The sequence below is a fragment of the Myotis yumanensis genome, unplaced genomic scaffold, assembly GCF_028538775.1.
Source record: "Myotis yumanensis isolate MYYU_CA2020_CCGP unplaced genomic scaffold, mMyoYum1.0.hap1 SCAF_2, whole genome shotgun sequence".
Classification (NCBI taxonomy): domain Eukaryota; kingdom Metazoa; phylum Chordata; class Mammalia; order Chiroptera; family Vespertilionidae; genus Myotis; species Myotis yumanensis.
Window position 1 is genome coordinate 31,210,348 of NW_027223753.1, and position 144,179 is coordinate 31,354,526.

General features: G+C 45.5%; 2 protein-coding genes across 9 annotated transcripts; one reads left to right on the forward strand and one right to left on the reverse strand.

Annotated features, from left to right (window-relative positions):
* Nucleotides 1-11,658: 11,658 nt before the first annotated feature.
* On the reverse strand, nt 11,659-77,579 carry NFYC (nuclear transcription factor Y subunit gamma). Of its 6 annotated transcripts, none has more exons than XM_070405008.1 (10): nt 77,366-77,579; nt 37,696-37,808; nt 32,180-32,251; nt 30,728-30,841; nt 27,263-27,358; nt 22,053-22,226; nt 19,212-19,370; nt 15,755-15,862; nt 13,314-13,373; nt 11,659-12,382 (listed from the first exon to the last, which is right to left on the reverse strand). In XM_070405008.1, the coding sequence occupies exons 2-10, from the start codon at nt 37,798-37,800 to the stop codon at nt 11,951-11,953; spliced, it is 1,320 nt and encodes a 439-aa protein (XP_070261109.1). In that variant the 5' UTR covers nt 37,801-37,808; nt 77,366-77,579; the 3' UTR covers nt 11,659-11,950. The 6 variants fall into 6 exon arrangements, with proteins under 6 accessions (XP_070261109.1, XP_070261107.1, XP_070261105.1 ...); XM_070405006.1 differs by lacking the exon at nt 77,366-77,579 and adding an exon at nt 77,163-77,185; XM_070405004.1 differs by lacking the exon at nt 77,366-77,579 and adding an exon at nt 76,878-77,000.
* Nucleotides 77,580-101,514: 23,935 nt separating this feature from the next.
* Nucleotides 101,515-141,351, forward strand: RIMS3 (regulating synaptic membrane exocytosis 3). Of its 3 annotated transcripts, XR_011470233.1 has the most exons (9): nt 101,515-101,801; nt 119,065-119,241; nt 123,629-123,876; nt 129,247-129,388; nt 131,210-131,322; nt 133,362-133,463; nt 133,790-133,929; nt 135,377-137,524; nt 138,606-141,351. XR_011470233.1 is itself a non-coding variant. In XM_070405009.1 (8 exons), exons 3-8 carry the CDS (start codon nt 123,660-123,662, stop codon nt 135,587-135,589), a joined length of 927 nt encoding a protein of 308 aa, XP_070261110.1. In that variant the 5' UTR covers nt 101,515-101,801; nt 119,065-119,241; nt 123,629-123,659; the 3' UTR covers nt 135,590-138,481. The 3 variants fall into 3 exon arrangements, 2 of the variants coding, with proteins under 2 accessions (XP_070261110.1, XP_070261111.1); XM_070405009.1 differs by lacking the exon at nt 138,606-141,351 and having other exon boundaries at nt 135,377-138,481; XM_070405010.1 differs by lacking the exon at nt 138,606-141,351 and having other exon boundaries at nt 129,250-129,388; nt 135,377-138,481.
* The last annotated feature ends 2,828 nt before the right edge of the window (nt 141,352-144,179 follow it).

Sequence of the window (144,179 nt, forward strand, 5' to 3'; positions counted from 1 at the left end):
CCCTCCCCGCCCCGCCCCTCCCCCGCCCGCCCCCGCCCGCCCCGCGGCCGCCTTCCCAAATCGGGAGGGAGCGAGCGAGCCAGCTAGCGGGGCGGAGAGAGGGGAGCGCGGCGAAGGCAGCGGGCCGGGGCGCAGCGGCCGCGCGGGCCGCCCAGCCCAGTCGATGCCTTGACCCGGCCGCGTGGCGGCGGGCCCGGGGGCAGCGCACGGGACCACGAGGTCGGCCGTGGGCCAGGGGCGTGCACGGCTGCGAGGGGCCGTGTGGACCCGAAGGCCGGGCTGGAACGCCTCCTGTGTGATCGTGGGAAGTGGGGCGGGGAGTGTGGAGTTGTGGCCGCCGTCGCGGATGGCACACGTGTCGTGTGGAGTTTGGGTGTGAGTGGATACAGAGGTGTTTGCTGTTTGTGCAGAATGGGTGGCTGTGGGTCTGCCAGGTGGTGGAACTGAGTCAGCTGGAGGCGTGGGTTGTGGGTCCGGTGTGGATGGGTGTGAAGATGGGTGTGCAGAGTCCGGCCATCTGGGTGTTGGCAGTGTAAGCGGTTAGCTGTATCCCCTCGGCTTGTGCCCTTTACGCTCTGTGCAGGGTATGGAAAGTGTGCCGGTGAGCGTGTGGCTAGGTGAGCAGCTCCGACCTGCAAGGCCCGATGCCCTAGCGCTGCCGAGTTGTGTCAGTGTGAGAGGCACAGTGGGGCTCCGTTTTCCCTCCCACCCACCCACCCACCCACCTCCGCCTCCACCTCCACCTCCGAGCTCGTCTTCATGATGGGGAAGAGCCCCCAGGTAGGCCACTCAGCCCCCCAGAAGAGTCTCCTCTGATGCAGGTTCAGTCTGAACTGCTCCGTGGACTTGACCACAGGTCAGGGCACATGGGTGCTAGCAGGTGAACTCTGAGCCAGCCTGCAGCTGGACAACCTCCCAGAGGCCCCCCGGAACCCACCCAGAAAGGGGAGACTTCCCACCAGGCACTCCCCCTCCAGCGGAAAGTTCTTGGTGCCTGGCCTCCTCTCTCTAGCTGGTAACAGGGGCGGCCCTCTCGTTCTCTTAGCCCAGCACAGAGCGGTGATTTGGGTTTCCTCACCCTCCTTCCCTCTTTCCCCTGCGGAAAGCTTGGGCCACACCAGCCGCTCCCTCCGCAGGCCCTGCCCCAGGGTGAAGCTCTTCCGCAGCAAACTCTTCCCGTTCCTCCGGAGGATCTCGGGGGACAGAACAGCCGAGCGGGAGGGGCAGGAGAGGGGGCGGGAAGGCAAGCTCGATTCTCAGCTGTCAGCAAAGGCGGCATTGATCTGCTGATCGCCAGCGGGGGAGGGAGGCTAGCAGAGCTGTCAGCGCTCAGAGAGGGGGCCTCAGGGACCTAGGGAGTCCCCAAGCTGGGCTTGGCAACCTGTGCACACCCCTTCACCCTTTCCCTCTGCATAGCAGGGGGTGCCTTTTAGGGTCTGACCTGAATCTCTTAGGGTCTGACCTGAATCTCTCCCGCTGCTTCTGGCTCCAGGTGCGCTCAGGGCCAGAGTCCGAGGCCTTTGGGCAGGTTATGCCCCGTCTTTATTGGTAACTGGGGCGGTTTCTGCACCCCAGGGCCCAGCTGTGGATGCAGTGCCTCGCTGGGTTACCCATCCTCTCCCTATGAGCTGAAGCTAGCATCCCCTGAATGTATGGCACTGCTCGCCCAGAGCCTGGGTCTCATCAGGCAGGGTTCATGGCGGTGGGTCTGGGGCCTGAATGGTGGAAAGGAAAGCAGTTGCAAGGGAATCTGGGGGTGTCTCAGGGTCTTTTTGAGGGACCAGGGGCCAGGTGGCAGAAATGGCAGTTGAACCCAGGTTGCCCTGAACTTGGGCCTGTTGTGGGAAATCTGGTCCTCAAGCTCAGCATCGCCTCTGGACCCCACACCTCCCTTCCCGTTTGGGAGACTGCAAAGTCCCTTCCTCTCCTTGTGAGGAACCCTCACTGTGGGAGTGGGTCTCTCGTCACCTTTCCCAACTCCATCTCCAGATTAGCCCGCCACAGGCAGGTGGAGGAAAGAGACTGTGGTTGCAGCTAGAGGGATAGGAGTTAGATCTCAGGGGGGACTTCCACAGGGCACAGAGGCCCGCTTCTCCCGCAGGTATGTGTGCAATGGAGGTCAGGCCCACTTTTTAAAGTGGAGACACATGGAAGGCTTCCTAAGGGGTGAGGGGATGGGCAAGTTGGTTCTAGGAGGCTGTAAGCAAAGCTTAGTCGGTGTTTCTATGCGTGGAGAAGCAGTGGAGAACGTCTGGTTCTGAGAGGACAAGCCACTCACCCGGCTGCCTTCCTGCTCCATCCAGATTCCCAAGACATGACTGGGAGAGAGGACTTTCCCCACCACAGCCCTGATGACAAAGACGCTTTTCTGAGCAAACAGCTGTCTAGGCTTTCTCGGTCAGCGGTCAGCCTCTCGGCTGCAGGGAGCGGGGGAGAATGGGGTGCTGCAGGTTCCCACCCTCCTCCGTCCTTTTCCCCCACCTGTTCCCTTCACCCCACCCTCAGCAGCTTTCTTCCCAGTCCCAGCCCCAACTTCTCTCTCTGGTAACACTGCTAACATGTCCCTGTCGGGCCCAGACTCACTCACTGTCCTACCTGGGCAAGCCCCTTCCTGGCTCTGGGTTTCAGTTTCCCCATCTGTACAACCAGAAGGGGCAGGGCTCCAGGATCTCCTATCATTCATCACTGTCTCCATCATCCATCAATGGAGCACATATTGATTGAGAAGAAGGGTGGGGATGAAGAGGGCTTCCATTTGCAGGGCACCAACTGTGTACCAGGCTCTGCCCCTTCTGGGACCTAGAGCAACCCTTTTGCACACAAAAAAGCTGAGGCTGAGAGGTACGGGGACTCGCCAGTGGGTGACCTTAGATCTGTCTATGACTTGTCCTCTCCCCTGGCTGGCACCTACCTACTGAGCATGGGGTCCTGGGATCAGTGCTGTGGGCTGAGGGCAACCATAGATGGCCCAATCCTGTTCTCTAGGACTCACTCCTACCAGGCGCAGAGACTCCCAGGTCTGAGAGGGTTGAGATCTGCAAGTGATTGGGACCAGGGGCCAGGTCCAAGCCTGTCACTGACTCTCAGTGTGACTCAGGTCAACCAAGGGCTTTCTTGGGATGGGAAGGGGTGGTTGAAGTCAGCGGTTTTCAGACTCCATTAGCAAAGGAATTTTTTTTACAGACAGAATTATAAGGCAGCACCCCAATGTGTAAAAAGCATTCAATCAGAGGTGCTCTGGTTAAATTGGGGTGAGAACCATCTTCCCCATCCCCACACCCTTAGGGTTCCACCCACCAGACTTCCTCCTCTGCCCTCTCCACACCCCAGAAAACCCCTGGGTTTTCTTACAGCTCTTAGGGTTGTTAGAGGGAGACTACCGACAATGGCAGAGGGAGCCTGGGGACAGAGGTGGGGAGAGCTTGGAGAGGCACAGAAAAGCACAACCAATACTGCCTGCAGCTCACATGGATGAGGCCCATGCTAAGTGTTAAGCCTCATGCAGGGGCTTCATCTGCATTGTCTAGTCCACCATCCCAACAACCCTGTGAGGTGATTCTGTTCACACCCCATTTTACAGGCAAGAAGACTGAGGCTCAGTGAGGAGACTTGTCTGGCACAGCTCTTTAGCCTTGTGCTATAGTGTGTGTGGATGGGCGGGTGGGGTGTGAGGATGGGGAGGATGTTATAGAGCACGGGGGAGAAAGAGCGAGCTTGGGAAAGGGGACACAGCAGGTCTTGAATGCTAGGCTGAAGGGTCCAATTTGGTCTGATAGGAACCAAGAAGCTTGGCCAGGACCTGAGCCTAAGGCACGCCACAGAGGCTGGGGCTCTATAGGAGAGAGCTCAGAGGGGTGGAGGTACCAGCCCCCAGAGCAGCTGGCAGTGCCAGGGGCAGAAAGAGCACTGAACTACAAGTCACAGTTGGACTTCCTGGCTCTGCCTTTGGACTAGCTGGTGAATTTGGGTAAGTCATTCCACCTCTGCCCCACCTTCCCTGGCTGACAGGAGGACTGAAAGCAATAATGCATGGAAGCTCGGCCGGTGTGGCTGAGTGGTTGAGCATTGACCTATGAATCAGGAGGTCATGGTTCGATTCTGGTCAGGACATATGCCTGGGTTGCAGGCTTGATCCCCCAGTAGGGGGAGTGCAGGAGGCAGCCAAACGATTCTCATCATTGATGTTTCTCTCTCTCCCTCTCCCGTCCTCTCTCTGAAATCAATAAAAACATACTTAAAGAAAACAATGCACGGAAAAGTCACGATCATGCTGGGAGCTGTACAAATGGGAACCATTGATCTTATTGATCTTTAGGTGTGTTAGATGGAGAGGGGCGATGCTGTGAGAATTCCCTAGTCCTCCAGCTCTTCTCAGCCAGGGAAGGGGTTAGAGTGGAGGGTGTTAAGGAGTGATGGCGTCACAGGCATTATTTACCTCTAGGGCTCCACCTGCACTGAGAGCAGGAGGAGGAAGTATGAGAGAAAGATCAGGCCTGCTTCCTCTTCCCAATGAGGCCTGAGAGGACAAGAGAACTAGGCCACCCAGCAGGTGAGAGGTGCAGGAGGGCGGCCGGGGAGTTTCTTTCCCCCTAGTTCTGGACATGCCACTGAGCTCTCTCCCGCACAGACCATGCAGGCCTGCTGGGCCAGTCTGAGCCACAGGAAGTGAGGACAAAGTAGTGTCGCTGAGCTCAGCGAAAGTGAACCCCCATTGATCCTCATGGCTGGAGAGGGGCCCACAAGGAGGAGACACTGAGGGAGAAGGGGGTGGGGAAATGAAGGTCAAAGCCATCCTTCTTGCACTGCTCCTCTGTCTTCAGGGCTTTGCCTCCTTGATCCCAACTCCTGGAAGACCATGCAGAAGACAATACTACCGCAGTCCCGCTGGAAGGCTCCATGTTCTCAGCGACAGCCCTTGGCACAGTGGAAATGGGAGGAAGGACTTTTCTGAGTTGCTGAGAGTGCAATGGGCAAAAGCTTCCCTGCTCCCCACTCCCCTGGTGGACGAGGGCTCAGAATGGGAGATGATGTGAGTAGGAGGGGCTGCAGATTGAGTGACAGGGCCAGGAGGCCCAGACAGTGGGACAGACTTCCAGGTCAAACTTGATCAAACACTTATTGAAGTCCCTTTTCCTTAAAATAGTAAATATACAAGATAAATGCTGGATAATTAAAAACAGCAACAACATATCCAAGCTCAAAAACAAGAAGGAGAACTATCTAAGAGCCAGAAATAAGAGAGAATTCCAGTGGTGAGTAGTATTTGAAGCTCTTCCTCTGAGGAGGGATTCAGGCAAGGTGGAAGTATATTTGCAGACCCCACCAGTAGTATAGTAGGCTCCCTGCTTAGAGTGGGACCTGGGAAAGTGCTGCCTGCCATAAACAGACTAAAATAACTCTGCCTGCTTGCTACCTGCCTTGGCTTTGGATAGAAAGAGTGCCCATGTAAGTATGATACCTCAAGCCTGTCCTCATGGGGGCTCAGGAGTTGATAAGCACACCATGAAAAATCCCAAGCCGAGACAGTAATTAATATAAGAGCAAGTTTGGGGCTGGTGCACTTCTCCATGGCTTGGGCAGATACAACTGAGATATCATCCCTTATGGTAGCCTCTATATCCCATGGCACAGTCAGAAAAAAATATGCTGAAAATAACTATCTCAAGAATAAAACTTCACAACATGTAAGAAGTACAATATCTTGAGAGACATCTCTCATGGGAGAATTCATACTTAAAAACCCAGAGATCAAGAAGCAATCTGAGCCGAAACCGGTTTGGCTCAGTGGATGGAGCGTTGGCCTGCGGACTGAAAGGTCCCAGGTTCGATTCCGGTCAAGGGCATGTACCTGGGTTGCGGGCACATCCCCAGTGGGAGATGTGCAGGAGGCAGCTGATCGATGTTTCTCTCTCATCGATGTTTCTAACTCTCTATCTCTCTCCCTTCCTCTCTGTGAAAAATCAATAAAATATATTTAAAAAAAAAAAAAAAAAAAAAAAAAAAAAAAAAAAAAAAAAAAAAAAAGAAGCAATCTGAAAGTAAGTTTAATACAGTTAAAAATCTCCAAGAAGATAAAGGGATAGCATTTATAATACCAGAATAGAAAGATCTCAAACAGGGACATAACAAAAACTAGACATTTTAGAAATGAAAACAAAAGTCACTGACTTTAAACAAAAAAAGCAGATGGGTTAATAGAGTAAATGCAGCTGAAGAGAGAATTAGTGAAAGAGAAGCTAAACCAGAGGAAATCCTCCAGAACAAGTCACAGAACAACAAAGAGATTACTGAAAGAAAAGAGACGTAAAAGATTGAATGAAAAAATCCAGCATATATATTATTAGTTCCAGGAAAAGATACTGGAAAGAATGACTAAACTCTTTCCAGAAATAGGACGTGAATTTCAAGATTTCAAAGATCCATAGACTGCCTCGTAAGAGATCTTTCAAAACAAAAATACATCTAGACACCTTGTAGCCAAAGTGTAGAATGTCAAGGATAAAAAGGAAATTCTAAAAGCCAACAGGAGAAAAGATAGCTTATCTACAAAGGTCCAATAATTGAATTGACAGTTAGCTTCTCATCAGCAACAACAGATGCCAAGACAATGGAATGGTAACTTCAGAATGCTAAGAGCAAATAATTGTGGACCTAGAATTCCATACATTGCCAAACCTTCATTTAAATACAAAGCAAAATAAAGACATTTGACACATACAAGATTTTAGGAAGCTTCTGTTCCACAGACCTTCACTGTAAGAGAGAGGCACAGTGGCTTGGGAGAGGGACAGGGAGCTGGAGAGGTGATGGGGCTTAGTGGAAGGCCAGGGCTGCAGGGGTTGGGAGAAGATAGGTTCTGTTTCGGACCTCCCCTCAGCACCAATCAGCCAGAGGAGCCCAGCCCAGCCTGGCCCACCTGGAGCTCAGCTCAGGTTCTCCCCTCAAGTTCCAGCCTTGCTGTTCCCTATCCTCTCTTCCTGGGCTGAGGTAGTGTCCCAGCATACAAGCTAGGGGGTAACGCTGCCAGCCCGACTCAGAGGGCCTTGAGGAGGATGCACTCAAGTTGCTCATGTGACCAAGCACTTGACCTCAACTGTAGAGCCCTCTCCACCTGGGAGGTCAGATGCCACCCCACAGAGGCCTATGGATAGCTGGAGAGGTAGAACAAAGGCTAGGTCCCTACCCAGGAGTTGGGGGTGAGAAAGAGAATCATAAGCAGCGGGGACAAGACCAATGGGGCTGAACTGGTGGGGACAGAAGGTTTCTTAGAGCATACGGCCCTACTTAATCAGCTGGTGCCCTTGGGTTATTACTTAACTTCTTTGAGCCTCAGTTTCTCATTTACAAAATGGAGAGATTACCTACCTAATGAGGATGCAAAGATGAAATGGGATAATCTGCCCTAACCGGTTTGGCTCAGTGGATAGAGCCTCGGCCTTCGGACTGAAGGGTCCCAGGTTCTATTCCAGTCAAGGGCATGTACCTTGGTTGCAGGCATATCCCCAGTAGGGGGAGTGCAGGAGGCGGCTGATGGATGTTTCTCTCTCATCGATGTTTCTAACTCTCTATCCCTCTCCTTTCCGCTCTGTAAAAAATCAATAAAATATAATTTTTTAAAAAGTGACACTTAAAAAAAAGAAATGGGATAATCCACTTAGGTACCAAGTTTTAGATATATTTCCCTTCACAGAAATTTATTTTTAAAAAATTCTCCATTTAATACCCCTGTAGCATTTTATCAGTGCTCAATAAAAAATTAAGAAGAAAAAAGCTACAGTGAGAGCAGAGGTGGGATGTGTGCAGTGTTGAAGGCCGTCTGTGAGGAAGGGTTCATGTTCATTTACTTACTCATCAGTTGCTGTTATTCTTTTGGTGTCAAGCCCTATCCTACAAGGGCTCGGAAGGCAGAGATGACCTTGAAGTGGAGGAGAACCATAGGTAAGGAAGAGCCCAAACTAGAAAATTCTAATAGAGTGACAGGGGGTCTCTTCAGGGCCTAACTTGTATTTTTTGTCTATCTCTTCCATTTCCCCTCCCACCTCTGCCTCCAACTCAACATAAGCTCCATGACAGCATAATCCTCGCCTGGCTTGTTTTCATCTGTCTTCACAATGTCCAAAACAGTGTCTGACACACAGAAAGTGCCAAAGAAATACTTGCTGAATGACTGTATTTGAGCACTAATAATAGAGACTGTAGAAGTTGCTATGGGAGCATCGAAGAGGTCTTTGCTAACTCCACTCCAGGAATTAGAGGTTTCTCAGCAAGGCCAATTAAATCGGGCCTTGATGGATGTATAGGAGATCAATAAGTGGAAAAGGACATTCCAGGCATTGGGGCCAGTACATTTTGAAAACATGGGAGTAAGTTCAGGGGCCAACGAGTAATTGAATGTGGCAGGAGCACACAGTGCAGGAAAGGGGAGTGGAAAGACACCAAACTGGGACTTAGGGCCTTGAATGAACTTAAGCTGTTGGAAAGTCCTTATTAAAATCTAACCACCTACCCTGATGTAATATTCTGGAAAGGGTAGTTTTCCAACCCTCACTGTTGCCCTAGTTGTACCTCCCTTCAAAAGTTAAGGGTCTTCCCAGGAAGGGGCCAAGGATCGAGTACCCATTGAGAAAAGGGGCAGTCATACTCCATAGTTCCTAGTCTTGTCTCAAGTTGAATGAGGGTGAGACAAGGCATCTCCTAGAAACTTGGGTGAGTGCTACATGCTGCCCCCTTGTGGCATCAGCAGAATTGAGCAGCAAGGAAGCCAGCCCGGTGGTCTGTTGGTAATCCCAGGGGCCTCCAGTCTCCTGCATCCGCTTCCAGGAAAATTATCCCAACCACCAGCTGTCCACAGACCAGATCCAATTGCTTCCTTTATTCCCCCACATACACTCAAGGCTGGGCCAATGGGTTTGAGGAAGCTGAGCAAAAGGAGTCAGTTCACATTTAGTAAAGCCTTGTTCACACACACACACACACACTCTGGCCAGAAAGCAGCTGTGTATACACAGATCAGGAGACCAATGTTTTGGTTTCAGCACCACCCCTATTCATGGAGTGACCTTGGGAAAGTCACTGCACTTGGATGTGTCTCCCATGTCTCCATCTGCAACACAGGGATCACGATCCCTCTTCCTCTCTCCCCTGCAGGGTCATTGTGAAGATCATCAGGAGGACGAAAGCTGCAAGTGCTAGGAAAAATGTTCGAAGAGTGCTCCGGATGTAAGGGGATCGTGCTGGGTATTAGATAGGGGCTGTCTTGGGCTGCACTGAAGTGTTTGTTTACACCCAGACGGGCCCTGCTGGCGGGGGAAAATTTAAAGGGAACGTGCTCAGCAAGGAAGCTGCTTGCCAATCACAACTGATCGAAACCTCCAAGAATGGAAATCTATGGAGAAATGGGGACCCACTGACTGGCCTATGTTTCCAATTATGCTTGGATTTTCAGAACGAGTCAAAGAGCAGCAAGGTGGGTCGGTTCAGTGGCCTCAATGTGGTGGATTAGCCAGGAAATGAAAACAGCTGAGCTTTTCTCTGAGGCCAAGGCCCCTTGTGTGCACTTGACTTCATCCTCCCTCTGGCACTTTCTCCACGTGGGGCTGGGCACCCAGCTATCAAGGAATATTTGCATGTTTGGATACAGCACAGTGGGAAGGCCATGAACCCTTGAGAGAAAAGTTGAGCTAGAATGAAGATAACTAGATAAAGAGGAGGGGCACTGAACTTGGGAGCCTGTGGAGCTGCCAGAGGCTTCTTATGGGGGAAGACTTACTGCCTTCTTATGGTGATAGAATCTGCTTCCCCTACCCTGATGACACTGGAGGTACCATGTATTCCAGCCCTTAAAACTAGTAAAAGATTTGCTTTTATAAAATAATGTCATTTTTCTTCCTTTTATGGTGTGACTTTTCTTTTTTTCAGAGAGGGATAGAAACATCAATGATGAGAATCATTGATTGGCTGCCTCCTGGATGCCTCCTACTGGGGATTAAGCCTACAACGGGGACATGTGTCCTCGACTGGAATCAAACCCAGGACCCTTCAGTCTGCAAGCCAATGCTCTATCCACTGAGCAAACCGGCTAGGGCTGGTGTGACTCTTACCTGGTTTTGGCTCTTTTTGCTTTGGTGGCCCAGAAGCCCAGGATGAAGTGTGAAACCTAATTCTAACAACCAGGTAGATCTTTACAGCCAGACTATTTGTTTTCTATGATCCATTTCCTACTCAATTATATTCTTCCTAATTCTGATCTGTAATATTTTATTTCATTGTGTATGTTTTCATTGCAAGCCACCCAAATTTGTATGTGTGGAACAAGGTGAAGTACTCTTCGGTCAATGATTGAAAATAAAAGATGACACACATGTCCAGGTTGACAGCAGATATTTGGTGAGGAATTGTAAGGACATCAGGGTCAGACTTAAAATCATCTAATATTAAAGACTCTTCCCCATCCCCATCTCACACCTTGAGACAGTCCCAAAGGGAAGGGAGTTGCCCAAGTTTTTAAGGCATATTACTGTCAGAGAAGAAATTGATACCTACTTTTCCTGGCAATCAGTTCTCTGATCTTCCCAGACAACGGGCCTCATTGGATGGCATGGTGAAGGTAAGGAAGACAGCTCCCCATTGGCCAGTATGGTCAATGAAGTAGAATGCTCTTTTTATTCCTGTTTCAATTAACAGAATACAGGCCCTGGCTGTAGACCTCTTGTGACCTGCTGGTTGACAAGGGGCTTAAGCTGCCCTCCACGGCAGATGCTACTGGGTATGCCCACAGCAGGCAACTCAAAGTGCCAGCCCATGCCAAGACAGGAGAGGAGAGATTTATCTGGGTCCTACTTTGAAGAATGGAGCTTTCTCATTGAGAGATGTTCTCTTTTGACCCTCAACCAAACAGGACACAACTGAATCTGGCCCATGGTGGTAGCCTAGGACGTAAGGTGGGCAGGGGCCTCTCAGGAGCAAATAGATCCTGCTGAAGTTTACCTTTAAAATTAGCTGAAGACCTCAGTTTGAATTAGATGTGTAGTGTAAGTTTCCCTTAGCTTTTTTTCAAAAGGATCCCCCCTCATTCACAGACACCCAACCTGAAGGCAAACAAACCTTTCCAAGCCTTTCCCAAGCCAAGTGGCCCTATGAATGCTGCCAAATACAGAACTCAAGACTTTTAATTGTCTAAAATGAGGTTTATTTCATGTCATGCATTGATGTCCATGCAGCAAAGGAGACTAGCACAATTCTTAATGCATTTAAAAAATAAAAATGTGTGTATGGAGGTAAATGCACAAAGTTCTAGTCTCCTTGGGTCCCTGGGAGATTAGGGTCTGGGAATGAAACCATCCACTCTCCTCTCCATGGCGAATGAGTTCATCTCTCAAATGCAAGGATGATCCCATGGCCTCTGGATGCAGGTGCACAGAGCTCCAGGGCAGGAGCAGGGACAAGGAGAGAAGACCACTAATGAAAAAGAAGCTACACGCAGTCACCTAATTTAATCAGAGGACAGAAAAGATGGAAAATCCTGGGGGTGGCGGCTGTTCCAAGAGTCAGGAGATAACATACACCCGTTAGGAGATTTGCTCCTAAAAAGAAGTGGAAGTAAAACCCCAAAAAAGAAAAACAAAAGAAATATATCTTCAACCACACTCTTCAAGAAAATGCCATAAATATGTTATTTAATATTTTCATTTCATAGCATTGGACACACAGCTCAACATATTGAAATATTGATTCCTCGGTGAAAAAAAAAAGAAAAAAAGGAAATAAAAAATATTGCATTTTTCTGTTGGAGAATCTCGGCCCCCAGGTGTGGGGCGAAGTGCACCAATGTCCTAGCCTGCAGGAGGCGCTGAGGTCGGCGGGGTCCTCTGGGGAGGGACGCTGTGCCCACTGCCTGGGGCTGTATGGCAAAAATTGTGTTGGGTGTCCTTGGCCTTGCCAGCTCAGGCCCTCAGTCTCCGGTCACCTGGGGGGCCTGCCCGTCGGAGGGCTGGTTAGCTGACTGGATGAACATGGGCTGGGCGAGGTCCTGGCCCGCAGGCATGGTGACTTGCTGGATCTGGTAGAGCTGCTGCGAGGGGTGGAGAGGAGAGAGTGAGGTCACCCCTGGGAGAGGGGCATGCAGCTCCCTATGGGCCTCGAGTTGGTTCGGGGCCCCAGATACTTCAACCACCACCCACTGCAAGGCGTCAGAGGGAGGAGGGGATGTGGAGCTCTGCTGGGGTTGGGAGCAGCAGACACAGGAGGCACCAGCACGGTGTGAGGGGGTGTGTGTAGTGGGCGGGGAAGAGGTGCAGGGAGTTGCATTTCCTGTGGCTTTCACTTCTCTGGGCTCTGCCTCTCCCGTTAGCTCAGAGCCTGGAGCTTGCTGCACGCTGTTCCTCTGTGACAAACACAAGCAATTCGAACCACTGTACCAGCAGCTTGGAAGTCAGCATTTCCCCAATTCTCAGTAAACCTCACTGGCAGAGGCAATAGGATTACCCCCTCTTCCTCCTTTCCTCAGAATATCTGACTACACTGAACCTGCACTTCCTACATGGGCCCTGCTGAGGAGGTCACCTGGAATTAAACACTTCCTACAGCCAAGACCCGTGAGGGGTGAAGCAGATGCTCACAGAGCCGCTTTGGGAAGTTAGTGCCAACTGATCATTTGGTTTCTCAGGTGTCCCCCCAAAAAACCAGCCAAAACCCCTGCCACAGGAGCCCTGGCATGTGAACCTAGCGCCTGGTGCTGGCAGGAACCAGAGGTGGATGATGCGGCTCCTCTCCTCCGGGCAGCAGAGAATACAAGCTTGGGCATGTCATCCCATCATGTCCTCAGGGGTGACTGGGAGCATAGTCATAGTATGAGGGGATAGGCCGAGGGAAAAGTAAGATTCTTTCTTTGCACGGGTTTAGAATTACTGAATTCCAGGCACTGAGAGGTTGAGAGGTCCCATGTTCTCTGCATTTCAACTAACCCATACCATTAAAGAGCAGCAGAGAAAAACTAGCCCTAGAGAGGGAAACAAGACACCTGTGTTCTAGTCCTTGTTCTGCAATGAACAGCTGAGTGATCATGGACAAAGCATTTCCCATTTCTAGGACTCAGTTTACTCATCCGTAAAATGAGGATTTGGGCTATATAATGTCTATAATGCTAAAGGACAGGCAGCCTGATTTAAAAACTGTACTTGTTTTAACAATTTCTGTCCCCTCATTGTTAACAGAAAATGGGACAGCTGCCCTAATCACCCAAACCCATAGATGTCATCCACTAGCCCTCACCCCCATTCCTCACCCTCTGCCCCTGCTCGGACTGGGGGTCCTACCTGTCCATCTGTGAACTGGCTGAACTGCTGCTGTCCTTGCTGGACCTCTGTCTGTGTGATCTGCAGGAATCAAGATAGCAAAGTAGGCAGGTCAGCTGCAGGGTCCGGCCACCAGCCCACCACCCAGGAGAGGGTCATGAAGATCAAATGAGACAATACATATAAAGTGCCCAGAATAATGCCTGGCACAGAACAGGTGTTTGACGTGTAGCAGAAAAGCAAGGTCCCTCCCATCCCGTAGCCCTGAAGGCTACTTAGAGTTGGCACCATATACAGCAGCGGTCGCCAACCGGTGGTCCGCATGGTTGGCAACTGCTGATAAAGAGGACCTTGGAACACACGACATTACCAGTCACCTACTACCCCCTCATCAAGGTCTTTTTGGGGCTCAAATCAAACAAACACCTAGCTCATAAGTGCTGACATGAGAGAGCATAACATTTTCGGTTTAGTCAGAAACCCTAAGAGTCTTGTAGCCAGTGAAGACAATTTGCAAAACACTGGGCAAAGTAGTGAGTGGTCCCTTTCATTCTTGGAAGGTGGGCTCCAAACCAAACCCGTATCACCCAGATTATCTGACTGGAATATGAAACACCCTGGCGAGCAGGTGGCCTTGGCCCTAGAAGCCCTTGTGGCAAACCTATAAAGTACTTTTTCCGATAGTGGCCACGTGCAGCCCTTTGGGCCAAGGATGGGGGGCGGGGGGGGGGGGGGGGGGGAGGGGCGGTGGCAAGGAAACATTTATCACGAGCACTTAAAATCTTAGGTGTGGATTTTAAAAGAAATGTACCGCCATGTAGGAATGCATCGTACAGTGCCAGCTGTTGGAGAGAAGACTGAAGCGTGCTTGTGTGCACAGTTGTGTCTGTGGAACATTTGACTAGTAATGTCTTCTGTGCACCATCTCTTGGAATCATTACAGCCAACCCACATGGTAAGGATGGTCCTCTCAGGTGTCCTCACAACGGCCAAAAACAACCCATCATGTCTAGGGGATACGTGTGAAAGAGCTTCATACTATTGTTCCTTGTTTTGGGTCTTTTTCCTCCTATCAGTCTATAAGCTGCTTGAGAGCAAGAGCGAAGTTTTGTCTTTGAATCTCCCAGTGCAAATAAATTATTCAAGAAATGTCTGCAGAATAAATGAATGACCCTGAGACAAATGGAAAATATTCCTCATAGATGAGATTAACTGTGCCATGGCCAGCAGTACTGCCCTTTATATCAAAGAAAGCTTCATTTATCTTTAAATTCCTTTTACACACTATTTATTCAGCATTCATTAAACGTACATTACTGAGCACCTACCCCGTGCCAATTGTCACAAGTACTATCTGTTGTTATATAGACTGTGACTGCCCTCAGGTGCTCTCTTCTTGTTTCTTCCCCTCCTCTCTGTAACCACCCCCCCCCCCCCCAAACCCCCCAAGTCAAGCTTTCTGGCTTTAGTTTCTTAGTTTCTGGCTCCAAAACTGATATCTGGGAAACCAAGAACTCTTCCTTCTCATTTCCTCCCACCCCTAGGCCATAAAAAGTTTTTGGGATCCCAGGTTAGAATCTTACAAAAGTTTATGAGCGTTTTTGTTTTTTTTAAAGCGGAGGGTGAGGTACCCAAGGATATGACCAGTTTTGAGCTGATTCCATGTCAGTGAACTCCAAGGAAATTAAGGAAAAGCCCAAGTTCCATGTGAGCCTTTAATGATCCCAGAGACTATATGGAATTCAGAAGCCTTACTTTTGGCTCATTCCTCACATTTTCCCAAATTAAATCTTTGGAGACCTGCTCTACAAACTCAGCTCTGTTACCACTGTCAATAGATACATCACCAGAAATGCAACTGGGCCAGACAGATCCAGCTCTTAAACGATCGCTGCTTTTTTTGGGTATGAGGCAAAAAAGAATCCATTAACAATGCCTCTCCTTGAGCAGCACCCCCACCCCCTGCAATGATGCCCACATTCCCCAACCCCCAAGCCCAGGGAGGCCCCCTCAGCACCTGTGGCTCACAGCCTCCAGCATCCTAGGGCATGAGAGAAGAAAGGGGAGCAATCTCTGGCTAAGGGTGCCTGAGGAGGTGAGGATAAAATCTAAGGAAGCTTTCCAAAGGGCACAGGAGGGCCAGAACACAACAGCTATTCAGTTTTAAAGCTGCTAACAGCCTGACAAAGAGGCAATCTGTCAAAATACTTCTGGTGAGACCTGCATACAGGTACATCAGGCTTTCTTCAAGTATACTTGAGACTTCCCTGCCTTGCACTTCAGAACAAGATGGTAAGAGACACACTTTGAATGCAATTCTCCATGAAACCCCACCGTGGAGGTAGAATAGATATGCAGGTGTGGAGGTGGCTCTTGCTGAGGAATAAGGTGGAAGGGAGAATAATAAGGAAGCCAGCTCCTGCTGGTCCCCAAGTCAAGCCCTGCATCCCTGGGACACATACCTGCTGAGCATTGGTGGCAAGCGTCTGGATCTGTCCCTGCACAACTTGGGTGCCTGATACAGGCTGGGCTAAGCGAATGTACTGTAGCTGGCCGGTGTTCAGCTGCACCTAGGGCAGGGCAGAGACAAACAGACCACAGGGGATTGAGTGCAACTTCAAACAGGCCAATTTTCCATGTGCCCTCCACTGAGCCCTCCAAAAAAGCATGCCCAGAAAAGTTCCTTTGTAACAGAGGTCAAAACAGCAAAACCGTAACTTCCCTATCCTGCAAGTCACACACACAAAAGAGAATAGTTCCCTGAATGGACCTTGAAAAAACTCCCTGAGGATCTTGTCACATACATGAAAAAGCATGGCTGCACCCTCAACATTCATTGGCTCTTAGCTGTTTGCTCAGTTTATCTTAGGATTTTATCCCAAAGGCTGTCTAACATCATCAGAATGTTTATACCTTAAGTGTGGGCCTCTCTTTCCTCCAGCTCCACACTATTCCACCCAGTTCCCAGAATGGCTGATCTAATACTGTACTGAGAACAGCTCCAGTGTCTGCAGGAGCACAAAGCAGATGGCTGTCACTCCACACCACAGCCCTAGAACTGCCCAATTCCACGCTGCACATTTTGGAAGAAAAAGTTGGCCAGCTTTACTATCTCTGTCCCCAAGAGCCAGGACCAACGGGAGTCTGAGGGACTTTTAGGATCCTTGGTGTTCAGCACTAGCTTCTGGCTAAACACCTCCCAAGGGGAAGCTGAATCAATAAACCTTTCACAGAAAACTCCATCATGGGAAACCAAACCTACAAAAATGCCCTCGGAGTCCCTCATGCTTAAGATTAAGTCTCAGATAATACAATAATACCACATACTGCATTTAATTGTGTGCTAAAAGCCTTAACTCAGGCTCTTAACGCTCCAGTGTACCATGAAAGTTTTAGTGCTTTGAATGTGCAGATGAAGAAAGGGCCAAAGTGGTTACAACACAAGAGGAGCTGAGGTTCAGCAGAGAAGTCAGCAGAGGAGGGCTGCAGACATTCACACTTGGGATTTGGGGCGCCCAGACATCACCTTCTTGGCTGCCAGCTGCCTTTGTTGTAAGGGTGAGCTTCTTGAGGCTAACAGGCTTCTGTCCTGGAATAAACACTCCCCTGCCTTCAAGAGCTAATATCACTGAAGGGAGTTGTACTTCCACGAGGAAAATGCTGGCGGGCTGAAGTGGCACTCCTGTGTGCATTGTTAAATCAAACTGCTTCTCTGCAACTGCCAGCCTGGAAGAGGATTGGAACCACCCAGACAGGCTAATTCTAAAGTTCTGATAGATCATTCCAGAATTGTCTGCTTAAGGCAAGGAGGGCCACAAAATCTAAACCTGTAAGAATCTAATTCAAAAGGAGATAGGGCATGATATTGTGACCTGCAGTCATTTATTTCCTGAGAATGTGCCGAGAGGAGCTGCTGGGAGGCTGTGATGCCAAGCCTCCCTTCCCCACCTCAATCCCTTGATGCAGCTTCCAGGCAACGATGTTAAGATGCTTATGGGGATAAAGGCAGCTGGGCGGAGGCTTAGGAGACCTCACTGCTGAGACTGACGGTGTCTGGTCCCAGGAGTCACAGAACTCCAGCCAAGGCACACAGGATGAAAGACTAAAGCCTTGTCCCAGCAGTGGGGAAGGTATACTGACGGCCATAGGGATTTTCCATTTCCTGGCTGGGAAGAGCTCTTTGCAGAAACTCAAATGTGATTGGAAAGCTGTGCACCAACTAGTTCCAAGCAGCTCTTAGAAGCTAGAAGCTCTTCTTTTAAGTTTAGACATCTGATGATATACTTCAGTCCTATATCACAGGATAAGTCTGGGGATACTCACAGCTTTTATATGTTAACTAAAGAGCAAGTAAGTCTACCCCTTGGGCTTTCAAAAGAGAAGCAGTTTCCTTCCTGAAGGTCATCGCTACTGCAAGCATGCTGATGAGTTTAGAAATGCAAGCTCCTATCCGAGAACCATGAAGACAAGGTCCTGAATTCTACTCATCTGTGCTAAAGCTCTGTGAGCCAGAGGGCTAAAAACACTCAAGCCAGTTACTCTTCTCTGGCTTAAATGAACTTATCTTGGTGCCTCAACATGAATGAAAACCATTCAAGAGAGGTCTTGGGTTGGTGGCTGAAAAAGTGAGGCAAGGAACCTGCAGCTGATGGATAGTGTGTGTGTATGACGAGAGAGAGAGAGAGAGAGAGAGAGAGAGAGAGAGAGAGAGAGAGAGAGAGAGAGAGAGAGAGAGAGAGAGAGAGAGAGAGAGAAAGAAAGAAAGAAAGAAAGAAAGAAAGAAAGAAAGAAAGAAAGAAAGAAAGAAAGAAGGAAAGAAGGAAAGAAGGAAAGAAAGATAACAACAGACACACACTCACTCCACTTTCCTAAACTTTCTCCTGGCCTAGTACTCTGTTAACCCAGTAAGAACAGTTTCAAAACCAGAGTTGAGGATACTTTTTGAGCTTTTTTTCAGAGAGAAAGTGGTTATTCAAGCCCAAGTGAATTTCCAGATTTGCCTACATTTCATTTATAATAGGAAGAACAAGGGGTAGGAAATAGAAGGACTGTTCCATGTCACTCACTTTCTACATTTTTTGGTGGCAAAATGACCAATGTATAAATGGCAAGTGTTGAGACAAGAACATTTTAAACAAAAGAACAAGTACAAGTAAAAAAGTCAACAAATCTAAGAAATGAAATCCCTCAAGGCACACAGGAAGCAGTAGTCCACATTGAAGGAATGGATAAGTTAAATGAAAGCCAAAAATATACTTTGCTGCAGGCTCCAGTGGGAACTGACTCATGAATATGCAACAAGTGTATTTATGGTCTTCCCTATACACCTCCCTCTTATTCTTTGCTAATCAAAAGACAGGACTGTCTCACAGGGCCTTTGGGCCTTGGCATAGAATGGTGGTTACAATGACTTCTCTATGTAGGTGGAGTGAGGGGAAATTAAGAGGAGCTGCCGCACAGTGGTGAACTTTAACATGGGTTAAAGGAAAGCAGTGAGCACACAGTGAAGCAAGTTGTGGTCTAGGGCAGTGATGGCGAACCTATGACACGCGTGTCAGAGGTGACATGCGAACTCATTATTTTGGTTGATTTTTCTTTGTTAAATGGCATTTAAATATATAAAATAAATATCAAAAATATAAGTCTTTGTTTTACTATGGTTGCAAATATCAAAAAATTTCTATATGTGACACGGCACCAGAGTTAAGTTAGGGTTTTTCAAAATGCTGACATGCTGAGCTCAAAAGGTTCGCCATCACTGGTCTAGGGTAACAGGAATATAGGTTTAAAAATGTTTATACACACACACACACACAATATTTTTTTTGGTCTGTGTGTATATACAGATATAAAATCTTTAAGTATCTCTGTTATTATGTTGAAGAGTGCCATGCAGACCTGAGGCAAGGCAGGGCTTACCGGGATCTGCTGGATCTCTCCTGTGTTTGTGATGATCTGCTGCATCACCTGCATGGTCTGTCCAGTGCTGCTCTGGGCCTGCTGGGCTTGACCCTGTGGCTGGGCCTGGACAATCTGCACCTGCTGACCTTCTCCAACCTGCATGGTCACTGGTGTGCTCTGGAAAGAGTCATGAGAAAGCTGATTGAGTCTGGCTCAGAGTCAGTAGGCTTACAAAGGGGTTAATAACCAAGAGGTTAACTAGGAGCAAATCCTCTCCATGAATGCCTGAAGTCATGTTAACACCAAATAATACTCAACCTAGAGTCCTTTGGGTTTAGAGCACTGTGAAAGTTACTCACCAAAATAAAAGATGAAAAAAACCAAAGAGATTTATTTTTAGGCTCATAGTACACAATATTTGCCTGAGCCCCAAACATCTCTATGCTTCAAATGCTGCAACTTTTCACAGCCACTTCGATGACAGTAAGGCACATATGGTACAGAAGAATCAAAATCAACCACGACAGTTCACTTGAGAAATAGCCAAGTCAAGTCTAGAACAGGTGAATTTGGAGGGCAAACTAAATGGAAAGTGGGGTCAGTATGAATTATGAATTTACTAAATTTGGGATCCTGGGCTGCTTCTTAGGCCTGCAAGACATTGGGAGGGAAATAAAGTGCACACTGGTTTTCACCCCATTTAAGCAGCAGAGCGACCCCAGCCCGCAGCAGCCAACTGGCTGCTCTGGATCATAGCACAGCTGCCTATGGGAGAGTGAACAGGTAAATGCACTGGACACCAAATACTGAATACCTGGATCTTAACTGAGGCCACCCCTAAGTAACAGGAGGGTGGGGGAGACAGACAGAAGGACCTGTGTAAAAATGCATGCAGTTGGCTAGGACAACAGGAAACATCTCCTGTTCTCACACTGCAATTTTCAACTCAGCCTATTCCCCAAGCCTCCAGGAATAAAAGTTTCCAATTTTATGACAGAAAATAGAGGATTCGCTTTACCAAAATATGCCTTCCTTCGACTTTAGTATGTATTCTGTTGTGCAAAGGTTATCTGCACTCAACCTGAAATAGCCATTACTACAGAGGTCCTGGGGTGTGTCACACAACACAAGGCCACCCTGAACCAGTAACACAGGGAAACAATAGCTGGAAGATGCTGGGAGGAACCAACTTTACCATCCTCACAAGCCTTATCAGCTCCAGGCTGAGCAAGTCCAGGGTGGCAGAAAAGAGGATACATGAAATTCTCGCTGACTAAAAAAAAATGCATACTGCCAACTCATCACTGTACTCTATCAACTCAATTTTCCTGAGAGGATTTCCAAAGTATTTCTAAATCATCTCAGAAAAATGAGGGCTTGTGTTAGCATAGCAGCTGTCAAATCACGTATGGTGTGCCCTGCTGTTGGGGCACAACAACTATGAGCTTCTTAGGATGATCAGCCAATAAGAGCCAGCCATTAGCAGACTCCCTTGAAGTTCTCTCTATAAAGGGATAAAGCCTTTGGCAGGCAAACCTCTCACCACTGCAGACGCACAAGCAAGAGCTAAAGAAGGTCCCTTAGGCATCACAGTGCAGTGAACTCCTTAAGGCAGGGATTGAGTTCCAATCATCTTTGAACCCCTCCTGCTAGCATGGTGTCTGGTAAAGACAAGCATTCAATAAATTTGTTATATGGATAAAAAAAAACAAGCAGGGAATACGTCCTAAAATCACAATTATATTTAAATCTACTGCCACTTTCATTTTTTTTCTTCTAGGCAAACCCAGCTCCTCACTAGAACACACAAGGCCGTCTAGAATGTGTCCTCCACCTGTCTTTTCAGACTTGCTAGATGTTCCCTGTGCTGCAGCCTTTCCCCACTGCCTTGTGCTATTTCTCAACTCCAAGACTTTGCTTGTGCCGAGCCCTGTACTGGGAAGTCCCTCCTTGTCTATTTTGATTCATTTCCATTATTCTCTCTAAAACTCATATTATTCCCTTAAAGGAACCTTCTCTGACATCCTCTTCTACCACCCCCTCACATCTTTGTTAGGTACCCCTTTTGATGCATTCCCATAATACCCTCTACACATCCTAAGAATATTTTACACTTTCCACATGGTGGTATAATCTTTAATTATTTGTAGCCCCAACTAGATTGTGAATTCTTAAATATAGGGACTGTTTGACTCATGCTTGTGTCCCCAACACATGGCATAGGACTTTACCTACAGAGGATGACCAATGTTTGATGAATAAATAAACTGATGACTGACAGGGAGTTTGGATTCAGAGCTCTGAGAACAGAGTTCTCTGTAGCCTCTAATGATTCCCAACAAATGTGCATAATGCTGCTCTCACAATTGTATTGGGGAGAGAGAGAATATTCTGATTACTATTGTAAAAAGAGAAGGACACTTCACTTAAATACAGTAGGACAGAGAAATGATGGGGAGAAGGGGAGGAGAGGTATGCATGCCTAATCTCTCCCTTAAGGATACAATCCAATTCTGGTGTGGACACTCAGACAGCAGGCATGGAGTCCACTTAAAACACCTTCTACAGAGATGCCACTACTCTTCATGGGGGTGCCATACAGTTTTTCCTTCCAAAACTTTTTAGCTCATAAGGATCCTGAAGAATATCTTGTCCACTACACTTTCCTCATTTGACCCATTAGAGATTAGGGTGACATGTCACCTCAATGGCTGAGTCTGGGGAGAGCCCAGGTTTCCAGACTTCAAATCCAGTGCTCTATGATGCTCTGAGTACCTGTCTTGCCCTGGTCAAGCTTTCACCATCCCAAACCTAAGAAGTACTATCTTGCTGGGCAGGCACCCCCTGCAGCTCACAGACCTGACCCTGCTGAGGCTGCGCAATGATGATCTGCCCGGGCTGGATCGTGGTTGTGGAGCTGGTGGTCTGCTGGCCTTGCTGCTGCCCCTGGACTTGGACGGCGGTGGGCTGCTGAGCCAGCGTGAAGTAGTACTGGACAGGCTCGGCAGGAGTCACAGACTGGCGCACCTCCTCCTGTGGGGTAGAAGGAGAGGCAGGTAAGAGGAAAAGAACCGACTCAGCAGCCGCCAGAGTGAATTTCCATTCTTCCCCCAAACGGGCTCTGTGCCGTTGCCTGCTGAATGCTGAGCTCTCCACATTTGAAGCCAAGGGAAACTGGAATTCGAAGAGACCAGTTGTGCTACATCAAACTAAAAATAACAGATTCCATAGGTTTCACCAAACTTACAGCCAGTTTTCTGAAGTAGAGTTAGCACCCATTGCATGATAAGTTGCAAATGGGCAAATAATTACTGCCACTAAAAGCCACGCACTAGCAGTGCTCGTGAGTAAATGCTGCCAAGGCCTGTGATCTGAGGACAGTGCTAACTGTGAGCACTGGAAGATGCTACCCAAGCGTCAGGCTCTCAGGCCAGTTCCCAATCTCCCAAACAGGCAGCACTCTCCTTATTTTGTTCCCACCATCTCAGGAGGGACAGAGCAGGGGGAAAGGACATAGGGCTTTTCCTGGGTTGAAATTTCAGAATCAAATGTTAGGATCGAGAGCATCAGTAGGCAAGTGCTTAGCTTTTCACAGTACGTTGAGAGCTCAGTGGTCACTGAGGGCCACATCCAGCCAGTGTCACATCTGCTTCTGGTTGTACTTAGCCACAGAAGAGCAACCCAGGGGGCCTGAGGGACAGCTCTCCGCTGGGTGCTGCCTTGGCTGACTAGGGAGGTCGCATTCTGTCGGATCTGCTGGGTGAAGAGACTGTTCCTTCTTCAGCTGACGTTTTCCATGGCAGAAGGAGTAAACAACCCTCTCCCAGCCACCTTGAGCTCACAGCTGAGAGTGTAGGATGTTTACACACACTACGGCATGGTTATAGCCTGAGGGTCCAGGGTTGGTCGGCCCCTGACCATTGACAGAGATCGGCATCTGCTCCAGAGGACCCTGTGGCACACGGTGCCCCTGCCTGGGACAACAAAAACAACAGAAACATACAACTTGGGCTGGCTGAGCAAAAAATTAACTAGATTTACTCACTCCCTTGTTCTAGGCTAAGTTTGCCACGTTCAAGATAAGAGGAAAAGACAATTCTTCAAGGTATAGAGACCCTGTGGACTGCCTCAAAGCTCCCCAAAGTGACATTTACATAGTTGGCATTGACCCCATCATCCCCTCATTAGGTCAGGCGCTCTAGTCTGGGTTTCCAGTCCTTTGCTCACTGAACTTTTTTGTCCTTGCTTGTCAAATTAACTACTTTCCCATGAGGGCAAAGCCTAGCTCTCTCTTGCTCTCCACTGTCCCCACTATTCATTCCCTTGTAGGCACCTAATAAGCACTTGCTGAATGAGAATGGATTTATAGAGCCAGGCAGACAGAGATAAGAAAATACAGGCACACCATGTATTATTGCACTTGGCTTTATTGCACTTCCCAGGTGTTGATTTTTTTTTTTTTTTTTTTTTTTTTTTTTAACAAACTGAAGGCAAGACCCTCCATCAGCAAAAAAGGTTACAATTCACTTTATTGATAAACTTGCTTATTACAGTGGTCTGTAACAAACCAGCAGTAGCTCCGAGGATGCCTGTACTTGCTTTATTGTGGTGGTCTTGAACTGAACCCACAATATCTCTGAGGTATTGCTGTACCTTTTTTTTAAACCCAAGTTTTTTAAACCCAATAGAAGAGACCCTAAACTCTCTTTGCTACCTCTAGGATTTTGTAGTCTAGTGTGGGGAGAAATCCATGTTCCCTGTAGAACAGGGCTGGGCATTATTTTGCTTGCCTGGTGACTGGGGGGCCCAGGATAGTAAAACTAGGACTGCTGATATAAAGCCTATGAGACACTCGGGTCTCTGCATGACCAGATTTCCTGATGGCCATCCACTCAGCCTAGGCAGACACTTGTGACATGCTGGGTTTCTGAGCTAGTCCTCGAACATGAACCAACTTTTTAGGTTAATGTATTCTGTGCTTCAGACCCAAACCGTTTGAACACTGAATGTGATCATTCTGAGGCAGAAGAAAGAGGGGGCCCCCTTTTATTTTCAGCTAGGTCTGTTTCCAGAACAACTTAACTGTGACAATGTCACCTCCATTTCAACTCCAACTTCTATTATAAATTAAGGTCAGTCTTGTCAACTAGACCTTGACTGTGGCAGGGATAAACTGATATCCTCCTTAGCCATGAAACTGATGTTTTTCAAAGCTCTTGAAATGAGTTCAATGTATTCATTTCCCATTGAGATTTCCTTTCCTACTTTATAAAAAACATTAATCACTAAAGTTCAGACCTAACTTGAAAAAGCTCTTGGGTGTTAAGAAGGTATACAGGACCAAAAGCCCCCCAGAACAAACCTGCAGGAAGTGAGAAGGCAGGCAGACACTGGCATTTCCTAGCCCTGACCTGTGATGGTTCTGTATCCAGTTATCCCTGACTGTAGCTGATCTACAAATGAATATGGTCTTTTCACCAGACAAAAAGGAAACCCTTTAAATATCCCTTTCAGAAGCCAAAATACCCCTTGCCAAAAGCTGGGAGAGCAGGTGAAGAGCTTCTCCTGTGCTGCCTACTGTAGCCTCCTAACTTGTTTATGAACCAGGCAGGGTCTAGGTCCTAGATTCTAGGACATTCCATCAAATCAGTTTGCGCTGTGGGGAGGGCATGACTGTTCTCAATTCACTGGAATGGAAGGAGGCATATATAAGGTTTTCAGCATTTATGAAGACTCATTCAGCCAATGGAGGTCAAGCTAGCAGGGGAATGATTATGCTTGGTTTAAAGAGATGGGTGAAGAGAAATGATATTTCAATGGGCAGGAACTTTCAACTCATAGCTTTAGTGGGGTACAAGTCAAACCTCAACAACCTTCTACTTTCAAATAGTTTTTATTTGCTTTCCTGAAGAACAAGATAAATTCCCAAGCATCTCTGAGAGGTTAAGGACCTTAGATCCCAGCTCAGTATTTGTGGCTAGTTCCTTTCCCCAGTAGTGGAACATCATCTCAGATGCTAGAACAATCTCGGAATGACTGGGTCAATCCAGAATGGGGTACTTGCCCAGCTCTAGCTGTGGCCTCTCCAAAGAGAGGCTTTACTCTTGGGATGTGTTCAGAAGTGGAGACTAACAGCCAGAGAATAAGCAGCATCACCTCCTAGGGCTACCAGCCACAGACTGGAAAAAAGTCCATTAGCTTCAGTAGCAAGAGCAAACTGCTGCCTCTTCAGAAAGGGTGAATTCTGGAGAGTAGGTGCTTTTACAGGACTTAAAAAGGTGTCAGCCAATTTGGAGATTGGGAAAACTTCATGTCTACAGAGGATTAATAGTGCTACCTGAGAATTTCAGGCCAGATTCCAGTAATCTCAACCTTTCAAAGGCCAGGCAGCAGCTGTCCCAAACAGGATGCCAATCAATGGCTTGAACACCTACAAAGAACTGAGTCTAGACAGCAAGGAGCTGTTTCAAGCTAGACACACTTTAAAAAAGAGACGGATCACAGCATTTAGAGTCAAGATGGAACAAGGAGCTGTCTGACACCCTAAGAGAGCCAAGCACTGAGGACTTTGGAGGAAGGGACAGGACATGACCCTTCTCTCCAGCCAGTTGATTCAGCAGGCAGCCCACAGAAAACAAGCAGAAGTTAGCACAAGGAGCATGACCAAGGCCTGATTTTCTGACAGATCTCACCACTTCGTTTTTAAGGGGGCCGCTCAAACAAATTCCAACACGGAGAGCATGTGTGTCCTATCATTTTTTTTGAAGGAAGAGAAGAGGTCTGGGTTTCTGCAGTAGTGACTTCTCAGAGAGGAAGGAAGCCCCCGGGCACTAACCTGCAATGTCTCAAAGGCGATGCGCAGCCAGGGACGACCGTGGCAGCCTGCCGCTGTAAACATCCGACTGAAAGCTCCTCTGAACACCTTACAGCTTCCAGTCAAGGATGTTTACAGTAGCAAAGACTGCCCAGAAAGAACGGAGACACAGTGAGGCTCCCTGTACTAGTAAGGGGGTATCAGAGGGCTTGCTAATCCAAAGGCTCCAGGCAGGGTCAGGATTACAAATGTCCTTTAAGACGCCCACTTCTCTTACACCTTCTGACTGGTTATTAATAGAGACAGCATGAGAGTCACTGAATGACCCATTTCCAAAAATAATATACTATGAAATAATTCATTAAAACCACTTAAAATTTTGTTAAGAAAACAGAGCAAGCAGAACAAGGCACACCTTTGCTCCCACCAGACTCTGGTACTATTCCCCAAGTGTCTCAATTACACCTGGTGAGTCACGAAATGTGTGTGCCTGAACCAATGAGTTATAAAGCATAGGGGCCTATTAAAACCGCAATTAAGAGACTTATGCACCCAAGGTGCTGGAAAAAAAAAATCCGTGTGACCTTTGGAGAGGGGCAGGTAGAAGAGAGGAAAAGGCAGGCAGGCAGACATTCACATTCTTTCTAGTGATTGCTTAGAAAACAGTTTTAGCGGTGGTTCTCAAATCTGGTTGCACATTAAAAGCATCTGGGGAGCTTTAAAAAGTACTGATGCCTGGGCCTCCCCTCTCAGAGTCTGATTCAACTTGGTGTGGGGTGGAGCCTGGGCATTGGTATTTTTTAAAACCCTAGCAGGTGATTTAATATGTAACCAGAGCATTATATAGAGAACCACAATAAAGAGTAAGAGAAAACCAAAGTCCACTCACTCCAAACACTGTGCACATAGAGACGCTGTTTCTTGAAAATCTAAAATCTGTAACTCACTGGACATGTTCTCCCATCCCAGATTAAGAACTCTGATAGAGTTCCTAGGATACCTTGAAATGAGCTTCACTTTTACTATTTATAACCAAAGTCTTTAATTTTATCTCTTTTCACTGAAATACCACCTCAGCGGCACTGAGTTAAAAGTATCCATAAATGAGTAGCAGAAGGAGATGTTAAGGATGGATCTGGTCTAGAGAAGTAGCAAAAGAAATAGCAAATGGCTTGTGCTGAGAGAGGAAAAGGAGCATTATTAGACACCCATATGCAAGGTGCTTGGCAGCAGCAGCAATGCCTTCCCAGCTCACCTGACGCTTTGGAGGTTTCAATTCATCTCTTGGAACAATATCGATGAGAAAGTCAAACTGATCAAATTTTGTAATTGCCATGGCGATATCATTCCTCTGTAACAAAGAAAATCGAGGTGAAAAATTAGCCTGGGGAGAAACTAGTTCACCCGGCTTTATAACCTCCAGGTTACAAGTAAGAGAAGATGATGACTTCTAAGCCAAACTAAGTACCCATGGCCAAGTCTATAGCTGAAATAAGCACAGCCAAATTCTTATAAACTTCAAATGATCAGACCTGCTGGAAAGATATCTACAAAGTCAACAAAAAAACCTACCTGTAGCTCGTGCTCCACAAGCCGAATATTCGAGCCTCTAACTACTACTGCCTCTGTGAGATTCTGCCCCTAGGTCCTCTCCATGACTGTTAAAAAATGGTCCTCCAGGTAAAATTGTACAAATCTAGCAATCTCAGGTGGCAGGTTTCTGGTCATTATGTGGTTAGCAAGGTTAGGCAATCATTCAATTTTATAACCTTTTTAAGATTCTAAATAGTATTTTGCCTCTTAGTTCAGAAGCAGTTAAAATCTATTTTGAATTTCCTGGCTGAAATTCTAATCCAATAACTTTTGCAATATTTTCTAGTTACTGATCTGTATCTTAGTTTCCAAAATTTTTATTTTGGAATTCAAAATCGCAATGTTAATTAAATCCATGGTTTAAATCTTGTTTAATGTGATATAAATATTGGAAGTCTGAAGTTACTAGAACAGAGTCTCAGGTGGGCTGAGGACACAGGAGTCGGTTGACTAATGATTCTGAAACCCAAGCCTGCTCTGAAGGGGTTCTTTCTAAGAGTAACATTTCTTTCTTTAAATAATAAAATTAAAGGATTTTTATTTTTTTACTAAAAATCAACATACTAACAGTGTAAGACAATTTTAAAGAAAAAAAAAAACGGGAAAAGAGTGAACAATGATATGCATGTATTAAGGGAAAAGTAAACTTTGAAATTCATTTAAAAATAGATGATGATTTGATGGATAGAAGGATAGATATGGGGATAAAATAAGTAAACTTTTAATGGCAGGATCCAGGTGGTGAGTATACAGGTGTTCACTATAAACTTTGTTTATGTGTGAATTTTTTCATAATAAAATGTTGGGGTGAAGGAGAAGTCAACCTTCTAACCAAAATCCTTAGCAACTTCTACATATCACATCTTAAGAAAAGGTGACTCATCAGACAAAATAGGAGGGGATGGAAATTTTCTGTTTTTTCCTTCCCTTGTCTCTGTGATGGCCCAAAGCCACTGAAATGCAAAACTTCAGTCCTCCATTCTTGCCAACCATCAGCTTGATAATAAACCCATCCTACCGAAGCAGGGCACATTTTAAAGCTGCCAGGACTCATTTAAGATTAGTACGATATAGTATCACATTCTTGATGATGTCACCTACTCAAAGCTATCTAAACGGTTCATCTAAGCATGAAATGAGAGGAGGGGTGAAAGAGAAAGAAATAATAATCACCTTCAAACAAACACTAATGTGTTCTACAGTATTTTGAAAACATAGATATACTTAAATCGGTCTTTTTAACATTGTAATTTTGTCTTTTTAAGTGCTAATATTTTACTGAATTATTATTCATATTCAGTAAGATACAGAAATCTTAAGTACACAGCTGGATTAATTTTTATAAATATATACACCCAGGTAGCTATCATCTAGATAAGAATATAAAGTTCCCTTCCATCACTTTCCGGCCAATTACCATGCCCTCTCCCCACAACCCCCCAATCTGAGGTAACCACAACTCTTATTTCTATCACTATGGACAGTACCTGGCACCATGTGCTATGTAATTCTTTTCTCTGCTTTCTTTTACTTAACATAATATTTTTGTGACTCATCCATGTTGCTGTATGGATCAAGTTTGTTTCTTTTATTGTTGAACAGCAATTCATTTCAAGAATATATCAATTTTTTTATATATTCCTATCTTGATTTGTCATTTAGTGGATATAAACTAGCTTCTCACTGTGGTTTTACTTTGTATTTCCCAGATGACAAATGATGTTATGCACCTTTTCATATGCTTACTAGTCATTTGGAATCTTCTTTTTGGAAGGGCCTGTTCAAATGTTTTGCCCATTTAATTTTATCTTATTTTTTTTTAACTGATCTTGAAGGTAATTTCAATTGGCTCTTTAGATCTACAGACTTCCTTCAAGGCAGTCATAAAGTAAGTTCTCAATGTCTTGCTGCACTAGAATGTAGACTTCCCTGGGGGTGGGAATTGTTATCTGTTTTGTGTATCCAGAGTCTAGAACAGTGCTCGGCACATTGTGGGTGATTAGTAAATACCTATAGAGTAAATAAATAAATAAATAAATACATTTTCAACTTTTGAGGTAAGAGGAAAACAAGGAGAAGACATAATTTACACTCTTGGCTTTGTTGTTAAAATACTGTCACTCTCTTATATCTGTCACATCCTTACTCTATGTCTGAGAAATGTTTCTTCCAACAGCTAGGCCCTGGTGGTTGAGGGGAGAGCCTCTAGAGCAGTGGTTCTCAACCTTCTAGCCCTTTAAATACAGTTCCTCATGTTGTGACCCAACCATAAAATTATTTTTGTTGCTACTTCATAACTGTAATGTTGCTACTGTTATGAATCATAATGTAAATATCTGATATGCAGGATGGTCTTAGGCGACCCCTGTGAAAGGGTCGTTCGACCGCCAAAGGGGTCGCGACCCACAGGTTGAGAACCGCTGCTCTAGAGCCAATGACCAAGAGGTCTTCATACAATATGAATGTTTGTTTGCTGGATTAAAATAAAAAGAGAACAAAAAAAGAAGAGGAAAAGGATTTGCAGGAAAGCAGATGAGAAAAAAGAGGCTAACGAGGTCAGTAAAACTGATTCTTCCTGGGACTGTCCTTTCAAGGCTTCTAACCAGAAGTTGTTTACATCTGGAAATAGATAAATATAAGTTTAGCCTCCCTCTGTTTATAGTGAGGACTCACCAGGTGAATAGTTCAGTCACTGAGTTGTGAAAACCATGGGAGAGCTGGAAATTAAAATTCTTGGTGGGGAAATACTATCATGGCTATAAGGTATGCCTGCCTCCCAACAGTAGAGGAAGATACCAATTACACTCAGCTTGTCAGAGGCCTAAGGAAAAACAATCTTTGGTCTAAGCCAGGGGTCCTCAAACGATGGCCCGCGGGCCACATGCAAATACAAATATTGTATTTGTTCCCGTTTTGTTTTTTTACTTCAAAATAAGATATGTGCAGTGTGCATAGGAATTTGTTCATAGTTTTTTTTTTTTAACTATAGTCCGGCCCTCCAACAGTTTGCGGGACAGTGAACTGGCCCCCTATTTAAAAAGTTTGAGGACCCCTGGTCTAAGCCATGCAAGAGAAGCAGGCAGCTAGCTACTTGTCCAGCTTTCCCAATGTAGGTCTACAATATTACCTGTAGAGTCCGACGCTTGTTATCCTCTGTGTGGATCCAGGCTCGAAGAGTCAACTCTGTGATAAAAATCTGGGCTGCCTTGGCAAAAAGCACAGGGGCTTCTGCACTGATCATCTGTAACAGATGTACATCTGTCAATCACCAGTCATTCAAACCAGTTTATTTGCCCCTTATCTCATGTCCTGCCACTGGACTATGGGGCAAGTGTTGGAAAAGGAGAAGGTAGTAGTCTCAAGAGATCCCAAGATAAAATAAAACCACAAGTAGGAACAAAGCAGGTAGAAGAGGAAAAAAGAACACTTATCTAGCACCTACCATGCACTTTCTTACTCTCCTAACAGCCTTGTAGAGAAGCTAGGTTTAAGAGAGGTGAAGTAACTTGCCCAGGGCCATAAAGTCAGTAAGTGATATAATCCAAGGAGAGACAATGTGGGGAAATAATGAGTCTGAGAGCCAATGGATTTAGGCAAAATCTCAGGCTTCCCATCCTTTCGGGCTTTATTTTTCACAGACTGAAAAAGAGGATAACTTTCCAGTACTGTTGTGGGAATCAAATGAGAAGATATATGTACAAGCACCCAGCACAGGGCCTGGAACACAGTAAGTACTCAAGTAATATAAGCTCTTGGTCAAACAAGACTCTGGATCCTTGGTGAGGTGGTCTGTATAGGATACAGGCATTGGACGAGCTATGGAGTTAAGGAAGCAGATGAGTATTGGGATCTTGGTTCTCCTACTCTAGGCAAGTCAGTTTTCTGTTTTCTTTTTTTTTCTTTGTTTTGTCTATTTCCGTATCTAGAAAATTAAACTACTAATTCTTATCCTACCAAATCTCACAGGATTACTATGAGGAGGAATTAAGCTAATAGAAGGGAAAATTGCTGTGAACTGTTAGCTTTCTATACAAATACAAGAGACTATGCATTTTGAGTGGTAAGGAAGGAGCTGCTCTTTTTCTGAGAGAGTTGTAGTGGGTGGCAGACTCCTAAGAATACAGTAATGGTCTCCTCCAAGTAAACCCTCTCACAAGTATTATTCGTGTAAAACAATTCACAGATGCAATACTCACAGATACAATAGCATTATCAAACATTTTTTAGAGCTCAGATCAACAAATAGAGACTGTAATAAGATGCTAAGAAGATGGCACTGTCCTGATGATTTGATGGTACATGTTTACACTACATGCTGAAAAGAACTGGGTGTTTCAAAAAGCACTCAGTATCTTTTCAACATCTAGAAAACAGGACACTCCTAATTTTCAGAGAAGCATCAAATAATAATTAAAATTGTTCAATTTCAGCTCACTTAACAATTTTACGAGAAACTAAATTAAAAGAGCAACAGGCAATATTTTCTTTTTTATTTAATTAAATTTGAGCTCTAGAGAAATGAGCAATAACCCACCCATCATTTTAGCTTCAATATAAATAAAAATGAACGTAAATTCACCTTCACATCTTCATCCAGTTTCATAATCTTCTTAATACGAGCCAATGGCAGTTCCTGTACTCGGAAATCTTTCTGAAATGAGTAACAAAAGGTGCATAAATGGTGGGGACAATCAATAGGGCAAAACAGGCATCAGGAAGCACACTGATTGGCTTAGTCCTTCCTTTTAGGAAATATGGCAGGACAGAAGGTACAGATAAAATGAAGAAAATACAAGCTCCTAGCAAAATTCTTAACCCATGTAGAGCTTTAAACAATTAAAGGGTTTCAGGATAAACTTATGATGGCTTTTAGCAGATTCAAATGTGATTTTTGCCTCAGGAGCAAAAATTCATTCCTCTAAGTTGCCAGTTTTTTCTTCTACTTGAGGATTGCAAGTGCCAGCATTACCTGACCACAGTGACCCACAGTTCTCTTCTTCTGACTTTTGCTCTAACCTGACACCAGAAATTAGGGAGGAACTCCCTAAGGGCGTGTTTCCAAAATTAGCTTAGGGGGGTGGGGGTGGGTTAGAAGATTATGGAAGAGGGGTGAGGGTAAATTTATCAGCTGGCTTTTTGGAATAGCCCTGGCACTTTTTTTCTTAAAAAACAAGACTGGGCTGGGGAAAACCACATCAACTTTACTGTGGATAGGATTTAGGAAAGAGCTTTTTGATCAGCACTACTCAATTATTTGTGATTAAGCCCTTTTTTGTTTTATTTCGATACTACTGGTATTTCAAAGCATGCTCAATGATGAATGCAATTCTAGAATTAAAAATCAATTCTGGGTTTCAGAGCTGCAATGAAGAAAAAGGTGCAAAGGCAGAGATTAGCTAAAATCAGCAAAATCCCTGCTGAGACTAGGTGTCAAATGATTGATTCTGTAAGTGTTCTGAAATGTGACTCACACCAAATCCAATTATGTTCACATGGGACTTTGCATCATCACATTATAGAAAGAGCAGCTACTATTTGAGATTTGGTATAATTAACAACAAAAAAGTAAACTTTCTTTTCCAAGACCAACAGCAAACCTCAACTAAATGTTAAAGAAGGGGGTACTAGTGAAAAACATAAACAGCCTTCCCAGAACCCATTTTATAATTACAGAAGGGAAGAACAACAATTAGGATAAAATGCACACCAAGACATCTAATTTCCCCACACAAACTCAACAAGCTGCTTGGCTACTGGCTATCACTCACCTCTACAAACTTCCAACACCAATTTTTCATCTTTTCATTTTCCAAAGTAGGTGTCAATATTTTCCATGAAGCCTCTACTAAAACTAACCCTGGAGTGGCAGATGTTTAGAACTCCAGTTTATTAAATTTTTACCAAAAGGAGAGCAGGACACATTCTTTCTATTCTTATTTGTTTTCTCCTCTTTCATTTACTCATTCATGTAACTCAACTAATATGATATGTGCTACTATGTGAAAGATGCAAATCTATACTTACCTTTGAACAGCTTATAGTTTAATTGTTAGAGACGGTCACATAAAAACATTAAAACACCATATATTATATTAGAATGGGGGTGTAAAATCCCACAGAAACAAAGAAGAAAATACCAGCTGGCAATGGGGGGTTGGAGTGAGCAAGAGGAGTTGGCAAATGTTCCACAGAGAGGCTGACATCTGAATTGTGTATAAGGGATGCTACAAATTTGCTTGTTGGAAAAATAGAGAATTAATATTCAGACAGAGGGAGCAGCATGCACAGAAGCACAGAGACCCACAAAACAGGGCCTATTTAAGTTTTAGATATATGACCTTAGTACAGAGGGGAGCAACACGAAAGAGAATGCTGGATTGAGGCCAGACCCTAAAGGGATTTAAAAAACAAAACATTTACCACAGAAATCAATCACTGGTCTTCCTTCATGTGTGGCATATCACAAAATATGATGATGCTAAACAGAAATCCCAAAGACAATGCTGGGGATGATAATTCCTTTGAAAGGCCTCCCAGGATGACATATACAACACAAGATTAAGACCATAAGATTCAGCTCTCTTGCAAGTGCACTCTTATTTGACTTGGTTAGTGAATATAATTTCCACAAGTTTGTTCCAAGATTACTTAATCAAAACCCCAAAACTGATAAAAAAAAGACCTTCTTCCCCAACTTGAAAGAGTAAAATACCACTTTCAGAATTTCTATAAGACTAGTCTTTAATCAAAAGCAACAAGAAAGGGTCAAAGATAAAGAAATTATATAATTCCCACCTTGGAGAAGTATAAAGTGAGGCAGAAATTTACAAAAAGCTCTGCTCTAAGCCCACTCCAACCTTTTCTTTTGCAAGACACTTTCTCATAATCCCCAAACCTTGAGCTCTAAAGGGACAGTATGTGAAAAGTGGATCTTCAGATATATGTGTGTGTGTGCCCCAGCCGGTTTGGCTCAGTGGATAGAGCATCGGCCCACGGACTGAAGGGTCTTGGGTTCGATTCCGGTCAAGGGTACATGCCCGGGTTGCCGGCTTAATCCCCAGTAGGGGGGCGTGCAGGAAGCAGCCGATCAATGATTCTCATCATTGATGTTTCTATCTCTCTCTCCCTCTCCCTTCTTCTCTGAAATCAATAAAAAAAAAATATTTGGAAAAAAGAAAGATATATGTGTGTATGTGGTTCATTATTACTGACAATAGCCCAGTTTTCTATAATCTCATCCTAGCTTTCCAGTCACATGTAAGAGTTTACGATAACCTTATTGGAGAGGGGAGCCCTTAATTATCAGCATACTGATGTCCACTAAATTGGCTTTCAATTCAATGTTCCCTCATCATTGGCAACCATGCAACTCATGTGCTAACTTCTCCTGATGCTGATCCAAGTGAAAGACAACTGAGACAGACTGACTCTACTCTTGGTAGTGTTATCAGCAAATGGAAAAGCAGATTCTCTCTCAGAACATTTCTGTGCTCTTGATCACAACAAAAGAACTCCATTAAAAATACTGCCATCTGAAACTGCTGAGTTTCAAGAAGTCTGAATTCATTCAATGAGAGTTCAGAGCCAAAGAAAAGCCAATGGGTCTCAGGCTGCACTAAAGAAAATCCAGAGTTTCAAATAATGATGAGAAATCTTTTCCAGGCCTATCCAGCCAGATACTCCAGCAAGACAGGATTGAATCCTCTCAAAAGCAATGATTCTCAATCTTGGCTGCATGTTAGAATCACCTGGAGAGCTTTTGAAAATCAAGATGCCTGGGTTCTGTCCCAGACTAACTGAATCCGGAATTTCTGGCATCACGATTTTTGAAAACGCCCCTGGTGACTGGGGATCCACAGTCAGTGTTAACGGCCACTGCTGCTTTTAAAGTCTTACTACTCAAAGTCAGCAATGGCTTCGCCTGGGAACTCAGAAGAAATGCAGAATCTCCGGCTCTGCTCCAAACTTACTATATCAAAATCTATATTTTAACAAGATCCTCATGTGGTTCATTAAGACAATCAAGTTTCAGAAACACTGCTCTACAAGAAGGGCTCAAACAACACAGGCCCTGTTTTGTAATAATCCATAAACCTCACACCTCCAAGTTTTTCTTTAAATGGTTATCTGATTTGACTATAATGTTAAAAATACCACTGTCTAATCTGGAGGCACTGAAGAATGAAAAGATGTAACTGGTAAATAAAAGAAAGTGACCTCAGCATTACATTACAGCTAATTGGAGGCTGAATCGTACGGAGTAAGTTAGGGGAGAATTAGATTTTTCTTTTTCAAGATTCAGCGTTGTTGCCTCCCCATCTACTCCCCAAAAGACAAACTTAGCTTTCTCTTGTCCACTTTCGAAGAGGTCTAGAGGAATAAAATCCAATGCCAAAAAGTCTGTGAATTATTATTTCCAGAGCTCTGTCGAGCAGAAAGATGGTATTTTACACAATCATTCTGGTGTGCAATCATTTAGGTATGATTTTTGACCAACTTCAGTTCCAGCTGGACACTACCTGGATTTACGCACAATTACGGAGTAAAGAGAGCATGATGGCCACCCTGAGAGGAAAGATAAATTGCTTTTGCAGAACTCAGACCAAATTGACTGGGGCCAGGATTTCTAATATATCATGTAATATATATCACCTAGCAAATTTCAATTCGTTGTTTTAGAATAATCTTTGTCCCAGTCTTAGAGACCACCGACAGCTTGTGAATACTCTCATACGTTTTATTTATGTTTGGATAATCTGAACATATAGATATTTTAAAAATCTGTTAGACATGTTGAGATGTCAACCTAAGAGGCTCTGACATATCTGAGGAAGTCTGGTTATAAGTGCTAGTGAGTTCTGGATAGGCACAGACTAAATGCTAAAATATCTGACAACATTACACAGGCAGAGAGATGCAGTCGGAGAAGCAGATACCTTCATGTGCCATAGAGAAAGGCAGATAAATGGATAAATAAAATATAGCAAATATACATATATATGGAATATTATTTAGACTTAAGAAGGAAAGAAATCCAATTACATGCTAGAACATGGATGAATCATGAGAACATTATGCTAACTGAAATAAGCCAATCACAACAAGACAAATATTGTATGATCCCATGTATATGAGGCATTTAAGACTGGTGAAATTCATAGAAACAGAAAGTAGAATGGTGGTTACCAGGGGCTGGGGAGAGGAGGAAAGGGTAGTTGTTGTTTAATGGGTATAGACTTTCAGTTCTGCAAGATGAAAAAATCCTGGAGAGATGATCCACAGCAATGTAAATATATATTTAACACTACTGAACTATACATTTTTAAAAGGTTAAGATGGTAGATTTTGTTCTGTGTTTTTTTCCACAATTAAAAAAAAATCAGCCAAACCGGTTTGGCTCAGTGGATAGAGCGTCAGCCTGCGGACTGAGGGGTCCCGGGTTCGATTCCGGTCAAGGGCATGTACCTGGGTTGCGGGCACGTCCCCGGTGGGAGATGTGCAGGAGGCAGCTGATTGATGTTTCTATCTCATCGATGTTTCTAACTCTCTATTTCTCTCCCTTCCTCTCTGTAAAAAATCAATAAAATATATTAAAAAAAAAAAAATCAAAGCCCAACAAAATACAGAAAAGTTAAGAGCTGAGTTTGAACCTCCAGAGTTTCTCTGGCCACCTGCCTGATTTTGGATTTCTGGTTCTGTGCTCAGCTGGAAAGTAGACTTGCTATACTGGCCTAATCCGACCACACTCTAGAAGGGCACTAGTTTTACACCAGGCGGACCCCAGCACTAAAACCTGATAAACTTAACCATGAGATTATCCCCTTAAAATATGAACAATAGACCCCAGTAATAATTTTATAATTTTATTTTTCCTCCCTTCTCTTTTATATCTAAGACAGTTTAGATAAAACCATCACCTTTAGACTGCAGAAGAGAAAGAGTGACTTTTCTGTGGAAAACCACATGTGAACACAGAGATCAGAAATAAATTATGCCTTTGTAAATGTGCTTGAGATTACACGTTTTAGTCTATGTTTTGGTTATTCATCTCATAACTCTTTAGACTCTTTTAAAAAGTTTCTCCTTCTTTCTTACCACTGTTAAATTCCGTATTTCTTCCATGACACGAGGCCAGAAGGACTGTAGATTTTGCTGGGCATCACTGCTGCTGGTACCACCAAATCCTCCTTCTGTGGACATTTTGACAACTGAAAACAAATACATACATGAGACACATTAAAAATAATAATAAAGTCAGACTTTCTGTCCGTTATTTATATCTTTCCTTGTGGATATTTACACTACTTCATTTAACTTTTGTTTTTCTAAATATATTTTTATTGATTTCAGGGAGGAAGGGAGAGGAAAAGAGAGATAGAAACATCAATGATGAGAATCACCGATTGGCTGTCTCCTGCATGCCCCGCATTGGGGATGGTGCCTGCAACCTGGGCATGTGCCCTGACCGGGAATCGAATCTTGACCTCCTGTTTCCTAGGTCAATGCTCAATCACTGACCCATGCAGGCTGGACTCATTTAACTTTGCAACAATGGGGAATTAAATTTAGAATAGAAAGAAGAGGGTCAGAACCTACATTCAGTCAACTGCTTTTTGATGGGTTCAAAAGAAGATCAGTTAGGATCCCCACTTCAGCTATAACTGTAGATAATATTGTAATGCCTTAAAAGATTCCAGGGGGAAAGTAAAAAACTCCAGATGTCTTAAATGCTTACCCAGCAAATACTTAAATGCAAAAAACAGTTTAATCAAACACAAAGAACTAGAAACTTAGTGATGTCCTAAGAATTTCTATTCTGTGAAATTATTTGAAAAGGTTTAATAATGCCAGTGACAGGATGCTGGTGGAGAACTATACACTGAGTGGCCAGATTATTAGGACTGGCCAGATTATTATGACCACCCCATCAGTGCTTCATTGACACTTCCAAAAATACTGAATATTGAAAACTTCCTAAACAAATACTCTCAAGGTTTTTTTAAAATTATTATTATTATTATTTGTATAACTAATTCACTTAATTGTACTGATGGGGTGGTCATAATAATCTGGCCACTCAGTGTATAAATCATTAAGAACTAATTCTGAAGGGCTGAAAGAAGAGCACCAAACATGTTACTTTCCAGGGTCCATGTGGATACATGCTGGGCAGATCATTCCATCAGCAGAGTGGAATGAAGGCTGCTAAATCTAGGTTTAGTCTGTGAGGACATTTGACTCATTCAAATGTTTGAAATGTTCTAGAGGTCTCTGATTTTTTCCTTTTCCTTCTAAAGAAAATGATAAAAGGAAAGAAATGGAAAGAAAACAAGAGTACAATCTTCAAAGCAGATTTCACTCCGATGTAATGACATTAGTGGGTGATGATGTAATGGGAAATGGCTTGGAGCCAATTTCTAGTGCTGGAGGCCTACAGAAGAAGCTCTATACATCAACAGGAACTCTAAGTACTAGGAAACAATATGATCTTAGAGTTTTGAGAGGGAATTAAGTGAAGAGTGTTGAATCACAGTTGGAAACGACTAGATAAAATCCTGAGTCCTAAATAACCAACTAAGGTCCTCAACTCAGCTTCCATTACATTTTCACTTATCACCATATGCGAATAACCTATTACATTATTCTCTTAGGTGTACTGAGAACAAAGATATCAAGATAATCTAGAGAAGTTTAATTATTTATTGTTATTAATAGAGTCTTACGAGATACTCATGACAATGAAAAAAGTGAGACTCACTAACCTTTTAAAATGGGGCAAATAAAAAAATCTTTCTGGAAATGAAAATAATTCCTTAAAATTTTAAAATAAGAATATAACCTTTTATTGTATGGATCTATGAGCAGGCCTGATCTTAGCAAAATCTGCCATGCAAACTACTACAGTCACAATTGCCAGTGTGATATCTTGTATTCTTGCTAACGATAAATGGGTTTAGTTTGAGTGTAAAGGTTTGTGAGATTTAGAAAATTGGTGACAACTTTGTGATGTCCTCTGATCTCTCCCAACAATTGTTACAAAGGTGAACAATTCAAGAAACACTTTTAAAACCACCTGTGCACAGTCTGATATTAAATTCTGCATTACCCCTACTAAGGATGTCTTGGCGCAATCAATTCACAAACATATGGGTAGTCAATAGATCTCGAATGTCCTCGTTGGCTGGTTCAGAGCCTCACACTGTTGAAGTGGGGATTTATGTACAAAATAGAAGTTAAATATTTCTGAAACTCAAAAATGAGTTAAAGGTTACGTTTTTAACTTGAGAAGCCCATCTGAATTAGATAAGCACAAAATTCATCAATAAAAATGTCCTTTATATTTTAGTGTATTATAGAAGGTTAGGACTGGAAAAGACATTAAGAGCCACCCAGGCCCACTCCTCTAAAAATGCTCACAGCTCTACTTCAACCTCTGCCCAGCCCACTCAATCCCCCCCTAAGTAGTCATTTAGTTTAAATATGAGCTTATCCCTCTCCAGTTCTGGGAAACTAGCTTACTGGTAAGGCATTCTGTTCAGCTTTGGACAGTTCTATTCTATACATTAAGTTGAATTTGCCAAGTTCCAATTGAGCTTTGGATTTAGAATTACAGCTTTTATGATTTTTCTATCCAAGAACCTCTTTTTATAAATTCCTGACTTTAAAGATACTCTCCTCATTAGAAACAGAAGATGCTATCCTGAAGAAAAAGACAAAAAAGTTTGGGGCATATTTTCTAGCATCTTTGCACAGAAATGATTAGTAGTTACTTCTTTTAATACCTATTGGAAGAACACAAATTGTTACTGTAAATTCCTAGAAAACGTGAGTACTTTGATTCCAAAGGCTTTCCTTAAAGCAGGTCCAGTTTTTACATGGGCCTTTAAAAAACAGACCAAATCTCAAGCAAAAGATTTTATGAAAACAAACTGAGGTTTTTAATATTTTCTGACCAAGGTAAAACTTAACATTAAAATAACAAAACTTGCCGAAACCAGTTTGGCTCAGTGGATAGAGCGTCAGCCTGCGGACTGAAGGGTCCCGGGTTCGATTCCGGTCAGGGGCATGTGCTTGGGTTGCAGGCACATCCCCAGTGGGAGATGTGCAGGAGGCGGCTGATCGATGTTTCTCTCTCATGGATGTTTCTGACTCTCTATCTCTCTCCCTTCCTCTCTGTGGAAAATCAATAAAATATATTTAAAAAAATAAAATAAAATAACAGAACTTAATCATAAACACAAACAGCTTTTGTTCACCAAGCATCACAAAAAGTTAAAAAATATAAAGCAGGCTTAATCTTATCACTTATCTTTATAATTAATATATTAATTGCAACAAAACAGATTTTGTTGCAATTAGTGTATTTATAACATCTACAGCCCATGGAAAATATGCTAGGTTCATCTTCTAGGATGATGAGAAAAAGTATGTATTTTAAAGTAAGAAAGAGATTTCTATTCCACGACCCTTTTGATTCCATTTTTAAATTGCTATCTCTATGATGGGATAAAACTACTTATATATAGTTGACAAGGACAAAACTGCCCTAAGACCAAGCCACATTAACTTAGATCATTCTGATGAAAACTTCAGTATAGAATTTTCCAGATTTAATTCATTATTGATTGTAAATTTATCACTGTAGACCTATAATTCATGTTCATTAATTACTTCATAGGTACTTGAATAGACTCCCTAACTATTTAGTAAAGACTTCAGGATCAGATGAAATATTGAATGGTTGTTGCTAGATGCAATCTCAACTCCCAATACCTATTAATTTATGTTTTTAAAAACTTTAAATTTATTTAAAGTCCTTTATAATATGCCTAAACCCACAAAAACAGTTTGCTTTTCAAAGCTAGAAAGGGAAATATCAGAGTCCATCATGCAAAGGCTATTGCTCCAATGTTCAACTCAATCGCCATCTCTCCACAAGTCTTCTCTAAATACCCCCCTCTGGAAGTGATTACTCCTTATGAACCTAGAGCCCTTGATCAGTAATCTCTTTCTGCCCTCACCACATTAGCTTGTATGATCATTACTTATGTATATGTCTTATCATTTCTTTTTCTGGTTTACAAGCTCCTTGTGGCTAGGACCTGATTCATTTCTGGATTCCTCAAAGCATCTAGCATGCAGTCTGATAATTATCCCAAATAAAAGGGCAAGAGAGTTGCTGGGTATGGCCTTTCTGAGAAAAAGAGGCCTCTTGGAAAGCTTGGCCCTGAAATAGACTTATTGGGAGTGTTTGAACAACCAAAGGAAGTGGTTATACAAAATAAACAAGGTTCCTGATGGGCCTTTAAAGTAAGGATTATAATCAGAAATCCACATAATTGGAAGGATACGGGGTCCAGACACCCGGGTACCGACACACACACACACACACACACACACACACACACACACACACACACGGTCGGTCCTAAACTTTGTAAGGCAGACTGGAAGGCAGAAAGCATGGCTGCCTACAATTCCTCAAATATAAATCTTTTGAAAGTCAGAACCTTCTCAGAAAGGAGACCAGGATAACCAGGATATAGGATGGTTAAGGCCTGGGGTGGGAGACGGGGGTGGGCTGGAGGGGGTCAATGAGAGTAAAAAGGGAACATATGTAATACTTTCAACAATAAAGAATTATTTAAAAAAAGAAAGAAAGGAGACCAGGACAGATTTATGATAATAGGTAAGTAGGAGGAGGGCAAATACCTGTTTGGCCACCCATTACCAGGACAATAAGGAGAAAACCATGGAGGAAATGAGATGATTCAATCAGATCACTCAGTGGTGGCCAATCTAGCTGTCATTTGAATATCCAGTTACTGTTCATCATTCTTGAAGAAAGAAAAAGAGACCTACGCAGTTTTCAAAATATCCCAGTAGAGTGCTCCTCTTTTTTTATATATGTATTATATATTTTTATTGATTTCAGAGAGGAAGGCAGAGGGAAAGAGAGATAGAAAGAAACATCAAGCCCTGGCCGGCTTGGCTCAGTGGATAGAGCGTCAGCCTGCAGACTGAAGGGTCCCGGGATTTGATTCCGGCCTGGGTTGCGGGCTCTGTCCCCAGTGGGCCGATGCTCCATCCACTTGAGCCAAACCAGCCAGGGCTAGTGCTCCTCTTTTAAGATTCTCTTAGAAATCTTTCAAACTTTTGCTTTTGACCAGGGACCATGCTTGCCTCCCTTAGTGATATGCCTGGACATGGAAAGGATGTATCAAAATGATTGTCCTCACAAAATACAAACAAATATAAGGTTTTAGTGCAAATTCCCTAATTTCTAAAACTCTATACCTTTAGATTTTAGCTCTCCTATATCTTAGCATTTACCCCATTCTCTCTACAAAAGTCCTTTATAATATGCCTAAACCCACAATACAGCTCTTTGAACTAAAACCAAATTAGATGTTTTGGGGCGATAATACTTTAAAACCCTAATATCACAACTACTCAAGAAAAAAAACCACAGAAAGCTCTCCTAAAATAAATCCCTTGACCAATGCTGCTTCTACTGAAGTATAAGAGCTGACTCATCCCAGTCAAGTTTTACCTAAGAAATAATGCTCTCATTGTCAAGCATAAGCAATATGTCTTAGCCCTGTTCTGAATGAAAAACAAATCTAAACATTGTTACCATCTTTCTCCTTAATGTCCCCCCTGCCCCCTCATCAAACTTGCAGCTTTTAGGCTGCTATGAGTGTCCTCAATTATTCCTGTTTCTTCAACTTAACATATTCCAACAAGTATCTCCCTATGTTCAAAGCCCATATCTTCTTCACTCCCTTTTTGACTTGCATTTTAATAATGTTTTCCTATGTCATGAGATGACAAGATTTTTATTTTAAAGCCCAGTCGGTAGTATCACATGCATTTTATGTTCCAGTGCTGCTTCAGGTAATTATCAAAGTTAGTTCCAGGTTTCTTTATTTGAATTAGCTAAACTATTGGGATGTTATATTTCAAATGATGAGAGAGAGTTTAAGAGAAAGAAGGAATATTAATATGAGTAGTTAGATGGATAAGAAGAAAAGGGGTAGGATTAAAGCTAATTTGTGCTTGCTACTTTAGATATTCTTCCAAACTACAAAGAAAAATTAAAACTAAATTTGAGAACTAAGATTTTCAAAACAATAATTCTACTAACAGACAATTTGGTCCTCATGTTTACACAGAAGGATATATGCCATTATCAATCATGGCTGAAAAAACATTTCGAGCCTTAAGGAGGTATATCCTTTCCATAATAAAACCAACCTCAAATTGACAATTTCAGAAAAAGAAACATAACACTGCTCTGGAAATCAAAAGGCCTATGTTTGTGAACTGGCCTGCTGCCCACTACTGGTCGTCTTGAACCAGTCACTCCACTGAGCCACTCCAGGACTGATGTATACTGAACACATAAATATGCTGACGGGTGGTCTGATATGGAAGGCCTATAAGTCACTAAATGAATAATACAAAGGAAGGCAGGATGACTAGCCAGAAAAGAGGGTTCAACAGTCTATTTAAGCTCATCTAAGGTTTCTACTTAAACAAGAAAGCATTAAGCTTAGTGCCAGAAACCTTACTAAGTTCCAAACCCTTACATAACTAGATATAGATGACACCCATTACTCTAAGAATGAATAATGTAGCCTTACTAGAGACCTCTTTCCTGATTAGTGCCAAGTTTAGGGTTTGAGTGTGTGTCTGTCTCTAGCTCTAAGAGGCTAAGTATGAAGCTTTTCAAACCACCTACTGGAAAAAGCATGCTTCCCCAAAGACTAACAGTTGGAACTGGCTGCACACTGCTCTTCCTAAAGATCTGCTCACACCAACACATTTTTAAACCAGCAGCAGAAACTTTTCCTTCAAAAACAAAAACATGTTTCTGTTTGCTAGCTACTACAATGTAATCTTTTAAACAGTGGCTAGATCATAACATCATTATAAATGATGGCATAGGAACTGGTATAAGCAATGAAACTGACAGGAAGCCAGGAACCGTACATTTTAAAACCCGTTTCTGTGGAATAGAAATGGTATGTAAATATCTTACTTCATATACTTTCTTCCTCATTCCTTCATCAATGTTCAACTTAAACCATCCCTGCATATATGACAACAATAAAACACTATCGGTATTTGTATGATGGGGGAAAAGACCATATATTTTAGTGAAGTATTCTAATGCAAAGGTCTGCAGCCTCCTTTTGTAAATTAAGTTTTAATGGAGACTGCTACCCTTATTCATTTACATTGTCTCTGACTGCTTTCACACTATAACATTAGAGTTGAAGTGTTACAACAGAAATCTTATGACCTGCAAGCTGAAAATATTATCTGGCCCTTTACAAAAAAGGGCCAAGTAACATTTAGAACCCAGTTCTAAAGGATATTTAAGAGTTTTATTTCATCGAATCCTTCCATGATAAAGGCAGTGTTAATCCCCATTTACTGATAGAGAATTGAGTGCCAGAGGCTGAGAAGCTTGCCCTAAATCACACAGCTGTATACGACTCCCTCACCTGTTCATTCTCCATCAGGAATAAGCTGGGCTAGACCCTCTGCCCCAAAGAAATATTTGTTAATCTCTTTGACCCTCCAATCTAATAGGAATAAATAAATTCTTGCAGAAAGAATGATGAGTAACTGGTTTTTCAGGCCCTGAGCCTGAAAGAGAATTCTGACATGAGCTAGAAACAGAAATAGTGCCTGTAGCCCGAGTCAAATTCTATCCTAAAACAAAGAGCCATTTTACTTACTGGATCCTGTATAAGACTCAGAAACCCTGAGAACAACCTCTGTCCAGCTTCTGGAAGGATCCTGTGTTTGTGTATGCTCAGGAGAAGTGAGAAGTGTGATTCTGAAGAATGTTTCAAAGATGCCAACCTAAGAGCTTTAGAGCATCGGTTCTCAACCTGTGGGTCGCGACCCCTTTGGCGATTGAATGACCCTTTCACAGGGGTCGCCTAAGACCATCCTGCATATCAGATATTTACATTACGATTCATAACAGTAGCAACATTACAGTTATGAAGTAGCAACGAAAATAATTTTATGGTTGGGTCACAACATGAGGAACTGCATTTAAAGGGCCACAAGGTTGAGGACCACTGCTTTAGAGGTACAAACTACTTATCACATACATTACCCTCAATTGATCGTTATTCAGCTTAGTGATAAAGATGTTAATATTATTCCAATTTTACAGATAGGAAAGCTGAGGATGGGTATTTTAAGTTGCTAACTCGGGGCACAATATAGTAAGTGGTGGAGTCAAAAATGCAAAGTTCTTAAATTCTGTTCTTTAGCATAGCTGTTCATTTGCAGTTTTAAGGTTTATGTCCTTTCAAACTGTTCAGAGAGATGAGCAGTCTCAGCTTTTAACTGACTTAGAATCCTTAACCCAAAGATTATTTTTACCCACTTGTTCCCTGCTCCCAACATCTCTGTGGCAAGCATAAAAGAGAAGATGCTAATGGCACTGGGGTCTCCTATTATGTAAGCATCTTTCTTTTATTTCTCTGTTGTCTCTTTCCACACTCTAAAACACTTTTCTATTTTTCCTTCCCCTTTTAATGTCTCTAGGTCAGTCAGTAGCACCAATGGATACTCAGCTGCCAACAGTGAGGGGGTAGTAAAGTACAAGGGTAAATACAGAAAATGTACTGGACCTGGAAAGTCTTATTCTCTGGCCACTAACCTGCTATCTATCTCTCTATATAAAGGCTAATATGCTAAGTGTCCCTCCCACCATCTGACCAGTCAATATGACGCACATTGACCTCACGGGGCTTCGTGATTCCACCTTCGGCCGTAGGTTATGTTGTTGCTGGGGCACTTGTCGGCCCTGAATCTGGTTTACTGCACACTTGCGTTTGTGTTCCACACCCTGTACTACAGCAACTTTGCAGAGTGCCCTCTAGCACTCCGGGACCCCTCGGGGGATGTTGGAGAGCCGGTTTCGGCCCAATCCCCGCAGGCCAGGCCAAGGGACCCCACCTGCCAGAGGGACCCCACTCACTCCAGACGCAGACGCTGGGGAGGGACCGTGGGAGGTTGGCTCCAGGCTGTGTCCGGCCTGTCTTGCCCATTCCTGCCCCACCAACCACCTTCTAATTAATTTCCTTTCATACTAGTGCACCAGTTCACTAGTATGTTTATGATCCTGGGTAAGTCACTTAACTTCTTAAGTCTGTGCTCACCTACAGCAGCACCTCACAGGGCAGCTGCAGCACACAAATGGGAAAATACATTAGAAGGTTGCAAAACGTACCAAGCCTCATACACAAGCCAGATGGCTTATCATCACCCTCAGAGATTTCTCAATTAAAATCCTGTGTGGGGTTAAAAGAATGTCAAGATGAGCTTGGCTGTATTGATTTGGCTGTATGGATTCTTGATTCACAGACACACTGAATTTTGCTCTCTGCTTAGTGTCTTTTATCATTGATTTAAATGTTGAAAGGGGGACAGGGAGGAGGAGGGTGGGTATGAGAAAATAAAAATCCAAGCCAGCCAAATCCTAAATCTCTCATCCCCGTGCATACAGCTGTCTGGAACTGAGAATGTAAAGACCACTTCAAAGAGTGCAAAGCAACTGAGATGGTTATGCTAATCTCTTACATTTGTACATGCTTTACACTTTGTAGTTTTCTTTACATTATCTCATTTGTTTTTCACTGCAAACACAGCACAGGTACTGATATTCCCATCTGACAGATAAAGATACTTTATCCAGATAGACTGAGGGGCTTGCCTTGGGTCCCAGGGCAAGTATATGCCAAAGCTGGAACTAAAACCCATATGCTCTGATTCTCAGTTCTGTGCTCTTTCACTGCATGTTTTCCCTCTTTAGAAGTGATAACTCAGTAGAGGGCCAAAAACTCAAGAACCTGTGGGTCTTCTCAGCCTGAAACATAAGTCCACTAAGCCTTTTACCTTTAGATTTCCTGATCCTTCTCCTGGAAAACGTACTCCGAAATACCAAGATGCCAGATTCTTAAGACATTTCAAAGTAGAAAACTTAAGGTTTTCAAGCTTGTTAAAGCTGCAGTTGTCCACAAGGACTGGGACTAGGAGATATCTGGTCACCAATCCAGAGTGGAGATGAAAAGTTCTGGCAGATCAAGCTCAAAGTCTACTCTCTCTGGAGGCCTAATGATGGGAAGTCAGTCACTCTATTTTTTCACTATACAATAGTTCAGAGGAATAGCCTTAGCCTAGCCCCTTTATTGGAGATGGTTCCATATCATCTTGCTAAATTTATGTAGTCCTCCAAATTATAACTATTGCTACATTGTGAACATGGTGGAACTCCTTTGTTCTAAAGCAAGGAATATAAATCACAACTAAAAACTATAAAATAACTGATTATTTAAAAACACCATGACTTATCTAAAAACACCAATCTCTGTGGTTCAAGATAAGAATCCAAATCTAGAGGTGCTCAATACATACTATAAAGTATGCATGTACAAGCTATGGAACACCATAGAACACACAACACAACTCTAACCTATGTATCTGGAAAAAGTCCTTCAACCACCCTATCTGACCTTAATGAGCTTAGGACTGATGAAGGACAATTTTCCAACACACTGGTAGTAGTTATGCTTTGTTCTAAAAGGTGGCTGGATCACCGATCTTGTTTGACAAAATCTTTAAAAATAATTCAATTTGATTCAATATTTGATCTTTTTATGATCAATTTGTTTAGTCCTATAACATAAGATTATATTTGAACTGAGAAAATTCCCCACCTCCTTTTTAAAAATGTGTGCCTTTTGGGGGAAGAGAAGCACAGGAAAAGCAGAGGTGGGAGGAGGAATTAGCCCCATAAGGTAGAACAGCTTTACCTTGTTTTTCAAATACAATAACAAGGTGCAGTGCAAAGAGCACAGGGCTTATGTGACTAAGTTCTGCCTATTGTTTCCTCATCCCAAAATGGGGTAGTAATCCTCTGTCCTACTACCTTAGGTAAATACCAAATGAGAGAATAAATATAAAATCACTCCATTAACTATAAAGTACTATGTACTAGTAAAAGCATTACATACTATTAACTACCTTAAAGTGTAACTTCTTGGGCTTTTGGTCATTTAATTACCAGGAAAGAAATAATCATGGAGTTCAGGATATAAATAACCAAGTAAGATGGCTGGAAATTTACCACTATTTTTCTAGACTGAGGGTTATTATTGCCTTTATTTTAGATTGAGGATAATTACAACACACCTAGCCTAGAAACTAAATATAGGCGCCTTATAGTAAAAATTCTCCTAAATCCTACAGATGTGGCTATCCTATTCCTGGCATCTTGTGTGTGCTACTCATCACTGTTATCATGATCATGTGGCTATAAATTACTTGCTAAGCAAATGTTGCCAAATTCCTACATGTGTATTTATGGTTGGCTTCACACAGAATTCTTCTATTTGAGACTTTAAAAGCTAACACTAGTAAGATTAAACCCAATGCAACTCAGAAATAAAATCACTCTAGTCTTCGCACTGGCTGGAGATGTATGTGTGTGTGTACCCTTAAAGTTTAAACAAGAAAGCTTCAGGTTATACACATACACACAAATATACATATACATATATATAACTAATCTCAAGGAACTGCTGCATAACATTTCAAGGAAATATTTGTACATCTCAGAACAAGTGAAGGCCGCCAGATTCTAGGGCAGTAAGTATTTCTAATCTTTTCAAGGCACACACTGAAAATGTTAATATTAGCTTTTTGAATATTTAACCTATGGGCTGATACCAATGCCCTCAGTTTAACTTGTCACAAGATCATGCATGGTGTTCTAAGTAGTCTGAGGAAAATGTGGGCTTTACTAAACAGTGACACCTTTACTTACTCATGTATGCTTGGATAGAGAAATTACCGACATTCCCTAGTTTCAACTAAACTAATATTCAAAAAAATGACCAAGTGAATTTTTATAGTAAAGAATATTAATACATATATAAGAGCTACATGCTCAGGTAATAATAGTATGCAATTAAAAATCTTAGAACACTGACCTAGAGGACTCTGCCATGCTCATTTCTAGATGTCTCAACTTCCAGGTCCCCCATTTTTGTTTCCATCTCTAACATGAAGCTTTATTCTTCTGATTCTTCTGTCCATTCTCTCCCTCGATTCTCTCCCATCCATTCCCCAAGTTCAGCTATAATATCTATGAGCTTAAATTTAAAATATACATTACCAATTCTGATATTTCTCTTAAGTTCCAGTCCTACAGGAAAGCCACTCATACTTCATATATCCAAAATTATATCTTTCTCTTTCCCCAAACCTGCTCCTTCTAACTCTTCCAGGTACCCAGGCTTGAAATCTTAGAGTCATCCTGAGTCTCTGTTCTTCATTTTGTGGACAAAAGGGGCCACATGCTAACCTGACAAGCTCAGGAACGCCTGCATGGCAGTCTTGCAAACTCAGAGACCTAAAGTAACCACAAAGGATGGTCTGAAATTAAACTTTAACTAAAAGCAGTTATGGTGGGCAGTTACGTCCTAGGCCAGTATCTTCACTGACAAGGTCAACCTTTACCTTAACTGAGCCTATCTGTCTTTTTGCATCTATAACATATCCTTGAAATGTCTGGGTAACTTGTAACTTCTCTTTTTCTGAACCCCTTGGGGTACAACCTAATGTGCCTGGGCACCAGGACAGATACCACAAATTCCTTCATTGTTATTGTTATCATGTTCATTGTTGACTGTTACCTATCATGCACCCACTTAAGTATGTGCCTATCATTTTACTTTTTATCCAATCCCAGGAGTCCGTGTATCTCTCCCCCCCACCCTCGCACCCCCGCTGCCATTCTCTGGAGCATTATCTCAATTCATTGAGGTTCTGCTTCCTAGCAACTGTCGACAGTTTGGCTCAAATAAACTCACAAAAAATTCTTTACAGGTTTGAATGTTTTTACGTTAACAATTTCTAATCAACTTCTAAATTCTGTAATAACAGTGTCTATCTCCTGATTTTCTTCACATTGCCACTAACTTTATTCAGGCCTTCATCACCTCCATGTAGTAAAAATAATGATGATAATAGCTAATACTCATTTAGTACTCACTGTATACCAGGACTGATTTTAAGCTCTTGACATTACTTTAACCTTCATAACAATCCAATAAGGGCTGTAAATCTAGTATGTGAACCCACTGCATTGTTCACTGTTTCTAGTGTCTGCTACTCAAATTCTACTCACTTCTATATAATGATTAACAAATCTTACAAAAGCAAAGCTCTGATAATGCCACATCAACCTATTACCCCAAATCTTCAACAGCTCACCAATGCCAAGTAGAGGCAGTTTGAATTTCTTAGTTAGGTAGTCAAAGCCCTCCAACATCTGACCCAATTTACTTCTCCACACTTCTTTTTCCACTTCCTTCTGCCCGTAACTCATCTCCTTATGCTGTAAACAGACTAGACCACTTACTGCTCTCTTCAGCCTCACTGCACTTTTTGAACCATGACCTTGCTCCTCCTGTTCCCCATGCCTAGAATGCCCTTGTCCCTACCTCCCTGAGTCCAATGCCCAGTTAATCTACCCTCCTTCATTAAAGGTTTCTTCTCCTCTAAATTCTGTGTCCTGTGTTTGTACTTTCCATTTCAGTTTCATATACTTGATATACAATAGCTATCTCCCCTACCAGATTGTTAAATCCTGGAGTAAAGTTTTATTTGTATACATTTTTGAAGTCTCCATCCATGTATGGTGAATTAGTGAAAGGAAGTGTAAAGCATCCAACTTTAGAATTTTCTCAAGGTAAGAACTATATACCTTAGATAAATAAAGGAAAGATTCATTTTATCTGGATATTTCCAGTAGAGCAGGTTTTCCCTTTAGTTTTCTATTTAATTGAAACTATGGAGACAGATAAAAATGATAGCACTTTCAAGAAAAAAAAAAAAGATAACCAGGTGAATCAGCACTGCTGTTTGCTGTGGTTATTTTAGTTTCTATTCTCCCTTTGAACTAAAGAACACAAGGTCACAGCTATGTTTTGCCTCTTAAAGTTAAACATTTACTAGATTTGTTTTTTCTTTAGTTCTGTCTTTACACTGGAATTTATCTTCATTTCTTATCCTTCAACTGCCCTTTTTCATTGCAGGGTGCAAAAAATTTAATTTATAGTAAACACTCTAAATAGAGAAAAACTCTTTGTCAATTACTGAACAGTGGGGTCTGGCTTTGGGATGTGCCAAAGGGAGAGACAGAAAGATAAGGGTGATAATAAAAATAGGCTCTAACCAAGTTTTAAAGAGCTGGACCCAATACTGAGGCAGCAGAAAGGACAGATTAAAAAGAAAACTAAGCTTCTGGGAAATACAGATAAGAAGTAGATACTATTTATCTGTGTCTCCTATAATTTTCAGTCACAATATACCTCAGGACTTAAATATTACTAAGTTACACCATCTAAACTCTCATTCTTTCAATAAACTATAATTTCTGTTCAAATAAATGAAGGTGGTGAAAAGAAATCCAATTATAGCCTGGCCGGTTTGGCTCAGTGAATAGAGCTTCGGCCTGCAGACTTGAAGGGTCCCGGGTTTGATTCCAGTCAGAGGTACATGCCTGGGTTTAGGGCTCGATCCCCAGTAGGGGGCGTGCAGGAGGCAGGCGGATCAGTGATTCTCCATCATTGATGTTTCTCTCTCTCCCTCTCTGAAATGTGTGTTTGTGTATACATATATACACACATATATATACACATATGTATATATAAAGAAATCCAACTACAAAAAAAAATTTAAAAATTTCAAGTATATTATGGTCTATCAGAGAATATGCAAAATAAGAACAAAAACCAAATCCACACTACACAAACACACATGTGCTGGTATACAATGCCACCTTGCTGGTGGTAAAGATTAAAGTTGGCATGATTAAAATATTATTTGGGGAGTATACTTATAATGATTTCTTTTCAGACTTGTCAAATCCTTGAAATTATCCTGGGATCTTTGTTTTTTAAATACAGACTAGCTTTACAACTCACTTGAAGAACCAGGCCCAAACTTGTTTGGGAATTAGCTTGTTCTTGAGGAGTATTAACAAAAACAAAACAAAATAAAACACAACTAACTGGCATGCAGGTGTTCTATTTGTATACCTTCTTCCTGGTAATGCATAAAAGTACCACTTTCTCTGGGACACCTCAGCCAGGTGGGCAACATTAGCTTCCTAGCTGATTCTCAGCTTTCTGAATAAGCAACTGGCTGAGGTAAGAGATCTTCAGATCTCAACGGGATGGGAAGTCTGCTGCCACAGCAGACTTTCTAACCAACAGATTCTACATGGAGACTTCTGAACCTCTTTCATGGCCCATTTTTCTCTTTGTTCCTTTTGTGTTCAAACAGCAAACCTGTATAGATATATCAAAAGGAAGAGAAATAAGAAAAATAAAAAGGAAAAACAACCTAAAGGAATATAAGAAACATGGAATAAACTGAGTGGGAGCTAAATCTCTAAACTTACACAAACCAGGCATTAAAAAGCTGAAAGATTGAAGCACCTAAGCTACCTGGGCCTCAACTTCCTCATTTTACAAGAAGGGAACTCGACTAGATCCCTCAGTGACTTCCATGAACCTAATTTAAGAATATACAGCCCGCCCTAACTGGTTTGGCTCTGTGGATGGAGCGTAGGCCTGCGGAATGAAGGGTCCCAGGTTCAATTCTGGTCAAGGGCATGTACACTGCTTGCAGGCACATACCCAGTAGGGAGTGTGCAGGAGGCAGCTGATCGATGTTTCTCTCTCATCGATGTTTCTAACTCTCTATCCCTCTCCTTACTCTCTGTAAAAAATCAATAAAAATATATTTAAAAAAAAAAAAGAATATACAGCCCTAGCCAGTTTGGCTCAGTGGATAGAGCATCGGCCCATGAACTGAAGAGTCCCCAGGTTTGACTCCCATCAAGGACATGTATCTCGGTTGCAGGCTCGATTCTGGGCCCTGGTTGGGGTGCATGTGTGAGGCAACCAATCAATGTGTCTCTCTCTGATCGATGTTTATGTCTCTCTCTCTCTCTCTCTCTTACTCTTCCCTCCCCTTCCACTCTCTCTAAAATCAATGGAAAAAAATATCCTCAGATGAGGATTAACAAAATAAATAATCACACACACAAACACACACACACTCACACTCACACAAACTGTATGCATGTATTATTAAGGCTAGGAATAGGCAAAAATAACTTCATTCATGAAGACCATCTATAAATGATTAGCTTTAAGAATGTTTTTTCAGTAACTGAAGTCTCCACAAAAGTATGTATATAGCTTCTTTAAAGGAGACCTCATCTTATTTTAGGAACAAAAAGCCCACAGTGACCATGACTGCTATTTTCAAACATATACATCCCTGGAACTGGAATTTTATTTGGAGAGGCCAATGCCAATTTTGCCAGGCCTTATTCTGTCTGAATATGATTCTTTCAATGCACAGAAAGGAGGCAGACATCAATGTTGACTGACCATGACTGAAAGGAAGTGACTTAATAGGACAGGAAATAAAATAGATCACAAAATATCCACCCCACCCCAAGGAGAAAAAAAAAAAAAAAGAGTCCAAAAATAGGGGACAGTGGGTATGTAAAATGGGTGAGAACCAGATCCCCTTTGGGTTTCCACCATTTATCTTGAAAATGTATCTCACAGTGGGCATCAACTGTGTGACATTTATGCTAATGTTTATATTTTGGTGAAAGACCTATTTTTTTTAAACTCTTCAGTCCAACATTTATTTGCTTGCTACTACTGTGTAAGCTATTAACTGTCTTCCAAGCTTGAAAACAGACGGAAAGGAGATCATATGACCACAAAGCAAACAAAATAATGGCTCCCAGTTTACTTTATAAATATTTGGTACGTAAACTAAAAATGTAACTTCTGATGGTAAACATCTGCAACTATTACAACATACCTGAATTATAATGCAAATCTCAGTATCATATTGAAACCGGTTTCCATATTTTATCTGAGAGATTCCAAAATTTACTAAGGGTTTCCAAAAAATCACCATTCCCATATCATCTTATTCTGAGACCTATAATTTCTGACAAAGGGGTTTAAATTATTTCATAGGAATCTTGGTAAAGGAAGATTTGATGGTCTCAGTGCATTACATAGAGTCATGTCAACATAAATAGGAATATGCAAGTGAAGGCATGTAGAATCAGTTTAAAAGAAATGTGTCGGATTTAAATAAACTCCTCTGTAAACATGTTAAAATACTGGCATTTTTTTTCCTTTGATGCCACACCTATCATCATAAGCACTTACCCCCTAATAGTTTGAATTAGTAACAACTAAGATTATGTAGCACTTCACAATTTGCAAAGCACTATGACATACATGATCTCATTTGAGACTCACCACTAAATAGGAAGGTGCTATTTTTAGGACCCGTTTTTACATGTGAGGAAGCGGACACTAAATGGCTGACTTGCCCAAGCTCATAAAGCTGGTGACAGCTGTGAAGGGACCTGGATACAAGTCTCCTGACTTTAAATAGCCTGTTTTTGCTACTGCACTATGCTACCTCAAATACTGTAATCAGAGTAAATAAATGCCCAAATCTCAGACCCTATCTAAGCCTCCCCCACCCACACACAACCACCCCTAGTCTAAGTTACAGTTAGTTATAGAAGGTCTTTGCTCCTTATGAAAGTTGAGTTTTAATTTCTCTGGGAAATATTGATCTAGTATCAGCAGTTCTCAACCTGCGGGTTGCGACCCCTGAAAATACATCCTGCATATCAGATACTTATATTACAATTCATAACAGTAGCAAAATTACAGTTATGAAGTAGCAACGAAAATAATTTTATGGTTGGGGGTCACCACAACATGAGGAACTGTATTAAAGGGTCGCGGCATTAGGAAGGTTGAAAACCACTGATAGTTAAAGTGTAAATGCAGAGATCATATAAATACCATTAATACCCACTGGAAAATATCCTAGTGACCGGGGATTTTGCATAGGCATGCCTATATGCACCTTCCAGGTAGTAGGTCAGATTCTCAGAGTCCATGACCCTAAGAAGGTTAGGAATCCAGGCTAGAGATAGTGATAGATATCTCTCCAAGAATTGAAATCCACAAAGTTCTTAATATAAAGAGTTTTATTTAGGCCTCATATTGTGCCCCACTTACCTTCTGTCTCCCCTGCTCCAGGGCCAATAGAGTCAATTAGTATCTAGAATTGTTTTTTAAATTATATATAAAACCTAAAGCAACTGATAACATATAAATCAATGAATTGTAAAAAAAAAAGAAATTAAAATTAAAATGTTAAAATGTAATCCTTAATCATTCTTTCTCTTATGACATAACTTCCCAGAATGACTGTTTCCTTACCATAAGCATTCCAATTCCCAAAAGAAGTTTGACAAACATTACTTTGAACTCCTGAAATACCATTCTTCACTAAGAACCCTCTAAATTACACAGAAGACAAGGTAGCATGCAAGGAATTCTGAATCTGTTAGGCAGTTCACTCAACAATCATACCAAAAGGATTTAGAATTTTTTTGCTGGGGGGAGGGAATGGATAAGAGTGGGAGAGAATGAATACAGCCCTATTGTCTTACTGCTTGAAAACTCCTAATTTGAATCTATAACATATTCCTACTAACCACTCAACTTGAACATCACAAGTACAGTCTCTTCTCATCTTAAATAGAGCTTTTCAGTCCAAATCTGTATAAACAAACTTTGTCCTTCAATCTTTCAACTCCTCGGCAGTTTTTCAAGGTCACTTTTGCGAGCAACAACAGAAGCCTGCATCTAGCAACTTTGACTGCTATACCACTCCAAATGTAAGAGTCCAAAATCTAATCCCCTATCGATTCTCTCGGGTAAATCCTTTACTTAAGGGGAAGTGAGGGGAAGGCAAATCAACACCCTCCAAACTTCTCCTCTAAGAGGGCCTGCTCCCTACCCAGAGACAGTGCTGCTGGCTGCCACACTGCTCCACACTGAGTCTGCTGCAGAAATGTTCCAATGACCTTCATTCCATTCTTGCAAATAAAAAGAAAACAAAGAATTGCTTTTTAAAATCAAGTGCATCATAGATCTTTAGTACATGGGATGGAAGATTTCACTATTCACAGGAACTGGCTCGTTATTGATTAGCAACCTGCATTAGCTTCATAGGCTAAAAAGGAAAAAAATATTTCAAGGGCAAAAGACAGAGTGCCTATACTCTTAACTTTCCTATTCATAAAGTACAGGTAAATTAGGACTTAAATATTTCATACAGAAAATGAAAAGCATTTTGCTCACATCATTTTAAAGACCTAAATCAGCACCTGACAAAATGTGTGAAATTGGTGGAAAAAGATTTCCTCTTGTCACTGCCAATACAGTGGAGAAGTATACTTTTAACCAGCATTCTATGTTAAAATGCGCATTTTAAAACAAAGATTATTACTTAACTAATTGGTACTTATAAGACTCTAGAAGCACAGACAGGTAAATCAAGAAAGTTATGCGAGAATTTCACATTGGCATGTGGGCCTTCACCATTAGAACCTGCATCAGTGCAAATCGTATTTTAACACAAATTGAGAATAGCAATAGTGTTGCTTCCATCTCTGAAAATACAGATGTCAATAAAGTGCATGGAAATAGAAAAAGTCTTACAATAACTCAGCTTATTCTGTAGAAAAGCTTCAGTGCACTTGAACAAAGGAAAATTATTTGGAAAACAGTTAAGTTTACCCAATGCAAAGAGAAAGTGCTTTGCTTCTGTATGCCCCTGAGAAATTCTTAGCCTTTTTTCATGTACCTGATCTTGTTGCTCAACTAGGAAAAGAAATCCTGGTTGAAGGGCATGCAAAATCTAAACAGAACAAGGTATTCTAGGTGCACCAAAAGGTATGCATGGAATGTAAAGTGGCCATTTTCTGAAACAGTGCAACTTGTCTACACTCTCTGAAGCTAAACAGTTTCTACCATTTTAACACAGAACAAAGAATTAAACTTACCGGGAACTGCATTAATTTTACATGTAGTTATTTATATCTCCTCGGACAGGGAGAATTTAAGTCACTCCTATCCCTCCCCCCAAAAAGGACGGAGGAAACAAAAGGCAGCAGGAGATGCAGAAACCTGAGTCTGGAATGTCCACTCCAGTGAAAACCCGAACAGCTGTCCCCCCACCCCCCAGCAAACTATTCGCCATTTTTCTTTGTCTTTCAGCTGACCCCTGCCTCAGTGAAAAACTCCGAGGCTCCAATGAAGCCCTGCAGCCTCCTTCCACTTTAACAGTCAAAGGCATTCAATCTAGCATGCTATTTGACACCAAACCTTGCCTCCAGAGTGGTCCCATTGGCTGAACTGTTTTATTGGCTAAGAACACAAAGCCATGATTGGCTGTTCACGTCATCAGTTACCTCCTTTGCACACTTCCTGTTTTAAAGTTACCTTGAGAAGCAGAACAGGGGTCAGATCCAGACTTCAAACTACAGGGAACTTAAAGCTTGGAAATCCCTAGCAAATGCACACAGCAGATGCAGTAGGGCCTCAAGTGCTTCCAAAACAGAGAATACTGCAAATTTAGAATTGTTTTTAAAATCACACGAAAGGGTTGTTACAGTTCCCACCCAAAGGATTTCTTATTGGCTGTCAGAGTTCCATTTAAAAATTTAAGGTAATTTAACTGCTTCTGATTGGCCATCAAAGATGTCTGTAAGATATTCCTACAGTATCGTATGGCAGTAAACCAGAGAAGCAATGTGCACAAGATCGGAAAGTTGTGACTTAACTATCTTCAGTTTTCTGTTGAACATTAACAGAAGAAAAAAAAATTGGGTGGGGTACTCCATTAGCTCCAAAGAAAATACAGCTTCTTTAACAGTAACAAAGAGTGGTATCAATGGCCATACAATGGTTTTCAGGATTTTTAAAAAATATTTTTAATGATCTCAGAGGAAGAGAGAGGGAGACATAGAAACACTAATGATGAGGGAGAATCATTGATCGGCTGCCTCCTGCACACTCCCCCCTCCCCGGGGGAGATCGAGCCCACAACCCAGGCATGTGCTCTGATTAGGAATCAAACCATGACCTCCTGGTTCATAGGTCCATGCAGGATTTCTAAAAAGGCATCTGTCATCGTGTCCACAGTTATTTTAAAAGCACATATTAATACCAGGGCAAATCACTTTATTTTGAAACAAACTAATCTAAATAGGAAAATTCTGGGGCAATGTATGAAGTTGGTGACAAAAACAGTGGCATTTCCAAAAAGTCTACCAGGAACCCAAGAGGGAAATATAATGATAAAGATGGGGAGGGGGGGATGGCAAAGAAGATAGAACATTAGTGAATATAATGTTATAGCTTGATGGATTAACGAATTTATTTATCGTGGATTAACTAAATTATTTAGAGTGGTCATAAATGTTGATTAGTTTTTAGTATTACACAGAGTTTGGTCCTGACCAGGTAGCTCAGTTGGTTAGAGTGCCGTCCTGATATGCCAAAGCTGCAGGTTTGATCTCCAGTCAGGGCACATACAAGAATCAACTAATGAATGCATAAATTAAGTGGAACAACAAATTGATGTTTCTCTCTCTCAAAACCAATCAATAAAAAAAAATATTACAGTTTTGATATAGAGCAGTGATTTTCAACCCTTTTCATCTCATGGCATACAAACTAATTACTGAAATTCTGCGGCACACCAAAAAATATATTACATTTTTGCCAATCTGACAAAAAATAGGTATAATTTTGATTCATTCACACTGGATGGCTATTGTTGGATTGTCATTTTTTTATTTGACAATCTAAGGTAAAAGAGGTTGGTGTCCCTGACTAAATAGTCAATATTGCATTTTTAAAAAATTCTTGCGGCACATCAATGTGTCTCTTGCCCACTGGTAGAAAATTGCTGATACAGAGGGTAAATTTTTCTACCACATTTTCAAGAATAAACAGCAGGGATGATCTCAGCCTGAGCTATTGTAAATACAGGTATCCCCTGCTTTTCGAAAGTTCGCTTTACGCCACTTCATTTTATAAAAGACCTACATTAGTACCTCTTTTTGCTAACCAAAAGAAATTGAAGAGGATTTCTCTTTTACGAAGAAAAGCCAAAATAGAAGTCACTGTTTTGCTGCAAACACCTTAGCAGAGGGAGTGGCAGCATCAAGCTCCTTCCACAGGAACTACACTAAGCATCTAAGCATCAACCAGCTTTAAACTGTATCTGTGAGCATTTGTGCTTTATCTCGAGTTATTTGGGGCATCTATTAGCAAGATGTGTCCTAAGGTGATTGCTTCTTCACTTTACACTATTATGGCTTACATGGAAATTATCTACTTTCGGATAGCGAGGGAAACCTGCAGTATTGTAGTTACTGAAGACATTCTAGGGTCCTAAAGTTTACCAGTGTTGGTCGAAGATTTACTTAAGGATTTTGGGTCCAACTGTTTAGGTTTTAAGAGGAGCATCCTAATATGATGAAAATCCGTTAACATATCTTTTTTTTTCTTTTTTACAGAATATTCAAATAGAAACATCTCACTATTACCTAAGGCCTTTAACAATCTCCTCAGATCTGCTTCCTCCCACTAAAGCTAAGTAGCCCAAGACTAACCATCACATCTGTTTTACCAGGTAGACTAGATCTTTTCTAGAAATACCTCGGTTGATCTCATATGAGAGTTCATTATGGGCATATGCAGAGATTCGGTGAGTCCTGAAATAGAAGCAAGGCTGCCTATCCTATCACTTTGCCACTTTACTGTCTCTACACACATTCTACTCATATCCCACACTGATATGAAATAATTTCTGAACACCAACTAGTGCCAGGTTCTATGCTCAATACTTTATCCCTCCAATTCTCCAATCCCCTTTTATAGGTAAAAGAGCCATATATCTAGGATATATGGTCCCTAGCCATATATCTAGGATGCAAACTTAGGTCTCACCTAGGCAGAACCCTTTCCCCTGCATCACACTGCTTACCAAAACATGGAGCACTTCAGGACACATCCAAGGAAATACTTAGGTATCAAATGTATATACAGATAGCATAAACCATTATACCCAATTTCATTAATTCATTAATTTAAAAATCAGAAATCTGACATTGAATTTTATCTGTTGGTTAGAGATCTAGCTAAGTATCTGAAAACACAGACCACATAAATTGACATTTTTTTTTAAATCCTCATCTGAGGACATTGTCATTGATTTCAGAGAGGGAGGGAAGGAGAGAGAGGGAGAAACATTGATCAATTGCCTCCCATATGCCCCAAATGGGGTACGAACTCGCAACCTGGTATGTGTCCTGATCAGAAATCAAACCTTCGACCTTTCAGTGTGCCAGACGATGCTCCAACCAACTGAGCCACAATGTCCAGGGCAAGTTGATAGAAATTTTATTACTTAACTATTAAGAGTCTTTAGCCAGTAGCAAATCACATCTGTAACTTATAAGGACTTGAAATAACTAACAACTAAATCATTAGAAGTAGTGTACATTAGTTGATTAGAATGTCATCCTGATACACCAAGGTTGTGGATTCAATCCCCAGTCAGAATACATACAAGAATCAACCAATGAATACACAAATAACTGGAACAAATTGATGTTGCTCTCCCTCCCTTCCTCTCTCCCCCTTCCTCTGTTAAAAAAAAAAAATCAATCAGTAAAAAAATATTAAGGGATTGCATGGCAATTTCACTATCGCATCTAAACAAGAGTTTAGTTATGCTAACAGGGTGTGTTGTGGGGCGAGTTCTGAAGCTACACAGAGTTGCAGACATTGCAGTTTTTTTCTCAAAAGTTTAGATCACAGATTCTGCATAACTACCAGCCTGGGAAGAGAAAGCAGAAGGTCAACAGGCCAGTGTGTGCCTTATACACACCACACCCTCTTTTAACCCCAAAACGTGGGGGTTAAGTCAGCTTCAAGGAAGCAAAGAAGCTCATTTGAGGAGCTGGAGGCAGAATAATAGGAAAGACATTTTTACATCACTGATTATTAATCAGTGTCACTATGGCAAAATAACACTCGGGAGTCAGGCAGAGCTGGATTCAAATTCTGATTCCTCTACTTATTAATTAACTAGGGGCCCAGTGCACAAATTCGTGCACCTTGAAAGGAATTGTGGGCTTCGAGGTGAGCACAGGGGCAGGTCTCGGCCCATCCTCCACACCCCCGCCTGGCCCCTCCCACCACAGCCCCCAGTCCCCTGTCTGCTGACAGCCCTGCTCCCCCCACTGCCATCACTCCGCAATTGAGGCCGGCACCAGCAGCAGATGCGAGCAGGGCTGATGCCCGTCATGATCTGAACGTGCCTCCTGGTGGTCAGCACACATCATAGAGACTGGTTGTTCGGTTGTTCCACCATTCGGTCTATTTGCATATTAGGGTTTTATATATATACTAGAGGCCCGGTGCACAAAAATTTGTGCACTCGGGGGTAGGGGGTCCCTCAGCCCGGCCTGTGCCCTCTCGCAGTCTGGAACCCCTCGGGGGTAACCACTTGTTGGCTTAGGCCTGCTCCCTGGGGGACTGGGCCTAAGATGGCAATCAGACATCCCTCTGGCAGCCCGGCAGCCCTCGGGGGATGTCCACTTGCCAGCGGGGAGCAGACCTAAACTGCAGTCGGACATCCTTAGCGCTGCTGAGGAGGCAGGAGAGGCTCCCACCACCACTGCTGTACTGGCAGCCATCAGCCTGGCTTGTGGCTGAGCAGAGCTCCCCCCTGTGAGAGCGCACTGACCACCAGAGGGCAGCTCCTGCATTGAGCATCTGCCCCCTGCTGGTCAGTGTGTGTCACAGTGACCAGTCATTCCCAGTCTTTCTGCTGTTAGGGTCAGTTTGCATATTACCCTTTTACTATATAGAATAGAGGCCTGGTGCACGGGTGGGGGCCGGCTGGTTTGCCCTGAAGGGTGTCCCGGATCAGGATGGGGGTCCTGCTTGGGTGTCTGGCCAGCCTGGATGATGGGCTGATGGCTGTTTGCAGCTGGTCACACCCCCTTCCGGGTGGGGGTCCCCACTGGGGTGCCTGGCCAGTCTGGGTGAGGGGCTGAGGGCCGTTTTCAGGCTGGCCAGCGACTGAAGTTCCCAGCCTCTTTTTTTTTCCTTCTTTTTTTTATTCTGGGATTTATTTACCCTCTATAGCTGTCACTGGAGCTGAGAGCCGGCTCCAGCTCTGAGGCCCGGCTCCAGCTCTGAGGCCACGGATGGCTGAAAGCAGGTATCTGGGTTTGTTTAGCTTCTATAATTGAAACTCTGTTGCCATCACTGGCGCTCTAAGCTCTGAGGCCCCGGCTGGCTGAAAGCAGGTATCTGGGGTTTGTTTAGCTTCTATAATTGAAACATTGTTGCTTCCGGAGCTCAGAGCTGGGCGGCAGCAGGCGGGGAACCTTGGCTTCCTCCATCACTGGAGCAAGCAAGCCGCATGTTCGCTTCAGCTGCGTGGCTGCCGGCTGCCATCTTTGTTGGCAGTTAATTTGCATATCCTGCTGATTAGCCAATGGGAAGCGTAGCGGAGGTATGGTTAATTACCATGTTTGTCTATTATTAGATAGGATAGATTGTATGGCGTTGGACCAACCTTGAGCCTCGGTTTCCTAATCTGTAACATTTGGATACCACCATCTATATCACAGAGCCAGGGTAGGAATTAAATGAGCTAATAACATATGTAAAGTATACAGTACTGAATAAGCACTGAAAAAAACAGAAAGTGTTAAAGTCATCCAATCCAAATTCCTTGTTTTACACAGGACTTAAGGTCCTAAAGCTACTATGAGGGAATGTCTCTCTTTCATCTCCAGCATACTCTGCAACCCTGCAGAAAGCAACTCCTGAGCCATAAAGGGCAGTGTGGGAGGACTACCAGCTGCTACTAAAAATCTTCCCCGTTTTTATGTCAGAAATTCATGCCTTCACTACCAATTCTGGCCTAGGTATGCCTAGTCTTCCAAAAGCCTACCCTTCGACTCTGCTTTTGATGTATCAGATTAAACCAAGCATTTATGTTGATATTTTGTGAAGATTTTTGACATAGTTTTTATTAGTTCTTGGCAGTTCTCAAAAAATAAACATCACACACTCTACCCCTATTTCTCATCAATAGTCACCTTAGTAGAATTCAAGTTGCTAGTGGGAAGTGAACTCAAATTATCCTAGAATTCCCATTTGGCAGTCTGATCTATTTGCTTACTATAGCTTTCCCTTCTCTAGCCTGGACAAAAAGCCTCCTGGGATCTCTGGGATTCCAACTTACAGTCTTCCCTGGTCCTGGATCTCGGCAGCCCTTCATACCAGTTAAGCACACTGTCTTGCCCTAAAAAAAACAGATCACTCTGCGACAAAACCAATGTCTCTGGTTACATGATTCAAGCTTTAATGCTCTTAAAGAAGGCAGGGTGGGAACTGATGCTCTTGGTCAGAAATTTGATTTTGAATCATAGCTTCCTATACTTACTAGCTGTATGATCTTGGCCAAGGTAATTAACCATCTCTGAGCTCACTTCTTCATGTGTAGAGAGGAAAAAATAACCAACTAACAAAAGTGTTGAGGCTTAGGTAAGTAAAAGCACTCAGCATTAATACCTGGTATGTTACAGGTGCTCAATTAATATCTAATTATATGTTTGACTATAGCACTATCACATATTATAATTACTTTTTACCATCTCTCTTGTACCAGAGAAGGGCTTTCTGAAGGCAACGACTGTCTTATTTATATACACGTACATCCCCAGTGCTCAGAACAGATAAATAAATCAAACCTAGCCTTAGCCACAGTGTCAATGAAATAACAGGGAGTGGGGAGTGATGAGGAACTCAGAAAACTGGAGAGTGCATGTCCCATCTAAAGGGGCAACTACTACTCAGCTCCAACTGACAAGGGCCATGGAACAATGCTGGTCCACTGCAGTAAGAGTTTCAGACAGAATAAAAGAAGCAAAAGCCAGATCCTGGACACAAAAAGTAGATGCTAAAACAGCTCTTGAGCTGACATCCTGAGGAATGACTGAAGGACCAAAGTTATGGCAGAAGTTGGTCTCAACCACCATGCTAATTCCTGCCAAAACCAGGGTCTTGCTCAGTACTCCTGATCTTGGAGGTTATACTGTTAACAAAGCAGAAGCAAAAATAGCAGCAAAGAAACTAGGCTCTTCAGTGGCCTGAACATTTTACTGATGGTATCCTTGACTAACCCCTTGAGACTTAATAAGTAAACCTGGGGGTCCCAGGAAATATCAGAGAAGAGAACCTCTAGAGAAAATGAAGTTTTCAACCCTGGCTGGTTTGGCTCAGTGGATAGAGCATCGGCCTGCGGACCAAAGGGTCCTGGGTTCGATTCCGGTCAAGGGCACATGCCCAGGGTTGCAGGCTCGATCCCCAGGGGGGGTTGTGCTGGAGGCTGCTGATCAGGCTGCTCTCTTATCATTGATGTTTCTATCTCTCTCTCCCTCTCCCTTCCTCTCTGAAATCAATAAAAATATATTTTAAAAAAATAAACTTTTCATATATTGGGATGGGGACACAAAGCCATATCATTTGAATATTAAATATGTGTATGCATTATTATATGCTAACTAGTGGCCTGGTGCACGAAATTCATGCACGAGGGAGGGGCGGGGGATCCTTCAGCCCGGCCTGCACCCTCCCCAATCTGGGACATCCCTTTTGCAATCTGGGACCGCTGGCTCCTAACCGCTCACCTGACCACCTGCCTGCTCGCCCCCAACTGCCCTCCCCTCCTGGCCCGATAGCCCCTAACCGCCTCTGCCTCGGCCCCGCCACCATGGCTTTGTCGGGAAAGGTCTCCCGGAAGGTTTCCCAGTCTAATTAGCATAATACCCTTTTATTAGTATAGAAGATGTGGAAGGACATCCGGAAGGTCTCTGGTCTAACTAGCATATTACCCTTTTATTAGTATAGATTAGATAGATGTATATAGCTGTTTGTTTTGCACTGATGTTGTTATAGGTTAGGAGGATGAGTTATTTTTTTACAAACACCTTTAATCCAACCACCCAGAATCAAGCATTGTTAGTATTTTAGGTTATGTACTTTTAGAGATGTTTTTCTCTTACGCAAATAAGATATGAGGCATTCTCCTGCAATATTGGAAAATATTATACAAATCATTTTGTAACCTTTTTTCACTTAAAAAATTAATGGCAATAACTTGCCATATCAAATATATATCTTCATCATTTATTATAATTAAAATGTATTCCACTGAAGGATGTGTCATAATTTTTAACCAGTTCCATATTAATAATTGCAATATTTTCCATTTTAAAATATTGTCAATAGCATCACAGAGAACATCCATTAAACCCATTACTTGTACCACTACCCTCATTCTCTCTTTCAGAACCATTACAACTTAGGTTCAAATTTTTTAAAAATTATAGGCAAGGCAAAGAAAATTGAGGACTGTCAGATTGGAACTTCTGACCCATATTTTTCACCTTGCTTGGTCCTAAACAACTATTAGCTATTTCCCCAATCAAATCCACCTTCAAGGTTTTTAAAAAAAGTGTCAACACATTTTCATAAGAATCAGACAAAAGTCTGAAGACAATCCTCAAACATTTTGAAAAATAACATTAGAATAAGAAACCAACCTAACGATGGTGCTCAGTAAATGGTTGCTCTATAAATGAATGAATAAACTAATAAATGAGACCTTAAGTGGATTATAAATTATGAATTATTTGCTTTTAGAAAAATAAATTATAGTCTCCAAAGCATAAATTAAGACCAGTGGATGGAAAATTATTCTAGAGGGACCTATTTCAGCCCTCAAAAACTATCCAAATATGGCACAAGCTGCCTCAGAAGCTATGGATAAGGTTGTTAGCATGGGCTGTTGGAACACTTGACAGAAATATGTAAAGACAAGATGAAAAAGAGCAGCCATGTGGAGAAGCAAGAAAAAAATAAGCCCCGTCTTTGCAACTAGACAGATCTGGATTCTATCCTTCCTCACCTTTTAGCTGAGTAACCTTGGGCTAGTTACTTAACCTCACAAAGGCCAATTTCCTAAACCGTAAAACATCTTGCAAGGTTGTGAGGATTAGGATACTTTCATTCATTCAATAAATACTTATATGTGTAGGCATTGTGCTAAGATCTATGGATCCTAAACAAGACGTAACACCTGTTCTCAAAGAGATTAAAGTCTATTATAACTGGAAAATTAAAATAGACAATTCCAGTGCCACTTGTTAAGAGTTACAATAGGGTCAAATGCATAGTCCTATAGGACCTAATCCAGGACCTAACTCAATTTCAGGATGGTCAGAGAAGGCTTCTTGGGAGATTTAAAATCTAAGAATAAGAGCCTACTGAGATAAAAAATCATTAAGACTCATGGTTAATAAAAGCATCCTATATAATAAAGAGGTAATATGCAAATTAACCCTCACACCCTCACAAGATGGCTGCCTAAGACCAGGTCAGCAGGGAAGTTAGTGAGGGACAACCAAACGACTGAACAGCAGACTGCATGGGGCAACCAGGCTGGTGGGCGGACTGTGAAGGGCAACTAGGTCAGCGGAGGGGGGGGGGCAGTTGGGGGCAACCAGGCCAGCAAGCAAAGGCAGTGAGGGGTAATCAGGCCAGCAGGGGGGTGCAGTTAGGAGCGACCAGGCAGGCAGGCAGGCAGGCGAGTGATTAGAAGCCAGCGGTCCAGGATTGTGAGAGGGATGTCCCGGATTGGAGAGGGTGCAGGCTGGGCTGAGGGGACCTCCCTCCCTCCCCCCACGCACATATTTCGTATACCGGGCCTCTAGTATAGAATAACAACACTGTGTCTGATAAACAGCAAGTGCTCCTAAAAATGGCAGCTCCTACTATTATTATTGTTACCAGAGGCTTGGTGCATGAAATTCATGCACTGGGGTGGGGGGAGAAGGGGGAAAGGAGGAAGGGAGGTGTCATCCTTCAGCCCAGCCTGTGCACTCTCTCTGTCCGGGAGCCCTTGGGGGATGTCCGACTGCCGCAGAAGCAGGAGAGGCTCCCGCCACCGCTGCTGCACTCATCAGCCTTGAGCCCAGCTTCTGGCTGAGCAGTGCTCCCCCTGTGGGAGCGCACTGACCACCATAGGGCAGATCCTGCATTGAGCATCTGCCCCCTGGTGGTCAGTGTGTGTCATAGCGACCAGTCGTTCAACCATCAGGTCGATTTGCATATTAGCCTTTTATTATATAGGAGGATAGGATTGGCAATTGGATTAGATAACCTTTGAAATTACATTCATCCCTAAGTCTGTGTTACTTTAAACATTTTTTTTTTCCAGAGAGGAAGGGAGAGGGGAGAGACAGACAGAAACATCAATGATGAGAGAGAATCATCGACCAGCTGCCTCCTACATGCCCCCTACTGGGGATTGAGCCTGCAACCCGGACATGTGCCCTTGACCAACCAGGGACCCTTCAGTCCGGAGACCGACATTATCCACTGAGCCAAACCAGCTAGGGTAGTCTGTGTTACCTTAGAGATATATCTGATATGTTCACAGAAAAGTCCTTTCCCATTATTGGTCAAGCTATCCTACAAAAAAGAATTCTTTTTTTTAATTCACAAACTCACTATGCCAGAACTGCTCAACTGGGCTCCATTACACACACCAGTCATAACATGAAATGCTTATTAGGTGTTCTCACAAACAGGATTCTATGGCCAAATAAGTTTGAGAAATACTGCATAATGTATCCTTTCTTCTTTTGAAGGGTCATAAGGCTCATGAGTACAAATACTCTGAATACTAATTCTGCAGTAAAGAAATGCAAATCACTTTGGCCATTATTTTGTCAAGAATCCTTTTTTCATCCCCAGAGGACACTTATTCATTGTATAAGAACTAATAATGTTCAATTAAACAGCCTGGAAAATGCTGCTCTAAGCCAACTTACAAATTGTAGTGGAATGAAAAGAAGACTAAAGGTGACTCTATTCTTACCACCTTCCAGGAGGGTTAGTTTAACACACATAATGGCATTTACCTTTTTTATTTAATCCTACTGAAAATGACATTAAATATCACCATAAATAGCAATCTCCTGCCTCCCAAATTATTGCCAACCAAGTATGCTTTGCTTCTTTAAATGCCCCTTTGTCATCTGATAATAAGCAAATTCTACACTATTTACTTTCCCGTTACAGTATTAATTTTAAAGACAGTTAAAAAGGACAAAGATGTTCAACTGTGCAAATAGTTTGTACGTTTCTCTTAAATGAACAGATAGTACTCCTGGTGAGGGGATCTGTTTTCTTAATTCTGGGTAAAAAAAAATCTCACTTCAGCCCTAACCGATTTGGCTCAGTGGATAGAGCGTCCGCCTGCGGACTGAAGGGTCCCAGGTTCGATTCCAGTCAAGGGCATGTACCTTGGTTGTGGGCACATCCCCAGTAGGGGGTGCACAGGAGGCAGCTGACCGATGCTTCTCTCTCATCGATGTTTCTAACTCTATCTCTCTTCCCTTCCTCTCTGTAAAAAATCAATAATATATATATATATATATATTTTTTTTTTTTTTTTTTAATCTCACTTCATATTGATCACTGGATAGTTTGCAGCTCCTCGGGACAGGGTTAACAGTAATTAGGAATTGTGAAAACCTTCAGTAACTCTAATAGATTTTAACCAATGAAATTATACAAAATATGCTTTATTCCAATGTAGGTCCCATGAGTCCAAGAAGCATTTACTGAAGCACTGCTCAAGATCACTATTTATAGATCATGCCCATGAATGTATTTAGAATAATTCTTGAGCCTTATTTATAATGACATACTGTTGATTTTAAAAAGTATTTATTTATATGATACCTTATATACCTTGGACATGCAGATTTGAACCTTTAATTTAAAGCTATTCTACTGGAACCAAGGTTAGACTAGTCCCTCTCTCTAAAGTGAAGTTTATCCATTAGAAAGCTTTCCTGTATAAAAGAAAAAAACACTAGATTTAGAAGTAACCTGTCTGCAAACCAAAAAAGAACTTCAACCAAAATGGAAAATACAACTCCAATACTGACAATGAGTACAGGTGGTGCCTCACTGCTATCAGGTACATCACTACTAAAACATGGGAGATATGTGGGAAGAGTACAAATATTGCAACCTAGCAAAAATTTCTGCAGGCAGAGAGATTTTTTTCCTGAACCATTCCACAATGTTGTCTTCCTGCTTACATCAATGAAAATGTTACCCAGGTAACTATAAAACAAACTTACAGTCCTAACTTCGACCACAATTTCTACATTTAAAAAAACTTTTAATGCAAATTTCTTTCTTGACAGAAGGATAAAATTGGTTGTTCTTATTTTAATAATGATTGCTATTTGCAAATATAAAAGTTTTCATCTCATCAGAATCATTACTACTCCGAAACTGGGGATTAACAAAGGTGATCAGGAGACAATTTAACCCTAAAACTCCTAAACCACAACAGCACAAAAAATTAGGTTATTTCTTTCATTTGAAGTGGTTGTTCCCCCATGTAGAAATCTTACTGCACAAAACAGAACAGATAATTACAAAGGACTCCTCCATCAAGGAAGCTATTAACAAGAGACCATTATAAACTTTTGAACAATAATAGATACAGAGGCAGAGCTGCCTCACACAGATTGTCAAACTGCAGCGGGAAGGCCGGGGAGGGTTGGGGGGCAGGAGGGAGGGGGTTAAGAGATCAACTGAAGGGCTTGTATGCATGCATATGAGCATAACCAATGGACATAAGACACTGGGGGGTAGGGGAAGCCGGGGTATTGTCAAGGGCGGGGGGGAAAAAAAAAGGACACATATGTAATACCCTTTGTAATGCTTTAAGCAATAAAAACAAAAACAAAAAAAAAAGGAAGCTATTAACAGATTTTATGCTATTCTAAAAAGGTACACTCAGTGACAGTCACCTAATATATGCTATTGTATTCATTTCTCAGAATGACTCTGTAAGATAGCTATTATTACCACTACCTTCCACAATAAGAACCTAAAGCTCAGGGAGGTTAAGAATCTGACCACCAGCTAACACAGAGGGTAAAAGAATTCTTTCTCAGGTCTGACTCTAACACCAGCAACTACATTGCCCCCTTCAAAAGGTACTTTCTGGCCAAAAAATTTTAAATGCATTTCCTTCCATAATTAATCTACTTACATTATGTTACTTTGAGCCTCTGTGGGAAAACACTAAAATGACCTTGTAAGCCTTCCTAACTAGTCACAGTGCACGCATGAAAAACTGAATAAACAAAACGAAAAGAGAGACTGTAAGGCATCAGATAACTCAGTTTGCTTTGAGCACAAGAAATAGAATGGAAAAGAACAACTTGCTAGCTAAGGGATGTTCTTCCTAGGTTGTATGCCTGAGGCTGGAATAAACCTCAAGAAGGTCACTTGTTAACCTAATACTGTCTTCTGCCATTCTTCCTCCTGTGAATGAGGCAAACTTGTCAAAACACAAAAGGTGCCTTAGAGTTATCTCTGCCATCAAGTCAGTGCTTCCACAGGAAAAGTGATGCTCTCCAGCAGAATGAGCACTGGTTTGGGAATCGTGTACTGACCTAGACTTGGCTCTGCCCTTGTCAAGGTCATCACAGTATTGAGGGCCTCACTACAAAGGACAATTCTGAAAGAATTAAAGGTCACTTCCTGACGTAAGATGCAAGGATTTTTCTTTTCTCACAATATCCTATATTGTGAGAAAACAACACAGAACACAATGTTTAAGAGTAAGGGCTCTACAAGTTGTATAAGAAATAGGAGTACAGACCTATGTTTGAATCTAGGCTCTGCCACTTACAGGCTATGTGACCTTGAGCAAATTACTTAACTCCTCAGTTTCCGAACATGTAAAAATGAGGGTGATAACTGTCTACTTTATACTGTGTGCGGATGACATATATGTTTATATCCCTGTAAGCACTCAATAAAAGGTAGTAACTATATTATTCCCTGACTATCTTTAGTGGCTCAGTACTTCTGAACTAAAAGATAAGAGATGTGAATTTCAAAACTGTCTCAAAAAGACACTAGAATGCCCCTAATGCTTCCATTTCTCTGTAACTTTTCTAGTAAAATGAAAATGAACCAGTTTTGACCAAATGGAAAATGTGTAAGTCTACTTGAGAATGTTCCTGCCTTTGCATTCCTCCACTCCAACTTCATTTTATTGGGGGATGGTGTGTTTACTCAAAATTTACCTAAGTTTCAGAACTCACCCAGGAAGCCAAGTTTACTGCCTGTCAAGTCAGAATAGGGCTTCCGAAGCAGAATGTTGGAGGCAGTTAAAATTGCTTAGAAAATGGAGATAAACCTAAAGGATGGGTGGGACTTAATTGGTAAAAAGGGATAGAGAGGATGTAAATGTTATAGCATAGATGTGGAACCAAGGCAGATGATCTCTGATGAGGAGTGACTTCTGTTTGGCTGACAGAGTTCATTTATAAAAAATTAGAGGCCTGCCCTGACCAGTTTGACTCAGTGGATAGAGCGTCAGCCTGCGGACTGAAGGGTCCCGGGTTCGATTCCAGTCAAGGGCAAGTACCTTGGTTGCAGGCACATCCCCAGTAGGGGGTGTGCAGGGGGCAGCTGATCGATGTTTCTCTCTCATCAATGTTTCTAACTCTCTATCCCTCTCCCTTCCTCTCTGTAAAAAATCAATAAAATATATTTAAAAAAAAAAAAAAAAAGACTAGAGGCCTGGTGCACGAATTCGTGCATGGGTGGGGTCCGGCCAGCTGGGGGGAGGGGACATGGGAGGCTAACCGGCCAGCCCCACCCCCCTGGTCGAACCCCTGGTCGAACTCCCTGTTGAGGGGACAATTTGCATATTAGCCTTTTATTACATAGGAGGAGGATAATGGGGAACACTTCTGGAAAATGGTTTGTCTTCTGGCCTCAGAGTATTCCTTATCAGAGCCTAGGGTCCCTGGGCCCCTGCACTCAGTACTTGGTGGACCATCATCACACCCTTCTATACAATGGGTATGGCGTGCCTGGCTGATTCACTCAGAAGAGTCCTTGTATGCCATGCTATTGTGCAAGTCTAAAGGCATCACGAATGGTCGGGCTCAACTACTCTGGTTCTTGCAGACTTTCCTCTTTGGGATAGCCTTCCTTTCCATATTGATTGTTTACAAACCAAAATGCCAAAAACAAACTTAAAGAAGATATCCAAACTTTCCTCTACACTTTGACATCCAACTTCATTTTATTGGGGGATGGTGTGTTTACTCGACCTTTCTGTTTTCTGGAAAGTTACGGCCCTCTAGTTATTCGTTAATTCATATTCTCTGGTTGGGCTTAAGTAGATAATAGGACAGTGATGGCGAACCTATGACACGCATGTCAGAGGTGACACGCAAACTCATTTTTTTGGTTGATTTTTCTTTGTTAAATGGCATTTAAATATATAAAATAAATATCAAAAATATAAGTCTTTGTTTTATTATGGTTGCAAATATCAAAAAATTTCTATATGTGACACGGCACCAGAGTTAAGTTAGGGTTTTTCAAAATGCTGACACGCCAAGCTCAAAAGGTTCGCCATCACTGTAATAGGAAAAGGTTTTAGCTTTCCAAGTCTGCAGACTAACTTATTTGACAAAGCACTTCCAGCTACCTTCTCAAAGGCCTTGGCTGTGTTGGTGCTCTCTCCCTATCATCTGGTTTAAGCCATGTATTAAATTTGCTTGTTGGTATACTTGTGCTCACCATCTATCTAAAACACCTTACCCATACCACCTCCATCTTAGCCTATTAGGGGTTACTCTTTAGGTAAGGTAAAATATTTTAGAGTTAATCAATGGAAATCCAACTCAGATTTTTTAAACGCATGGTCCTCTCCAAGGGAAATTATGAAAATAGTATTAATGGTGCCAGGAACAATATAGTGCATTATGGAATGAAATGGATTAATGACTAAAATGCTGTGAATTGTCTCTCCAAAAAAAAAAAAAAAAAGAAAGAAAGAAAATGTTTAAGTATAAATGAGGTATTAGAATTATTTGTTATAAAAATTAAATAACATGAACACAGTCTGTAAAGTATAAAGCATTAATATGATTTTTTTTCTTAGAAGACAAAGCTGATGTTCCCAAGTTTTTAATATAAACTCTGACCTCAGACTTCCTGGGAGTTAAAGATTTCTAGGGTGGTCAATTCCAAATGATAAAAAGGCCCAGCAAGTGGCTATGGGTGTTAAGGAGCTAATGTGGGATGAAAGTGATCACTAGTGGTAAAGAACAGGTAGTCAAGAAATACTTGCTAAATAAAATATATATGTGTATATGTATGTTATTGTAGCCTGTCCAGACTTACTAAAAAGAAACTAAGGTATAGATGCCATAACATTCTTATTTGGTTAACTTAATGACTGAGCCAAATGAAGCTAAGATGAGCAATGTACAAAACGCATGGCAAGCCCTAATGCCCCTCTTACTTTGACTCTATCTTCTACACTGCAGTGTAACTGCAAATAAAAGGAAGGAGACTCACCTAATCACAGCAAGAAACAAAGCAATTAAAACCTCCCCCTTGAAACCTGAATTATTTAAAAAATTTCATGCAATATTGGAATTGCAAATATCGTATCAGTTTTAATTTTATACATCATTCAGGATAAGTATATACTAGAATGAGTTTGGAGAAGGCACTAGGCTTTTGGATAGGTCCCAAGTGTTTGGAGACAAACTTCCTAAAGAACTGGTGATGTTTGAAAAAGCTCCCTACTGAGCTTTTTACACTAAACACTTCGTAGTTTCTCACTGCTTGGCATTAATCACTTCCATAAATAGACTATGTCAGCAATATCTGAAGCCTGATTCTAAAGTATGCAGATTCTTAAACTTTCTGTACATATTTTTTAACCATGATCTCCCTGGGTTCAGCAATTTACTTTGTAAATCTTTCCCTTTACATTAGAAACCAAGGGATAAGATTTAAATGCCTAGTTGAAGAACCTATATTCAAATGGTTACCATTCTGTGGTCTGAATCTTTGAAACAGTACTACAAATTCTTATTAAATTCTCCCATTCAATAAACTTCTAACACCCAGAAATCAAAGAAAGACAATGAAACTATCTGGGAGTTTGACTAGTCAGGTTTATGGTGACAGCATGATATAGCAGATAAAACTATAGGCTTTGGCATCAGGCAACTTGGATTTGAATCCCAGTTCAATCACTGAGTAACACTGGACAAGCTACTTAACCTCTCTCTGATCCTCAACTTTCTCATTTGCATTATGGAAATAATAATGCCCTACCTAACAGGAATGTTGTATTAAATATGCCCAAAAATGTCAATTCCCTCCTTTACCACTGGAAAATACTATTTAACTAAAAAATTTAGTTGCATTCACATAAAACTGACCAAAGCTGAAAACCACAAGAATTTCTTGAAATTGAGATGAAAACAGAAGTGTAACACCTATCTAAGGCTAGAAAGAACCACCTAACATGACAAAGGAAAACACAGAGGTTTAAATAAATGTGTTTCCATGACCCCCAAACCTTGGAAGACACAAATGTAAAACAAGCCAAGTCATTACCAATCAATGGAAAAGGAATGTACCCCCAACAAGATGACTCTTAACTCTCAATTACAACAAAAGCTTTTTCAAACATAAACCAGAAAATGCTGACAAGTCCTGTTACTTAAGACAAGATGCCCAGCCAGCGCGGCTCAGTGGCTGAGCATGGATCTATGAACCAGGAGGTCGCGGGTTCGATTCCCAGCCAGGGCACATACCTAGGTTGCAGCTCAATCCCCAGTAGGGGGTGTGCAGGAGGCAGCCGATCAATGATTCTCATCATTGATATTTCTACCTCTCTCTCCCTCTCCCTCTCCCTTCCTCTCTGAAATTAATAAACATATATTTTTAAGACAAGATGCAAGAAGCTATGCAGTAGTTTATTTTCCTTCTTGGCTGCTTATTTTTCAAATAATTTTTAAAAAATGCATTTGAAGGTCTGGCCAGTGTGGCTCAATGGTTGAGTGTGCACCTATGAACCAGGAGGTCACGGTTTGATTCCACTCACGGCACATGCCTGGGTTGCTGGCATGATCCCCAATAGAAGACATGCAGGAGACAGCTGATCAATGATTCTCTCTCACTGATTTTCCCTCTCTTCCTCTTCATTCCTCTCTGAAATCATAAAAATATATTTTTAAAAAATGCATATGAGGATGGGTGTATTTTAGGTACATATTAAAGGAAATTAATGAGCCAACGTCCAGAATCTCCGTCAAGAGAATCTCTGTCGCCGAAACCGGTTTGACTCAGTGGATAGAGCGTCGGCCTGCGGACTGAAAGGTCCCAGGTTCGATTCCGGTCAAGGGCATGTACCTGGGTTGCGGGCACATCCCCAGTAGGAGATGTGCAGGAGGCAGCTGATCGATGTTTCTCTCTCATCGATGTTTCTAACTCTCTATCTCTCTCCCTTCCTCTCTGTAAAAAATCAATAAAATATATTTTTTAAAAAAAAGAGAATCTCTGTCAAACTCTCTTCCACTAAAGAGGAACCTAACACTATCCATTCAACAAACTGCCAAGTATCTCATATTTACTATTATAAAGTGTAGCTTTGGAAACTCAGCCCTGACCTGTATCCTTCCTAGAATAGGAAAACTTCACAGAGAAAATCTCAAAATTAACTGCATGGTCATGAGCCTCAATAACCAATAATTGCTCTTTTATTAATCCCAAGTGTGAAAATGTTCCCAAAATGCTTCATTCAGGATAACTATATTTTAGAATGAGTTTCGAGAAGGCACTAGGCTTCTCCCTCCTATAGATCTATCACTACTTAACGCCTTGCCTTGTGGGCTTGGCATTCGGTTATTCAGACTGGCACGCCTATTCATCAGGATCCCTCCCTCAGGCTGAGTCTGTTTACTCACATCACATCCCAGGTCTGGTAACTGTGGGCTCCGGGGCTCCATCTAAACCTCAGGGTTTCAAAGCTGGCACTGTCTAGCGAAACCCCTGATCTGCTCCCTATCTTCCTGATAGGTCCCCAGGGCCCTGGTGCTCTTTCCTCCTATACCATGCTCTCAGAACTGGCATCCATGTACAATATGGTCACTTCCAAACTGTGTTGAACTGCAGGTGTAGCACCCCTGGGTCTCGAAGATCCTCTTAGCCTGTAACTTGGGTTTCAGTGTTTCCAAGCCCGGCACCCTTGGGCCTAGGCCTCCCACTCCCGGCCACGCACAGGCCAATCCAAAATACCTGCCAGACCATCGTCCTCTTTCCCCCCTGAAGGCCTCTAGGCTCGCCCCAACCTCCACCCCACGCCTGCGCCGTGGGGGGTCATCGCCCTGCAGCCCGAGCCCCAGACGCGAGCATCCCTGCAGTCTCCGATTCCTTCATCACCCCCAGGCCGGAGCCAGCACGACCAATAAGGTGCCAGGTCCGCGGCCTCCCCGCCACCAACCAATCACGAGCGAGCCCCCCCGCCGTCGCCTTCCGCCAATGGGAGAAAGCCCGCGGGCCGGACCGACGAGGCACACGGACCCCACGAGCGCGGCGGCGGCGACAGCAGCGAGCCCGGAGAGAACACAACATGGCGGCGGCAGGCCGGACCGAACGACAGCAGCGGCCGCGCGAGGGAAGTGAGGTCTCCGCCTAAGGCGGGAAGCGCTGCCCCTCCCCCCGCCGTCGCCGCCTCCGCTCACCTCTCACCCTCCCTTCCACACAGCTCCCACACACTTACACACCTCTGCTCAGGAGAGCAGGGAAGAGCCGGAGCCGCCCCCGCGCTCCAGCGGAATAGGGCAATGCGGAGGCCTGGGCACCGCGGAGGGGAGGGGAAGCGTGCGTCACGGAGAGCGGAGCGCGCGCGAAGCGGGGGTACAAACAAGATGGCGGCCACGCCGTCCGCACCGTCCCCCGGCCTTCCCCTCCCTCTTCCTTGGCGCCTCGACTCTCAGTAGCTTCCAATGCGCAGAAGCTGAGTTGCTTGAAGTCTCGCGAGAATTGGGAAGGGGCGACGACTTGATGAAGCGGAAAAAAATCCGAGAGCCTTTTGACTCCGCCCTTTTTAGTTGGTGGGGGCGTTGCCTGGTGACCTCTGTAGTGCGTTCTAAACATGAGGCTCTGCTGTGTTACGCACACTTTTGAGTTTTAAGGACTAAGTTGTATGTGCACGTTTTTTGGGGGGTGAAGGACGATTTAGGGATGTCAGATTAAGTGCGCTGTTGAAGAAGACAGGTACCAGTCCCGCGAAAGGGAATTTAAGACCAAAGCTGTAAAATGATATAATCTAGAATAAAGAACAGCATTTCACATGAATAATCAGCTTGTAGCCTTACAAAGGACATAGGCATTGTTTTTTTATTATTATTGATTTTTTTACAGAGAGGGATAGAGAGTTAGAAACATCGATCAGCTGCTTCCTGCGCACCTCCCACCGGGGATGTGCCAGCAACCAAGGTACATGCCCTCAACCGGAATCGAACCTGGGACCTTTCAGTCCGCAGGCTCTATCCACTGAGCCAAACCGGTTAGGGCCATAGGCATTGTTTTTTATCTTCTCCCAAGGAGTGAAGATACTCTCCCATTGATTTTTAGAGAGGAAGTAAGTGGGGAGGACATCGGTGTGAGAGATGAGAGTCCCCCAGGCGCGCCTGACCTGGGTGGGGATGGAACCTGCAACCCAGGTATGTGCCCTTGACAGGGAATCGAACCCATGCGCAGGCTGAGGCTCTAACCACTGAACCATGTGGCCAGGTCCATACTTTATCCCAAATCTCCACAACTACTTAGTCCTAGGACATTAGTATTATTTTTACTTTACAGATGATAACTGAAGCTCAAAAGGCTAAGTAACTTGATCAGGTAACACAGTTAACAGGGGTCAAAACTCAATTTGAAGAGCTTCAAAACCTGTAGATAAATTCATCAAATAGGTATTGAATGGAATTATCTATAGTGAGATTATTAGTACATTAGGTAGCAAGCACAGCGAGAAATGAGTTTACTTCTGCTAGTGGTTACATTGAATTTTACAAATGACCTTGGAGCCTTTCTGAGACTTGCGTTGTAGGGGTCCTCAACAATAACATCAGCAGACTGTCATTATTTCCTTCCTCTGAATTCATGACCCTGGTGATAACATAATTGTGAATAGTGGAATAAACCCTTGACTTGAATTCAGGAAAATTGTTTTCAAAATCCAATCTTAATAAATCTAACTTTAGGTACTCAATAAATATTTGATGAATGAATGAATGAATGGAATATATCCCAAGAAACCAGAAACACCAATCAGAAAGGATATATGCACCCCTATGTTCAGAGCAGCACAATTTACAATAGCTAAGATTTGGAATCAGCCTAAGTGCCCATCAGCAGATGAGTGGATTAAAAAACTTTGGCACATCTATGCAATGGAATACTATGCCGCAGTAAAAAGGAAGGAACTCCTACCATTTGCAACAGCATAGATGGAGCTGGAGAGCATTATGCTAAGTGAAATAAGTCAGAGAAAGACAAATATCACATGATCTCACTCATTTGTGGACTATAATGAACAACATAAACTGATGAACAAAAACAGATTTAGAGACAGAGAAACATTGATCAGATGCTCAAACCTCAGAGGGAAGGTAGGGGAGGTGGGGGTAAGGGGGAGAGATCAACCAAAGGACTTGTATGCATGCATATAAGCATAAGCGATGGACGCAGACAACAGGGGGTGAGGATGAGGGCAAGACTGGGGGATGAGGGGACAATGGGGGGATAAAGACACATTCGTAATACCTTAATCAATAAAAAGTTAAAAAAAAAAAAAAAAACCTAACTAGCTTTAAAGACCTGACTTCACTGAGTCTCAATTTCATCAGCTGTAAAATGATCTAATTCTGTCCAGTCAGTGTGGCTCAGAGGTTGAGCTTTGACCTATGAGCCAGGAGGTTGTGGTTTGATTCCCGAGTCAGGGCACAGGCCCAGTTTCAGGCTCCATCTCCAGTGGAGGGCATGCAGAAGGCAAGTGATCAAAGATTCTTTCTCATCATTGATGTTTCTATCTCCCTCTCCCTTGCTCTCTGAAATCAATAAAATAAAAAAAGATATTTTTTAAAATGATCTAATTCATACCTCCTGGGAGTGTTGGGGAGACTGAATGAAATAGTAAGGAGGAGTGCTTTTGTAAATTGCAAATGTGTTATAAAGAAGTTAATAGTAAAAAAAATAAGTTAGGTGTGATGATATTTTCAGACGTGAGAAATGGCATAAAAAATTAAAAATGGATATTCAAAATAAGTAGTATATTTACATAGTAGAGAGGTAAACTTAGCTAATGGGGAAAAGTTATGTAAGTCCACAAATATTTACTGAGCATTTATTGCATATACTATGTTTGCAAAAGATGTCAAAATGTGTAGAAAGCAACACCAATTAGTGTTATTATTGCTATAATTAAATATCAACAGTACATAGGGGCCACAGTCAATTTCCCTCCAAGAGCCTGGAAATCAGGTTGCACTCAGAATTAAACTAATAAAAATTTACATAATAGAGGAAAGTAGCCAAGGGTGGTACTAAACATATTTAACAACAGGTAATGCTCCAGCAGAATATAGCAGATCTGAAGTCCTGGAACTACTCTTCTGTGCTAGGTGTAAACCCCTCAGTTGCTAGTTTGTGAATAGCAGGTCGCAAGGGATCCCACGTGACAGGAGTTGTCAGGAGGCTTAGCATAGCAGCTATTTACCAGCTAGTATGAAGTTATTTCAATATTTTAATACTTTGTTATAATATTGACTGGTGTACACAGGGAATATTAGTCCTTGCTGTACCTTATTATCAATATTCTGTGCCCCTCTCTTTCTTAAACCCTCCTTATCAAGGCTGTCCCTAGGAGATTAGACTTCTCACCCTATGTCATCAAGCTTAGCCTTGTTTTAATTAATGAACTGTGAGTATAAATGGCAAGAGCCACCTCTGAGCAGAAATGATTGGGCCATCTCATGATTCTGCCTTTTTTTTTTTTCTTTTCTGCCATGAGAGCAGCATGTTCCAAATAGAGGTACTTCAGCTTTAGTCCCAGAATGATGTGCATAGTCACAGCAGACACACATGACATGTAATGTAAGAAATAAACCTTTGTTGTAAGCCATTGAGATTGTTTTAGTTGTTTGTTACTGCAGCATAACTTAACTAACCTAAACTGACTAATACAGCCCTGAAATTAGCTATCTATGGGGGTAAGCCAATAGCATATCTACAAACGTGATCAAAAAACAAACCAGCCCAGCTGGTGTGGCTCAGTGTTTGAGTGTCAACCCATGCACCAAGAAGTTACCGTTCTATTGCCAGTCAAGGGCACGCACACGCCCTGGTTTCAGGCTTAATTCCCTGTGGGGGTGTGCAGGACGCAGCCAATCGATGTTTCTCCTCTCATCAACATTTCTATCTCTCCCTCTCCCTTCCTTTCTCTATAAAAGTCAATAAAAAAATCTTTAAAAAGAAAAGCCTCTGGTACAGGTCATATAGGAGGAATCAAGAAGGCACATGTGATTGTAATTTAATAAAAGAAACTTTAATCAATCTTGTCAACCAGTCATTCTGTATCCTATTCTGAGAGTCTGTGAACCAAAGGGCTTAATTAACCATGACAGCCCAAAACAAGGCAATCACAGAGGCAAGCACTAGCATTTCCCCTCTAAGCCCTATCTCCAGCAAGCCAGCCTGAGCATTCAGATTTCCTTGTCCATGTCATCCCTATAGTGCAGCAGTCACCTAACCAGTGGTCCGTGAGGTCCGAAAGGTTGGCAACCGCTTCAGTGGGTGAAAATATTTCAGACTGCCTCAGCTAAGATATGCTTCAACATGCTTTCCCGGTGTGATTCTAAGCTCACGCAGCAAATGTCTTGCCTATAGGGACAGAATTTAGTGATCTGCCACCTAAATGATTCCAGTTCTTTCGATAACTGCATTCTTTTCATATAAATTAGCCTATTAGATTCTGTCTTATATAACTATCAGAGTAGCCAAAAGATGAAAACATCCATATCTGTGAATTTAGTGAACTTAAAGATGGTTCCACTCTGAGTCACCACTTCTGAGTTTGCAAGGCTGAAGACCAGTTCTGGGATGAGGTAATTCCTTAAGGTTATAGAGGGACCTATCAAGAGGGCCAGCTGAGTGACCTTAAGCTGTACCCCTCTTTCTCATTATGTGTTTTCTTTGATCTAAAATAAAAGCAGTAAGTGCTAGAGAGACATGATTCACATGCTGTAGGAGTTCAAAAGGGGAGAGATTACTTCCACTTAATCTGAAATAGGGGAGGAGTTTAGGAAAGATGTGCAAGGATGACATTTGAACTGGTTCTTGAAAAATGAGTAGAATTAGGGGAAGAGCATGCCATGTATAGAGCAAATATGAAGTCAGGGATCAACTGAGGAAAGAGAGTAAGAGGAAAAGAAGAATCATCTGGAAAGATATTAAAGTCAGGTTAAGGCTCTTGGATTTAATTTTTCCACCATAGAGAGGTAGTGATGGATTTTTTGTTTTGTTTTATTGTTTTAACATTTTAAGTGTACAATTTAGTGGCATTAAGTACACTCACATTGTTGTGCAACCATCTCTACCATCCATCTCCATAATGTTTTATTGTCTCCAACTAAAACTCTGTACCCATAAAACCATAACTCTCTGTCCTCCCCTCCCTTGGTTCTTGGTAACCACTGTTCTATTTTCTTTCTCTATGAATTTGATTATTCTAGGTATTTCACAGAATCATGCAATATTTGTCTTTTTGTATCTGGCTTATTTTATTTAGCATAATGTGTTCAAGATTCATCCATGTCATAGCATATACCAAAATTTCATTTCTTTTTATGGCTGAATATAGTATTCCATTGGGTGTCTATAGCATATTTGGTTTATCCATCTATCGATGGACATGGATGTTTTCATCTTTTGGCTACTCTGAATAATACTGCTCTGAATATTGGTGTACAAATACCTGTTTGAGAATCTGCTTTCAATTCTTTTGTGTGGTGAAATTGTGCCCAGAAGTGAAATTGCTGGATCATATGGTAATACTTTGTTGAATTTTTCTGTTTTTATACAACAGTATAGTAAGAAATCACCATACTATTTCCACAGCAGCTACACCATTTTACATTCCCAATGATAGTTTTTACAAAGAGGGGTGACATGGTCAAAACTGTATTTAGCCATAACCGGTTTGGCTCAGTGGATAGAGCGTTGGCCTGCAGACTGAAAGGTCCCAGGTTCGATTCCGGTCAAGGGCATGTACCTTGGTTGCGGGCACATCTCCAGTGGGGAGTGTGCAGGAGGCAGCTGATCGATGTTTCTCTCTCATCGATGTTTCTAACTCTCTATCTCTCTCCCTTCCTCTCTGTAAAAAAATCAATAAAGTATATTTAAAAAAACAAAAACTGTGTTTAAAGACAATCTTGCAGAGAAAGTAGGATGGAATAGGGTTGCAGAATAAGCAGTTGGAGACTTCCTCAATAGTTCAGGCAAATTGGAATGAAGGCCTGAACACATCAATAGCAATGAGAATGGAAGGAAGAGGCTGCAATGCAGAAGCGGTGACTATTGATTGGCTATTGCGGGGATGGGGATCTAGAGGTGTTTAATATGACTGGCAGGTTTCACACCTGGGAGGATGGTAGTTCCAGCTGAATACTTCTGGACTTCTCCAGATCATAGAGAAGACAGGAGTTCAGATTTGGACATGTAGAGTTTGAATTTTAAGAGGGACACTGTAAGCTGTGGGATGAACATTTGTTGTCTGGCCTACTCAACACGCTTGCTCTTTCAACTGATAATGGCATTGTATTTTTCTTTTCTTTTTTTATATTGTAGAATCATCCTTCTTCTCTCTATGTAATACTAGCCCACAAGGGCATGCAGCTATTAATGTACTTCCCATGTCTCTAACTGGGGGAAGTGTAATCCACCAACAGCCCAGCTGCTAAATTCTGAAATCCATGCTAAGCTTTGAATCCATCACCCTTCACTCCTAAGCCTCACTTCCCAGAGGCTGCTCCTGGCCAATGACTGAGCACAGCATGGATTTTAGGACAAGCTTTTTCCTGGGATAAATTATACCCTTTTGATGGATGACTTTGTCTCAAGGACTCCTCAAAGGCCTTGTCAAACTTTCCTTAGAACTGCACTGCAGTCTAAAATTCTTCCACCTAGAACTTCCTCCTTCTCTCTCTCCTTCACTTAGGGTCAGATTGGCATTACCATTGAATGGTTCTCTCTGAGTCTCCCCCAGCTCCTGCCCACTTTTCTCTCATAAGTGATTTCCATAATAAATTTCTTACATTCAACCCTGTCTTGGTGTCTGATTTTCTGAGGATCTGAACTGACATGAGGGGAAAGAGGATGGGATACCTCCTATCATAATAGCTCTTCCATACCGCCCCAGCCACAGGGGTAGGCATACGACCCAGTCTGACCAATAACAACAATCACCACATCTTGGCCCTATGCCTCCTCAGAGTCTTCCAGTGTCATTTGGCTCCCAGACCATAAGCTACTTGGTCCACCTCAACCACAGACATGGTCGACCAATTCTGTGTGAGGCCTCACTGCCCTGCTGCCCAAGGCCAACTAGTTGCAAACATGCCTGAGCATGAAGGCATCACAGGGGAAGGCAGAGCTCACAAAAAGCGAGGGATACAGAGTCTTGACATCCTTTGAGCTCCTGGAGCCAATTCTCTCCAATATGTGTAACTTTGTCATTTTTTAATCTGAAGACCAGTTTTCCCGATCAAAACAAAAACATGGTCCCACGGATCCCAGGTCACCTCCATTCAATAGATCAGCCAGGTAACTAGATTTCTAGGCTCAATTTTGAATTTCTGGGAGAAAGCTGCTGCTTGGGCTAGATTTGGCCAAGTGTCTGCTCCTGAACCAATCAACACTGTTGTGGAGTGGGACACGAGGTCATGTATAAACATGGTGGTGTTGGGATCCAGCCCCAGCAGGTCCAGGGGTTCCCAAAGGTGTGGACAGAGTCGGCGAAGAAGGAATGACACGGAGACAGCATTCAGGTGATCATCATAGCCAGGTTCTTTAGCTAGGTTCTGTCTTTATTCTGTTACATCTATATTTATACCAGTTGATTTTAATCCTATCCATTCTATTTCAAAGGTTAGGGTATTTCTTATCTCCATTCCAAGGTTACTCTATTGTTCTATTAAGCTACAAGGAAGTAACTGAAGGAGATTATTCTAAGTAAAGATTATGTAGCTTAAGTGTGATTGTTCATAGTTAAAATGATTAATTACCCGCCTGGCACTTAGTTAAGGGGTTCTATTCCCTCCCTAACTCCAGGGGAAAATCCCCACCTGGGGAAACAACCTTTCTCAGAGAGGTGACCTTGGTTAAAACACATAGCGCTAAGGAGGGGAGCAAACATATTAAGAACAGTATGCCATATACGCCAGGTCCCTTGAAACATATGCTGTGCAGATGTTTCTTCCCTGCAGCGACTATGTCAAGCAGCAAGGATGGACCGGCTTCCGGCATGGTGGTATCCACTGTAACCTTGTGAATAAAGGTGTGTAATAGCAAGGTGCAGGATAGAGTAACACTTCCCAGAAAAGTGGAATTAGCGAGTTGGGCAAACAAAACAATGGCTGCCCATTCCCTTAGAATAAATAAGGGGAAAGAGAATAAAGAGAAGAGCTCAGAAGACAGACACCATCCAACCAAATGCTATTCCACACTTTAAATCAATGCTATTTGATAGAAATTTCTGCAGTGATGGAAATGTTTTATATCTGTGCTGTTCAATATACGACTATTTAGCACTTGAAGACAGTACAACTGAGAAACTGAATTTTTTCCTTTTTTTTGAAACTGAATTTTTCATTTCATTTAATTTTAATAGCTATGTGTAGTTAATGACTACATAATGGACAGCACAGATCTAGACTGTTGGTCTAAACCTTGGGAAGGCAGCATGGAGTAATGGCTATAGCATATCTTTGGAGTTAGCCTTATCTAGGTTCAAGTCCCAACTCTACTGCCTATTAGTATAGATTAAACAGGTTACTTAATTCCTCTGAGCTATAGAGGTGAAATATGCAAAGAACAGTAAGTGACATGTGACACCAAAAAGAGAGAAAGAGACAAAATATCTGCAAAGGGACAGAGTCCTTTGGATTTGGCAATTAGGAGACTCTGAAGTAAGACAGAGAAGTGTTAAAAGTGTGACTGGCAATTACTTGTCTTTTAGACATATGCTAAGTTTTATTTTCTGGAGGAGCATCCCAGGCAGCGAGAGATAAGAAATACAAAAATTTTCTCTTAGTCCTGGTGGCCACATGGGGAATTGAGAATTCAAAGGCATGTCCTGAAGGTAGGGCTCCAAGTTCGAGCCAGAAACACAAACACTGTCAGTTGTGGGGTCTGGAGCCAAAGACCAAGGAAGCCACAAGGAAAGAGCATCCCACATACATATCCTTATTACATACCACTTACTTTGTGACTAGATTGTAAATTCTTCAAGGTTCATCTTGGTATTCCCAGCATCTAGGAAGTTCCTGGCACCATAATAAGTGTTTAATTAACATCTGTAGAATGAATGGATGCAAATAAGCCAGTTCACTCTCTGACTCATGGTATTCACTTATAAATGTAATTAGGTAATCAGAGGGAGAAAATTCTGCAGTGAGAAGGTGCCAGGGAATCCCTCTTGGCTTGGGAACTGTAAGGTCCTTAACATACTGCCTGGCACAGAGGAATCCTATATAATAAAAAGGGAATACACAAATTGACCATCACTCCACCACAAAGGTGGCAGCGCCCACAGTGGAGGTGGGGGGAGGGGGTTTTTTGTAACACAAGATGGCTGCACCCACAGTGGAGGCCAAGTTCCCGTAATGAGCCTTAACGAGCAATCAGCAGGGACCTGAGGCTGCGCCACCCCCCTTGCCCCTGTGGGGCTTGACAGGGGACCTCAGGCCACACACCCTGCCTTGGCGCCCCTGGCCCCGGCACCAGGCCAGGAAGGCTGCGAGCACCCCCCCCCCCCCCGCCCTATGGAGCTTGATGGGGGACCTCAAGATGTGTTCCCCGCCCTGGTGCTGGGCCAAGGGACCTCAGGCCACGCCCCCTGCCCAGCGGGGCTCGACAGGGACCTCAGGCCATGCCCCCCTCTCGGTGGGGCTTGACAGGAGACCTCAAGGCATGCCCTCCACCCTGGCGCTGGGCCAGGAGACCTGAGGCTGTGCCCCCTGCCCAGCAGGGCTTGACAAGGATGGGACCAGCCAAGTTTGGATCTAGCCCAATGAGGGGGTGGGGGCTGGCCAGGTCTGGGTCTCCCATGATTTTGTGGCACACGTGGGTGGGCAGGGACTTGACTTTGGGTCCCATGGTGTGCCCCAGAATCTGACAGGAGGAAGATTTTTATATACATTTTACTAATTTTCTTTCATCTCTGACACTTCTATTATAGAGAAAGGGCAAATAGCAATATTAAAATATTTCCTCTATTTAATCCCCTTTTAATGTGCACACATTTCATGCACCAGGCCACTAGTTGCTCAATAAGTGGTTACCATGCTAATTATTATTAGTGGGGGAATAAGATTTTGTACAAGGATGGGGAAGGCCTTGATAATAAGCACTAACTGTGTTGACCTTATTTAATCCTTAAGCCAACTTGATGAAATAGACTTTATTACACTAATTTTACAGATGAGAAAACTTAAAGAAATGTGTTTTATCTAAAGTTAACCAGCCCCCCAAAAGTAAAAATAATAATAATAATAATAATAATAATAATAAAGTTAACCAGCTCAGAAATGGCAAGCCAGTGTTGAACTTACCTGACACTAAAGTCCAGTTTCCAGCAACAAAGATTTAGGATCCAGGATTTTCAAAAGGGGAGTTTAAGAAGGAAAATAGTTCTAGGATCAAAATTCACTTCTGATTTCTATCCATTCACACAAATTTCAATGCCGCCTTCTCCCTTCCTCGCCCACTACTTGCTTTCTTGCCAAGATCCTCATCTGTTCTACTGAGCTCAACTCTGGGTCACCCTTCTGCTTCCTGTCTCATTCAACCATGACTACTCTGGTTTGGCCCAAGGAACTGGGAGTTGAAATGGGGTCAAAGAAAGCTTTGTGTTTTTTTGGTTTGTTTTTGTTTTTAAGAAGAGAGACTCTAGAGCAATTTTGTAAACTAAGTATTTCAGTAGACAAGCAGAATTTGACAATGCAGAAAAGAGAGAATATCTGCAGATGTAAGTTCTTGGGGTCCTCAGCACAGGTTGGGCAGAGTTTGGCCTTGGGTGGGAGCTGGGACACTGTGACTTTCCTTTAGAACAAAGGAAGATAGAGAATATGCTTTGTACAGAGCAGGAAAATTAGTAAAGGTTAGGATGCTTAAAATCAAGAGTTAAGTTTTATGGCAACTGATGATGGCATGGTGTATATATAGGACAGTGTTTTTCAAATTACAAGTCATAACCCATTAGTGGATTATTAAATTACTTAGAACTTTGAAACCAGCTTTATTTTAAACAGAGTAGAATAGAGTTGAAAATTTGAATTAGTTGCATATAGCAAGGGTAAATACTATGAAAACTATTGTGAAACTTTTGTTTCAGTTATATATACAGCTATGTGTGTACTGGCCACACTGTACAATTTATTTAGGGTACAGTAAAAAAAAAAATATTTAAAAGCCACTGGCCTAGGATGTGACCTTGGGAAAAGTGGCTGATTCCTAGAACTTTCTCTTCCAGAGTTTTTATTTATTATTATTATTATTATTATTATTATTATTATATTTTTATTTATTTCAGAGAGGAAGGGAGAGGGAGAGATAGAAACATAAATGATGAGAAAGAATCATTGATCGGTTGCGTCCTGCACACACACCCCTACTAGGGATCAAGCCCACAACCCAGGCATGTGCCCTGACCAGAATCCAACCATAAACTCCTGATTCATAGGTCAATGCTCAACCACTGAGCCATGCCAGCTGGGCTCTTCCAGAGTTTTCCATGATGCTTGTAAATTGGTCTTGCTTTGTGACAGATAATAAGCACCCTAAAGGGCATGAGCCTGATCAACTATACCAGAGCTTCCTAAGCAGTGGCCATAGCATGCGGGTTCCATATGTGCCCCAAATTAATCTCCTAGTCTTCAGGGCTACTCTCTCTTTCCTGTTTCTGCTCCCCTATTGCCCTAAGATGACTGCCATCAAATGCCAGGAGCTGCATACTTCCTCATTCATGGTTAGTGAGGAAGAGAGTCTATGTGCCAGTCTTCTCAGCAAAAATCCTGAAATTCACTCTGGACTGGCTGAGTCCACATGACCCTGAACCAATTGTTCTGGCCAGTGGGATTGACGGACTCAGCCCTGCTCTACCCTGATGGAGTTGCTTCCTAGAAACACATGGATCCTGAAAGGAACTCAGGGGCTGTTGAAAAGGGCGAAGTGGAAAAATGAGGTTATCAACTAATGTTCAATTCATATGGCTTTTAACGTGCCAAAACTAGCCCTAGCCGGTTTGGCTCAGTGGATAGAGCATATGCCTGTGGACTGAAGAGTCCCGGGTTTGATTCCTCCAGTCAAGAGCATATGCTCGGGTTGTGGGCTCGATCCCCAGTAGGGGACATGCAGGAGACAGCTGATCAATGATTTTCTCTCATCATTGATGTTTCTATCTCTCTCTCCCTCTCCCTTCCTCTCTGAAATCAATAAAAAAAAAATATATTTTTTAAAAAAGTGCCAAAACTAGTTGAAAGTTCTAATAGCATTTATGCTGGTCATTTGTCTGTTTGTTCTAGCCTTTCCATGCTCTGCGTTGTAGTGAAGAGTTCTGGGTCCTGAAAACTACATTTCCCAGACTCTGGTTACCAACTGACTTCCTGTCAATAGATTCAGCCAGTGGGAAGTACAGGTGGGAAACTGGCTGGAGATGGGATGGTAGAAGGAGAGGTGAAGCCATTGTTCTCTCTGCATCCACTTGCGACTCTGGCAGCAGCTGGTAGTTATGGGCTCAGAGACCTTCAGAGTTTCTGGCAGTGGTGGGCTACTGCCACAGGCTGCAGCAAGTGTCAGTGGTACTGGAGGGGCAGCAATAGGTAGCTGTCGGCTCCAGTGAGCTCTGTCAATTCTTCCAGCAGCAGCATTTCAGAAACATTGCTCCAGTAGTGTCAGCAGCAAGTGTACTTCAGGGTCTGGTAACACCCTTCCAGTTGACCGTCAGGCCTAGGGGTGATAGAAGCTTCCCATAGCTACAAATCTCTAGTTTGCCTACCTAACCATTTTGCACCTTCAAGCTGACATGTTTCTAACCGGTTCTCTGAAATAAATTCCCTCTGTTGGAAATTCCAAGCACATTTTCTGTTTTCTTGTCTTCACCCCAACTGACACAGTGTTGCCCTGACCATTGAATAGGCTGACTGCCATGACTAATTTCCCAGTTATGCTGTTTGCAGTTGTTGGGCTGGGTGATGCCACAAGAGAAGCATGCTAAGCTCTCCACTGGGGCATTGGGAAAGAAGCAGGGAGGGGCCTGGAGAAAGCACAGATGAAGCCTCCTAATCCTTTTCTTTCCTCGCCTATCCCTAACTATTAGAACTGTGTGATCGAGAACTTTTGCTTACTTCCCAAGATAACTGAGGGATAGGCTCCGGAACGACTGGGTGGGAGTGAAGCAATGAGTACAATTGGCAAGGGGACCCCAAACAAAGGGGCTAGGAAAGGTGGTCCTTGCTGTTGAGTAGAGTTTAGGAAAGGAGGAGGGACAAGTACTATTACTTCTGCTTCCTCTTTTTCAGAGGTGCTGATGGAGGGAATGACTAGTGGTTCTCAACCTTTCCAGTCTTACCTCCCAACAAGCACTCTTTAACCACAACAAAAAACCTGACTCTTCCAATGGCATTTACTAGTATCCTAGCCAATACCTGAACTGTTAGGAAATCCTTATATGTAACCTGGCTTACTTCTGTGGGTTCCTGGTGCTACCCAAACCATTATGGAGTAGCCACATCTTTGTAGGGACTGATGGGGTAAGACTGTGAATGACTCCTGGAAGTCTCAATGGTACAGCAGTGCCAAGAATACCACTTCTATCAGAGACCCCTTGCCATGACAAGTTGTGTTTTGCAAGGTGGTCCTAGTCAAGTCTTGCTTAAATGTGATCCATGATTAGAAACCTTTTAGATCCAACTCAGCCATTAACTTGCTCTGTGATCTTGGGCAAGTCACTTCATCAAGCTCAGTCTCAATATTTCCATCAAATTAAAAAAGAGCTAAGGGATAATTTCTCTAAATTCTTTTTAAAATAAATTGTTTTAAGGGGGTGAAAGGGATAGAAGAAATTATAGGTATTATCCTCTATCCCTCCTTCTTGCCTATTTCCTCTGGTTTCTGTAGCAAATAAGATAATATGCATTAAAATGCTCTGAAAAGTACAAAGCTCTATACAAAAGCAAGGAAGTATTATTATCAACATAGTTGTTAGCTTAGAAGGATGAAGGCAGGGCATAGGCCCAGAGCCAAACAGCTGGAAGGCAGGACAGCTTAACACCAAAGAAGGAAACGGTTTCTTTGTTCAAATTCTACCTGGAGGGGCACTTTCTTTGGAGCAAACCTGGCACTGAAATCCTCTGAAATGCGGAAGTGGGTCCAGGAAAGTGTTAAGAAGGTAGGTAGGGCATTCAGCAGCTAAAAGACACTGGACAAGCACCAGCTCTGGTTCTTCAGTTCCTTTGTGATTCAACAAAAGATGCAATGGAAGGGGAAGGCGGATTGCACCAGCAGGACTCAGGTTCAAAGTCAGACGTTTTTTGGCTTCTCCCATAGGCTCTTTAACCAGCCACCAAGCTATTTTGGGAGCCCGGATGTCATGACACTCTGTAACTAATACTGAATTTAGTTGCCAACAACTTAAAAACCATTATCTCTACGTGGTGTTCAAAGAGAAGACCTTAGAGATGGTCTAGTCAAACTGAGGCCCAGAAAGAGGCAGAGACTTGCCGAAGTAACTAGTAGAGTCAGTCTCATCGAGCTGCAAGGAACAGAAGCCAACTCAATCTAGCTCAAATATAAAGGAGTTTCTTGCAAGGCCTGAAACTGAAACGCCAACTGGAACAAGGCAGGGCTAGGATTCACTCAATCTCCCTCTCCTCACACCCTCCCCATTTCTGCACAGGGCTGCTCCTTTCTCCTCTACCCACCAAGACTTCTGCTTACTTTTGGTCTCTGCCCCCTCTGATCTCGATTTGCACATGGCCTGTCTCAGATTGTTGTGCTAGGCCAGTGGTTGGCAAACTCATTAGTCAACAGAGCCAAATATCAACAGTACAACAATTGAAATTTCTTTTGAGAGCCAAATTTTTTAAACTTAAACTATATAGGTAGGTACATTGTTATTAACTTAATTAGGGTACTCCTAAGCTGGCCTTTGCTAAAAACATCCTCAATCTGATTGAGGCATGTTTGCTGAGGTCGACCCCTTCCAACTCTCCCATCCTCAATTCGTGCATGAATCGCACACGCCTCCCCCCGCGCTGCGTATCCGCCCCCCCTCGCCCGCCTGCGCCACTTCTCCCGTCTCCCAACCGACCCGACACCCCCCACTTCTTCTAATGCCACTCCTTCAAAATAGACTCGCCCAGGCTGAAAACCGACTTATGCGCATGGGCCACGAAGTTTCAATCGCACTGTAAGTGAGCACCCGCACGTGGTATTTTGTGGAAGAGCCACACTCAAGGGGCCAAAGAGCTGCGTGTGGCTCGCGAGCCGCGGTTTGCCGACCACTGTGCTAGGCCATTAGTTAAAGGTCATCAGCTAATATATGAAATGGTAACACTTGGCTCTGGTGCTGGCCCCATCCATCTGCTCCAATCTAGAGGCTGAAGGGGCCAAGTGGTTTCAAGCATGGCCCCAACAGAGTTGTGGTCCGGACAGCTTTTCTTCAAAGTGGTGTGAATCAGGCAGGCACTGTACTGTCACCAGGACCATGTGACTGGAGGCCAAGGCTCCAGATTTTTTGCCCAGAATTTTTTTCCCTTGAACTTATCATTTCTTTTCTTTATTTATGCACCAGACATGTCTTAATGCCCATTAAATATCATTCATAAAGATCTTCTTCTTTCTCCTCTTCTCTTCCTCCTCCTCCTTGCCCGGAGGAACTTATGATATAGTGAAGATAAAGGCAGGAAAATAATTAGAATATCTGAGTGCTTTAGAAGCAGTATAAATAAAGTAATAATACCTGCCACTTATTGAATATCCTGTATCAATCATTGCTGGTCACTTTGCATACATTTTCTCTTTGATCTTTATGGCTTCCCTGTGAAGTCAGCACCACATTTTACACATGTGGAAACAGGCTCAGAGAGTGGTGCACAGATCATAAACAACACAGCTGAACTCTGACGCCAAAGCCTGTTCCATTAACCACTGTGCTATGCAGCCTTTATCATGCTGTTAGAGCATGGAGGGCCAATTTGGCCTAGGGAGGAGCAGAGATAACTGGGAAGAGCAGTAGACTTCCAGGAAGAAGTGATAACTGAGCTGAGCCTTAAAGCAGTGCCAGCTTTCATCAGGTAAATGTGGATCGGGACTGAACAGCACTAAATGAGCACCGAGGAGCACCTGGAGGGCTGGAGTGGGGATGTGAGCAGGGAACAGGGCATGCCCCCGAGAGTGAGAGACTATCTAGATTTGTGCCCTCGGTGCCTCATTTGCTGCACCCTCATCCAAGCCCTGGCAGAGAGTATGCAGGTCATGAGGATCAAAGAGGACAAGGATCTAAGAGAAGACAGATTCAATAGAGCTTAATTCAACTACTACTGTTTGGGAACTTTGTTCCTGAAATGAACTCAAGGTGCATGAGTAGAGTCCAGAGTGAAAATTTTGCCCAGCCGGTATGGCTCAGTGATTGAGTGTCAACCCAGGAACCAAGAGGTCACGGTTCAATTTCCAGTCAGGGCGCATGCCTGGGTTTCAGACTTGATCCCCAGTAGGGGGTGTGCAGGAGGTAGCCAATCAATGATGTTCCTCTCTCATCAATTTTTCTTTTTTCTTCTTTTTGTCTTTCATCGATTTTTTTAATGATGATGTTCCTCTCTTATCAGTGTTTCTATCTCTATCCCTCTCCTTTCCTCTCTCTCTAAAAATCAATAAAAATATATTTTAAAAAATTTTAAGAGGCCCAGATTCCTCACACAGCTCTCTTCTGCCAGACTTTCAGGTCTTGTGTCTGATGTCACTTCCTCTACTTTGATATCTTCAGAGTACATTGCTGTAAATTCTTTGTACAAGGACATGGGTCCACAGGAGCTATCTTAACAAGTATTAAGTGCCACTGCCACTTTCTGTGGTAAAAGCTTTCTGTGGTGGTGTAGGCCAGCCTGCCCTTCCCTGTACTTTGGAAATATTTTCAGGTTGTAATGACATAAAGCAGCGATATTCAACCTTTTTCATCTCATGCCACACATAAACTAGTTACTAAAATTCTGTGGCACACCAAAAAACAATTTTTTTGCCTATCTGACAAAAAAATAGATATAATTTTGATTGGTTTACAATAATAATAATAATAGTAATTACCTATCCTTTTTGCTCTAAAGTTGCTTTAAAAAAATCAAGTGCCTATACTTACAAATAAATAGAATTTCTGGTACCAAGAATTATCCAATTAGCCCTGGCCAACGTGGCATCAAAGGATTGCTGGTTCAATTCCCAATTGGGGCACATGCCTGGTTGCAGGTTCAATCCCCAGACCAGAGGTGGCCAATCTATGTTTCTCTCTCTCCCCCAACCCCTCTCTCTTCTTTCTCTTCTCTCTAAAATCAGTAAAACATATCCTCAGATGAGGATAAAGAGAATTAAGCCATCAGAAGCAACCTTATTATGTGACGTGACCAATAAGATGCAACTCTGTTATATGATCTGCTATATATTTATGGTTCAAGACAGGGCATTCACATCGGATGGCTATTGTTGTGTTGGCTGATGTCATTTTTTAATTTGACAATCTAAGGGGAAAAGTGCCCCTGACTAAATAGTAGGTATTGCATGTTTTAAAATTCTTTCAGCACACCGATGAAAAATCACTGATACAAAGCATAGATAAGTTTTATTTCTCCCATCAACTCAAAGCCAGAGAGAGCCCTTTGTGCCAGATAGGGTCAAGGAACCCAAAACAAATTTCCAAAGTCAAAATATTGAGTCCTCAGTTCTACACCCTCTTCATGTAAAACACGATCTAACTCAAATACAAATGAGTGGTGGTTTTCCTCATGAATACCACAAAGTATCTTTTTTGAAAAAAAAAATTTTTAATTGATTTTTAGAGAGAGAGGAAGCGAAAGGGAAAGAGAAACATGATTGTGAGAAACATTGATTGGCTGCCTTGTGCACGACCCCTACTGGGAATTGAGCCAGCAACCCGGGCATGTGTCCTGACCGGGAATTGAACCAGCAACATTTTCAATGCACAAGAAGATACCCAACCAATCGAACCACACTTGCCAGGGTTACCACAAAGTTTCTTAATCTGGAAATTGCTCCAGTATGCAATAGCCACAGTCACATTGCTATGACAACCCCCCATGTTCCTTTCTTGCTGTATCTTGATTTCTTATTCCTACTGATCCTCAGGCCACTGTTCACTCCCTCCTGACAGTCACTGTTATGATCTATGCCTTACCCAGCCAGTTCCTCCTCCTGATATTTGCAATCAATCCAGCCCACATCCCTGTTCTGGGAGCAGCACTGACAACTTTAATGTTCCATTTCTGACCCTGTCGGAAGGAAGCAGGGGAAGGCTTTTGGGACAGTGTTTGTAAAGTCTGCAGCAGTGTACAGTAATATACTAGGCCTTCACATTCGCTCACCACTGACTCACTGACTCACCCAAAGCAACTTCCAGTCCTGCAAGCTCTATGCACAGTAAGTGCCCTATATGGGTGTACCATTTTTTATATTTTATTCTGTATTTTTACTGTAACTTTTCTATGTTTAAGTATACTTAGATACACAAATACTTATCACTGTGTTACAATTTTCTACAGTATTCTGTACAGGTTTGTAGCCTAGGACAATAGTCTATACTGGGGGTGGGCAAACTTTTTGACTCGAGGGCCACAATGGGTTCTTAAACTGGACCGGAGGGCCGGAACAAAAGCATGGATGGAGTGTTTGTGTGAACTAATATAAATTCAAAGTAAACATCATTACATAAAAGGGTACGGTCTTTTTTTTTTTTTTTAGTTTTATTCATTTCAAACGGGCCGGATCTGGCCCGCGGGCGGTAGTTTGCCCACGGCTGGTCTATACCATATAGTCTAGGTGTGTAGTAAGCTATCCCATCTAGGTTTATGTAAGTGCACTCTATGATGTTCCTATCATGACAAAATCACCCGATGATGCATTTTCGGAGCAGATCCCATCATTAAGTGACACATGACTGTGCTTTATAATTGCTCTTGGCCTTGTCTGTCTCCCTACCCAACTGCAAAGGCTGGGTCTTATGGATCCTTCCATCCCCAGTAGAGCAAGTGGCTCATAGCAGCTGCTCAGTGAAAGGCAATCAGATGAAGGAGTGACAAATAGCCTCTGAGGAGCCTCTACCAAGTTTTTCATATCACATGGGTTTTTTTGTCTCTCTGTCTTTGGGGTTCTACCAACCTCAACACTTGGGCTCCTAAACATGCTGGAGGCAGGAGAAACCTTAAAAATTACCTTGCTATCTCCTTTCTCCTACCATTTCACAGATGGGATGATCGAGGTCCATTTTGTATCTATTTGCCAACAATCTCAATTTAATGTCTCTAGCCATACTTTCTCCTCTGAACTTCAGACCTAATCAGCTGCTTCTGCAGGCCCTCATCCAGGATGCCCCACAGTTCCTGTATCTGAACATGTCCCAAACTGGACTCAGCATCTCCCTCAGGCCTGGTCCTCCTCCAGGCCTCCCTGACCTGGTGAAGAACATCAGTGCCTACCCTGCTGCTGGGGCCAAAATGTTGGAAGTCCTCTTGCACCTCCTACAGCCTCTCAACACCAATCAAACACCAAGGCCAGTAGTTTCTACCACCTCAATCATAAAATCTCTTCAAGTCCTCTCTGCCTCCTTAGTGTAAATGCCCCACAGCTCTCAATGGACCCCTGCAAGAGTCTCCTCATTAGTTCCCCTGAATATGGTCTTTCCTTATTCCAACCCATGCTTCTCACTGCAGCCAAAGCGACTTTTTAAAAATGCTACTTTCTCATTTAACTTCTTTGCTGATAGACTTCAATTATTTTTTAGGCTCTCTAAAAAAAATAATACTTATTATTATCATTATTATTGTGGCTGTGTTGCTATAGCTAACACTTATGGAAAATTTTATTATGCCTCAGGACCTGTTCTAAGGAGTATATACCTATAAACTCATTTCATCCCCACAATTCTAAATATCCCCATTATACAGAAGGGGAAACTGAGACTCAGAAAAGCACCTTCAGGGCTTTTGCAAAAACTCTTACCCCATCCTTAACTCTTTGATCTGATTGACTGTTATTCACACTTCAGGTGGGATACACTGGGGAGCATTCTGGGACCTCCCTTACTAGGTCAGGCCCTCCTATGGCATGTCTCCCAGTCTGTAATTACATATTATTTTGGGAGGGGGTCATTTGATTGATATTTGCCACTCCAACAGGCTTTAAAGTCTATGCTTCGCTCATCAAGTACTCAACATGAAACAAGTGCTTGCTCAATATTTGTCGAATGAAAAGGGTTTTTAACAGGAGAGGAATTGTGGTCAAATTTGCTGGAGGAGGATTTCTTTTGTATGAAAGTCTGGAGGTGGTGAGATCAAGTCACTGTCAGCAACTGGATTCAGGAGTGAAAGGAAGACAGTCTGGGCGGGCGAGTGGCCATGGGGACGGGGAGCAGTAAATGAACCTGGGGAATATTTAGGAGGTAGACTGGGCAGCCCCTGATAATTAACAGGATAGCGGTGAGGAGAGGGAGGAGTCAAAGGTGACTCCTAGGTTTCTGGCTTAGAGGAACATCTGGAAAGAAGAGGCAGGTTGGGTTGGCAGGACAGTTGGTCCCTAGACTAAGTGAACTGAAACATGGAAAAGTTCTCAGAATCTTTATGCTCAAACTTCTCCGTGTCCAAACTCTAACTTGATCCTGGTGTACTTGGCCAGCTCATCTCCAACTTACTCCAGCCATAGGGCACGTAGGTACGTAGACCACTGCTCCATCCCAATGTCCCTCTTCCTCCTCCCAGGCTTATGAGTGCTGCCCACTCCTTCATCCCTCCCTCAAACCCCACAAGACTCAGCTTCAAGGACACCACTAGGATTCACTCCACTGCCCCTACCCCTTCCTGGGGTTAACATGCCCTCTGCTGCCTCCATGATTCACTCTATCAGAAATGTTTCTCTCTGCCCCTGTTCCCTAACGGCTGTTTCTCTGGCTTCTGGGACAGCGCCTGGATCAAGATTAACCTCAAAAACTTTTCTTGAATTCCCCCCAAAGGACTTGGCTTTCTTACATTAAGAGTGGGGCCAGGTATCAGACATTGAATCCTGAGGCCACCGCTATTTTCAAATTTGTTTTTCTCATCTGTCAAATGGACATGATAATACAGTGGACCCGCCTAGAAGAGTTGTTTTGAGAATCAAATGAAATACACTCTGCTATGTGTTCAGCACAAAGCCTGAAACATTGTTCGCCCCCTCAAATTTTTAAATGTTATTTATTTTAAGAAAAAAATTCCCGCCGGGAAGCTCCTTGAGCTGGAATGGAAGACTGCAGTTCCCAGGATGGCCACACGAGAGAAGTGGCGAGCAGCCTGGGGCGAACTGGGGCTCTGCTGTGCTAAGGCACCTGCTGTGGACCCAGATGGCCTGGCGGGGATTTCTGGGACTTCCCGGCCCCTGAACAGGTGGGCACTGGCCAGGGTGCCGGGGGAGGAGCCTCAGAGATGTTGCTCGGACTCAATCCTCATAATCGTCTCTCCAGCTTGACCCTTTCTTGGCTTGGGGGGAGGGACTGGTAGGCTTGAGGGGGCAAAAGCAGAGGTCAATTGGGATTTATCCTCCGGGTTTGTCATTTGTCTTTCAATCTTGAGTATGATCACTTCTTCTCTCTAGAAGTTTTTATAGTAAAATTTATGGATGTTTTCCCTTTGGCTTCTAGGTTTCATCATGCTTAGAAAGTACTTTATTTCCAAGATTATTAAAACATTGAGTATGTTTTCTTCTGGTACATTATGGTGATATTTAAATATGCGCTCTACCTGACATTTACTTCTGTGTAGGAAAAGGACACTGCTTTCTTTTATTTCCACAAATGACTTGCCAGTTATTTCACCCATTTGTTGAAAGGCCTATATCCCCCCCCCCCCCTTACCTGAAGCACTATCTTTATCATACATGAAACCCCCTTGTATGGTTGGCCATTTCTGTACTCCATTCTGTCCTACTGATTCCTCTAGGTCTGCTTCAATATCATACTGCTTTAAATATGCTAACTTTATGTCTGATCTCGGAAGCTAAGCAGGGTTGGGCCTGGTTAGTACTTGGATGGAGACCCCCTGGGAATACCGGGTGCTATAGGCTTAAAAAAAAATATGCTGACTTTATCGTATATTTTAATATCAGGTAAGGTAAACCCTTGTCAATTCCTTTTTTCTAGCTTTTTTAAATTCCTGCATGTTTATTCTTCTGTATGCACTTAAGAATCAACCTCTACCATTATCCCCCCAACCCTTCTGGAAGCCAATATAGAGTTTTGGAGCCCCTGAAATTATATGGAAAATGTATATTTGCACATTTCTCCAGAGGGAAGTCCAAGTTTTCCTCAGATGCAAGGGATCAGCATTCCAAAGGGAGCCCCTGGTTACATGTCTTTGTGAGGGGGTGCCTGGGAGGAGCACAGAGGATTCCTGGTTCCTCCCCCCTCTCCTACAGCTCCACAGGCTCTGCTCTCCACATCCTTCACCTCCACCATTGTCCCAGCCACTTCCCTGGTCCCCATTTTGTCTCCGATAATCTAATCCCCCTTTTTGCTCCAGAGCAATCATTCTACAACACAGGCCTTAGTTCTAGGCCTAATGTAGATTAGATGATAACAAAAGTTTTGTTAATAAGTGAATGGAATTGCCCTAAACAGTTTGGCTCAGTGGGTAGAGCATCAGCCTGCGGACTTAAGGGTCCAAGGTTCTAATCTGGCCAAGGACACATGCTGGGTTGTGGCTCAATCCCCAGTAGGAGGCATGCAGGAGGCAACCAATCAATGATTCTCTCTCATCATTAATGTTTCTATCTCTCTCTTCTTCTCCCTTCCTCTCTGAAATAAAAACATATATATATTTTTAAAAATTAAGTGAATAGAATTGTGAGTCCCAGCACCACCGCTGGCCAGCTGTAGGACCCAGCTTTGGCCTCTCCACATTGTTGGGTCTCAGTTTACTCTTCTCACAGACCAAGTGAGAAGGGATAAAAGGGTGAGAGGTATGTAGAAGGTACAGCTAGCTATCTCAGGACAGTCATTTAATCCCAATCATTTTCCTTTCTCTGTACCTTTCTACTCTCCATTCTCATATTAATCCATGCCCTCAGAAAAACACTTGTTTTGCCTGCCTCCAGCGAACCATTAGGAAGATATATACTAATAATATTGTCCCCTCTGTAAATGAGTGGCATTAAGAACACTGGAGCTTAGAAATGGACACGGCAAGATGGAGGCAGGCATGACCCTAGGAGACACTTTATACAGCATCATCCCCAAGTCCCTGGCTACCGAGGAACCCAGGGCTCCGGAGCCCACTGGGAAGTTCATTTAGACCAGTGATGGCGAACCTTTTGAGCTCGGCGTGTCAGCATTTTGAAAAACCCTAACGTAACTCTGGTGCCATGTCACATATAGAAATTTTTGTTATTTGCAACCATAGTAAAACAAAGACTTATATTTTTGATATTTATTTTATATATTTAAATGCCATTTAACAAAGAAAAATCAACCAAAAAAATGAGTTTGCCTGTCACCTCTGACACGCGTGTCATAGGTTCGCCATCACTGATTTAGACAATACCAGGTCCGAGAGCAGGCTTCTCAACCTTGGCACTATTGACGTTTTGGCTTGATAATTCTTTGGCATGGGGCTGCCATGTGCATTGGAGGATGATTAGCAGCATGCCTCCTCTCTTCTCACTAGCCAGTAGCAGCCCCCACTTTTGAAAACCAAAGATGTCTCTCCAGACACTGCCAACTGTTCCTAGAAATGGAGGTGGGGGCAAAATCACCTCAAGTGGAAAACACTGCTCTAGGAGAAGAGAGGGCAGGGGAGGGAGGTTAACTTGGGTCTCAGAGGAGGAAACTCTGCAACGTACCCTCTGTCTGAAAGGGACACCATAAAGTCTCTTCCCTCATAGCAGGCACTTGGGCAAGTCTTCGCCTCTCCGGGTTTCAGTTTTTCCATCTGTAAATTGGGTTTGATGCTTGTAAGCCACTTCCTCCTTCTCTCATCGTCTGACGTTACTGGGTCTGGTTCAGGGTGGGACAGGGGTACCGCGGTGCCATTGAGGTGCCCCAAAGAAAAGGAAGGTTGAGAAAGAACTAAACGAGGTTGTGGTGGAGAGGAGGGTACGGTATGAGGTGGGAGTGTCCGAGGGATGTAGAGAGGCTTGAGGCATCTTCTATACCCGCCCCCTTAGAGGCCTTACTAGCTTAGGTGGCCTTCAACCTGGCAAACCCAGACTCCCTGGATTCCACTAGGCCCCGCCCACCATTAAATCCAGCCCGGTTGACCCCGCCCTCCCCGTGGCCCCACCCGCCTTGTGCCCCGCCCCCAATAGGCCCCGCCTCCCTCTTCGCCTCCCGCCAGCCCGGGCTCGGGCTTTGCACCCGGCGGTGGCTGAGAATCTTGGTGGCTGCGGAGCCGGCAGCGCAGGCAGACGGAGCAGAGCTGCCCGGCCCGGTGGCAGGCGATGCCCCCGTGAGCTTCTCTCGCCGCCCCGCCCCGCCCCGCGCCCCTACCCCCAGCTGAGTCCTCCGCCCGCCTGGGACCGGGCCGCGCCTACCGCCGGGTCCGCGGGGCGGGGTCCCAGGGCAGCACCTGCCCCGCCTTTCAGAGCCTCCTTGGCCACCGGAGACCCCTCCCTGTATGGACCCCAGCCCCACCTCTGGTGAGTCGGTAGGCCTTGTGCGCCTGGAAGTGGACGTGGGGAGAGGGCTGCGGAGGTCTGAGGGACCACCCGGGCGGGGGGAGGGGGGCTCCAGCCGGGAGGCGCCACGTAGGGATGTGAGCTTGCAGGGTCTGGGGGGCGAAAGCCGGGGAGGAGGTGGGATGAGCACAGTGTGTGTGATGGCTCTGGGGTGGGGGCTCAGGTACAAGAGGGGAACATAGGGCATTTGGGGAAGCCTGGAAATGCAGTAGGGGGCTCCTGAGTCTTGAGTTTTTTTGCTGAAGCTCAGAGCATCTGGGGCCCTGGTCTTCAACAGCATTGCCTCGCATGGCATTTTTGGAAAGTGTTTAAAATTCCTCCTGGAAAGGGAGCTGGAAGGCAGCCTGCCTTCCTCCCTCCTGCCTGTGCCCTGGTTGAGAAGCAGCCACTCTTTCTTCCCAATGAGACACCATTGTGGTGCCTAGAGGACCCCCCAGTCTATGAAAGAAAAAGGGTAGTGCTCACCCCAGTCCTAGGGTGGAAGAGAGGGCTTCTGGGAAGCAGGGAAAGGCAGTTGGTCCACAGTGGGAAGTCCAGGGTTTGGGGAAGCTTGGCAAAACCCTTGGTGAGCAACCTGGGCACTCTCTCACGCGGGGGAAGGTATCTTCACTGGCTGGCCTCCAGGCTACCTGGGCCCATGCCCACATCACTTTCTCTGGACAACCCAACCCTGAGGAGTGGGTTACTTCCCAGTATCCTGGGCCTGGAAACCTAGGAAGGACCCATAGCTCCCGTGGTCCTGGATGGGGTGGGCAAGGCCATACCCAAGGCCAGAGAACAAGGGGTGGGGACTGGCACGGCCACCTGGGAGCTGTTTGGAGGTGATCCTATGGGCTGGGGTGTTGCCTGGGTATGGAGAGGAAGGCTGCTGCCCCTTTGGTCCTATCTTCTGCCCATGATGACATAAGTCTAGGGTCCTTGGGTTTAGGGACTGAAGTGGTGGGGAGAGGGCCTTTCTGGGCTAGGCCTGGTCACCAAGAGGTTAACTAGCAAGTCCCACAGTTGCTAGCAGCCACCAATTAGTCTGTAATCAGGCAGCTGCCAACTGTCCCTGGGGGTATGTGGGCAACCTAATGGGGCATTCTCTTGAGGGAAATAGGGGGGTTGAGGAAGGCCTCTGTGAAATCTGTGTTTAAACCAAGCACCATGGCCTTCAGAGCCTATTTAGGACCCACAGACCCCTTCCCTGCCCTCTGTGCCAGGCTACCTGGTTCGGGATCTCCAGCCCTGGGGTTTGAAACTGACCACTCTCTGCAGGCTATGAAGCCCAGAGTTGGGCAAACTTGGCTTCAAACCCAGGCTGTGCCACTTTCTGGCTATGTGCTATTCAGGAAATCACTTCCTTTCTCTAAGCCTCCTTCAGTAAAACAGACCCACCTTCTAGGTCTGCTGGGAGGAGTAAATAAAATGGTGGCTTTAAGCTGCTTAGCACAGTGCCTGGAACTCAGGGAAGCTCAGTATGATAACTGCTGAACTCAGGAGTAACTCCTGTGCCAAGGACTTGACAGGACAGGCAGGCAGGAGTCAGGTGCTGAGGACCCAGCAGGGACCAAGGTCCCTGCCTCGGGGCATGTGCTCTCCTGGGAGCAGTGTCTCTGTCTTATTATCTTTCCCTCCCGTCTTGCTCACAGACACTTCTGGCCTCTGGACATTAATTGGATTTTACTCTGCAGAACCCAGGGCTGAGCTGCTCCTTTCTGGGCTCCCCCTATCCCTAACCGGGTGCTAAGCTCTGTGGGGTCTGTCAAGGGTCAGGGTGATGTCTGCTGCTGCACCAGCAGCTGGCCCTTTAAAGAGGGAAGAAAACAATTATTGGGCCTGGGCATTGCATCAGCTGGAGCCTGGAGGGTCCCTGGGGAGCAGGGGAGAGGTGGGAGGGGAGGGGGCAGGCTGGTGGTTGATTTCATTAGTACCATGTGAGAACTCTCACCCCTGTCTGCTCCACTCCCCAGCCGCAGCCTTCCCTGCTTCCCCCCACCCCCAGGCAACAGTAGCAGCCCCAGCTATACTGCCTTCCCCCACCCCAGGAGACCACCTCGGAGGACTCTATCTGTGTACCCCAAGCCTATGTTGTGGGCCCAGGCAGAGGGGGGTATAGAGAGGTGTCTCTCACACTGGCCTTTTGCTGACTGGGGGTGTAGGATGTGCTTCCTGTACCTGCACTTTACTGACAATGGGGGTGTCTTCCCCCATTAGTGTTTGGCTGACCTGGGGTGGGTATTTCTCCCACAATGGCATTTTGTTGACCTAGGGGAGGAGTGATTTCTACACTGGCCTCTACACTGGTGTTTTGCTGACCCAACAGAGGAGCTGTGCTGCCTGGGGTGTGTGTGAACTGAGGGGCATGGGGGAGGAACAATTGCTCTGTGGTTGGAGGTGAGCTGGCTGGGAACAGTAAGTCACAGGGGCAGAAAGGACACCAGATACTTAGACAGTCCTGGGTTCAAATGTGGCATCTTCCACTCCCAGGCTGTTACCATTCCAGGCAAGTGGTCTCAAGCACTTGGTGAGCAACCTGGGAAATAGGAATAATTTACACCCAGACTGCCCCACCCCCATATGGAAGGTTCTTGAGGGATTAAATGTACTAACTAGAGGCACAGCACCCAGCCCCGAGCTGGCAGGTGGGGGCTGCATACTGTATGATGATTCTCTTCCCTTTGCAAGTTTGGGCTCCTCACACTTTGGGCTCAAGATGCCTGGACAAGAAAAGGACAGTTGGGGAGGAGTGGAGAGCAGGAGAGAGAGTGCAGAGTCCGCCCCCCGCCTTTGTTGCAGAGGGTTACATTCAGATACCTGATGTACCAAGTCCTATGAGCCAGGCAGGCCCTGCCTCCGGGTGCCTGCATTTTAGCCAGGAAACAGCCCAGAGCAGGTGATGTGTGTTGAAAGGGGGGGGGGGGGTGTTTCAGGAATCCTAGGGTGACAAGGAGTTGAGGAGACAAAGAAGATGAGGAAAGGGAATGTTGTGAGCTACAGCCTTGTGTGGTGGGGAGGGGGATGACAACAGTGGAGAGAGTAGAGAGGGGGCAGGTATCAACACAGCCAGGCCAGAACTCCCTGGTCTAGCAGGATATAAAGACTTGGGAACAGCCCTGAGGCCAAGGGCAGTCTCTGAACAGTTTTAAGCAGAGGAGACGGGGTCTGATTTCCAGAGAGTGTGGGCGGGGGTCTATGGCCCTCAGGCACAACCTTCTCAGGAGTGACCTTTTGCCTTGTCCTACCCCTTTCCCTGTGCAGCAGCCCTGGTGCCCAGGGAGCTGGTTGTTTATGTGGCTCATCCCAGGAGGGAGGGGACCAGTCCCAGTCCCTCCAGTTCCCTCCCTCGGGGTCTTGTTGACAAACTTCATCCCTCGGGGTCAGGTTCTCCTGACCTCCCTGTGGAGCCAGAGGGCACCGGGCAGGGCTTTGGAGCCAACTACCCTATGTTCACATTCCAGCTGGAAGGCACACCCCGTCTCTGAACTCCAATGTCCTCGACTCTAAAAGGGGATTGATGTTATCTCTCTATGGGAAGGATACAATGAAATTCCAGATGGAAATCACGAAACCATTTCAGTTGTCAGCTGGCATTTTTACTCTATTGCATGAAGGTTGACACCTACTTGGGCCAGGCCCAGGCCCGGGGCTGGCTGGGTGCAAGGACTGGGCTGGTTTCATGAGTCTTTGGTTGCACAGGAAGGATCCCACTTAGAAGGATCCCACAGTTGCCTTAATATTCTGCTGTCTTAATAATTATTAATAATTTTGAAATTCTTAATAATTTTGAACAAGGAGTCCCGCATTTTGGCTTAGCACTGGGCCCTGCATTATACAGCCCCACAAGTTGGGTAGGAAGAGGCAGGGAGGGACACCGGCCTGCAAATAGTTCCGAAGTGGAGGAGGCATAAGGTGGAGGACATGACTAACTGTCCCAAAGTGGGTGTGATGTTAATAATAGTAACATTTATTTAGTGCTTACTGTGTGCTAGGTTCTCTGCTAAGCACGTTACATGCTCATCTTCACACAGCCCGATGAGGTAGGTACTACTGTTATTTCTGTTGTGTAGATGAGGACAGTGAGGTTACGTTTCCTGGCCAAAGTCGCACAGCCATCCAGAGGCAGAGCTGGGATTCAAACCCAGGTTGTTGGACCACAGAGCGCATGCCTATATCAGGGAAGTCGTCAACTAGGAAGAGGGGCCCCCTGGGCTAGGTCTGAAGGATAACTTGGACTTTGCCAAGGAGGAAGATGCAGTGGGGAAGGGAGGGCTGTCTCAGCTGGGAAGTGCCTGTGCCGAGGCGTCATGCTTGGCCAGGAAAGGTGGGACCAAAGCCAGATGCCTCCCAGGCCTGAGCGAAGTACCCTTTGGATTTCATGGTTCTGATTTTCTAAGCCCAGAACTCCCGGTCATGCTGCCCCCGGGCCCTGCTGCTACCATGATTTCTCAGAGCTACCCAGGCCCCTTTTCTTACTCTATTGCACACTCTACCCCACCACCAGGTAATCTCATTTACTCTACTGACTTTATCTCTTCTGGGCTCAAGACCTGCAGTTATAACTGCTTCCTGGGCCACATTTAGATGCGACACAATCAACCTCAGGTCCCAACCTAGGTCCACAGCTCCATCTGCAGGCACCTGCTCTGCCTCCAGTGTCCCCAGCTCTTCTCTGCCACCACCTCCCACCCACTTGCTCAAGCTGGAAAGCTGGAAGTTCTCCTGGACACCTCACCCCCACATCCCACAGCCAATCCTCAGCAAGTCCTATTGGTTCTGAATATCTTACGAATCTGTCATCCCTCTCCCTGCCCCACCCCCTCCTTCTAGACCGCCATTAACCCTCACCTGGACCACTGTGACAGCCTCCTAAGCTGCTCACCTGATGTTTCTGTTCTTGCCTCGATTCATTTCACTTTTCACACTGTGATCTTCTAAACATAAATGTTTATATCATTTCCCTGCTTAAGACCCTTCCAAGACTTCTTGGAATAAAAGCCAATCTCTGACGTCATTTACAAGGCCTTGTGTGATCTGGTCCTTGCCTATCGTTTTGTATCATCTTGCACCATTACCCCTCTCCCTCAGCTGCAGGACTTCACACATGTCCCCTCACCCTGAAGTGCACTCCTCCTCTGGTGCCCTGCTTACTCCTCATTATCCTGTAGATACCAGCTCAAACACCATTTCCGCAGCAAAGCCTGAAAACCGGAAACTGAACACCGTCCCACTCCGCAGGACCTCGTTCTTCTTCATGACACTCATTACACTTGAATTGCTTTTTCCTTGTCTCTCTTTCTTGCTAGACTGTGAACTCCATGGGGTCAGGAGTCCTGATTTGCCTAGCCCCGGCACATAGTAGGTACGCAGTGAGTTTTTCAGTGAATGAAGGAATAGGTGAATCATCGCTTAGCAAACTCACTGACCTCTCAGCATCCCGCCTGGCCTGCCTTCTGCAGTCCTTTCTCATTACAGCCACAGAGCCATCTTTCTAAAACACAGAGCTGACCCTGTCACCCCCTGCTACTTAAAATACTTCCGGTAGCTCCCCATTCCGGTAGCTTCTTAGCATGGTGTTCAAAGCCCTTTGTGATCTGCGAGACTCCAGCCTCATCTCCCCTGCTCCCCCACCATACTTTGAACTCCTGGCAGTTTCTCTAACACAGCAGGCTGTTCTATGCCTCTGTGCCTCAGCACTTGCTGTTCCTCTGCCTGTAATGCCTCCCCACCCCTGTGTTGTCTCCCTGGAGAAAGTCCTTTATTCTTCAAAACCAGCTCAGCTGCCACCTTTGCAGTGAAGCCTCTGAGGAACCCTCCCGGCCCTCCCCAGGCAGACTTAGCCCTCCTCCCTCGGCCGCATCTGTACTGTCTGCATCTCTCCCTCCTGTCCCCTGTTAAACCGAGCTCCCCCCATGCGGGCACCATGATTATTTTTCTTCAGGATTGATCATCTTTGGTTCTCTAGCTCCCAGCTTCTTCCCTGTCTTAATTAGGTCTTTGCTTGTATACAGAAACTCACTCAAGCCAGCTTCAGTCATACAGAGGGTTTATTATGAGGACACAAGGGATTCCTGGGAACCGAGGGCCAGAAAAAGCATTAGCCTTTAGGAAGTGGGACCGGTAGGCCAGGAAAAATGGAAGCAACCTTATTGTCTGCCTTTACCTTTCTGTCTCCACAGACTAGGTTTTCACTGCTTTTCCAGACACAGGGCTACCTATAGTTCCTATATTGTGCCCCTCGGTTCCAGCCACATTCAGGACTTGACAGATACAAGCCCAAACTTGCAGAAGATCAGATTGGCTCTGAGTGGGTCAGGTGCCCACCCTGGTCCAATCAATGGCAGCCTGCTGGGAAGGATCACAAAGTCAGACATGCAACCATGTCTCTTAACTTCCTCAGAGATAGTGGGGGTCTTTGCTATCAGGGAACGTATTTCTGCTAGAATCCTTAGCGTGCCAGGGTGGGCCTGGCCCCCCGCCTTCCATCTGAACAGCAGCTGGAGGAAACAGACTGGGCATTGTGACTTATAGGGGAGTCTTTACCTGGGGCAGCAGTGCCCAGGCAGACTCTGAAGAACGTGTCAAAGGCCTGAGCAGAGACAGAGGGAGTTGAGATCTTGAATTTTGGAGTGGCGACAGAGGGAGGAGGAGGGCATGAGCAGTTGGACTGTTGTCCTACCAAAACAGACACATTTATCCTCTAAGACTTAGATCATTTTCTTTCCTCAGTGAAGAACCATGCCAGGCCTGCTCCCCCTTCCCCACTCAGTTATTCTTTGCCTGTATTAATTATATTCTTTGTACTTCTCTAGTAATAAATACTTTTAAAAATATATATATATTTTTTATTGATTTTTTACAGAGAGGAAGGGAGAGGGATAGAGAGTTAGAAACATCGATGAGAGAGAAGCATCGATCAGCTGCCTCCTGCACACCCCCCACTGGGGATGTGCCTGCAACCAAGGTACATGCCCTTGACCGGAATCGAACCTGGGACCCTTGAGTCCACAGGCCAACGCTCCATCCAGTGAGCCAAACCAGCTAGGGTTACTTTTGAGCACTTTGTGCCAGGCATTATGCACATGTATTATTTCATTTAATCTTCATGCCCTATAATGGCTATTATTATTCCCATTTTGCAGACAATGGAACTCAGGTTCAGAGAGGTGACATTTGCAGGCTAGGGACACACAGCAGTGTGATGCCAGAGTAAAAACTCTTAACGTCTCTTAACTTCAGCTGCTTATACACTTGCCTGTTTGCCTTTCGGGATTGTGAGAGCCTCAGATACCAGGATCCATCCTCCCTCTATGCCCAGCATAGGTCAGTTCAGAGCAAGGGCTCCTGAATGTGGGACAGACGGATGCAGGTAGAGCAGAAAGTGCATCTGGGTGGAAGTTGAGAGTCACTTACTCATAGGCCTACCTCGTGTAGCTGTGTGACTCTGGATAAGTCTCAACCTTTTGGAGCCTCAACTTTCTCATTAAAAAATGGGCATGATAATTCCTGATGCAAGTCTGGTATTGGGAGTTGGGTGTAAGGACAGTTTGTAAATAGGAAAGAACTGAAGTTTGTAAATAGGAAAGAGCTGAGCACTTTCTAAGGATTGTCATTACCAGAATGGATTGTGGCAATGGAGTGCCAGCTGGTCACTGTGCCCAAACTCCTGCAGGAGGCAGACAAGGCTAGAGCTTCCCAGTGTGGGGAGTGGGACCTGAGATGACTTTCGGTGGCTGTGGACCTGCCATTCCATAGCATTGGCTCACATAGTGAGAAAGTGGGTTCCCTTTCAACTTTATCAAGTCCAAGGTTGTCGCCAGGAGAAAGTGTCATGTAGTGCTAGTGTGTCTTTACCAACTTCCCAATGCTTGCTGCCCTCCGCTTTGTAACAAAGAGATCTTGACTGGCAGCTCAATTAGCTAAAATGAAATAATACCGCTTTGTTAATACTGTATTTATTTTACTGCCATTTTCTAGTTATTAAAAGTGATATTGGCTCTCTATTTACAGTGGTAACACTAAGTTTCTAATTAAAGTAAATGCTTTTGAGTTAAAAGTGTAAATTTGAAGAAAATAATGAACACCTCAGGAGTATGTAGATTCGACAGATAGCATGGAGAGGGGCAAACAGGGTTCTGTAGATAACACAAAATCGAGATGTGGTACAGGGGATGGCAGAGTTGAGGACCATTGTCTAGATCAGTGGTCGGCAAACTGCGGCTCACGAGCCACATGCGGCTCTTTGGCCCCTTGAATGTGGCTCTTCCACAAAATACCGACTTCTGTGCATGGGCCACGTAGTTTCAATCGCACTGTACATGCGCGTCCGCACGTGGTATTTTGTGGAAGAGCCACACTCAAGGGGCCAAAGAGCCGCATGTGGCTCGCCAGCCACAGTTTGCCGACCTCTGGCCTAGATAATCTGGAAGGTGCCTGCCACCTCTCCCTCACTCCCTGCTGCGCCAGCCTGCAGCCCTCCCCTCGCCCTGTGCTCTGGCTTGGCTTTCTTTCAGAGAATCCTGCCATGATTGTGCCTGCAGACAGGAGAATTTGTGCCACTGCTCCCTCAGCCTGCTTGGGGGGATCTTGGAGGTGAGGTATATGGATGGTGGTAGGATGCCCCCTTGTCTGAATCAGGCCTTGGGCACTCCTGGGGGAACAGGTGTTGCAGGCTTAATAGTCTCCTGGTCTCCATGCACAACACAGGTCTCAGACCTCCCAAAGGCTGGATCCCAGGGAGCACTAAGGCTGTCCCCAGAGCTTCATGCCCCAGAACTTGGTGCCTAGGGACAGAGAAGTCAGGAGGATTTGGGGTCTCAAAGGTCCCTGTTCACCTGCCCCACCTCTGTGCTGCTGACTGCCTGCTCCTGAGGATTGAGTATTGACCCCAGGGTTTATCCACAGGGCCCAACGGCTGCCTGTCCCCGCCCCAGTCCCATGTTCGCAGTGGGAGCGCAGGCCTGGGCTCCGGGAGAGGGCAGGGACCTTGTAGTGCAGGGCATATGCTTACTAGTGTATATTCAAGGTGAATGTCTGAGGGTCTCCGTGAAGGCATATTGTATGTGTGTGAGAGAGTTTAAGTTTGTATGTATATGTGCATGTGATATGTGTGTCTGTGGTGAATGTCGCTCTGGATGACATGTCTGGGGGTCTCCGTGAGAGATATTGTATGTGTGTGCGTGTGTGCATGGCCGCGTGTGTGGGCTGTGTGATGTGTGTGTCTGTTGGGTCCTGTGTCTGAGGTTCTCCATGCGTGAGTTTTTGTGCAGTGTGTGTGGCAGGGTGTCTCATGTGTCTGTGTGTGATGTGCACATGGGTCTGTGGCGAATGCATCTCCATGTAGTGTGTGTGTGTGTGTGTGTGTGTGTGTGTAGGTTGGTAGCTTGCTGGGTGTGGTGTGCCTGTTGTTTTGTGTATGCCGTTGTCTTTGTACAGTATGTGTCTGGCTATGTGGTGTATCTGAGTGGCTGCTTGAAGGTGTGTGCTGTGCACGTGGGTCTTTGTGCCCTGGAAAGGGACGTGGTGGGAGGGAGCAGAGAGGTGTTGGGAAAATGGGAGTACATTGAGGGTGGTGTCTGCTTGGTCTGGGTCTGCGGGTGTGCTGAGTTCCCAAGGAGGGTCCTCAGAGCTGGTGGCAGGCGCAGGCGGCGCCTTCCAGCTTGGCGTGAAGCTAGTAACCCGAGCCCCTACCCCCATGAAATATTGATCAGGCCTAGCGGCGCCCCGGCAATTAAAAAAAAAAAAAAAAAAAGACGGGTAGCGCGGGAGCGAGCCACGGCTGGCTGCTGTCCTTGGTGCTGCTGTGTCTCCCCACGGGGGCTTCGGAGCTCAGACTGGGGCGGGGCTGGGAGGCAGAGAAACTTCCCCATCCACCAGGGCCCTCAGCCCGGGCTGGGGGCCGGGGGGCGGGGGGTTGAAGGAGGCCTGCCTCCGAGGATGAGCTAGCCTGTCTGTTAGCTCCACCACCTCATCTAGGAGGAGCAGGGACCAAATCGGTATTGTGTTGAGATCCAGGATTCCCAGGGCTAGGATGACCACCTCAGTGGTCGGCAAACTCATTAGTCAACAGAGCCAAATATCAACAGTACAACGATTGAAATTTCTTTGGAGAGCCAAATTTTTTAAACTTAAACTATATAGGTAGGTACATTGTTATTAACTTAATTAGGGTACTCCTAAGGCTTAGGAAGAGCCACACTCAAGGGGCCAAAGAGCCGCATGTGGCTCGCGAGCCGCAGTTTGCCGACCACAGACCCAGCTGGATTTGCCTGGGATAGTCCTAATTTACACCTGTGGTCCTTGTGTGACTGTTAGTAGTGTCTCTGCTCACTCTCCTAGTGGAATGATAGAGTATGTACTTCCCGGAAATAAGGCTTTGTTCCGAAGGCTTCTTCCCCCATCTTCCCTGCCCTCCCCCTGGGGGAGGGGTTCTGTAGTCCCCTGGGTGTGACTCTGTCCTGTGTGTGTGTTTGGCTGGAGGGATTGTCCTCCTGAGTTTGGGCTGAGCCAGAATAAGTGCTTGGGGGCCCCAGGACCCTTGGGATCCTCCTGCAGCCTGGACCTCCCCAGGGGATCTAGCCCCTTTCTGTGCCCATCCAAAGTCTTCTTTCCATTCGAGCTGTGCTCATTTTCAGCCCTGGACTTCCTCTGCTCCTAGGAGAGAGTAAGGGTGCTCCCCGGCCTCCCTCCTGCATCCTGGGCTGGGCTGGGCTGGGCTGGGCAGGCCTTGGTCCCAGTGTCAGGGTGAGGTGGGGTCTCCAGGTTGGCCATCTGTGTACTCATGCATCTTCTCTGAGTTCTCCCACTTTTAACCACTGATTCTCCACCCTTCAATGGATTTCATTTCCCTCCTAACTCTGGGCATTATCTCTGGCCCTTTCCTCACTCTATACCCTTCTCTGGGCGTTCTCCTTCCTTCCCGTATCCCAGTTTTCCCTCTGGGGAACATACCCAAAACCTGCCCACGCACATTGCCCTTCTGAGCTCCAGTGCATCTGCTTACCAGCCCAACGCCTCCGTGTGGGAGTTGCAGTATTACCTCAGACTTATCATATCTAAAATGGGGACTCATCTTCCCCTTAAGCCAACTTTTTCCTCCGGGGCCTCAGGCTCTGCTGATGGCACCTCTCAGTTCCCACCCTTCCTGTACATCATTTTGGATTCTGGTTTTTTCCCTTTCCCCAACCTTGTCCCATCACGAACTCCAGGTAGCCCCCAAGCCCTCCCGTGACTCCTGGTCATCTTTTCCTCGACACCTGCACTATGAAGCAGTGCAGCCTTTCTTACCGGCCTCCTGACTGCTCTTCCTACTGTCAGGCTTTCTTCTGATTCTGCACTCAGTGTCAGATTGATTTCTGTAAGACACTGCATCTAAGTCATGTCAGATTTCACTCCCTCCAGGATTAAAGCCAAGCCTCTCGGCCCTCATTCGGAGCCCTTCATTGGCTGTTCCCAGCCTACCTTTCCAGCCCTCTCTTCACAGTTGTACTTACTTCCCATGCCAACTGCACCAGTCTCTGAACCTAAAGTTTTCTCTCTGGATCTTCCCAGGTAGTTCCCACCTCTTTCCTGCCCCCTTCTACCTCTCCAGACCCCCCCTATCTTTTGAGGTGCTCTGCAGTGCTTTACCCCATGATGCCTTCTCTGGTCTCCCCATCCGGAAGAGTTCACTCCTTCTGCAGAACAACCAGAGAATGTTATCTTTATCTCTCAGTGCCTCGAGAGCTTGTAAGAAATGCAGAATCCCACGTTCCACCTGGGGCCCATGGAATCAGAATCTGCATTTCGGCAACACGCCCAGGTGATTCATGTGCACATTTAAATTTGAGAGGCACTGGCCTGTGCATTCACTGAGGGGAGGAGCTGACTTTTGTTTGAGAATGTCTTTGACTAGGGCTGGTGGCATTATCAAGTGACAAGTCTAGCAGCCCTGTCAGTGCCAGGTGCCACATCTGGCCCGATCCCACCAGCTCTGAGAGGCAGTGGGTAACAGAGGTGGTGAGAAGCATGCATAGTCTGCCTGGATCCTTTCCGCCTGGAACCTATGTTTCACAAGTCCCCAGAGCTCGAACTCTGTAAATCTGATGCCGGAAAGCACTCTGGTGACATAAAGAAGAATCCATTAATCAATAAAAAAGCAGTTATCAAGCATAGAGCAGAACTTTTCCCTCTTAACAAAATGCACAGTGGTATAAATGTCTGTTATTTTAATGTACATTTTGCAAATAAAAATAGGTACTTAGTTTTTTCTTGATGATAACATTAATACCATTTCTAAAGAGGTAACTTTAAAAAACATAGTATGTCACATGAAGGAAATAAAAATGAATTACAATTCTACTACCCAGTTATAAATACAGTTAATTTCATATTTATTTTAGGTCACCATTCAGTCATTCATCAAATATTTACAGAGCCCTACTATATGCCAGATCTGTGCCAGGCACTGGGGATTTAGGATGGAGAAGACAGAGTGGCTCCTATTTCTAAGCAGCTCACAGCCAGGGGGTGGGGGGGTAGATGTGGGAGGCAGGCCCTGAACAAGCTAGGAATGACAGTGTGTTAGTTTCCTAAGGCAGCTGTAACAAAGTGCTTAACAAAGACTAGATGGCTTAAACAACATACATTTATTTTCTCACAATCCTGGAGACTAGAGTCCAAAATCCAGGTGTTGGCCAGGTTGGTTCCTTCTGAGAGCTCTGAGGGATGCTCTGTTCCACGGTTCTCTCCAGGATTTGGGTGACAGCCTTGGCTTGTTGCTGTATCATCTAGTCTCTGCCTCCATTGTGAATGTTTTCTCCCTGAGTATCTGTCTTCACATGGCCAATATCCTATCTAATAATAGACAAACAGGGTAATTGACCGTACCTTCGCTATGCCTCCCATTGGCTAATCAGCGTGATATGCAAATTAACCGCCAACAAAGATGGCAGTCAATTTGCATACGTAGGCTCCAAGCGGAGGAGTGAAGACTGAAGGCGAGCCAGAGCAGCGAAAACAGAAGATGGAAGGCGGCTCTGGCCAGAGCGAAGGCCTGGGTCCTGGGTGCCGGAGGCCTCTTCGTGCAACAGGCCTCTAATATATATATAGTATGTTTTTATTGATTTCAGAGAGAGAAAGAGAGAGGGAGAGAGAGAGATAGAAACATTGATGTGAGAGAGAAACATCAATTGGCTGCCTCCTGCATGCCCTCCTACTGGGGATCAAGCCTGCAACCAGGGCATGAGCCCTGACCGGGAATCAAACTGGCAACCTGGTACATGGGACAATGCTCAACCAACAGAGCCACACTGGCCAGGCCATGGCTAGCTTCTTATAAGGACATTGTTCATATTGGATTACAGATCCACTCTACTCCAGAATGATCTCAACCTAATTAATCAGATCTGCAATGACCCTATTCTGAGGTCATACTCTTAGATACCAGGGTTAGGACCTCAACATATCTTTTCTGTGGCGACACAATGCAACCCACAACAGGCAGGGACAGTACAGAGTCTAGGGGAGCATGACATGGGACTCACCTCATCTGGGGAGACTCTCCTAGGAAATGACATTCAAACTGGGACTGAGCAATGCGGAGGGATCAGCCAGGCCCAGGCAGTGCAGCAGACATCGGGGCCTCAGAGCAGGAGGGTGGAGGCAGGCTAGAGAAGAGCACTCCAGGCAGACTGCTGACAAAGGCATGAAAAGAAGGCCAGTGTGACTGGAATACAGAGGAGGGGCAAGAGCATGGGGTGAGTTGGGTCACTTGGCTCGTAGGCCTTGGTGAGGGGTTTTTACTTGCTCCTGAAGGCAGTGGGGAGCTACGGGAGGCTGTCACACAGGAGTGATTCATTCTGCTTTGTGAGCTGTTGCTTCACAAGACTGAGCTGTCTGAGGGCTTGTTGTTCCTCCATGTCCCCGTCTCTGAGGGAAGATGCACGGCCAAGCCCCAGGAACCCCTGGCCTGAGGGGGGCAGGCAAGCCCTGCCCTCAGGAACCTCGTTCCCAACAGGACACAGGGCTCACCCAGCTCTGAGTCTGTCTCACTATGTAGTCCTGAGTCCTTGGAGTCTGGGGGACACAGGTTTGGGCCTGGCCACTCCGCACCCTGCCCTGCTGTGAGAACTGTGTCTGAGAATGTGTCGAGGGCAAGTGCATGATCCGTGTAGGTCCCTGAGGCCAGAGACCCTGATGCTGGGGGAGACCAGGGGTTAGGTCTCGCAGGGGCCATCTCTTTAGCACCCTGCTCTCCTCAAGGGATGTCTGGATATTGCCTTCCCAGGCAGGGCGCAGCCTTTCTGATGCTCAATCCATCCCTTACCACACCCTCAGAGGGCTGCCCCTTTACTGTGTGTGATGGGGTGGGCCAGGCTGGGTGGAGAAGAAGTGGGTCAGTTCGGTAGCCATGGTGACAGCCTGCTCCCTGCCAGCCTTCTCATCTCACCACAAACCTCACCGATGAGCTCCTTTGTCCGGCCTGCTGGGATGGGGGCCAGGTGGGTGAGATTGGGGGCTGGAGCATGTGTGTGTGTGTGTGTGTGTGTGTGTGTGTTCAAGCTCACACACGCACCAGCTTAGAGCTGGTGTGTGTGCCTTGACCAAGGGAACCCACAGATCCAGGTAAGACACTTCCTGGGAACCTGCCCTCTAAAGGGACAGAGCTCTTCCTGTGTCTTTGGGCTGGAGAGGGCCAAGGGGAGGGTGTGTGTGTGTGTGTGTGTGTGTGTGTAGATGTGGTTGTGTGAAGGCCTGTGGCTATCAGTGTGGCTGCTTCTGTGTGCCTTTGTGTGTGTGTGTGTGTGAGTGTGTGTGTGTGTGTGTGTGTGTGTGTGTATGTGTTTTAAATATATTTTTATTGATTTCAGAGAGGAAGGGAGAGGGAGAGACAGATAGAAGCATCAATGTTGAGAGAGAATCATTGATCGACTGCCTCCTGTATGCTCCCTACTGGGGATCGAGCTCACAACCTGGGCATGTGCCCCAACCAGAGATTGAACCATGACCTCCTGATTCATAGGTCAATGCTCAACCACTGAGCCATGCTGGCCAGGCTGTGTGCCTTTGAGTGGCTGAGTATTTTAAAGGTATGTGTGCATGTGATTGTGTCTTTAAGTGTGTATCACCTGTGTGGGCCTGTATGGCCTGTGATCACAAATTTGAAACTCTGTGCCCTGTCTCTCTCCCGGTGTGTGTGTGTGTGTGTGTTCCTGCGTGCGTGCGTGTGTGTGTGTGTGTGTGTGTGTGTGTGCGCGCCTGCTTGGGGGAGATAATGGTTCGACAGTCAGGAGAAGAGCTGAGCTGGCACAGTGTTCCCCACTCAGGCTGGGTGTGCTCCTTCAGCCCAGCCTTCCTCTCCACCACATACCAGCCCTCTTACCCACCAGTATGTCCCCGAGGGGGAAAGGAAATTCTAGAAACAAGGGAACTCCTCTCCCCTTCTGTGGATGCAGGCACTGGCCTCTGACATGCGCAGAGTGGCATGGGTGATGTAGTGCACAGGATTGGGGTCGGGGCAGGGGTCTCAAATGCCAGGTCCAGCATCCAGCGAGGGCCCAGGCATGAAGATGCTGGCAAAAGAGAGCACAGCCTCACATGGCAGCCCCCACTCCACTGAGAGGCACAGGGACCCAGCGCTTCCACACTCGGGAAGCAAAGCACCCAGAGCTGGAGTGGAAGGTGACCCTGTTGGTCTCTGAGCCTCCTCGTGAAGTGGTTGCATCTGGTGTGTAATCCAGACCCATAAGCACTAACACCTGTGCAGTTCTTTGCCGTTTACAAAGGCACCCTTATGAGTACAGTGGGACCTTGACTTACGAGTGTCCCGACTAACGAATTTTTTGAGATACCAGCTATCTCTCGGCCGATTTTTTGCGTTGAGGTGATAGAGTAATTTGAGTTAATGAGCTCCTTAACGAGCTCCTTAACGAGCTCGGTCTCAGAACGAATTAAACTCATAAGTCAAGGCCCCACTGTAGTAATAATGTAACTGCCCAAGTGAGCATTTAACACGGACCAATCCTTATTTTATAATATTTCAGCTAAGAATCCTAAGGCTGTCATTATTATTCCCACTTTAGAGATGAGGAAGGGTAGGCTCAGGAGGTTTGTTAAGGAAATGTCCCTGTGTCATACAGCTTATAAATGGCAGTTCTAGGTTTTGAACTAAGTCTGTCTGCCTCCAAAGCCTGGGTTTTTTGTGTTTTGTTGTTTGTTTTTTAATGTATTTTCATTGATTTCTGAGAGGAAGGGACAGGGAGAGAGAGAAACATCAATGATGAGAGAGAATCATTGATTGGCCATCTCCTGCACACACCCTACTGGGGATTGAGCCCGAAACCCAGGCATGTGCCCTCAACCGGAATCAAACCCAGGACCCTTCTGTCTGCAGGTCGACACTCTATCCACTGAGCCAAACCAACCTGGGTTTTTTAAAAAATATATTTTATTGATTTTTTACAGAGAGGAGGGGAGAGAGATAGAGAGTTAGAAACATCGATGAGAGAGAAACATCGATCAGTTGCCTCTTGCACGCCCCCTACTGGGGATGTGCCCGCAACCGAGGTACATGCCCCTGACCAGAATCAAACCTGGGACCCTTGAGTCCGCAGGCCTACGCTCTATCAGCTGAGCCAAACCGGTTAGGGCCAACCTGGGTTTTTAATCACTATGCTTTCCTGCTCCTCATGATCTCACCTGCTCCCCAGTCCAGCCTGGAAGTCCAGCTGGGTCCAGGTGGCCAGTAGGTGCATTTTATAGAAGAGGAGATGGAGGTTCAGAGAAGCTGAGTGACTTGCTTAGGGTCACATGGCTGGGGGTGGAGTCAGGAGTCCCCACCCGCTGCTCCCCACCTGACCTACCCTTAACATTCCTGACTGCTGGGCATGTTACAGAGTATCTGGGGAAGAACACAGACCCCATTAATCAGGGGGAGGACAGAGGAAGGGAGAATAGGGTCTAGAGCTGATTAACATGAGTCCTCCATGTGTTAGAAGTCTTAAAGTTGTGGGTGGAGCTTCAGCTCCAGCAGCTTGACATTAAAGGTTCCTAAAGGCCTGGAGGGAGGGTGGCGTGGTGGGGGAGGGGAGGACCCAGGAGTTTGGACAGTTTTATGAAGGAGGAAACAGAATGAGAGTTGAAATGGTTTGCCCGAGGTCATACAGCTATGTCCAAAGTTTGTCTTTTTACTCCACGAGTTACTGGAAGCCCTTGAAGACAGATGTCTTCTCTAGTCCCTCCTCTAAGCTCTCCTCTTTCCTTCCAGAGTCTTATCACATCACCTCCTCCTGGGAGCTACCCTGATTGCCTTCACCTCCTTTTTTGAAAACTGGTGTCCCAGAAGAAGTTAACAGAAGCCTCCTGTCAATGCCCTAGGGGAGTGCTGTTGGGAGGGGCACAGCCCCCTGTGATGTGGAACACCACGCGCAGAGTCATCAGTTTGGTGAGTTTGGGTTTTCTTCAAGGTGATGTGGAATCTGGGAGTTAGGAGCCTTGGGTTGGAGCTCTGATTTGTCACCAACTTTCTGGGGCTGGGTGTGTCTTCCGTTCTGGACCTTGATTTCCAACTTCGCAAAATGAAAGGCTCAGGATGGAAAAGGGACGGCAAATCAGTTTCAACTCCTGAGCTCGTTCTCATCAGCTGGGTACTCAGACCTCGGCCAAATATCAAGGGCCGGGAAGAAAACAAGGCTTGTTCGGTGGGGAACTGGGGCGGTACTTGCTAGTGTGGGGCTTTGGTGGAAGTCGGAGCAGCAGCTAGGGCAGCAGCTTCCTTCAGAGCAGCGGTCGCCAACTGGTGGTCCGCGGACCACTGGTGGTCCGTGAGGTCCAAAAGGTTGGCGACCCCTGCTCCAGAGGGTGAGTCTGCGCTGTAGTTGTAGATGCTGCTGTAGCCACAGAGCAGGGTCAGCAGGGAGAACTTGACAGCAAGGCCCCCTGATCCAACGAGATCCAGGGACAACTCCCTTCCTTGGGGTGCCCTAAACTGGGCTGGGAAAGGAGAGTCCTGCTCAGAGGTGGGAATTGTTGAAGTGATTTCTGTGGAAAGGATGTCATTCAATCAGCAATCTTTTAAACCGCCAGAACGTGAGGTTCTGTGTTCTGTATCCTTCCGGGCCCCTCTGCCTGCTGCCCTTTTCCTGTCCCTGTGGCCTGATGGCTCAGGGGTTGCTATGCAGTAGGACTTCCTTTCTCATAGGGGCCAGGTGGCCAGCTCTGTCTGTCTCTCTGTCTTGTCCTTCTTGAGCTGGACTGGCTGCCATAGAAGCAACTAGAGCCCCGTCCTGAGCCTGCCCCTGCATGTGTGCTCACAGACTCTGCCCTCCAGGCACTCATCAACTCTCGGGCCCCTGGGTGGTTAAAGACGAGAATGTGGCTCCGGAGGGTGCAGAGTCCTGGATGTCAAGCCATCCGCTTGTTGGTGCCATGGATTATTCATGAGGAAATATGAGTCCCTGGGTTGGCAGGGTCAGGAATTTTGTCCCTTACCCTCCTACCTGCTCGTCCCCTGGGAGTGGTGTACTTGAGTGTCCTGTAGTCTGGCTGCTCTGGGGCAGTTTTCTCAAAGAGCCCAGAGACTCAGGGCAAAGCCCACATGTTGGGGTGGGTTCTGGGTTGAAGAGGCAGGGGCTGCAGAGTGTGTCTGACTCTTTGTGGAAACCGGAGACCTGGGTTCGAGTGCAGGCCTTGCCACTTCTTAGCTGAGTCGGATGAGCTAGGCCTCCACATCTCTGAGAGCCAGTATTCTCATCTGTGACATGGAGATAACCACACATCTAACAAATACTGTCAAGAGCAAGTTGGGCTTACGCTATAGCAGATTCAAAGTATCAGATAAGCGCTCTTCCACCATCCACCAAAAGGCCGTGCAGATGCCCCCAAAACACACCCCAACTGGCACTAGAATTGGAAAGAGAAGAGATCATCATAGGCCCAAGTCCAGGGGACTTTCCATTAGCTGTAATGTTGATGGGGGATGGATGGAGAAATATAATCCGGGGCTCTGCACACATCGCAGGGTGAGTGAGAACAGTCCAGACAGCCACAAAGAAGGCAAGACACGGCTTTGACTCATCCCCACTGGCAGCCCTAATTCCCAGCCTGCAGGAGCCACACCGACCAGAAGACCAGGCAGCCATTGCAGCTGCCTAGGATCTGTCTTCCTTGTTAGCTGGAGGGGTGCCTTCCTTTTCCCACCCCTTTCTTTGTGCTTTTGAAAATTGGGTTTCCTCAGGGTGACAGACCTGAGGGCAGAGGGTCAAGCAAAGTGCCCCTGAGCCCTGGGATGGGGAGCTGCCCTGGGAAAAACACTGCAGGCCGGGACAGAGCCTGGAGGACTGGGCGCAGAGCATGCTAGAGCAGCCTCCTCTCCAATACTCGGCCTGAGCGTCGGACTTTCGGCCAATCCTAGGGCTGATACCAGAGATCCCACCTCTACAGCACAGAGCCAAAGATGCCTGCTGCCTGGCCCCCAGAGTGGCTCCCAGGGCCCCCTGTCCTCTCCCCTACACTCATCAGAACCGCCCTGAAATACTTAATTGCATTATTAGTTGTTTACTATTTATCTCCTCCTGGAGTGGAGGCTTTGGGAGGGCAGGGTGAAGTTGGCCTGGCTCACTACTGTATCTTTGGCACTCAACATAGGCCTTGGAAGTTTAAGGGCTTAAATATTTGTTGAATGCAGCTAAGGTGGAGTCCATTTATATACTTTGGAAAGGAAGTTAGCAATATATTCCAAGAATCAAAAAATGTTTGTGCCCTTGGTATCAGGTAGGATGCTTTTGGATGTAACAGAGAACCCTGATTCAAACTGACTTAAGCAAAGGAAAATACATTATCTCACATAACAGAAAGGCCAGCTTAGGGTGGCCCGAGGCCTTTTCTGTCTTTGTGCTGTGCTGCCCTCAGCACACTGGCTTCATCCTATGGCTGGGCCTTTCCTAGGGGAAGCAGGACACACACACACACACACACACACACACACACAGAGAGAGAGAGAGAAAGAGAGAGAGAGAGAGAGAGAGAGAGAGAGAGAGACCTCCACCTCTCTTGTAATCATAGAAACCAAATCTTTCCCTTAAATCAGATTAGGCCAACTTTGTCACATGGACCAGTAAGAGTTACCAAGGTGACTGATACTCATTGATTAGCTTAAACTAATCAAGGCGGGGGTGGTGGGGTGGTACTGGATAAAACTGGTGTGTCAGGAAGCAGGGAGAGAGTGTGGATGTTGGGGAAGCTACCAGCAGTGTCCACACCTCCTTAAACTAGTCACTCCATTTCTGGGAATCAATCCTAAAGAAATAAGCAGAAAAAAATCAATGTAGAAAGATGTTTATTGCTGTGTTGTTTAAAAGACAGGAGGGAAGGAAAGAGGGGGATGGAGAAACAGAGAGAGAAAGAAGAAAATTGGAACTGATCTAAGAAGTAACTATATTGAAATGTTTCAGTTAATTATGCTACCTCTATACAATGGGATGTTTGGGCATCAAAACATTTAAACATTAAGCCCTCCAGCCAGTGTGGCTCAGTGGTTGAGCATCGACCTATGAACCAGGTCACAGTTTGATTCTAGTCAGGGCACATGCCCGGATTGTGGGCTTGATCCCCAGTAGGGGGTATGCAGGAGGCAGCCGATTAATGATTCTCTGTCATCATTGGTGTTTCTATCTCTCTCCCCCTCTCCCTTCCTCTCTAAAATCAATGAAAATATATATTTTAAAAACATTTTAAAAAAAACATTTATTTAAAAAAATTATACAAAATGTTAATGACATTGGGAAATGTTTGTGATATAAGGATAAATGAGAAATGCCAGGATGTAAAATTGTATTTGTAGTACGAATTCCATTATTTTTGTAGATGCATAGAAAAGAGATTGGGAGGAAAGAGGCTAAAGAGCTTATAGTGGCCACTGCTCAGTAGTGCAGTTAAGGGGGCCTCTTGCCTGCTTCTTTATACCCCTCTGTGCCCTCCCTTTCAAGCAGGAGGACCTCCTCGCAGCCCGCACAGGCTGGAGCCAGTTTTGCTCTCCCTGTTGTTATTATTGGCTGTGAATTAGCAATCGCTAACACTTACTGAATGTTTACTCTATGCCTGATGCTGTTCCAGGCACTTTCACAGGCACCGATTTAATCCCTAGGACAATCCTATGAGGTAAGTGCTTGTACTTCTTGTTTTGCTGAAGTGTTCACCGAAACCCCGGGTTGTTGGTCCCAAGGTCACACAGCTAGTGTGTAGAGCAGTGGTTCTCAACCTGTGGGTCGCGACCCCTTTGGGGGTCGAACGACCCTTTCACAGGGGTCGCCTAAGACCATCGGAAAACACATATATAATTGCATATTGTTTTTGTGATTAATCACTATGCTTTAATTATGTTCAATTTGTAACAATGAAAATACATCCTGCATATCAAGATATTTGCATTACGATTCATAACAGTAGCAAAATTACAGTTATGAAGTAGCAACGAAAATAATCTTATGGTTGGGGGTCACCACAACGTGAGGAACTGTATTAAAGGGTCGCGGCATTAGGAATGTTGAGAACCACTGGTGTAGAGGCCTTTGGAATTCAAGAGTGGGCCATTTAACTCCACAGCCTCTGCCTTTACCACCAAACCCCGTTGCTTGCCAGGGTAGCCATGTGCTAATAAGAATAGTTTATTGAGCCAGACTCTGTGAACACTCTTTACATTTATTTGCTCATTGAAGCCTCACACCTCAGAGAGGCCCGGTGATCTGCCTGAGGTCACACAGCTAAGTGGTGGCTGCAGTTGAGGGCCCAGGGGTCTGATGTGGGACCCCCTTTGTCTCTTTATCTCCCCATAGAGTTGCCTGAGGCTCTGCCGCCCCTGGGACCATGTTTAACGGGGAGCCAGATCCAGCCTCGGCTGCAGGCCCCAGGAATGTGGTTCGGAGCTCCAGCATCAGCAGTGAAATCTGCGGATCTCAGCAGGCCGGGGCCGGGCCCGGGACCACCACTGCTAAGAAGCGGCGTAGCAGCCTCGGCGCCAAGATGGTGGCCATTGTGGGCCTGACCCAGTGGAGCAAGAGCACGCTCCAGCTCCCCCAGCCTGGTGAGGGGGCGTGGGGCACCAGGGCGGGGCGGGACACCTTGCACCCAGGGACAAATGCTTATGTAGCACTTACCAGATACCAGGTGCTATTCTAGGTCCAGTACATGACCCGACTCATTGAATCCTCATGTAACGCTGTGAGGCAAGTACTGAAGCACGGAGAAGGGAAGTAAGATGCCCCAAACTACATAGCCAGTAGGAGCATTCAAACCCCAGCATTGGACTTCTGAGTTCATGCTCCTAACCATTACCCTGTGCCACGTCCATGCACGAACTTACACATTATTCAGCATTTGTTTATTAAACAGCTGCCAGGTCCTGGCTCTCTGCTAAGTGTCACAACTTCACAGGCACACACATTCCCACGATTCAGCCTCACGGTGATCTCTGAGTTTCCTAAGTACAAAGAGCCACACAAATGTAATTACACAGTCACACACATACATTACAAAGTCACACGAGAGAGATACACACAAAGACACATGCCTTGCTTGGTTATACCTGGTTATATGAATAGTGTGCTCAGTTGCTTAAGCAAGCCACACCCTACTGGCAGGAAAGGACAAGATAGTCATTCACACTGTACATGGTCACACATAAAGCCAGTCTTCATGCAATTCACACAAACACAGACAGACCCAGGTCACTGAAGTGTTCTCTCTCTCTCTCCCTTTCCCTCTCCCTCTCTCTCAAATACACACACAGTGTCCATGGTCACAGAAACATGTCACACATGTGTATACCCATCTCTCACAAAACCCCATATTCACACACTTTATCAGCTACATCCCGACAAGTGTATTATACTTGCTCAGACGTCTAGTTATGGAATCTCAGTTATGCTCAGAGTGGAGGGCGACCCACCTTGTCACACACAGTCACACCTGGGCCCTACATCACAGAGGAGCCAGCCCTCCCCGCCAAGACCTCCTCATTGTGTGGCATCAGCCCAGACACCAGCTGGTTGTGTATTAAAATCTCTTCCTGCTTATTTTTCTCAGAGTAACAACTTTCCTGAGAAACCTTCAAATAGGCAGCTGGACGGGGGCGGTGAGGGGGCGGGGGTGCCGGAGCATCCGGGGAGAATGCTCATCGAGAGTCCCAGTTGGGGCTGGGGGTGGGGGACTTTTCCAGGCCTTAAAATAGCTTTTTATAAAGCCCTCCACAGGAGCACGTGGGATGGTCTTTTCCAGCACGCAGGCTGTGATGTGGTTTCTGGCTCAGGGAAATGCTAAGTGAGAAGGGGGCTTGCAGTTATCAGTGCCCCAGGGTGGGCGGGCATGGCCCCTGTGAATGTCCACAGTGTAGGCCTGACACGACGGAGTCAGGAAGAGGGGGCCTGGAGATCCAGGAGTTGGGCCGGGGGAGGACCAAGGGGGGCATATTAAGGTTAGGAGGTTGAAGAGGTGTTGGGCCCCAGGAATCTGGCTTGAGAAGACCAAGCTCTGCTGATCTCCAACTGAGTCAGCTTCCGATCCAAAGGCTCCTTCGTGCCCAAAGCGATTTGGAGGAATGGTCTTTCGGGGCCAGGGCAGGGCCGAGTCACTAGGAGACAGTCCAGTGATCTGCCTGGGACTGTCCACCTACCTAGACTACCAGTCAGCAGGCAGAGATTGGAGTGGACACTAAGGAGACCCCCAGCCTCGAGGGGAGATGAGTGATGGTGGGGCTTCTGGATCACTTGTCCCTGTGGTAGGCAAGGGCACGGCTGAAGGTCTGGGGCCTGAGCCAGGGGAATACACAGATGCCCTTCTAACTGAAGGTCTCTATGAATCATCCAGTCACCAAATGTCAGAGCAGGACGGGCCCCTTGAGTTCATCGAGTCCAAGGTACTCATTTTATTGATGAAGCGTCGGAGCCTGAAGAAGGGACTCAAGGGGGCCTTTAGAGCCACACCCTGTCATTCACTAGCTGGGGACTCAGGCAAGCAACTTCACCTCTCTGAGTTCGCCGCCTCGTTTGTAGAATAAGGACAATAATCTGTGCCTCAGAGTTGTCCAGGGGATTAAATGACATAGGAGATGCAAAGGCAACAGCCTTGTACATAGTAGACACTTAATAACATTGCCGGTGTTATTATTATTTCCCACAGTCAAACAGGAGGGCCAAAAAGCAAGTGAGGTCTCTGGCTCTCACAGCCCCTTGCTTGGGGCATACCCCTCTCCCATCTGTAATTCCATGTCCCATTTGTTTTCCTCCCAAGCCTTGGAGTTGTCAGTGTCCTAGCTTGGGTGGGAGAGTCTGGCTCCAGAGGGATGTATGGGGCTGACTCACCTTGGGAATCAGCTCTGGAAACTCTCTTCTGGGCAAAGATCCCAGCAGGGTATCTCCGGTTGCCCCAGGTGGGATGGCTCAGTTCCCTGCAGGGCTAGGCTGTGTGAAGCGGGGAAGAACTCCTGTCCTGGACCCAGTCTTCTGGGCTCTGGGTCTGCCTTCCCAGGGGCCTCCTTCCTCCTAGTTTATCCATACCCTGCATTGGCTCAAGCTCCGCCCACTCCCTCCTCTTTGTTTCAAAGCCTGGACTATTACACCAGCCTTCCCTCTAGTTCCCTGCCTCCTGCCTACCCCTTCCAGTTTATTTCTCACATTGCCATAGAGTAGCTTCTAAAAATGAATCCTGGCTTCAACTCCTCATGGGACCCTGGGAAAGACACTTTCCCTTTGGGCCTGTTTCCTCTGGAAAATGGAGCTCAAAGGGACTCTCTCCAAGCTTTCTAGATCTAACATTCTCTATGTTGTGGGAGCAGTGAATGGGGTAGGGTGAGAGCTTTGGGGTCTCAGGACCCAGGTGGCTTCTGGCCTAGCCTTAGACTGGGTCCACACAGGCCATCCTGGGCTGTCCCAGCTCCTGCCCACATTGAGCTCTTTTCAGCACCGAGGACAGCAGCTTCTCATGGGCTCTGGGCTCTGAGTCAGGTGGGGAGAAGGCTCAGCCTCATTCCAGGAGATGCCATGGAGTGCTGTTGGGAGCTGTGACTGCCTCTCCCTTGTATGCAGTGAGACAGATGGGATGGTTCCTGGAGTCTCTCAGTCTCCGGCAACCACAGAATTATTGCAAGCAATTTGTCCCGTTTCTCTGGAAAGAGGCTTTATAAAGTTATTCCCTGGGTCAACAGAGTTCAGGCACTGGACAGGTATGAAACAGTAGAGAAATGTTCTCTAAGGTTGCAAGACCTTTCTCCCGACCCAGAAGACATGGGGCTTAGTCTCTGATGAATCACATCTCAAATCAATGTGGAATTGGTGGAGAAGAGTGAGAAGTAGCTCATCAGTAGACTGGGAGTCGGCCTTATGGATGTCTGGGCCTCAGGCTCCCCATCTGTGAAATGGCAGGGGCAGGGGGCTAGCCAAGGTGTCACTAACATTTCAAGGATTCTGTGATTCCCTTACTAGGCATCACAGTGGATTGGACAGGTCTGATCAAAGAAGGGAAATTTTCTCCCAAGTGGCCAAAGCTTTCCCAAGCTCTAGGAGAAGGGCACTGGGGTCATATGGAGGCAAGGATCTGGCTTCAGCTCAGGATGTGTTGTGTGTGGAGGATTCAAGGGGAGGGAGGGTCGAGTGCAGCTCCCACAGACCTGTCTGTCTTCTAACTGCATTAGCGGGGATTGGCAGTTAGGAGCCAGGGATAGGGCGAGTCCCTCAACGCCCATTGTTATTGCCCAGCCCTCTGTGTGTGGTGGGTCACGCACCATTTGTGGGTGTGCATCTATGTGTGTGATTGAATGGATAGGTTCAACTGCAAGTGTTATGGTGTGAAGGACACATTTCTGTGACAGAGTATGTCTTGTGTATGTATGATTAAACCCTGGAAGTACCTTTTGTGACTGCTGTATGAACATACTCATAACCTTGTATGTGGGATCACTGTCTTCATAAATGTGATTGTCAGCACTTGTGTGTGTCTGCTTATGCCCGTCGGTATGAAAGAAGTATAGGTGAGCTAACATGACTGTGTGTAAGGCAGGCAGACAGACAGACAAGTGAATGGTCTCATTGATTCCTGGATAGTTAGCTATTCCAATATCCCAGAAGCTGGGATGGTTTATGGTTTGAAAGGAGACATTTCTCCTTACCACCTCCCACTCCCAGTGCCCCACCCCCCTGTCTGTCTGCCAGTGACGCTAGCCCTTTTAGCCTTTCCTCTCCCAGTGGGACTTCCTGAAAGATAAGTAGGACAAAGCAAGAGGAATAAAGCACCCCTCTTCCCAGGGCAGGTCTTGAATATCCTCACCGTTGGATATGGGTGGGTTGCCAGGGTAACCAGCTCCCCCTTCCCCATTGTTTTTAAGGGGGCTTCAGTGCCTGCTTCATCCCCCCACCTCTCCCCATCCCTATAGCCAACTTCATTCTTAATTTGCCTGGGTCTCTAACCAGTGATAGCAAAGGGTTCCTCTGGTACAGTCCCTATCTGAGCAGCACTTCCCTCCCCACCAAGCTCCTCAAGCAGCCAAGCTTTAGCAGGGGAAATCCATATAAACCCTCAACCTGGCTTCTGTGACCCTGACGGCCCCAGGAGGGGAGGGTGTCTAGAGGGACCACATTGCAATGCTGAGTAGGTTGCCATGGAAACCCAGGCTGGATGGTGTGCTGCTAGGAGAGGCACAGTGTCCTATGTTCCCTGCAAGGCTGAGCCGTGGGGCAGGATGGGGGTAGAGGGCCCTGTGAACAGGAGACACAGAGACATGGGGGGGGGGGGCAAGTTCTCACTGCACAGCTTCTAGGGGTCTTCTACAGACCTCTTTTCAAAGCCATAGCCAACTCAGGCCGACCCAGCCATCCTCTCTTACTCTTGCTTCCCTAATCGCCTCTTCATGTCCAGACCCACCTGGAGAATGCATGTTAGTTTGGAGTGCCCAGGCCTCTCATCGGGGTTGTTATAGGGCCTGTGAAGGTATCAGAGAGGTGGCTGTGAGGTCTGAGCGAGACAGGTGCATGAGGGAGAGCAAATTCAGCAAAAGGCAAACTTTCCAGAAGAGGGAGGCAGGAACACAACCCTTTGGAGCAAAGGCTGAAATTGAGTGGGAAGGTAGCCGTCAGGGGAGCCTGGCAAGGATGATGGCCCAAGAGCTGCAGGGAGGGGAGGGGGGCTCTACCTGGTAACTCCACACACCCCCAGCCCATCGTCCCGATTCTGCCTCCAGCCATCTTTCTAATCGGCTTCGTCTGTGTCACTGCCCTGAGCAAGGCCAGGGGTCAGCTGCAAACCAGCTCTAGAGGTCATCTCAGCAATGCCCCTGTCTCCCGTCACAGCCCTGCCCACCACGCCCCCTCCCAAGAGGGTGACTTTGAGCAGCGCTCTCAGAGAGGCCTCGTTGGTGATCTGACCTTGTTCCCTCTCTGTGCTTGGTGTGGGGGACCGGTCACAGAAGGAACCACCAAGAAGCTGCGCAGCAACATCCGGAGGAGCACGGAGACAGGCATCGCCGTGGAGATGCGGAGTCGGGTCACGCGCCAGGGCAGCCGGGAGTCCACCGATGGGAGCACCAACAGCAACAGCTCCGAGGGCACGTGCGTGCAGCCCATCCCACCCCGGACCCTCCCTCCTCGGTCCTCTAGTCACAGAGCCAGAGCAGGGCAGGAAAATCTCCAGTTGGTTTTCCCACCTGGAGAACATCAACCCAGATGTCTGTGTTCCTGCGCCCCTACCTGCCTCCATTCCCCTCCCCCGGATGTCCGATGCCGGGGCCCCAGTCTTCCCCCAGTGGTCTGGGAGTGGTTCCTCCCTTCTGTATATTTCATGCTTCCCACCTCCCAGCACCCACACGTGGCCCCACTCCAGAGGAGAGGGTTTGAAAGGAGAAAGTGACTCCAATCCTTTAAATCTAGAACCGTTGTTATGTCTCTGATAAGTGGAGGTCTCACACGTGGCCTTGCTTGGAGCTCAGGGAAGGAGATGGGACTGGATCAGTTTTCCAAACTGTGGGTGGTAACTCAGAGGCAGGAAGTGAAACCAGCATTAGAAAGAGAAATAGAGATTCAGTTGTACCCTATGGAGTGAGAACGAATTGCCTTGTGGACTTCTGTGTCAGTTGTTTTAATGTGTGGGCGCACATAGGTCTGTGACATGAAATGTATTTCTTACATTTGACTGCGTGTGGGCTGCAGTCAAAAACTTGCAAGTCCCTCAGGTCTCCTCTACATTGTGAAACTACGGTATACAACTAAGATTTTTCTGATTTGGCCTCATTAAGGCACAATGATTTCAGGATTATTTAAGATTCTATGCTCATGTATCTCACTGCTGTACCTACAGCCATGAATGCAAATAGCCACTAGCATGTATTGTGTCTTACTGTATGCAGGGTATCACTGGGCACTTCAGATCAGTGCTTCTTATTCGGGGATCTAGTGAGCACTATCAGACCAAACACTGTCTCATTTAACTCTCGCTACGGTACTGAGCGATGTCGGTACTACCTGCGAAACAGACCAATAGGAGTGGGTGAGCCTGAAACCCCTTCCTGCGGTGGGGGGGGGGGGGGGGGGGGGGGAGACACACATGGCTTCTCTGACAAGCACACACAGCCTGTCTTCCTCCCTGCCTGTCACTGGCCCAGGGGGACTCAAGGCCAAGCCGTCCAGCGGGGGATTTGCTCTGGGACAACCTTGACTCTCTCTAGCCTTAGGGCTTTCTTTGGTCCATTGTAGCTCATGAGTGGACCTGGGCCAGCCCTCCCTCACCTGTCCTTTCTCTGCTGGCACACCCAGGACACCTTAAGGACATGCACAAGTAGCACTTTTCCCTCAGTGACAACGGCAGCAATAACTACCACATATTGCTTTCTGTTTGTCTGGAACTTTTCATGCACCATCTATCCCGATTCTCACCATAAACCCACGCAAGTTGGGCATCACTTCTGTTTTGTAGGCAAGTCTCTTACCACTGGACGCCTCTGTTTTCTCATCTGTAAAATTGGGTAATCGCTGCTGCCACACAGAGTAGTTGCAAGGATTCCATTACATGAGGCACGTGGAGCATTCAGTGCACTGACACATGGTCACATGGTCAACTTTCAGTCACTGTCGGTTTTTCTTATTACTGCTTTCCAGCACCACCACCCTCCCCCCAGACACACACAACCATGGGGCACCTACCACCACTCGTCATTAATCTGAACCCTATAATTGTGTTAATTTGGACTCTGGCTGTTTAGGGCACTACCTCATTTATTGACTTGATTTCAAACTGTCTGTCCCCAGCCAAAGTAGTACACTACACTATGTAGAGGGGAAACTGAGGCAAGAGGGGAGTGCCCAGTGCCTGGGAGGCAGAGCCGCTGCATCCCACCAGCCAGATGCCCTCACGTGGCCCTCTGCCTCCTTCCCCAGGTTCATCTTCCCCACCACCCGGCTTGGGCCCGAAAGCCAGTTCAGCGATTTCCTGGATGGGCTGGGACCAGCCCAGATTGTGGGGCGACAGACGCTGGCAACTCCACCAATGGGTGAGTCTTCGTGAGGGTAGGGCGAGTGGGGTGATGGCAGAAAGGGTGAGATCAGCAGAGCCCTGTGTGACCCGAGCCTCACTCAGGCTTCCCTGCCAGCACAGAGTGAGCACAGCACTCACGCATCCTCCCTCCACAGGGGGGAAGGCCACCGCAGCAGCTCTCCCAGCACATTCCTCCTCGCTCCGCTCCACCACACTCTGCCGGCTCTGCTAAGTGCTGGATGGGAAATGGTGAACAGATCATCAGGGCATTGGTTTTCAGGGGGCCGGCTCTATCGCCAGTTCTCCGAGTGGCCTTGGGGAAGTCTTCTCTGAGCCTGTTCCCTCATCTATAAAATGGGAATAAAAATACCTGCCTTCACTATCAACAATTGATTGAGGGTTGTTCTTTTATTGAGGGTCGGGGGTAGGGAGGTTCATGCTTTGCCTGAAGTATTTCATTTGATCCTAGGGACTGTGTCTTATTTGACTTCTAATAGTGTCTGGCACCTGGAAGCCTTTAGTAGTTTTTCATCCCCCTTTCCTGTAGCCAGGAGTAGCTCCTGAAGTCTGTGCTGCAGTCCTGGCTCCTTCCTCAACCTCTCCCTTAGCTAGTGGATGTGTTGGCTCAAGCAGCTGCTCCGAGGCATAGCCTCCCCAGAGACGCCTCCTGGCCACCCTCTTCCCCACAGTCTGACTCAAGCAGTGTCTGACCCAGACCTCTGCACTGACCTCAAGCACACAAGGAAGCTGAGTGCAGACAGCACCCTGCTGTGAGCCATACAGTGAGCTGGGATTTCATTCCCGCCAGGGCTCTTCCCACTGCACTGCCCTGTCTTCCTCCCCCTGCTCATTCAGGAGCCTCTCTCTGTCTGCGGGAAGAGGGGTGCGCCCACAGGGTGAGCTGAGCGTCAGCTCTTAGCTGGCTCTTGGGCTGGACTGGCTAATTATCAGCACTTGCTTTCAAACTCTTAGGGGCCCGGGAGTCTGCTTTTCCCAGCAGCCCTGAGCCCAGCCAAGAGCTGGGAGGCAGTGAGAGGAGCAGCCACTTCCACTAGGCAAATGCGCCATCACAGCCTAGAATTATGCGTGTGGTGCCCTCTGGTGTCCCAAACTGGGAATGACAGGTTTGTGTTTGCTCATCTTGGGGGTGTTATAATGAGACAGGAGATTAATTCCTGAGACATCCCCCTCCACTTCCCCGTGAGGAGGTCAGGAAGAGTAGAGGAAGGGGGATGAATTCCAGAATGTCTTTGTTTGTATTTGCATCTTCCCAAGTATGCAAATACAAGCAATTGCATAATGGCTCAGAGAATCTAACATGGGTACCTAAGCCCACAGTCAGCTCTATTTTAGTTTTGCTACATCAGGCTATGATTCTGCACTGCTTGGAAGAGTGTTCCAAGTGACTAATGCTAAGAGTTCTAGAAATCAGATAACTGACACGATTCCACACATAGAACTTGCCCCAGCTGGATAATCCGTTTTGTGGGAGCACAGTGAGGAGTTCTCAGTCCTCTGCTCCCAGGAAATCTGCCGGCCTTCCCTTCATCCTTTGGTGATGATGCAAGCAGGCCCTGGTTCCCAGAGAGTAGCTCCTGTCCTGGGCAGGCTCATATCTCAGCATCCCTTCAAGCTGATAGTCTTTGAATATTTGACATGTATTTAGGGGAGTGGCTGAGGGCTGCTGTGTAGAAGATGAATAAGAGCCCCTGAGCCCACAGCCTCCCTCTGTGTTCCTGACTCCAGAAGCTCTGCCACCAAACTTGCCTATTCTGCTCAGTAAAACAGGAGCTTCTCAGTTAACCACACGTAGATGAGCATTTGACAGCCACTTTTGGTCCCCAAGCATGTCCCTTGAGGGTCATGCCCCCACCCCACCCCTAGGGACCCATTATTGTGTTCCTCGGCTGCTCTAATGTGTCTCCTAAGGCCAGTTCTCCCACATGCAGTTTTCTTCATCTCATGCCCTTTCCAGGTGGTAGTGCCCCTGCAGGCTGGCATTCTGCACAATGGCTCATCTGGCTCTGCCTGGACTGTCCCTCTTCTCCCTTGCAGGGGATGTGCATGTTGCCATCATGGACCGGAGTGGCCAGCTGGAAGTGGAAGTGATCGAGGCTCGGGGCCTGACCCCCAAACCTGGCTCCAAATCTCTCCCAGGTGAGGCTGAGCAGCTGGGAGAAGGATTTTGGAAATGGGTCCTGCCAGTGAGGAGGATGCTGCTGAGGTCTGGGTCTAATGAGTCCTTAGTTCCCCACTGGCCTAAATCAGTATCCTCAACACCGGAGTCACCACTTGCCCAAAAGGCCAGGAAATAGGGGTGGGGGTGGAGAAGGACGGAGGAGTCAGTCTCTTTGACCTGCTGTCCACCTGCCAGCTCGTCCTACTCACCTTCTCACCTCCAGGGTCACCTGGGGGTTGGGGATGGGACAGGCCATGGCAGTCGCTCCTGACCCCTCCCCATCGTGCTTTCTCCCATCCCTTAGCCACCTATATCAAGGTTTACCTGCTTGAGAATGGGGCCTGCTTGGCCAAGAAGAAGACAAAGGTGGCCAAGAAGACCTGTGACCCCCTGTACCAGCAGGCTCTGCTCTTTGACGAGGGGCCCCAGGGCAAGGTGCTGCAGGTGAGTGTGAGAGGGCAACGCTCAAGACTGCAAGTCATCATTTGAAATCCGTTTCATTTATGACACTTCCTGTGCCAGGTACTAATGCCAGGTGCGTTAATATGTGTTGCCCATTTATTTTCATGACCCAGTGAGGTGTGATTGCCCCCGGCTGGTTCATAAGGAAACCAAGGTTTGGAGGGTAGCTCGACTGCCAGGTTCCACCGGGTGCTGGTTCATTGTGCATCGGCTCCACACCAGGCTGTGAGCTGCTTTCCATTGTGACCTCGCTCCATCCTCCAGATGAACCTGTGAAGCAGGTGTGACTCTCCCATTTTACAAATGAGGAAACAGAAAGATGGAGTGGCTGGCGTGAGGTTTCAGCTGGGGACTTGCTGAGCCGAGCTGAGCCCAGGTCAAGGTGACTCTCACCCCTTGAGAGTGACAAACCGTTCACCATGGTCCCGGGAGGGAGGGATCATCATGCCTGTTTCATAGATGAAGTGCCTGAGGCGCCCAAGTGGTTACGGGGATAGAGCACAGTGGTGGTCTCTGGGTTCTGCCCTGGGTTCAGGTTCTAGCTTGATCACTTACTAGCTGCAGTATGTGGTGAAGATCAAATGAGAGATGCCTGTGGAGGGCCTCACACAGTGCCTGTCACACAGAAGGCTACTCGCTAACTCTGAACAGTGGTGGTCGCGGTGGGCTGTCGGCCTTGCCTGAGGCCACGGGTGACAGAGGAGAGGCTTGAGCCAGGGGCTGTCTGAGCTGTGGGACTTCTCATCCATGACTATTCCTCTGGGCTGAGGTGGTTCCATAGCAAAGGCACTTGGAGCTGCAAACAGTAAGAACTGACGAGCCCTAGGGTTCTGTGGGGGAAAGTTTGGTCTTGGTTGTCCGTTTTTATATATATCGGAATTCTATTTTGAAAAAAGAATTCACCAATAAAAACACAAGTTCGAAAATGACTGAGCTAACCTATTCCCCTCCCCCAGTTTTATGGATGGATGGGAACACTGAGGTCCAGGGAGGGCAAGGGGCTTGCCCAGGCCCCACCGTGAGCCGCAGCAGAGCGGGACCTGGAGTCTCCATCTGCTCCTTCCCGGAGAAGGCTGTCATCTGGGATGCTGGGAGCTCCAGAAGTCAGACCCAGGGTACATGCCCAGCTCTGTCACCAGTGACTGTGTGTCTTTGGGTTGGTTCATTAACCTCTTTGAGTGGCAGTTTCCTCTTTGTGGAAATAACACACGGCACCTCTACCTGGATGGGTGCAACAACGGAGGTGATATATTTAAAGTCTGTAGGAGCCTGTGTGAAGTGGGCGGCAAGTTGTTTGAAGTCAGTCCAAGTTTCAGCTCTCTCTGTCCCATCCATCTGTGCCCTGGTGAAACCTGTAGGTTCCTGGGCCCAGTGCCCAGCCCTGGAGTCGGGGAGGTGGCTCAGCTCCTCTTTCTTCTCCCACTGGTAGGTGATCGTCTGGGGAGACTACGGCCGCATGGACCACAAGTGCTTCATGGGCATGGCCCAGATCATGCTGGATGAGCTGGACCTGAGTGCCGCCGTCACCGGCTGGTACAAACTCTTCCCCACATCCTCCGTGGCAGACTCGACCCTCGGATCCCTCACCCGGCGCCTGTCCCAGTCCTCCCTGGAGAGTGCCACCAGCCCCTCGTGCACCTAAGGACCTCAGGAAGAGGCTGGATGTGGTGTGGGAAGGGGTGCCCCCCCCCCCCCACCTTGTACATAGTCTTCACGTCTTTCTGGCCCCTCGCCCTGCTGCATGCCTGTTGGCTACTGGGCTCGTCCCAGCTGGCGGTGGAGAGTGTAGTGTGTGTGTGTGTGTGTGTGTGTGTGTGTGTGTGTGTCTGTGTGTGACCATGTTATATCTGTTTATTTGTCTGGGTATAGTCAGTCTTGGTGACTACATGGGCCAAAATCCATGTCCTTCTGTGTCTTGTTGAAAAGAAACCCAAATGAGTGTTGTGTATACACAACACCCCCTCGGTCCGGGGATGGAATGGGGGGTGGCCATTGGTCCATCCTGCCTGGTCCTGTGCCCGGGGCAGAGCCTGAGTGTCCCTGCCTGTTCCTTCTCTTGGTGGTCCCTGCTGAGTTTTCTGTCTCGTTCTTTGTTCCACCTTTGCCTCTCCCAGCACTGCTACCTTTTTTGAGGAATGTAGCATCCACTGCAGCTGGCCACGCGAGGCCCCTCTGGGAACCCTGACACCCCTCCTCCGGCAGCTTTGCCCACTGAATGCGTCTGCAGCATGTAGCATGCTCGGCTAGTGCCCTGGCCAGGGCCTGGGAAGCAAAGATGCCTGGGGAGCTGAGGGCTTGGAGATTGCTTCCTCTCTCGGGCTGGAGCCGCCTCCTTCCTACAAGCAAAACACGGGAGGTCTTAGTTTCCAGGGTTGCTGGCCAGACACCTTAGGGGGACGTTCCGGTACCTCGCTTAGCACTGCTCTTCACCTCCTGTCTCCCTCCAAGCCACCGCACCTCTGACATGCCAAAGGAGCTCTCCCAGGGGACCCCAGCAGGTGTGGACGGGAGGTGTGGCCATCCAGGAGGCTGCCTCAGTGGGGATGTAATCTGCCAAAGCAGACAGTCCCTGGAGGCACCTATGTCCTCCCCAGGCGTGGAGGGGTGGCCCTGTCCCCACAGGGCTCATCCTGGTGGGGCCTGGCCTGTGAGGAGGTGCTGAGGGTGGGGCTGTTTGCTGGGTCAAGGAGGGCAGGGCTGACTTGCTCTGAGCCACCGTTGAGAATCCTGTCTGGGGATTAGCTGCCTGACGTTCATTTGGGGCTCTCTTCTGCTCGTTTCTAGACCAGGGTGCGTCTGGGAGCTCAGACTCATGTGGGCTCCAGCCTCCTGGCCCCACACAGCCTGGCTCTGGACTCTGGTCTGCCACAGCCACCAGCTCTGTACAAAGCAATAGTCATGCTCGGCCTCCCTGCCTCCCTGAGCTCTCCTGCTGCCCGCTGCCCGCTGGAGAGCGGCCTGGCCTGCTCCAGGAACCTACTTGCTCTGCTTTCATCCCACCCATCTGGCTGGAGCTTCCCAAAGCCGCTCACACTCTGACTTGGTCTGCAGGCTGGGTCCTGAGGGTGGGACCAGTGCGTGGACTGAAGTCTGGCTCAGGAATGCCCAAATCTGTCCTCTCCCTCCTCAGGTCGAGGGTGAAAGGTGAGAGTTGCCCAGGAGCCGGACATAGCAGCCCTTGGATCCGTGTCTGGGGAGGAAAGAGTGGCCAGGGGGTCACGGTATGGGGCAGGCTCTCTCTTCCCCAGACATCGTCCCAGTGCTGCAGTGACTCCAACCATGTACCGGGAGGCAGTGCAGGCTCAGAGCCTGAGTGCTTGGTCTCCATCTGTAACCAAAAGCAGACGGGCATGGAGGTGGGTTCTGAGGGAGGTGGAGGGAAGCTCTCTGGAGATACCGCCATCTCCGCCAAGGGGCCTCCTTTTGGGGCAGGATCCACCTTTTCTCCCAAAACACAAGGGGAGGAAACCAGGACCCTGTCATTCCTGCCCACAGATACAGAATAGGTAATACGGGCAGTAAAGAAACAAACACAGCGAGCGCCTGGCCCCGAGCCTCCATTCTTGTGTCGGCATTGGTGAGTGGAAGACCCCTGGTGAGTGGAAGAGAGGGAGGGGCAGCTGGGTCCCACTTTCTCTTTCTGCAGAGATTCTCTCCCACTGTCACAACTGGGTGATGCCTGCTTTTCTCATGTTTCTACAGTGAAACAAAGGGCTCTGTGCTCTTTGATCTGAGGGTGGGGAGAGGGAGGGCCCGCGCTCACGGAGGTACTTTATGTCCTGTCAGTGATGTGCTCACCTCGAGAGAGGTCGCCCTCAGGATGGTGTGAAAACACACGCGGGTGGTGGGCTTATGGGCGGAAGTGTGGACATCTGCTGATGTGGCACCGAATGGCGATCCTCAGACCATGCAGCCACCCCCAGGGGAGGGGGGGACGTCACCCTCATTCCTCAAAGGGCCCAGAAAGACGTGAGAGAAGGTGGGAGCTGCCAGCAGAGAGGCTGCCGCTGGGTAGCTGGAGGCCGGTGCCCCTGGCCTGGGGGGCAGGTGGGTTAGCACAGGGGAGGTGCCAGCCAGAGGTGGGGCCTGATGTGTTGATAACGGGCTGAGCTGCCTGCAATCCCCAGCTGCCAAAGTCGCCCAGCGGTTGGCCCACTCCACAGCTCCATCTCTAATGGGCAGTGATCCCCCACCCCCACCCCATGTTGACCTTGGGATGATTCTTTTTAACCCTTTGTACCAAATAAGTGACTAATCCCCACCTAGAGTTGCCCCCAGGAGGGTGGAGTCATGTGAGGCTGATGTGTGTGTGTTGGTGACCGGCTGGATGTAGGGGTCTGTTTCTCAGCACCCTGGGTGCCCGTCTGAGAAGCAGCTCTATTAGCCGTCGCAGGAGAGGAGGGAGCTCAAGTGTGACTCCGGCCGTCCCTGGGGGGATGGTGGGGGAGGAAGGAACAAGATCCCCCAGAGTTCTCCCCAACCTGGGACCAACTCACTGCCAGGGACAGTATCCTGGCCCCAACCCTCCCCCCCCCCCCCCCCCCCCCCCCCCCCCCCCCCCCCCCCACCCCCCCCCCCCCCCCCCCCCCCCTTAGCCCAGGTGAAGCCCAGAGCTGATCTCAGACGGGGGCTCTGTCACTCCATCTCCCTCTGCTCAGGCAGGTTCGTGGGGGACGTGGCGGAGAGAGAAAGGCCCTGCAGCGATGCTGGGCTATGGGCAGAACCGTGATGAATGATTCAGAGCGCTGTCTTCACATTTCTGCTCTGCTGACTCCGTCCCACTCCCTTCAGAGATGGCTTCCCTACCGGGAGTCTGTGATGGGCCTTCGGGATGAACCAGGCTCCACGAATGGGCCACGTCATGGTTTGAGCAGGGGGATGTGACCCTGCAGGAAAGACCTGTCTCCAGAATGACTCCTCATCCAGGCAGTTTCACCACCAGCTCTCCTAGGAAAGGCACCCCTGGGAGGCCGCCGTGTGCAGCAAGCCCCAGGCGTGGCCAGGACTGGCCGAGGCAGAACCTAGGAGCTCCAGAGAGAGCCGCTCATCACTCGCGGGATCACTGCCCGTTATGGCACTGAGGCCAAGCCAGTCCTCCCCGGGGCATGGCACCCACCAGGGCAAGCCTGCCCCAGCTCTTCTTTACTGCCAGCCTTGAGGAGAGCAGAGCACCCCCCTTTAAAGACAATAGAACCCTCCAAGAGAACTTCTTTGGAAATGAAATGTAGCACAATCTTAGACTGCGTTACGAGGAGCCCTGACACCCAACCAGGGTTCTTGCTCTTCACCTTGCTGCCCGGGAGACCTGTGCTCCTCCCCTGGGGCTCCAGAGCTCCTAATACCTCTGATCCCCCGTCTCCCTCGGCCCAGAAAGCAGCACGGCTTCAGTGAGGCTGCTGTTCTATTTCTCTGATTGCTCCCTGCACTGTGCAAACTCTGCAAGAAATTGCTGCCTTTGCTTGACATTGTAATGAGTTGTCCGCCACCTGAGGGGAGGGAGATGGCGCGTCATTCAGGGCCAAGGGTTGGTCCTGCAGTGGCTGCAAGGAGGTGGGTAAGAAGAGGCCCGCTGCCCTGCTGACCCCTCCCTTTCTCACCCCCTCCTCTGCATCCTCTTCTCCAATATCCTGACACGTAAAGAGGGTCTTTAAAATGCTGCTTCCTGTACTGCGTTGTCTTTCACTGGATGATCAGGGAGGAGGTGGGAATGCGGACTCATTGTCCCCTGCCTTCTCCCTCAAGTCTGCTTTCACTCAGGTCAGAAGAGATTGGGGCAAAACAAAACAATCATGATTGATGGGCAGGGGAGCCCCTGCCCCATCAGGTGAGGCCTGATCGGGGCTGCATCGACCTGGTCTGGCTGGGAAAGGGTTATTTGAAAGAGTGCCTGAGCATCTCAGAGCAATGTCAGTGATGCCAAAGAGAGCAACTTGGCCTCCTTGGGCACCAGCTCTGTGTTGGTCCGCCTGACGGTGGGACCTTGTTCTCTGACAAAAGGGCTTAATCTTTCCATGTAGCAAAGCAACTCCCCCCACCCCCACCCCCACCCCTAGCTTGGGCTTTTGTGGGCCCAGCACGGCTGTGCCTGTGAGGGAAACCACGGCAGAGAGAGAGATTGCATTCTCTCAGGGGCCTAGACTGCTCATTGAGAAGCGTAAGTGCTTTGGCAAACCCTTCCAGCGCTCTGGTTGGAAGCTTGGCCAGTAAGGACAGGGGCTTTGGGTCTAACAAGGAGTTCACCCCAATGCCAGGAAGACCTGTGGGACTGGGTTCCAGAGAGCTGGGCTAACAAATGAGCCCTGGGAACTCCAGGGGCAACAGAGCATCTACCCCATCGGTCAATGGCCTGGACAGCTGGCTATAGAGCGTCAAAGGCTGTTATAGGAAGTTTGCCAGAAACCGCGACCATGCGCAAAAGACTTCTCACTTTTCTGGGCCTCAGCTTTCTCATCTGCAAAATCAGAGCATTTGCTAGTTGCTGCACGGTTCCCTCCAGGTTTTGAAAGTCTGATCTGGAGCTGATGAGGGTTGAGCCTGGTGCACCTGGTTCCACGGACTGGTTTCTTCCAGCCCTGGGTACCCAAGCCGGGTGCAGGTCCTCATCCGTCCACACCCAGATGCTGCTTCTGACTAGAACTCTGGGAACCCTAACAGACTGCTCCCACCTCTTTGTGGCTCATTCTTTCTTATTCTTGTGTAATGATGAGAAATGATTAAGAGGTGTCTACAACGGACAATTTTCAAGGTGCTGATGTGATGTTACAACCTCAGCTGCATCCTGTAGGTTGGTACCCCCACCAGCAGTTGGTCCTCGTTGCTGCTTCTAGAATGACATCGGTGGGAGAGTCGAACATGGGAGAATTTTAAAGGAAATGCTCTCTGATGGGAGGAGAGAGGGAACGTCCTGTCCACATATTTGCTTCTTAAAACCACTCCTCTCTCCAGAATGTCTTTTACCAGGCGACATCTCCTCAGGCTGAGTGGCTGCTTCCTTGGGATAAGTTGGCCTGATTGTTCGATCTGCTCCTTTAGAATGTAAATTCATAGGAGGAAGGAACCCTTTTTCTAGAATATCCAAATGCATCCTGCAAAGAGAGAGAGAGCTGATAGGGACTGACAAGCACACTGTTTAGATAAGAAGCAATTCGCCTTTTATATCTGTGCTCCTATACACTTTCTATGTGCAGCATCTTTCCAAACTGGCTGTGGCTCCCGGGTGGCAGGTGGACAGCTGGGAAGGACTTGCCAGCCGTTCGTACAACGTTCTTGCCAATTCCCTTGAGGAGAAAATTCTTCACATGGCTTCTGCATGTACAGTATTTGGGCAGCAAAAAAAAAAAAAAAAAAAAGAAAAAGATTAAAGTTGGTTTAAAACTGGTTTCATGTGTTGCTTTTTGAAGATGGTTCTTAATGCTGGGAGAAAACAGGGTTCCAGGTGATTGAAACAAGGAGGAGAGGGGTGCCTTGGCTAAAAGGCAGGAGAGAGCAGTACATCTCAGGGAAAAGGCCTTGAAAACATACGGCCTGGGTTTCTGACTCCCACTGAGGATCCCTGTTGCCTCAGTGATGTCCTTGGGCCATAGAATTTGCGGGTGCGGGCAGCTTCCAGGCTCTGCCTCCAGGCTCCCCGTTTACAGGCCCACACAGCCTTCTATTCCCACAGACTTCACAAGGGAGTCCCAGAGCCAACTAGAGGGGAAGGTAAGATGGAGCTAAGGGCACTGCTTACCACCCACTGTTCATTTCCTTTTGAGCGCATGTGTCTAGCAGCTCCGCTCCAGCACGTGGCTGGGACAGTCTTGCTTATTTCAGCCACAGTTGACATAAGCAGTAAACAGCAGTGGGCCTCCATGGCTGTGAACTATATCAGTCCTTGATCCCAGGAGCACCCCTGCTTCAGGGAGGGACAGGAAGGTCTGCTAACATTTAGTCACTTCTGGGCAGTGCCACTTCCTCCTGGGGTTGGGTCTAGGGGTATGGGAGGTGGAGAAAGGAGGTATAGCAGTCAAAGCGCTTGCTGGGCTGGGAGAAGGCTGGCATTCTCCATGCCAAGAGCCCTTCCGGTGACCTCCACTGCGCTGGCTCTGGCCCTTGGCTTTGCCGTTCCTGTGGGCACCATCGCTCGAGGGAAGGCTCGTGAGAACAACATATGAGCTTTGACGCTCTCCGGGGTTCTGCTTTCTTTTTTGTTTGTTTGGTGCCCTTGATTGGGAATCGAACCCATGACACTTTGGTGCGCAGACCAATGCTCCAACCACTGAACCACACGGCCAGGGCCAAGGTTCTGTCTTTCTTTTCCACTGTTGCTTTCTCCCTGAGATATCCTATACACTCTGTGCTTCTAGACAGAAAAATTATTTTCCCTGCAAAAAAGCAAAAAGGGGACAGACCAAAGAACTGAAATCTAGAGAAAAACATTCTAAAGAATTTTCTTTAAACAGAAGGAATGTATTATGTACCAGATAGGATTATTGGGGGATTAAAATTAAAATATGTTTAAAGTCCTCAAAATAGTACCTGGCACATAGTAAATGCTTTTTGCTGTTATTAAGGGAAATGATCCTAGATGGAAAGGCTGAGATACAAGAAAGAAAAGTGAGTAAGGAAGTAAGTTTTTTAAAATTAGTAAATATTAACATGTATTGTAAAACTATCATGTTTGATTTGTGAAATTTAAAAATATAAGCATGAACTAAAATATTAGACAGAAATAGCACAGAAGTTGGTCCTTGGAATATTCTTGAGGAGACTAAAGACACTGAATAACCTCAGTCTTCTTTAAATATTCATTCTAAAATCTAGAGTAAATACTAAGAAGATAGAATCTAGCAGATGCAAAAATCCTAAAAGCAAACTACGAAATCCAAAAATGTATTAAAAAATACATGATAATCAAGTGGTATTTATCCCAGGGATGCAAGGATGATTCATTATTATCACAAAACTTCATCGCTGTGATTCACCACATTAATAAAGAAGAAAAATCATTATTATCCTAATATAGAAAAGGCATTTTATAAGGTTTAATCCTATTCATAATAAAAAAACTTAACAAATGGAAGGTTACTTTTTAATTTGATGGAAGTCATATACCAAAAAATCTATAGCAAATATTATGTTAATACTTTCCACAAATATTATGGAAATACTTTAGACACAATCTTTTTAAGATTCAGATCAATACAAGGGGGTCCAGTATCATTGTTACCATTTACCATAGTTCTAGGAATCCTCTACAGTGCCATAAAGGGAAAAAGAAGAGGTGTGAGAATTAAAAGAGCAGAGATAAAACTATAATTTACAGATAATTTGATCTCTACCTAATTGTGTGTGTTTTTTTTTTTAAAAAGTAAGGTTGCTAGATACAAGATCACCTTACAAAAATCAATTGCATTTTTCTATAACAGCTATAACTAATAAACTATAAATGGATATTATCCTCAATACCAATTTAAATTATTAAGTAGGGATTACTTAAGAACATATATGATCTCTCTAGAGAGAATTTTCACACTAATAACAGAGTTGATGATCTGCATAAATGAAGAGACATTTCTGTTCCTGGATGAGACTGTTTAATTAAGATAAAGGTATTAATTCTCCCCAAACTAATGTATAAATTCAGTGTAATCTAAATAAAATTTCAATTGGTATGTTAAGAACTACTTATTCTACTAAACTTACTCTATAACATATGCAATAATCTAAGTCCATTAATGGTTAAATCAACTTCCATTTAAAGAAAAGATGAGCAAACACGAAGATTGACACATATATACCTGAGAAATTAATATATGACAAGGGGGGGGGGGGCATCTTAAACACAATGGGGAAAATGAATTGCTTAAAATATGTATTAGGAAAACTGGCTCACTATCTGGCCAAAAAAATACCTACCTAAACCAAAATACAAAGATAAATCCTAGATGGTTTAATAGACTCAAAAAGGAAAAGTAAAATGTAAAATTAATAAAAGAAAATGTAAGAGAAATATTTTTGTGAACTAAGGGCAAGAAAAAAATTTTAATTTTTTGAAACCATACACTAAAAATTGTATAACGTGATTACATTAAAGGTAAGGATTTATATTTAATGAATAGCATCATGGACAAAAGTTACACAGATTATAGAATAGTAATTTATGATGTCAAAAATCGACACAGGATTAATAGCTACAATATACAAGGAAATACTGCAAGTCCTATATAATAAAAGGCTAATGTGCAAATTGT

Excerpts from the sequence above, each read along its gene's own strand:
- NFYC (XM_070405002.1), bottom strand. The coding sequence starts at position 57,816 with ATGGCGAATAGTTTGCTGGGGGGTGGGGGGACAGCTGTTCGGGTTTTC. Across the intron at positions 22,227-27,262 it reads TGAAACCTCCAAAGCGTCAG|GAGGAGGTGCGCCAGTCTGT; the intron begins GTGAGCTGGGAA and ends TCTACCCCACAG. Across the intron at positions 15,863-19,211 it reads GAGAGATCCAGCAGATCCCG|GTGCAGCTGAACACCGGCCA; the intron begins GTAAGCCCTGCC and ends GCCCTGCCCTAG.
- RIMS3 (XM_070405009.1), top strand. The coding sequence starts at position 123,660 with ATGTTTAACGGGGAGCCAGATCCAGCCTCGGCTGCAGGCCCCAGGAAT. Across the intron at positions 123,877-129,246 it reads GCTCCAGCTCCCCCAGCCTG|AAGGAACCACCAAGAAGCTG; the intron begins GTGAGGGGGCGT and ends GACCGGTCACAG. Across the intron at positions 131,323-133,361 it reads GCTGGCAACTCCACCAATGG|GGGATGTGCATGTTGCCATC; the intron begins GTGAGTCTTCGT and ends TCTCCCTTGCAG.